This window comes from Watersipora subatra, chromosome 3 (assembly GCF_963576615.1).
Source record: "Watersipora subatra chromosome 3, tzWatSuba1.1, whole genome shotgun sequence".
NCBI lineage: Eukaryota > Metazoa > Bryozoa > Gymnolaemata > Cheilostomatida > Watersiporidae > Watersipora > Watersipora subatra.
In genome coordinates, this window is record NC_088710.1 from 69,538,757 (window position 1) to 69,668,121 (window position 129,365).

Genomic DNA, 129,365 nt, shown 5'->3' on the forward strand with positions numbered 1-129,365 from the left:
TTGCTACAGATAGCTCATCACTGTAGACGGATTGACACTTTAACGAATCGTTTCAAAGACGAGTCGACGTTCAGACTAATTTACGCAATGCATTGTGGGAAATATAATGTGTCAAGGATAATATATTAGCTCACGAGTTTCGGTTTTATCTTTCATGACTTTATTGGTTAATTATGAGACATAGATAACCTAGAACAGAAGCTATTTTTACCAGAACCCTGTGTGTGGTTGACTAATTGCAAAATTGTACTAACGGGGATTACCACGTTAGAAAGCAAAATCTCATTCAGAATTGTGCGTAAGCATGTTTACACACATTTGAAATTTAGAATCTTTTTATTTCATGATAAAACTTACACGTAGCTTGTTTAATATCGGTTCACTGCGAGTGGTCTTTTCAGATTCAAAAGGGGTGTTTCTAAAAATATAGAGGCGTTCAGGTTGACGTGTTAGCAACTCCGGTATAATCTGGCATGAAAATTATTGTCAAAGTATGAACAAGCCAAGTACGAAAGGAATTTAGAATCGAAATTTGGTATCCGATACGAGAAATATAACAGCACATTATTCTCACTCACTACTCGCGGGCACTGCGCAAGCAGCTGAAGTTTTATCTAACAAATTATCTTAAAACGAAGTATGCATTAACGATTTACGCAAAAAAGAAATCAAAGTGTGATAACTCTTTTGCAGTATATTATGCCTATACTACATGTGTGTGCTATAGTTCTGTGTATATGTACACGCCGTAAATCCAATATAGTCTGCATAGACCTTTTAAAATAGAAAACATCCTGCTGCAATGCTAAACACGTGTAGTATTTATTGTTATGATATCATAGCCAGCATGTTGAAAAACTGTAAATAATTTTTCAGTTTATTAAATGGATCAGCCCTTATTTTACACAGCTCAGTGTGAAATTATGGCCGATGTATTATTTCAAAAGAAATGGTACAATGATGAATTGACTTGTTAGTACATGCTCTAAATTGTTTTGTAAAATAGAATTTTATAATAACATTAGACATAATTAAAGTTAGATATAAAGAGATCATTCCGTGATTGTAAAAGAAATCAGGAGATTATTAGACCTGCTGCATGTTTTTGCTTGTAGGATTCATAGTGGAAGAAATGGTAATTTTATCTAACTACTATGCTGAATAGGCTCTGTATCTGGTACTATTTGTCACTGACATAGTTGAATGCTACCTGTAGGGGCATCAAACTTTTTGGTAATGTCGACACTTTCGAGACAATTTTAACGATTGAATTTTTGTGCCATGTGTTTTTACATTTGTATCTCTGACTGGTACACTTCAACTTCTCAATTACTCATTGTACAACGTATGCTATGCATTTTCACCAAAAATATATTAAATAGGCATTGTTTTGTGTACACCACAATCGATCATCAAATAATCTCAAACTAGAATAGTAAAATGTTTATATGTCTGTATAATCTTATAATGTTTATATAAGATGTTTATACGGTATAAGGCAATTTTTTTCAATTGACAAAATGGTCTCAATTGCTTATGCTAGCAATGAATTATTTCTAGCATATGTTCATGGCTAACAATGATGTATAAATTGTTATGGGTGTCACGCTAATATCAAGGTGAAAACTCTAGCGATGAACTATTTTTGTACACTTATATAATTTTCTCATAGCAACCTTAAGGTAGAGCTGCTCAATTTTCTATCATTACTCTCATAGTTAAATACCATTGTTCAGCGTTACCTTTAATTGCTGATCATTTCATCAAATTTTAAACTGATCTAAATTATTATGGTAAAAACATTGAACACTTTCTAGCAGATTCAAGTGAGGAAAATGAAACTGATGTGATGAAAGCTGATTGTTGGTATGAGGGTGTGTACATCATTGAATTTAAATGACAAGATTCGTAAGGATTTAATACAACAACTACAGCTACTTAGCTGTTGTCGACACTTCTAGCAACAGATACTGATTACCGGTAGGTCTACGTGAAGTCACTGCGCGACATGGCAACATTTTTATGTGTGTACACCATCTCTTCAAAAGAAATATTGCATTTTGACATGCTGGAAAGTTGCACGAATGTGGCAACTATTAAAAATCTTCCCAGATACCACCTAAATGAGCATTATTCATTATTATTGTTTTTAGTTTATCTTGTCCGCTCACTGTCACAACTGGCTGTCACACCTCACTGTCACACCTCACTGTCACACCTCACTGTCACACCTCACTGTCACACCTCACTGTCACACCTCACTGTCACAATGCTGTTATGTAACTATAGATGAACACTGCCAATTCACTTAGTTTTTTTTAAAGGGTTTGAAAAATGCAGAGATGCAGTGCAAAGCCTTTCAAAAGGCTTTTCAAAGCCATTTAAAAGGCTTTGCATTGGTTATGAGTTGGTGTATTGGCTTACTATCAGTCTGTGAGTTGACTTATTTTGGGGCATCTCGGGTCCATTTATCATGTTACACGTGTAATCTTTTGCAAAATCAAATATTTACATTAAACTATAGTCAAGATAACTCCTACAGGGGTGTGGTTTATTTCACAGCTCGACCGTAAATAGCTCAAATGCTTTTTGACACTGCAATCTACTACAATAAAGATCAATACAATGTTTATGCTGTTTAAACATCGTAATTTAATGAGTTCATGATCTTTATCGATGATTAATGGATTAGTTGAGTACAAAATAAAATATTTTAAGCTTTTTTAAGAACTTGTAATCTATTTCCAATACTTATAAAACCAAACAACCCTTTGTGAGGCTAAAATTTCAAACAAATGCATAATATTGTAGGCTGAATTCAAAAGATCTGTTTTTAGATCTGATTCAACTGACATTTTTCAAAGTCAATAGATTCACAAGCCTTTTGTAATAACATTTTTAAACTTTCAGCAGTGTATTTTTTGCAACTTATTGTACATTTAAGACTGAGTTAGTATAGATATTATCTGCATTTGATAAGTTGGTGTGTCATCAGTTGTTTATGCAATGCATTTCCTTGAGAACAAATCAGTTGCTAGTGCCAGTTGTCAGAATGAAATGTTAATACTTAGCTATTTGAGAGTGTCACTAGATGGACAGGCAGGTTGACTGCTGCTCTGTAGAGAATTACTTTTCATGTATTTAAAGTAACTGATTTTTATGTCATTCAGTTCTTCGACAAGCAATGCTAAACTTCTAGGTATGTTCTGGGGCAAAATAATAATCGCTGACTCCTTTTTCGATAGTTTTAAAAAATGCCCATTTGTTTGGTGTCGACGAGCTCGATAATCATTTCTGATTAGTGATCAGCTTATGGTATTGAAATTAGCTTGATGTTGTAAAATGCTTCTTTGTAATGGCTAAAATTTTTAAAATCTTTGATTGTGATTAAATGAGTTTGTTGTACGTTCATGGATTTATGTTCTTAAGAAATGCAAGGCAGCTATAGCTGATTATTAGTATTGTATTCCTATGGCTAATTTCAGTGATTCGATGCACTTGATACTCTTCTTTCCAATAATAACCCCTTTCTTCGTGATTATCTTGCTGCCACCCTCGGGACCGACCACAATTCTGCCTTCCTTTCCTTGTAGGCAGCAATAGGGACAGAAGCTGCGGTTCTGAGATGAGCAGGAAGCGGGCCCTCTCCGCTAGTCCGTAAGTTTGCCTTTCATTATTGGACATCCAAAGCCACAGTTACAAGGCTGGCAGGGCGCAGGTGTCGCTAATATGTCATACAACCCGTAAACAATACTAGTTTCTACGGGCCATTGTGGAGCCCGTCGCACGCCGTCTGCGCTATTTGTTAACTGTGACAGAATGAATAGATTATTAAGTTGCTAAAAGCTATTCTACAATTTCTGTATTGGATTTATTCATCGACTAGTGATCACGAAAGACCCAACAGTTCATCGCCAAACTATTATTGTTTTCATATATATTCAGCTCTGAAGATGATGATTTCTCTCAGGAGATAACAGACAAAGAGAAATATGCGAGGTGAGTTGTGTCTGGCTTAACATATGATGACATCATCTGCTTGCTATTCCTCAGACCTCATTCATCAGGGTGTATCTCTATCATGTCACGTAGTATGGCACATAGTATGGCATGTCAGCGTGTCAGCAGCATGTCTTACTCAACTGTTATAACCTCATGGTCTCTGGTTGTAATTAAATACATCTTACCATTATAACAGTACCGTAAGTCTTTATGCTCAAGCCGCGTGGCTTGTCGTTGGGCGCGGCTTCTGGTTCAAGGTCATAGGCCGCTGCTAAAGCCAAGTTTTTAAAACTTACGTGAGGCTTAGGGCGGCTTCTCGATAAATGCGATCTCTGCTCAGTTTCGCGCTATAACCATAGAATCGCAGTCATAATACACTTTTATGTACGGGATTTTGGCGACCTACTCATTTATTTTCAAGGTCATGTTTATGGAATACTTTAGACTAAAAAAGAATTTATCGCTAATGTTTAACTCACCACAGTCATAGGTTATTAAAACTGTTTCATTCTTGACCGGCATCTTTCCATAAACGTGAAGCCCTCTAACAGCGCAATAAAAATCTAGCTGAGACATGGCAAGTAAGTTCTTGATGCAAGGGTTTAGAAATTTTAATTCGAACTCGGAAGTAAAAGAAAATTCTTTTCACATGTACTGATGTATTCTGTTTTCTTATTCAAGAGGACGGGGGTATAGCGAAACCCTTCTCAACACTCTCGCTCCTGAAGGGGTCAAGGATGACAAAACCTCAGTCATTAGCAGCGGTCTGTGGGCATACGCGGCTTGTTGGAGGATTGTTTTTTCTTTCGTGAGACCTAGTTTTGAGCACAAGCCGCGCGGCTTGAGCATGAGGACTTACGGTAGTACAATTTACAAGCCTGTGGTAACAAGATATGCGTGATTCAATTGAGTATTAGCCTGGAATGTCACTCAATTCACCTTCAACTTTATCATTTTCATAACCAAATATGCGCTCAATTTTTTATATATTGTTTTGTGTTTGCAAGCTTAGCTGCTGTTCTTGTTAGAGAGAGCCACTGCGAGATTGAAAGGAGGAGACGGTGCAAAATGGCCTCCTATGTCAATGAGCTATCAGAGATGGTACCCACTTGCAATTCGCTTGCAAAGAAACCTGACAAGCTGACTATCTTGAGGCTGGCAGCTGCACACATGAAAAGTTTGCAAGGTACGATCAAGGGTTGGTCACTCGCATATGGTTGACAAGGGTTGGTCACTTGCATATGGTTTACTAGGGTTGGTAATCTGCATATGGTTGACAAGGATTGGTCACCTGCATATGGTTGACAAGGGTTGGTCACCTGCAGATGGTTGACAAGGGTTGGTTACATGCATATGGTTGACAAGGATTGGTCACCTGCATATGGTTGACAAGGGTTGGTCACCTGCAGATGGTTGACAAGGGTTGGTTACTTGCATATGGTTGACAAGGGTTGGTCACTTGCATATGGTTTACTAGGGTTGGTAATCTGCATATGGTTGACAAGGATTGGTCACCTGCATATGGTTGACAAGGGTTGGTCACCTGCATATGGTTTACAAGGGTTGGTCACTCGCATATGGTTGACAAGGGTTGGTCACTCGCATATGGTTGACAAGGGTTGGTAATCTGCAGATGGTTGACAAGGGTTGGTTACTTGCATATGGTTGACAAGGATTGGTCACCTGCATATGGTTGACAAGGGTTGGTCACCTGCAGATGGTTGACAAGGGTTGGTTACTTGCATATGGTTGACAAGGATTGGTCACCTGCATATGGTTGACAAGGGTTGGTCACCTGCATATGGTTTACAAGGGTTGGTCACCTGCAGATGGTTGACAAGGGTTGGTTACATGCATATGGTTGACAAGGATTGGTCACCTGCATATGGTTGACAAGGGTTGGTCACCTGCAGATGGTTGACAAGGGTTGGTTACATGCATATGGTTGACAAGGATTGGTCACCTGCATATGGTTGACAAGGGTTGGTCACCTGCAGATGGTTGACAAGGGTTGGTTACATGCATATGGTTGACAAGGATTGGTCACCTGCATATGGTTGACAAGGGTTGGTCACCTGCAGATGGTTGACAAGGGTTGGTTACTTGCATATGGTTGACAAGGGTTGGTCACTTGCATATGGTTTACTAGGGTTGGTAATCTGCATATGGTTGACAAGGATTGGTCACCTGCATATGGTTGACAAGGGTTGGTCACCTGCATATGGTTTACAAGGGTTGGTCACTCGCATATGGTTGACAAGGGTTGGTCACTCGCATATGGTTGACAAGGGTTGGTAATCTGCAGATGGTTGACAAGGGTTGGTTACTTGCATATGGTTGACAAGGATTGGTCACCTGCATATGGTTGACAAGGGTTGGTCACCTGCAGATGGTTGACAAGGGTTGGTTACTTGCATATGGTTGACAAGGATTGGTCACCTGCATATGGTTGACAAGGGTTGGTCACCTGCATATGGTTGACAAGGGTTGGTCACTCGCATATGGTTGACAAGGGTTGGTTACTTGCATATGGTTGACAAGGATTGGTCACCTGCAGATGGTTGACAAGGGTTGGTCACCTGCAGATGGTTGACAAGGGTTGGTTACATGCATATGGTTGACAAGGATTGGTCACCTGCATATGGTTGACAAGGGTTGGTCACCTGCATATGGTTTACAAGGGTTGGTCACTCGCATATGGTTGACAAGGGTTGGTCACTCGCATATGGTTGACAAGGGTTGGTAATCTGCAGATGGTTGACAAGGGTTGGTTACTTGCATATGGTTGACAAGGATTGGTCACCTGCATATGGTTGACAAGGGTTGGTCACCTGCAGATGGTTGACAAGGGTTGGTTACATGCATATGGTTGACAAGGATTGGTCACCTGCATATGGTTGACAAGGGTTGGTCACCTGCATATGGTTTACAAGGGTTGGTCACTCGCATATGGTTGACAAGGGTTGGTTACTTGCATATGGTTGACAAGGATTGGTCACCTGCAGATGGTTGACAAGGGTTGGTCACCTGCATATGGTTGACAAGGATTGGTCACCTGCATATGGTTGACACAGGATGGTCACCTGCATATGGTTGACAAGATGGTCCAAAGGTCTGCTACATTTGCACACCTTCATTGAATAAAGTTATCCCACGATCAAACACGAGCGAAGCGATTGTTTGGGAGCTTTATAATAAATGCATATGCGCAGACAACTCCCGAAAAATTATCCGTCAACGGCCGTTACCAAACCCTTGTACCGAAATTCAATAAAAAAATTTAACCATTTTTGTGTAGAGCCGTTTAAGTATAATAATAATGATACAAAACACATATAAACATATTTAAATATGTTACCAAGTCTTTGAAAAGTTACCGCAATATCCTAAAACTAACCCATCTGATCGGATTATACATAATTAGACAGATTAATTTGGCCTAAAATTGCCATAAAAACTTGACAAGCCTTTTTAAATCAAAATTAAGACCGGACAACAAAACAACGATAAGGCCTTGCGACAGAGAGTAAAACCATTAAGTCGAGCGCATTTCACGAAAAAAACGTGCACATTTCACCAATCTATGGCATTGCCCAAATGCCGAAGGTTTCTGTAATTAACGTAGAAGTACTGAAAAGCAATCGTTTCTTTTTTGCCTATTTAACGGACTCTGACATGTTGGACACTTATAATGAGTACTTTGGTATTCCAACTTATGTCCAAAGCAGTGAAAGTAAAGGAAATGATGAGGATATTTTTCTAACGATTCTTATAAGATTATTACAATATTTAATTGTAAGAATAATTATTCGATTTTATAAGATTATTATGAGATTTAGTTGAAAGAATAATCATTCGAATTTACAAGATCGAAGTATATAATGATTGATGGTGTGCAATATGTTACTGTTATTATTTTTCTAAAGATTTAGTTGATGATGCTACGGCTGTGCCCAATATCGCGGTACTGCTAAGGCCTTTTTAATATCTGCAAAATTAAGTAATAGGCCTACATTTTCTTATAGATATACATCTATTTCTATGACAACCAGCTAAAATCTGTTTAGATTTTTAAATTCAGCATAATTTTTTAGAAATAAATACAGAAATCTAGATAAATATCACAACTTCTTGATATTGGTTGCTATGACCAATGATATACAGCCCCCAGCCTGTGTATATTACCCAGAAGCTTGCCATTTTATTTCTAATATTGCATTTCTCCTATTGCAGGGAAGAGATATAAACATATAACCTTTTCCTTTCATTATTGCTGTTTGTTGTACATAATAACACCCAGTACATTACAGCTACCATTGCAGCTACCATTGCACTGCAGTGCCATTTGACTGCTAATATTGTATTTCTCAACCGGCAGTACCCTTTCTTTTTCCATTATCACTTTGGTCGTGGGCTGTATGATTTGGCAAGTTATTTTAAGTTATTCATTAATATAACCAAAATAGTAGATGGTTTCACTGAGATCATAGTAACAAGGAAGGCTGTATCAACATACAAAGTTGCAGCAACAGAAAAAATTATAGCAATAAGAAGTAGAGGGTTTCTTGGAACGTATGCTGTTTAGGGACATTTTTGATTGCATATTTTAGTAGTTTTTAAAGCTACCCAACTTTATTTACCTAATTCAGCCGATCACTGATCCTGTGATCCATTGAGGATGTTTTCACATCTCTACACAGAAGTTAGCTTAGCAGCTACTCCCATCATATCCTGATTGCATCTGACAATAATATTTTGCCAGATCACTCGGAGCTGCTAGGAAACAGGCTTATTTATATATTGCGAATGAAGTTAGTGCCCAAGTATAGGTACAACCAGTGGCAGTAGCACATACCAAAACTTTTCACAGGTACTGGAAACACAGGATCTGATGGGGCGTACAAACCTTCCTTCCTCACAGACCACGAGCTCAAGCATTTGATACTGGAAGCCGCTGATGGCTTTTTGTTTGTTACACAATGTGATACCGGTCGGATAGTACATGTGTCTGACTCTGTCACGCCTGTTCTTGGCCAATCCCAGGTATTCCTTTAGAATTACTTTTATCTCTTAACTCTCTTTATTAACCCTTGTTATCATTGTTAACTGTTGTACTCATAGTTAATTGAGTATTCTCAACTTTGGTTAACAGTACTAAATCTGTTATAAATAGCGCTGGTCTCAGTAAGTACCAATAATAGATACCTTTGGTATGTAATACTCAATGCCTCTGTTAGCAGTGTTAACGTGTTTCTAATGTTAACAAGTCATTTTAGTAAGTTACTTAGTTGTTACTGATGTAGGTTATCCGTGTTAACTGCAACACCTGTATGTTACCAGAGTGAATGGTTCAGCCACACCATTTATGATCTAATTCATCCTGAAGATGTCCAGAAGGTAAGAGAGCATCTCTCACAGTCTGAGCTAGTCAACAGCGGTCGAATACTTGACCTGAAGAGTGAGTAGAATTTACTATCACTATTCTTATTCTTTTCTTTAAAACGTGACATATTTTCAGCTGTTGTTTCTTGTAAGCTTACTCTGATTCTCACCATCTGATTAACTGTCTAAACTCTGTATTTGCAGGTGGTACTGTGAAGAAGGAAGGCCACAGCAGTGAGTGAATGTAGTTGGGTGCTGGTATGGCTTGAAGGGTTACTCGCGTCAAATTTTAACAAGTTTTATCACGAAGTATAGATACTTTTCTATCATTTGATTAAAGTTGGTGCAACTTGATCCCAGTTGAAATGCTCCGAAAAAATATGTCTTAACAAATTACGTCACTAGTCGTATTTTGTGTTTGTCCCTCTCGCTATGACAACCGTAGTTCCATTCAAGTTGCAGTCTCACATGTCTCTATTGTCTCACATGTCTACCGACACTAGTTTATACCGATACTAGTTTATACCGACACTAGTTTATACCAATACTAGTTTATACCGACACTAGTTTATACCGACACTAGTTTATACCGACACTAGTTTATACCGACACTAGTTTATACCGATACTAGTTTATACTGATACTAGTTTATACCGACACTAGTTTATACCGATACTAGTTTATACCGACACTAGTTTATACCGACACTAGTTTATACCGACACTAGTTTATACCGATACTAGTTTATACCGATACTAGTTTATACCGACACTAGTTTATACCGATACTAGTTTATACCGATACTAGTTTGTACTGATACTAGTTTATACTGATACTAGTTTATACCGACACTAGTTTATACCGACACTAGTTTATACCGATACTAGTTTATACTGATACTAGTTTATACTGATACTAGTTTATACTGATACTAGTTTATACTGATACTAGTTTATACCGACACTAGTTTATACCGACACTAGTTTATACCGATACTAGTTTATACCGATACTAGTTTATACCGATACTAGTTTATACCGATACTAGTTTATACTGATACTAGTTTATACTGATACTAGTTTATACCGACACTAGTTTATACCGACACTAGTTTATACCGATACTAGTTTATACTGATACTAGTTTATACTGATACTAGTTTATACTGATACTAGTTTATACTGATACTAGTTTATACCGACACTAGTTTATACCGACACTAGTTTATACCGATACTAGTTTATACCGATACTAGTTTATACCGATACTAGTTTATACCGATACTAGTTTATACTGATACTAGTTTATACTGATACTAGTTTATACCGACACTAGTTTATACTGATACTAGTTTATACTGATACTAGTTTATACCGACACTAGTTTATACTGATACTAGTTTATACTGATACTAGTTTATACTGATACTAGTTTATACTGATACTAGTTTATACCGACACTAGTTTATACTGACACTAGTTTATACTGATACTAGTTTATACCGACACTAGTTTATACTGATACTAGTTTATACTGATACTAGTTTATACCGTTACTAGTTTATATCATTACTAGCTTGTGCTGCATGCATCCCAATGTTGATATCACTTTGTTTTTGTCTAAGATTCCATGAGGCTGAACATGGGCTCTAGACGAGGATTCATATGCAGGATGAGACTGGGCAACACACACAGAGACTCTATGCTCTCGAGCCATACAAGCAGACTGAGGCAGGAAAATACCCTTGGGCCAAGCGAAGATGGACACAAGTATGCCATAGTGCACGTCACTGGCTACATTAGAAACTGGTCTCTTGGTAGGTTACCTTACTGTCTTCAATTTCTTTTTACTAGTTTTAACCATTTTGTGTCAGAGTTCTTGTTGCATCATTGTATAGTTACATAATGTCGCTAGATATATTGTACTGTAGTATAATGTCTCTGGATATATTGTACTGTAGTATAATGTCTCTGGATATATTGTACTGTAGTATAATGTCTCTGGATATATTGTACTGTAACATAATGTCTCTGGATATATTGTACTGTAGTATAATGTCTCTGGATGTATTGTACTGTAGTATAATGTCTCTGGATATATTGTACTGTGGTATAATGTTTCTAGATATATTGTACTGTAGTATAATGTCTCTGGATATATTGTACTGTAGTATAATGTCTCTGGATATATTGTACTGTAGTATAATGTCTCTGGATATATTGTACTGTGGTATAATGTCTCTGGATGTATTGTACTGTAGTATAATGTCTCTGGATATATTGTACTGTGGTATAATGTTTCTAGATATATTGTACTGTAGTATAATGTCTCTGTATATATTGTACTGTAGTATAATGTCTTTGGATATATTGTACTGTGGTATAATGTCTCTGGATGTATTGTACTGTAGTATAATGTCTCTGGATATATTGTACTGTAGTATAATGTCTCTGGATATATTGTACTGTAGTATAATGTCTCTGGATATATTGTACTGTAACATAATCCCTCTAGATATATTGTACTGTAGCATGTCTCTGGATATATTGTACTGTAGCATAATGTCTCCAAATATATTGCTCTATCATTTAATTGTAGCTTTTTACTATATGAGTCTGTTGTATTGTGACTTAATATTTTATTGTTGTTTTGTTATCTATATATTAAACTTTTGTATTGTTATAGTTCCTCAAACGTATTGAAATCATATTATATTAGGTTTGCCATTTATATTAATTTAAATAATAAAATTACAGTCAAACATGGATAACTCGAACTTCAAGGGACCGAGCAAAAGTGTTCGAATTATCAGAGCATTCAAGTTATCAGAGCACTGTCACAAGTCCATATATTTACTTATTTATTAGTAGATACATGTACATATACAAACTATAATATAAATCAAAAGCACAAATGGCTTGTTTCAAATTAAATGCTTCTAATGTAAAGTTTAAAACGTTTTCATGAAAAAGTATAGAGATTTTTCTATCACTTGAGATTGGTTTGTTGTTTGAGGTGATGTTATTGCCAGGACGTTTTTCAGATTGACATTGGCAAAACTTGATCGTTGTTGAAATGCTCAAAAGAAAAGACATTTTTTTCTTTTGGGGTTTTACCCACGATCAATTTTGCCGTTTTTTCTTGAAGTTTATGCAGATTACCTTACTTTACCTGGGATTTGTTAAGAGCAACACTCCGAGGCAGTTCAATTAGAAGTTTTACGAGGTTTTACGGTACATTCTATATCACTCATGCTTTTTTAATAGATACTTATTGAATGTACACACGTATTCTGTGTTTAGGTCAAACGATGAATAGTTTTTTGTAGCTCAGACAACGTATACTTTTAATTACAACATTTTTTAAGACGTTTTAAACATTCAACATTCCGACGTTGATTCAACACGGAATCAACGTCGGAAAACTATTCATCACGGGCTAGCCGAGTCACGCACTCAAGGATTTTCGCCACGCACATACAAAACAACATGCGATTTTTGTTTTGTATGTGCGTGGCGAAAATTCTTGCGCGTGACCTGGCTAGCCCGTGCTATTCATCGTATCGCAGTATAAATCAAATTTCACCAAACTTTTAGAAAAGTCGTTGACAAAAATATTTTGCCGATGGTGGTAATAACGACGCTTATGAATTACGAAAAGATGAAGTTTACCTCTATGGCTTTGAATAAAGTGATTTTCTAAAGCGAAAACAACCGTTTCGGTAGCTGTTGGGCAAAAAAACAGTTCGAATTAACAGTGTTGAGTTCGAGTTATCTATAGCAATTTATCATTACGTGGGAACGGACCAAAGGAAATGTTCGAATTAACCATGTGTTCGAGCTATCCGTGGACGAGTTATCCATGTTTGACTGTAACTACTTTGACAAAACTGAAGAGCTTTATTAGTTTGTGCAGTTGTTTTGTTGTGTTGGTTTTCATGACTTATTCGTATTTCTTCCATGGATCTACCTACTTAGTAAATAACTGATATGACAAATATTTTCATGTGAACTTCAATTGTGTTCTGACGCAACCTTCATGTTTTTTTGCAAAGTTTATTATTGCTCCACACTAGAATTTACAAAAAACTTAATAACAAAATCTTTATCCTGTTTCAGCTACAATTAATAGATTAGATTGCCTCTTATTTTGCTTACCACTAGGTTTTTATGACCGGGTCATTTCAATTTACTTATTACGTCATTTAGTTTTTTAGATTTTCACCCACTAATTTATGACGACTAGTTTAATGAAATTATGTTGCAAATAAATTGTTGACACCTAAATTTGTTACAACACCAAAACTGACTGATTTTTATTAGTTTTATCTATTATACTGCCAGCGAGTTTTTGCTATTTTGATAATCTTTGCTAATCGCAGTTTTGCTTTGACAGGCTCAGTTTAATCGCTCCTGAACATCTCAATTACATACAGTCTTTTATTCTCTGGTTCCATTTGACAGGAGAACAGACGGGTGCTGTGCCAGTAAGTGCCACTAGTGCGGACACATCAAACAGCGCCAACACTGTGCCCTGCCTGGTGGCTGTAGGTCGTCTACAGGTCACATCATCTCCCAATTGCGCTGATCAAAACAATCTCTCTTCTCCTACTGAGTTCATCTCCCGTCATTCGATAGATGGCAAATTCACATTTGTTGATCAAAGGTAAAGGAAACAGTTAGATCTCTTGTCATCGTAATTGTTATGCATTATGAGATGGCGTGTTGGTACATATTTTCAGTTGAATTAATGATTTCCTGTTTATAGAGTGTTGAAAGTTATTGGATTCAAGCCAACAGAGCTGCTTGGTAAATCTGTTTTTGAATTCTTTCACCCAGAAGATGAGGTACGAATGAGAGAAAGTTTTGAGCAAGGTTGGTGTCCATGTCAGAATTTTGAGTTTATAGTCTTTCTCCTTTGAAGTGTTGCCAAACTTGTTTTCTACATTGTATGAATAAAATCTCAAATTTATCATGCTGGTTGATGGCTAGATTACCTGTCTAGATAAATCACTTGCTTCATGCCATTTGAAACCATGCAAGCTGTTGTGCTGTAGATAGAATACATACATGTATATCACATGGTATCAGAGACCTGTGTGCTGTAGACAGAATACATACATCACATGGTATCAGAGGCTTGTGTGCTGTAGATAGAATACATGCATGTATATCACATGGTATCAGAGGCCTGTGTGCTGTAGATAGAACACGTCTATAACATGGCATCAAAAGCATCGTAGCTCATGTTCACGAATAGCTTGTGTCAATTGAAGAGACCACGCTGGTATTATTGACATGGGGATATTTGTCAGATGTTGATGTGATAACAGCAAGTTAGGCATGCAGACTTCCGCTATGATTTTTCTTACCTCACTTGTGAAGCGGTCGCTGGAAACAGGAAAGCATCATATTGCGTCACAATCAGCTTATATTAGATTCTGTAGTGATGAGTAGTAACCCATCCTAACATTTAAGGGAGTGCGCTTGTTTAAAGATGAGTTGCTAGTTGCTTTTGCCCCTTTTTACGAGGCATGTGATAGCAGGTGCATCTGACAGCTAATTCCGAGACATTTAATTGTGTGTTGAGCAAATAAGCTTTGCAAAAATGGTATTCACCACCGTCACAGATTAACAGAACTAAGAGTCTTCTAGGTGGTCCTTGTTTCCTAACCAGAGTAAATATATATTTTACCAGTTTATTGAAGTATTTAAATAGGTTTGTTTTGTTGGTTTTTCTCACTAGTTGCGAGTGAATCCAGCATTACAATGCTGTCTCATGGTAGACTCCAGGACCTTTTTCTAGTGCATCGAGTTTGAACTGCATTACTTGGTTTTTCTGGGCAACTAACTGTCGAATTAAAATTAAAGATAAAATTTGGTGAGTTCTGAGAATGGCATTCGTGTTTTTAGTCCTCAAGTTGAAGGGCCAGACACTTTCTACGGTGTATCGTTTTCGTGGTAAATCCACGGAGTGGATCTGGCTGAACACAAACAGTTTTACGTTCCACAACCCGTACTCGGATGAGATAGAGTATGTGGTGAGCACAAGCAGTCTTGCCAAGTGAGTTCATTCTATCATGAATTCTGAGCGATTGTGATGAGTTGGAAATAGCAAATAATATATCGAGGAAGGGCAGGGGTCGGGCTACCCTTCTTTATGAATTGTAAGTCTGAGACTTAAATGAGTAGCTGAACTCAATTGAGCCATGTTAGACTAGAGGCTGTTATAATTCTGACATTGTTTAGTATGTAAAGACCCTCATATGTTGGAGCAACAATTCTTATGAGAATATGTTGTACTCATTTAATTCATTGTAAAGCTTGTAAAACGGCAATAAATATACAAAGGAATTGCTTATAACATTAAAACAAATAAAAACTCATAGAATGATTATAATCTCATATCTCTGTGAAAAAGCCAAAAGGAGATTTTCACATCAGGATCCACAGATTTAGCGCTGATATGGCACAGAAGTAATTGTGGTCAGGTGCCCTTAACACCATCAATGGTACGTGTGTGACCCAATCACCAACCTACCGATGATAAGTCAGCACTTCTGACCCATGGCTGTTTGCATTTGAGTTGTTCACATAGTTTTTGTTTTAGTGTTATTTTTTAGTGTCATAAAATAACACTAAAACAAATACATTATGTAAGCGTATGAAACAAACTAAATATAAAAATACATCGATAGCGTGATAATCTATAGGAAGAGGTTTACATTGTTACCTTGGAGACCTGTGAATGGATATGAAGGCTGGCAGAGTAAATGGTAGACATTTTTTTTACTTTTTATTAGATTTAACTTAACATGAATGTTTTAATTATATTTGTGTTTTATTTCAAATGTTTATTAACTCCTCTACATTTACGTCATGTCAACAAAGAAGTGATTGCATAACAAGGTGATTGCATAAATTTCTTGCACGTGTTTCGTTGTACAGGTCAACTACAGGTCACGACCCGATGACTAACAGCGCCGCTGCTCCTGTAGCTGATAACATACAGAGTAGATCACATAATTTTGTTCTTGCTGGTCCAGATAGTTATATGACAGCTCAGCAAGGCTCTGTGGAGTGTGAGTCATTAGTTGCTCTTCCTCTTTGTATTCCTCTTCACCCTTTTCATAATTTATTTATTAATTTTATGATTAGTGTTAAAAATTATTATTTATGCGATCAAAATATATTCCAAACAGATGTAATTTTGTATATTACGGTTCCCAGTCTGTATCATCAACAGATTTGGAGAAGCGGTAAAGGATTAGCTTCCTAATATGTATGCCTTAGCTTCTCTCTTAATGATGTTCGACGTGACGTGTGTCATTCGTTCCGTCACTCTCAGGGGTCTCATTTTGCTTCTTATTTAGCTTTTATGAGTTTGTAGTCTAGTCTCTAAATCAGTGATAAATTGGAATTACTCTTTGAGTCATCTGAGGAAAGATGTAAGTTATTCCTTGAGCTTTTAAACCAATTCACTCGTTATGGATTGCAGCGCGCTCTGTCTTTCCATACGCGGATAACAATACTTGTCCGAGCACGGTCACCATGCCACCAGCCGCTAACTACTGTTCCCCTGTAAACAATGGTGAGGATCATTCCTGGCCGCACTTGTCCGCTAATGCCAGCAATGCCTATGGGCAGCAAACCATTCAGGTAAATGATTTCTCCATTATCTCAGTTGGCCTTTTAAATCTTAGTGCATTTTATTATTCCTTGACTAGTTACAATGTGGAATGTTTGGAGATGTCGGTGTTACCGCTGCTGCCTTAGTATCTCAAAGGTATTGCGATTGTTTGCAGCAGGCTGCTGAGCCGATGCCCGATTTCAATACGGCTGTTAACCAGCAGACTCAGCGCTACGCTTCCAACATTCACGCATCACAACAGCTGGGGCAACCATCTTGGCAGCAGGCTAACTGGCAGCCAACGCAGGTGGTTCCTGATATGCCTATAAATCCACACATGTCAAACCAGCAACATTTTGGAGACCTCAATCCTCTCTACAACGGATATAACCAACAGCAGTAGCCTCCTAATTTAACCTTTCTATATCTTCTATGATGTACAGCCAACGCTCGAGCTCTATCCTTGTCATCATACAGTTTTATATATACGTTGCTAGTGTTTTGCGAAAACACTATTTATTTTGTTGTTATATTATATACATAATTAATATGGTGATTTTTATTGTTACGCTAGTGAATTTGCCGCTCTTGTTATTGTTTGTAAATGTATATTGTATGCGCCTGCCCTTTAGTTCTTATCATTGATCCATACAAAGCAATGAAGTCTACTTTAAATAAAAGTTTAGAAAACTCGCAATATGTCTCTAAGCAGTAAATACATGCATCATCATTATTGCACTCAGTGTTACATTTGAGGATAGCCATAAATACTGTTACAAAAGTATTTTTACCCGCTTTGCTGTGTTAGTTTTAGAGTTATCATCTAAAAGCTTTTAGTGTAAAGAAGCCCTGTGCACCGCTCTGTACGTCAATATTTAATCTAATTACTAAATGTTGTACAGGTGTTTGTTTTCATGATTGAAAAATATGCACATATATATGCATGTATATATGTACTATATATATATATGCACTATATATATTATATCTTTTATTTACATATATAAATCTCAGTGTTTGTGTGTTTACTGTGATTCTGTGTTTCAGTGTGTCCAGCTATAGCTATAAAAATCTTTCAACGAAAAGCTCATAACGTGCTGGAATTGAACTCATTAAGATTGCGCCCACTTGTTTGTAAACCAATCATCTAACCACGAATCTATGAAGAATTTTACGATTCCAATGCTCTTACTGCATACCCTTTTTTCGTTTCACGCGCTAAATGATGCATTAATTGATTCTTTGCGCCTACTGGTTATGTTGCCCCTGTTATAAAATCTTTTAACATAAAATCTATGGCCTCGCCATAGTAAGGCGAATTTGTTTTCCCGCCATATAATATCAACAAAAATTTCTCTCAAAATTAAAATTTGGCGATTTGTGTACTGATTATATACGTTATTAAGAGATATACATTGCTCGCCATGGCGAGTTCGGCGATATCCGTTATGGTAAAAACAGCTAAGTGATAAAATTTTAGTTACAAGTTTAAAGTTTATTAAAATACATCCTAAAACTCTTTTTAAGTATGTGTCTAGTAAGCTAAATTCATTTAAGTTAGATTCAGCGTTTATGTTACACTTATGTTTTGAAGGTAAAAACTCCACAGGATGTTCTGCGCGTAGTACATTGTAATGTTACATTTTCTTGCAGATCATAACCACAAAATCCACTAAAGTTATTGTAGGTAACTATAATTATTAAGGTTAATATATTCTGTTACTATTTTGTAATGATGGTGATTTTTGATGATTTTTACCAGGTGTTTGCATTAGATAATTACTATGGGTTTCTATATCACTCTACGATATTTTCGCCTTATAATACCAACACTGAAACGAACTCAAATTATATAATTGTATACCAAATAATTTTTCATTGTAATCGTAGCAAAACAGACTATATTTAGGCATGACTTACTAATGATTTCACATTTACATTTAAACACCTTTACAGTTTTATTTTTCCTCCTAATTTATTTTACCAAAACACTTCTTCCATGATATGAAATTTAAAAGTTAGTTGTTTAAAAAAGTTTGAAAACCTTTACAGTTGTTTTATTTTTTCTCTTAATTCATTTGAGCTGCACAAAAACACTTTTCTCATGATATGAAGTTTAAAAGTTAGAATGGTAAATGTTGTATATGTTAAATGAAAATACATTTTCTGTCTAAAGACTGTTTTATTAGCCGGGCAATGCCAGGCATTCACCTAGTATAAACATATATATGTGCTATATATGTGCTATATATGTGTTATATATTTATATATAATAGCCTACTATATATGTATATAGTATGTATATATATAAATACACTTTTTATATATATGCTAAAACTTATCTGTAAAATCAAATTTTTCTTCACTGCAAATCTGTTCTGCTGTTTTGCTCTTCAGGTGTCTTTGTTCAAAATTTGAAAAAATATATATGCTTCGTTATATAAAGAGGCGTAGTTGTGATCGTGAAACCACAGTTGCATTTACGACCACAACTGTGCTTCTTGTTATAACCTCTTTTAGATTGTATATATACTGTACTTGCTAGATGCCAGGGGTTGCACGAGTGATAAAAAAAGTTTTTGTGTAAAAAATTAACCTGTAATCAACATATTCAACATCAACATTTACCATTCTAACTTTCAAATCAAGGTGTTGGTTTATTTCTGTAAGCTGTGTTTATTTCTGTGTACTGTGTTATTTGTGTTTACTGTGCTTATTTCTGTGTAATTCATACTGCACCGGCTGCAGTGCCTACTATGGATCTATACTGATTGCAATAGTCTTGTTGGCTATATGAGTTCAAGCATTTTGCTTCACTTATGGGCATGCATGTTTCATCTGGCAAGGCTTCACAGATTTTTCTTCTGGTATGGCTTTACACATAAAGCTAGTTGCAGTGTTTAGAGTGAAGCCGTGAAAGATTGTCATGTATTCCAAGTATTTATTCCATGATATAGGGGGTTGGACGGTTTAGTGTATTGGATAAATAGATGTCCACAAAACTGGAGGTTGTGAGTTCAAATCCAATTCGCTGCGGATTTCTCACGCTTAAGACTATCGCTATAATAGCTGGACAGATGGAATTACATACGGTCGGACAAACATTAAGATTTATATATATAGAGGAAATAGATATATATAATTATATATATAATTATATATATAATTATATATATAATTATATATATAATCATATATATATAGTCATGCTATATATACTCGTGCTATATATACTCGTGCTAATTATATATGTATTGTATGTATTGATATACAATTATATATATATACATACAAACACATAGGCAACCGTTTCACACAAAAAATATGCAAACACGTAGACAACTGTTACATGAAAGAAAATATAATAATGTATATATATATACCATATATAAATACTTGTAAAGCTATTAAAATCAATAGCATCAGCTGTAAGGCATATTGTACTATGCATACTAGTCATATGTGTATCGTTAATAGCAGATAAACAGCCTGTTTTCTGCTTAGAGTAACTAAACATGACCCAGGTTCTGCCTGATGATGCCAATATGTTGCGGTTGGCTGAAAATAGAGCGACGACAGAGTTGAGCGCTATTCGTGAATTAAATAGACAATGCAGAGGAAGTGTTGTTTGCGGTAGTCAACTATAAAATATGTTTGCAGAACAAAGCAGTAGTTAATGGCTTAAGTGAGTAAATAATTTGTTGAGATGAATCAATACCTTTGGAGTTTTACTAGCGGCTGTGTGTTAACTTTTAGTCGCTCTCTTTTAACGCTATCGAGTCAGCCATGGCTAGATTCAGCAGCTTCTCCAATGAGATCCTCAACTGCCGAACCATTGATGATGGTCTTACAGAAAACTGGAAACAACAAGTCGGGCAGTGTGTTTCGAAGTCTACCATTGGTGAAGATGCTTCACCAGATGCAACCTCTCGTGTTATTGTTAAGCTGCCAACTCAACGTGTAAGATGTCTGGAGCATGCATCCGACAGCGTCGCAAGGGGATTTATGACTGTCCTTCGTAAAGAGGATCCAAGAGATTCCCTTGTGAGAGATCGTAGCTTCTATAAGAGTGACTTTGCGCCTCAGGTTAACCTTAAGGTGAGAACACAATATATTTCTGAAATTTATTTATCATTCACCTTTATCATATTGATTAAGGAATAATAGCTCATGAATGCTTGCTAAATAATCTAATACTTGTTTGCTTTACAGGCCTGTCTGTTTACCCTAGAAGCTCATCTCATGTGATGGAATGTGTTGGTTTAGAAGAGCCAATCATATTATAGAATCCTTCAAAAGTGTGTATTTTCTTCTCAGATTGCGCTACAAACAGCTGGTCTTGTAGTGTATGCAAGAGCTATTTCTGTTAAGAGATTCCTCGTAACATTAACGTAAAGGAGTCAGCATGTCTTAAAAACTGATCTTTGTTCCATGCAACTTCTTGCGGTTTGTTATTGTATAGGCTTATTCAGTGATAGGTTTGAAACCTTTCTCTGGCCTGCTTCTGGTTTCTTCTTCTCTTTGAATGTCATCATTCAACTACATCATTAGCATACTTACCGAATATTGCATTACGTAAAGAGGATGCATAACTTCCTCAAAGGCTGAAGAAAGGGTATATAAAGGAACAAGGTAATGAGGGGAATGCAGAAACATGCAACTTTCCATTCAGATGTGGAACTTGTTGCATAAACCAACCAGAAGGGCACCAGCAGATTTACAAGCCTGCTAATATTGTAGGTTTCTAAAGGTTCCTCATCCTTCATCAAACGGAATACCTTGTTGCGAGAGAAAATGAAAAGCTTGTTCTCTGACCACTGTTACTATAACAACAACCCAACAATCAACTCTGACACATGCTCAATGTGGTCATCTGATAGCCATCACACTCAACTCTGATTCGTGCCCTGTGCTGTCATAGCCAACACATTGCCTAACTTAGCAAGGAGGCAACACGTATATGAAAATTGTGTGGGTAAAATGTGCGTTTCCTATTTTAAGAATGACAATAAGCTCCACCTCTAATAAGCTCAAGACATGATGAAGTTCTTCTCTGAATGCAACGCATACCAGCTAAAAATACTCTCATGCAATCACTTATTCCGGATTTATTTCTTACTATTTATTCACTTGATATTAGCTTACATAAGTTTTGTTCTCTGTATCATGTAAAAACTTGTACTACTTTAGAAAACAATATAAAGTCTAGTTGTAAGGTGGGGACCTTCTTGCAAGGCACCATTATATTTTTAATAGTTTGTTTATTTTTGTTCTCTGTGACTATTTGATTGAGTAAGAATTGCGCTTTATTTGTGATAATTTTAGATGCTTATGAGTTTCAAACGAGGGCTTACATACATGTACACGCAAAAGCATTTGAGTTTTAGGTCCTTTGAGCATACAATAAATGTGAATGCATATGAATGCGCATGGTCTCTAAATCTATAATGCAAATTTAAATAAGTAATGTAGATCAGTTCAGACTGCATGCAATAAAGTAGTCTTTAACTCGACTACATCCACAGCAATCTTATAGGAATGATTCTACAAAGATCAGACTTGTTCATGAGCGCTGCGCCACAATAAAAGGATGATCCAAACTCTTCAAACCAATTATTAACTAACACGGACTAAAATCAAAATAATTTATATAATCTACAGTATGATTGAAAGCTTTTCTCTGCAGCGACTCTGCATTCAGCACTATTGGGAAACTGGATACCTAGACCTTCATGCGATAAATACCAGCTTGTCAGCTATAAATCATTTTTATTTATTCTAGCGCATCAACACCCTCAGTTGATTGACAGTCTAGCAAGTTGCCTCACTCTCTCACGCGAACTACACTTGCTTGCACAGTGTGCTTCTGAGATTCCAAATGTCCGCAGCATAATTCTTCTCTTTCTCCTTAGCTATTATTCTAATGGCCCCTTATTAAGTACAAATATATCAATGCTTTCTGTTGTGATAAGTTTTCAAAAATAGGAACTTCTAGGAAAAAGTTGACAAACCACTAGAATTATTGAAAACAGTTTAGCAAATATGTTAGTATTTTGTAAGCTTACACTTATTGTCCCAACAACAGAGTCTTTCAAACTTTTTTAGGGTGTGTTATGAAATTAGTTTTTGGTCAGTTTTTTTGCTTTTTTGTGTAAATATTAAAGTCTGTTTAGTACATAAGGGTCTTATAATATGGTGATTGAAAAAAATTATTTCTCATAATAATGCAGATTTAAGTTTTAGTTTACAATAAGTATGAACTTATATAGTATATGTACCTATAAGCAATTAATCATCAACTTTGAAATTTGGCTGCATTTGCCTTGATTAAATCATGTATACAAATGAGCTTTGGTTTTGAGTCTTTTAGAGAAAAATAGATTTTTTCAAAGTAACTTTTGCAATAGGAGCCTTTTTTTTATTTAAATTTATTTTAATTTGAATTTTGAAATCAAATGCTAATGAAACATTTAAAATTTTGCCGTATAACTGTAACATCATAATATAAATGACACTGCTAGTCTTGCTTTTTGAGATTGATTAATTCTACTTTCATTACTTGTGACATTTTTATTAAATGTGGTAACTTTACTGTTTGTTAGCAATGGGTGAAATGGACCATAAAAACCTCTTGATATAATTTAATTCTCAAATACAAGTACTTATACATGTATTTTACTGTGAAGTAGTTTCCTACTATGATGATGATGAACTCTTTATTGATAAAATAAAATATGATATACACTCTGAAAGCCTCTTTTGTTTCTTACAAGGAGTTGCTCTACCACAAAAATTACGTTTAATTTTAGTTTAAGACCGTTAAATTATTGTAATATGATAAATAATAAAAAAAATTTTGTTTTTATAATGTTTTGCACATTTTTAATTTAGAAATATTTATTTAATACGAAACCGTTTACAGTGATACCGAGCTTAATGAAAAGAGTTTCACTTTACAACACCGCTTTGCCGAAAGACGACTGAAAAATGTCTAAGGAATCTTACTATGATTCTACCCTTTTGGGCATTCTTCAAAATGAAGGGGAAATTGCCAAATTTTTAGACGTAATAATGGGGTTTCTGTATCGACGGTAAGTCGTATATGTTGTCATCTGTACATTGTTATAAGTGATTTGGGAGATATTATGTTATGCATTACTAATCTGAATCCACACTCAACATCAATGTTGAAACTGCTTTGCCATCTTTTTCTATTTTAATGTTTAGTTTGTGCACGTTTGATTAGCTTATGAACTAATTTGAGTATTATTGGTTCAAGTACTAGTGAAGGTTGTAACGTGTGGTTGTGGAGAAATTATGTTATGCATAACTAATCCGAATTCAAACACAACCACACCTGCCAACTCTCACGTATTAGGCGTGAGACTCACGCAATCACCCCAAAGAAAAAATGAAAATACGTGAGACTTTTGCCCCAATTTCCACAATTTTATATATACTATCATTGATACATCAATTGCCCCAAAACCAAATCTCACGCATTGCCCACTCTTGGGTTGGCAGGTCTGAACACAACATCAGTGTTGAATTGCTTGACCTATTATTCTATTTTGACGATGTTTAGTTTGTGCACTTTTGCTTACCTTGTGGAAACTAATTTAGTTATTACTGGTTCAGGTATAGTGAAGGCGTTAAACTATTGCAAGCAATACTAATAACTACCAGTCAAACTTACTTCTTTATTCTATAAGTCAAACAATGAAATACACAACTAACAAAATTCCAAAACAATAATATTAATGACAAACAAGTAGAAGAGCTAATAAAAATTACATCCTTACTCGAACGGTCGTCTATGCTTGTTGATCAGTCCTGTACAGCTGTGAGTTTCGACAGTCAAATGAGAGTCGTGAGAGGCCATATGTAGAGAGTGTCAGCAGTTGAGATAGTGGTATAGAAGAGGCTCAGCTGATGAAGGAGAAGGAGGCTCCATCGGTTGAGAAGAGAGAGAGCCAGAGCTCAAGCTAGAGCCGCTGAGTCATTGGAGCTGTTCTCTTTTATAGATGTCTGGCATGTGGGATGGCTAGCCTGTGGGTGCAGGTTGAGTGTTAAGGTTCAATGCTTCATATCAGGCGTGTGAAGATATATTGTTTGTGTAAGTCTTCAGCTGGTGCACGTGATGTTGACATGTAGGGTAGAGCTCGTGACATACTCCTGGTATCTAGGTCATGTTTGACAGGAGTGGCAGATCTGTATGTGACTCATTTGACTCGTCTCTAATGTTTCTCTAGTGGCTTTTTGATGATGGTGGTTGGTAGGTTTAATTGCTTCGACTTCCCTTTGGCATGTTCTCCATCTGGTGTTGACACAGTTTCTATGATTGATTTCTTCCAATTCTGAAGTTCCTAATTTTCTTTTGACGTTTTCAGTTATCGAATCATTTGATTTCTTTTAGGCGTCTTGCTGCTTGTAGGTATTACATGCTTATCCTGTGGTCTGGCTACATTCCCTGTTGGTATCTTGTTTTCGCAGTATCTTCATACAACAAGGTGTTAAACTATTGTAAGCGACACTGATATTTGCCAGTAAAAGTTACTTCTTTATCCTGTAAGTCCAGCAATTAAAATATATAATTAGCAAAACTCTAAAACATTAAGATTAATGACAAAAGGTTAAAATAGCTAATAAAAATTACACCCTTACTCGAACAGTCGTTCATGTTCGTTGCTCGATCCTATACGGCTATGAGTTTCGACAGTCAAATGAGAGCTATGCCAGTCCATAGGTAGAAAGGCTCAGCAGTGAAATAAAAGCCTTGGCAGTGAAGGCAAAGAGGCTTCAACAGACGAAGGCAAAGAGGCCACAGTAGACGGAGAAAAAGAGAGCTCTGCAGGTGGTGGGGAAGAGGTTTCACAGGCAGAGAAAAGAGAGAGGCTCCACAGGCAGGGGAAGAGCCTCAGTAGGCAGAGGAAAAGAGAGTCTCAACAGGCCCTCGGGAAAGAGAGGCTGAGTCATTGAAGCTGTTCTCTTTTGTAGCTGTTTAGCATGTGGGAAGGCTAGCCTGTGGGGAGTAGGTTGAGTGTTGAGGTCTGTTTAGCATGTGGGAAGGCTAGCCTGTGGAGAGTAGGTTGAGTGTTTAGCATGTGGGAAGGCTAGCCTGTGGAGAGTAGGTTGAGTGTTTAGCATGTGGGAAGGCTAGCCTGTGGGGAGTAGGTTGAATGTTTAGCATGTGGGAAGGCTAGCCTGTGGAGAGTAGGTTGAGTGTTGAGGTTCAATGTTTTTTTGTCAGGTTTGTCAATATATCTTGTTTGCATAATTTTTAACTGGTGTAAGTAATGTAAACATGTAGGGTGGAACTCATGACTTGGTTCTGTTATCTAGGTCTTGTCTGGCAGAGGATTGCAGACGTGAAATGATTTTATACTTTTCTAATGTCTCTTTATGGTTTTCTGGCAAGGAGATTGACTCATTTTCTGTGATCAATTTCTTGAACTCTGGAGTTTCCAATTTGCTTTTAGTTGCTTTTTCAATTATTGGATCTTTTGAAGTTTTTGGCATCATGTTGTTAATGCCTATTGGGTGTATATCTTGTAGTCTAGCTTCACTCCTGGTTGTATCTTGTTTTGGTGATATTTCTATACAACAACATGACTAGATAGAATGTGTTGTTTTTTACTATTGAGTTTTTTTTAACTAAGACCGCACTTACCGAGTGCAGAAAGAGTGTGAGGGCACAATATCTTAATAATTAAGGAAAAAGCTTCCAAACACGAACTCTGTTTAGATGTGTTTGTTTTTTTCGTTGTCCAACACTATTTGCATGTGCTAAGTAATTTTCAAGATCTTAACTACCTTAGTGTATAAGGCCGAAAATACTGATGAAACAGATTGGTTCTTATATATGGTGTATAAGTGTTTGCTCTTTAGCGAGTATTATAACCTATGCTATTACATCGGAACAGTGGCTCAATACCTTCAGCCACACACCTAACAGTTTATGCTTTCCCTGCTTTCTCCTCTTCCTCAGAGGCTCAATACCAGTATCTTCTCTCAGTTTTGTAAAGCTTGTCTGTTTTTTGATATTGAAAATAAAGTGTTATGCTTTATTTTTTAACTTTTCTAGCTCTTTAATGTAATTTTTTTGTAAGGATCTTAGATCGGAGAAGCATACTCAAGCCAAGGTCTGACCAAAGAAAAATAGGCAATATCTCATTGTTTTTGTTAGGTTATTTTTAAACAAAGCTCATTGATATCTGCTGTTGAAGGGAGGTCTGAACTTGTTGTTATGTGATATTCACGCCTGCTGTAATGTTATCATGACTGACAGTCTATGTTTTATTGGCTTAATTTGGTTATGAGATTGGAGAGTTTGTCTGACTGTTTACTTCGTATTCATGTGAACTGGTAAATGAAGACTTATTAACCATTGTAAAGTTTTGAATGTTAGTATGCTTAGGGTGGCTCTCGTCTCCTGCCTTACCTGTTTGACTGGTCAAATGGTATTCAATGCCTGGTGGAAGCAAGTCCAATCTGCAGTAAGGTAGCGAGTTGGTCTATAGCTTGTCAGCTAATTCGTTGCAAACAGTTATGCTGTCCAACTTTTGGTGAACTGATGACTGAAAAATTATGTTCCACTTCTGATGCTGACTTGGGCATCCAATCTTACATGATTAGATTGATAGCCTACACAGTTTAAAACTTTAGTTCTTCTTGGGCGAGAATTTTGTACCGGGAAAGGCACACTGCAATAAGTAATACTGGCTGATAGATAGTAACTCACAACACACGGTAGTGACTTAACTATTTCTTTTGCATTCACAAAATAGTTGTTAGTTTATCACGCTGTTTTTATTGTTGTTCTCATCAATATCGCAACCTAAATACCACTAGCACTACATGTATGACAATACAGTTGCATTATGTATTTTGAATCGATTTAGTTATCGCATTCCTACTCTGCATTTGTAAGGTTTTCTTGCTTGTTCTGGACCCAACGCTTCAGTATTATGGTAAATGACAGAAAAATATACCTAATTAGGTTGGATAATTTAAACAGGTGAACGTTTTTGCTATTTAACAGTGCACTTTTTCACCACAGGCGCTAACATATCATCTTTGCCTTGAAGTTGCGCGGCCTCCTCCAAATCTCATTGGAACCGTAATACTACTCCTGTACATGAGTATAATTTATCTCATTGTGATAAATTTTAAGCATTTACAATCCCCTTTTGATCGAGTTTCAGACATGTAGTTCATAGGGTTACATGCCATGGCAGTTTACTATACTAGCTTCGTTTTCTTGTCTAGAAGAATAAAAATCTTCGCTTCTGCAATCGTGTCCTGCTCCCTGTCTGAGGTCCCAATGACAAGAGCATCTCTCATGACATCAAACAGCAATTCAGGATCAGCCTCACTCTTCTTTTTTTTACACTAAAGCTAATGACATTCCAACTCATTCCTTTTACCAAAGGCTAATGGCAATCGTCGTCTCTTTTTGTGATAGAAATAGGGAGTTGCATCTCACTTCCATCTTCCTCGCCACTGCAATAAAGTAATCAGCTACGATTGTGTTTCTTCTTTTACAATACTGACTGCAAGAGGTGACAACATGTAGTCCAACCAAGAAGGTTATTATTCATTATTACCCTTTGAAATTCCTTATACGTCGCGCGTTAGCTGTTATTCCCATGTTCATTTATACCTATCTATCAGTATCTAACAAGTTTGTAGTTTCCTCATCAGCAAGTATTCATGACTTCATCAGCAAGTATTCATGACTTCATCAGCAAGTATTCATGACTTCATCAGCAAGTATTCATGACTTCATCAGCAAGTATTTATGACTTTATCAGCAAGTATTCATGACTTCATCAGCAAGTATTCATGACTTCATCAGCAAGTATTCATGAATAATTGCTTAACATCTGCTTCCGTCAGACTGGTTTTAAGATGAGCAAGTGGCATCCCCAATCACTGAATTGTTTATAAATCAACGCTATCACTTGTGATCCAGCGCCTAGGTTAAACAACACATTTCTGTCAATCATGAGCATTTGATAAAGCTTATTGCTGGTTTTGTTCAATTTGCAGCGGCGCAGCCTACAAACGATTTCTCCTGATGATTGTCACGTTTGCTTTAAATTCGACTACATTGTACAAGCTGTCACTCATGTCATCACTCATCTTTCAACACTCTCAAAGGCGACTATTCTGTGAATGTTGCCATTCTGGTAACACTTGCTACATTCTAAGTCAGAACGAATAGCCTTTTAATGCCTATACTGCCCACACACACGACAAATAGAATGTTTCTTGCTTTACACCAATCACATGGTGAAGACTTAAGGTGGTGATTAATTCACTAGTCTTTGTCATAACTATATTCTTTGCTTATTGGAACTTATCCCATTTCTCTGTGAAAGAGACCCGCAACTACAAGAGCCAAAACTTTAATAATTAGAAGAGCTACAATAGTTTTTATAATTTTTATTATCTGCTATCGGCACATCTTGACCATTACAAAGTACAGCAGGCGCTCCTACAATGTAAATAATCTGTTCCAGGAACTTTTACGTTATAGGGAATTTACGTTATAAGAACAGTAAAATACATGTAAATTGCCTAATCCGTTCCAAGATCTTTCCAAACTCACACCTTTGGCCATGCAAAAAGGAAAAACTTGACATAACTCTTGTAATTTGTGGGCTGTATTGTAACTGCAGTATCAATGGTTTGCATCGATAAGTTTTCTCATTTTTATGATTAATCATGGCTTTATAAACTATGATTGCGCTAGTTTCACAACAATTTGATGGGTACTGCACATTTTGGACGTTCATTTACAACAATTTGCTTATTTCTTTTAAACAGCAAAGTATATTCTGCAAAGTAAAACTAATAACAAATATTTTGTGCGTCTACAATAAGACAAAACAATAAAATGTCTTTACTTTAAAAAGCGGTTCTACCTGTTCATTGTCTATCTGTATTCAGGGGTCAAGGTTAGGATAAAAGATAACTTTTGACAATACGCCAACTTGTGAAATTTATATTGGTAGACCGATGCTGTAATACCTGCACTAATCGATTGCCTTTAAGTATTTATGGACTATTGCGCAGCTATCCTATGCTCTATTTTGTCAAAATATTTGATGATCTATGCTGACGAACTAAAATGTCATGAATGTTATATATAATAGATATAGCGTTATACGAACGTCGTTTTTTGCTGCAAGTGCGGCAAGATAAACTAACATTCAAATCGATTTTAAAAACTCACCCGACTTGACACTTTACGTTATATGGAATCTTTATGTAGTACGAAGCAAAAGCTTCACATAAATTTTTTATGTTATCTGGAATTTACGTTATAGGAGGTATACGTTATAGGAGCGTCTACTGTAAAATGCAACTCCTAAATGTAAAACCGACTAGCGTGTATGATTTGGACGTAATGAGGCCCTAAAGCTAGCAGAACTTCCTGCTGTCAATGGCATCCCAAAGCTTGCACTGTTTTATGAATAAAAATCTCTAAGAAAAGTTTCAGGCATTAATATTTTGCATCAATCTTCTATCCAAACTTCCGTGTTTGTCTTCCGTATGTCCAGTTATAGCGGTGAAGTTTTAGGAAAGTTTTAGGGATGAAAAATTCGCATGGCACTGCAATTGAACTCGGAACCTCCAGTTCTACAGACAGGCGTACTATCTATTAGGCTACGTATTCAATTGGCCATACTAATAAATAATTGTGCTCATACTCATTACACCGGTTAAAATTCACACGCTTGAAATAGTTATTACTAGCATGCTTGAAGATCATCATTGATTGCGGGAGAGATTATGACGCGTAGAGTAACGATTACAAGCTGGCTTCACGACTCTTATTATAGCAAAGATTTAGACAAACTGAAGTTACTAGCTCAAGTTACTCAAATTCATTGAGTAATTATTTTATTACCTGTGCAACGACGAGCATTCATTTAGTATAACAATAAAAAGGTTTCACCTTGAAACCTACATTAATCAATTTCACTTTGTCATTGTGTGTGTTGGTCCGTTTGTCACATTGTTTTGGCCAATTTCTTCCAATCAGACGCATATGTTTCGTGCTTTCTGCCAGGTCATCAAAAATATTTGGATTCAAAAAGATTCCATGTGGATCCTGAGAACCAGCCTCTTAAACACCCACCTGCTGGCTGTCTGATTGATAATGAATAAAATCCTGGGCATCACCTGGCCTACTGCTAGTATTTGGTCCTCTCTCAGATCAAACTCTTCTCAGAAGTTTCTTTTGCTCCCAGTTTTTATACTCCTGAACTTATCTTGCTCTCAACCTTCTCTTTGCTCTCAGTTCTCCGGGCTCTACCTGCGCTTGCACTGTATTCCAGTAATCAAAAATTCCTTCAGTCATTTGCTCTTTCTCCGCGTCTCACTACTGATATCATATAGTTATCAGTATATGTTCAGTTTGGCTCAGATCTCTAGCCTTAACACTAACAAGCTAACATGGAATGTTCACAGATCAGAATCGCTTTGACGTTGTGTTGCCCAACCAGATTATACTGCAATTGCATCACCGTGCTTACAGACAATAAGATTTATCTTACCATGTTAGGCATATCTTACCATGTGTAGATAACCCTAGTTTTCATAAACATTTGTGAATATTGGTGTGCTCACCAACTTAAACCATAACTGTCACGTACAACTTTTATCGTAGTTTCTAGGTGAATCAGCCACGCTGATTCCGATTTTGTACTCAAAATTAAGATTGGTCCACTAACCTTCAAAGTCATTTAAGCTTTTTTAAAGCGTTTCAATATCCGTTTCGAACACAACACAATCGGCATTACAAGCTCCGCCCATAAATATGTGACGAAACCTAGCTTTTTCAGGAACGGAAGTTAGGAATGTTTAGTCCGATTTAGAAGAATAGAGATGGGTGTCTTAAAACCCATTATTATCTAAATCGAGCCTGTAAAATAATTGCAATCTTTTATGACAGGTATATAAACTATTTAAAATTGCTCGTAGCTTGTTACATGATGTTTAAATAGGCTGGACGCCGAGAAAAATGAGCTCAAAAAGCGCGGTTTTATCACAAGCTGGCGTTGTTATTACGCTTTTTTAAATATGCAATGTTAAATAGCTAATCTACCTTTCAGAAAAAACTGAGATTATTTTTAAGGCTGAATTTAGTTATTAATGGATTTTAAAACACCTATCTCTATTATTCTAAATCGGTCTAAACATCCCTACGTAACTTCTGTTCCTAAAAAGCTAGGTTACATCACGTATTTATGGGCAGAGCTTGCTGTGCCGATCGTGTTGTTTTTGAGACCGATATTTAAACGCTGTAAAAAAGCCTTCATTACTTTGAAAGTTAGTGGCCTAATCTTTATTTTGAGTACAAAATCGGAATTACCGTGTCTGACTTACCTAGTAAATACGATAAAAGTTGTACGTGACAGTTATGGTTTAATCTTTTTATGCTGCACTCCTTTATTATTTTAGCTTTTAGTGGATATTAATCGAAGCACATGTTTGTCTGTGTTTAAACAGCTATATGTGTATGTAAGTAGAGGTATATACACAATGTAAATACAGTATGTAAACCTAGTGAATTTAGATACGCTACTCCCCCGTTGACATTTGAGTCTGAGTTGATAATTGCAGTACAGTGAGAATGACAAATCTAGCCTCTAAAGCTGATACAGTTAGTCTGAGTACTCTTGTCTATTCATAGGCACTCTGATATTGGTTCTACAATCATCTTTTTATTTCATTTAAATGATTTACCATATCTACCTAATTGGAGTTGTACTGAGATGGCAAACTGCTACTCTTTCATTCAGTGTGAATTCATGTCGCCCAGACATCCACCATTGAGTGTGATCCTTCTATAAGCCCAGTCATCACCTCTTGTCTAAAGTTCATAGACTTCTGCTACCTCTTACCTTCAAGACATTCTGTCTGTTTATGCTTACCTGCATTCTCAAAACAGTGTAAGGCTTATCCCACCTTAACTGTGACTTCAGAATAGGTGTCAGTTTTGCTCAGACGAGTTCAGGGTTGAAAGAAACCAACAAATTAATTTAGACCTGATAAACATTTGATAACATTTAGCCAGTTCTTGAGCCCTATTCATTGCAATATTAATTTCAACATTTGCCATTTATCTAAGCAGACCTCCTGCTGTAGTTGCTTAGTCTCCTTGTCTTAAATAAGTCGCTGCGATTGTTCTCTAAACTCCCAGATTAAAACTGGCAATTATTTTTTGTTTATAGTTTTTGCTACATCTCCACTTTCTGTAAGCGTTCTTCATAATTCTTTATAACACTATCATACTATCATCGCTAGCATCAGTACATATGTGATCAACAACATTTCCCATAAATGCCTCACACCTCTTATCGCTAATAGCTCTTCATATTGCCCATGACTTGGTCACGGTTGTAAGCTACACTGCTATGTTACTGCGTTCCTATCATTTTGTCATATATGGTCAGTGCATATACATCTGCTTTATGGTTGCTAGTGTAAAGTCACATAGCCATACTTCATGAGAACCTCGACACATTCATATGTTCACTCGCTAACCATAAAATAACAATTTTTGTTGGTGGGTGTGTCAGAAATTTTTCCACTACTAACATGTATATGTAGTATTTTTATGGTCTATTCAGTGCCCTTTAAGTGTCAAATGGTCTAATAAACTTCTTTACTTGATATCGACGCCAGGCCCGTATTCCCTGGGGCGGCTGGCCGGCTGAGCCGTCCCAACTTTTTAGGAACTTTCCGCGGCTAAGTACAGTCAAACTCGGATAATTCGCCCTCGGGTAAAATGTAACATTTCATCTCAAACACAAGGTTAACTCGAATGGATTTGTTTGGTTCGTTCCCACGCAATGATAAATTGCTTCAGATAACTCGACCTCAACATCATTTATACGAAAAGTTATTTGCCCAACGGCTACGGAGACGGTTTTTATCGCTGTAGAATATCACTTTATTCGAAGCCATAGAGACAAACATCAACTTTTAGTAGTTCTTAGGCGTCATTATTATTTATCATCATCAGTGGCAAAATATTCTTGTTAACGACCTTTACAAAGGTTTGCAAAATATCAAGTTTCACCAAACATCCGCTTGGCCATGTCCCATCAAAAGCGTGGAAACCTCCGGATGAACTTAAAATAAAATCGGCAAAATTGATCTTTGTTAAAATGCTCAAAAGAAAAAGATGTCTTTTTTCTGAGCGTTTTAACTGCAGTCAAATTTTGCCTATTTTAATTTTAAAATGTCTCGTCAGTCACATCACCTAAAACAAAACAAATCTCAAAAAATAGAAAAATGTTGATACTTTCTGATAAAATTTTTTAAAACTTCACATGAGAGGCCCGGCTAAGGCCCTACATAAGAAAAACCTGTTGGGGGCTTACACTGCCCCCTCAACACCCCCAGGTGTTCATAACTAGTCGCCTAACATTAGCCGCCCCAACTTGCAACCAGTGAATACAGGCCTGATCGACGCCACTCTTATTATCATTCAAAATACACAAACTGTTTTCAATAATTTCTTAGCATCTTACAATCATTCCTTTTCCTCTTACAACATTTTTTAAAAGCATGTATTAAACAATAAATTTCTAGCAAAATCCTTCAAGAGTTGGACAACCTTACATAAATTGACTCTGAGTCTACAGTCATTGCACACAACAACCCATTAAGCAGATAACTAAAGTTTTTCATGCGTAATAATAAAGGGATCAGCAGCAAATACTAATAATATACAATCAAAAGAGATGTAAACTATAGTTTATATTAATTTCATGATCAGAAGCAATTTATTAGTGAAAATGGTAGAGTTATCAATTTCAAGTCTAGGCAATTTCAACTTCATTTAGGCAGCCAATGGTTTTTAGCTGATTTTCGACCCAAAAAACTTGTAAAAGCAATACAGTATTGTGTAATTATTATAATACAAAGACAACAATGTTCTGCATTCATTTTCTGCTCAAAGAATAACTGTGCAATAGCAGATGAATCTGATGTTGTTTGCCCAAACAATGAATGCCTTCAGTCTTCAAACCTTTTTATAAGAAGGTTGAGAGTAGTTATGTTACCACTATAGAGTAAAAGGGGTTAGCATAAAATGGTAATAAGTTGGATTAGTATACATGTATGTATTACTATTTTAGCACAGACTTTTACCATGTGATGAAGTCTAAAAATGACAAGATAGGTTTCCCTCCTGGTGTAGCTCCTCAGCTTCTCATCAAGGTATTTTGTAAAGATTTATAATGTGTTTCTGTGTGCTCAACTTACCGGTCTGGCCAGAGACATCAGCTCTAAAATATGACTAACTAGATACGCGGATCAATAACTAGCGAGTATTAACAAGCTTTAACTGGTATATTTCTAGAGTTACGAAAAGTTTGAAAAGCTGGCTAAAAGTAGAGAAGACTCCAAGGACACTCGCACTATAATACCTTCTCGCTCTGCCCAGAAAGGTGTGTATTCTATTATATCAAGCTAGTTTGCTTTAATGCCAAGGCAACGAAAAGCATAATTAATGAAGAAAAATTCCAGCCAGGAGAACCAGGGGAACTCGCAAAAAACATCTCTGATTGGAAACTTTCCATACAAACAGATATTAGGACCCTACCTAGGCTGTTGCTTCTATCCAAACCTTATTCAGGCTTTGGAAATCTGAATCATTAACATCATTTAAACCTGTTCGGAGCAAGATTATAAGATGGAAACGTTGATATCAATGCAACCGGCTGCTTCATGACCATGTTAATTAGACGCTACGCATTGATCTCTTCATGTGAATTTTGGAACGGTTATATACATGTAGATCATGTTTTTAATGCTGCTGGTTTTCCAGATTTGTATTACCGGTTAAGTACGAGTTGTTTGTCTAATCACAAACACTTTCTTTTTACAACTTTTTTACCGCGAGCTTTCAATAATCTGCCCTTTTCTCTCTGTGATTTTGCAAAAATCTTTGCCACATTTCTATCCTCAAATGTTAGCCATGCTCGCAGACAGAAAATAATGCTCATGGTTACATCCTATATGTAGTCTGTATTTAGAACCCAATGCTGCCTAACAACAGCAACTGATTACACATAGCATATGATATAAAGAGATCAGCTGCCGTTACAGAAATGGGGATACATTCTATAAATGTTAAGCTCACCATTTTTTATACGTTTTCAATGCTTCATACATCTCATTGTAGATTTGAAGGATAAGACTGCAGCTGAGGTCCTGAGCAGTGAGGCTATTCCTTCACCTAGCGCATCGAAATCACATACTAACACATCAACTCTGTCCTCTCATATGCCCGATCTCCCTTCACAAAAATCGACCCCGCCTTCTTTCGCTTCTGTTTCTCCCGAACGTGTATCAGTTAAAGAGATTTCCTCCAAATCTGAAGAAAAAACAGGAGACAAAGAACAGAAGTATGTTGTTTACCTACATATTATAATATAATTGTTTTTTCCATCCATGTAACAGTTGAATGATGTCTGTTGGAGATGCTGTGCTCATTGATATGTTTGTTACACGTTACCTATGTAGCTCTTATAACATTACATATGTAGTTGTTATAACATTACATATGTAGTTGTTATAACATTACATATGTAGTTGTTATAACATTACATATGTAGTTGTTATAATATTACATATGTAGTTGTTATAACATTACATATGTAGCTGTTATAACATTACATATGTAGTTGTTATAACATTACATATGTAGCTCTTATAATATTACATATGTAGCTGTTATAACATTACATATGTAGCTGTTATAACATTACATATGTAGCTGTTATAACATTACATATGTAGTTGTTATAACATTACATATGTAGTTGTTATAACATTACATATGTAGTTGTTATAATATTACATATGTAGTTGTTATAACATTACATATGTAGCTGTTATAACATTACATATGTAGCTCTTATAATATTACATATGTAGCTGTTATAACATTACATATGTAGTTGTTATAACATTACATATGTAGTTGTTATAACATTACATATGTAGCTGTTATAACATTACATATGTAGCTCTTATAATATTACATATGTAGCTGTTATAACATTACATATGTAGTTGTTATAACATTACATATGTAGCTGTTATAACATTACATATGTAGCTCTTATAATATTAAATATGTAGCTGTTATAACATTACATTGATATATAGCTGTGTAAGGCAGGACTCTTCATCATCCATAATAATAGGTGCAGCATTAGGATTGCTAGGTGCAAACCTTGGTAGTAATTTCCTTATCACCACTAAGTAATAGCAACAAGAGAGAAACGTGTAACACACATGTACGTGTAGCTCTCTGACTCACTTTGCACTTAACACCTACTTGTAAGTAACTTATCAGGAAACTGACAACAATGAGAAATTCAATACATTTTGTATTAAATACATGTACATACATTCAGCAGCTTATTTTTAATAATAACTTTCATGCTTCAAATTTTTATAATCAAGGCTCAGCTATAATAACATGTTAAATGTAGATTACTAGTGGTGAGTTTTTTGTTCACAAACAACCGCTATACAAAACAACTTTTTCTTCGGAGCGGTTTAACTGGTATGAAGTTTTGTCGATTTTAATCTTGAAAACATCCTAGCAGTCAGACACCTATAACAGCAAGCAAAATCTCAAATGATAGAAAAATTTATACAATATACTTTAGCAATATAAATAATTTAATAATATAATTTATACAATACAATATACTTTAGCGTGAGTAACCCTCTAACTGTAAGTTACCCGTGCTTTCTACAAGACAAAATTCCGAAAAAGATGCTTGCTTTTTGTATAAGACTAAGTATTTGATTGTCAGCAGTTAGAGGATACCGGATGAGGGTACCGCTCATATTCAGCTCTTTGTTTAGCTTCCATTCTGTTGATGCGTCTTAATGTGTTACCTGTATTAGTTCAAACTTTCAATGTAGGCATATAACACATAGAGCTATTAACTATACTATACTACTATAGTTAATTACTATACTACTATAGTTAATATGTCTATGATATAACATGAGTTGTCCATTTTTTCACTTCTTTACCGCTTCTGAAGCCATTGCTGTTTGGATTAGATAAATAGTGTCACAAGCTTACAAGTTGGTAGAGCAATGGAATAATACAAATTGCAACATTTATGTGACAAATATTAGCCCTAATAAGGTCTATCTTTTGATAGCCAAAGCTAATAGGGCCCTAGTAGCCGTATGATTATACTACAGGCTAATTCATTATAGACATTTCAGGGCTTACAAGTAAAGCCTGCCTTCCTAGACTTCAGCGATTGCATGGCTGTTCTATAATGAGCCATATACCCACAGCGCTAGCTTGCATAGACTTTTTCTCAAACACCAGAATTGAATAGTATTTTTATTCAACTGTTAAATGATTACACAGCCATCGAGAGTTCTCGTTCTTGAGATTCCAAGTTACAGATGTTACCTCATCGTGCACAAGTGCCATCTGACAGCTTGCTTTGCATGGCCAGTTATGATTGGGCAGTGTTGAGCCACTTGACAGCTTGCTCTGCATGACCAGTTATGATTGGGCAGTGTTGAGCCACCTGACAGCTTGCTCTGCATGGCCAGTTATGATTGGGCAGTGTTGAGCCACCTGACAGCATGCTCTGCATGGCCAGTTATGATTGGGCAGGGTTGAGCCACCTGACAGCTTGCTCTGCATGACCAGTTATGATTGGGCAGTGTTGAGTGCTGCGAACACTTGATAATAGTCCAAAGTATTATTCACTATATCAGCCCTTATCTTTATAATTAATACTTCTAAATTACACTCTTGATTCTGTCCGTAGCTCCCTTGTGTAGATTATAGATGAAAATAAAAGAAAAGAGACTTTTATCTTTTCTAGCCAGGCCAAATTTCAAGAAAATCCAGAAAGTCATAATGGTGCAATCAGAGATGGATACTGCTGGGCTCAAACAATCAATGATTGTGATCTTAGAATACAGGTGATGTGTGCTTACGCCATATTAGCTGTAACAACATACATATCTATTGCATCACCCATAAGTGTACGTGGTCATTAATGTTGTATATTACAGACCACTAACTCTTATGAGCAGTTGATTTCCCCTCCTATACCATTAGCAATGATTTTCATCCGATACCATTTCTTTTACTTCATAGAACAATGTGTGCGGTTTCAGGAGCTTCTCATCATACCGGTTGATATTGCTATTATGTAAATTTTCATGCAAACTGGTTGCTGCAGGTGCCTCCGACAGTAACTAAAGGCAAGCAGGTAAACATATCCATAAGAAAAAAGCATATCAAAGCCAGCTACACAGATGAGCAGAATCAATCTGTGACACTAGTAGATTCAGATCTGCCATGGGAAATTAATACAGAAGAGTCTATGTGGAGTCTTGTCCCAAAAGAATGTATTCACGTAAGAAAATGGTTTTGCATGATATTCAATGCGTCAGTTGAGAGAGGTGAAAGACAAGATGAATTTGAGTTTGACTTTGCCCTATGTTTGGGTGGGTATTATTCAAAATACTGCTGACATATTGGATAATGAATGCAGAACTCGATGATACTCACATCACGATTGCATCACCAGTAATTTTTGCTTTTGCTCTATATTTTTGTATTATAGCAGAGCTTCTAAGTTACAGCTATGACTGATGTAACCACTCGTCTCCTCAAGTGATTTTTAAATGGCTGTAGCCGCAATTATGAAAACTATTTGCGATTGAATTGTCAGAATTTAGTTACTACTCAAAAATGGGATAGCTTTCTCAATTTCATGCTGTCATATGGCTTTAGTTTGCTAAAATTTGCTGTTAAGAAGAAATGTCTTCATATTTTTAACATATCCTTGTATATACAGATAAATGTGGAAAAGGTGAAAGAACGATGGTGGGAACATATGTTTCTTGATGAACCTAAGATAAACACTCGCGAAATAGAAGCATCTATACCCATGGACCAATTAGATGCCGATTCACAGTCTGTTGTTGATCAACTTATGTACGATGAACAACAAAAAAAGCTTGGACTTCCAACATCCAAGGAAAAGGTGAGGAATGTGCAGCCTGAATACGAGTAACTTGTAGCCGCTATGTTAGAATACTCTGAGATAGAATTATTTATCTGAAAAACCACTGGCTACTAGTAATAGTTTATTAGATAAGATACTGACTACTAGTAATAATTTATTAGATAAGATACTGACTACTAGTAATAGTTTATTAGATAAGATACTGACTACTAGTAATAGTTTATTAGATAAGATACTGACTACTAGTAATAGTTTATTAGATAAGATACTGACTACTAGTAATAGTTTATTAGATAAGATACTGACTACTAGTAATAATTTATTAGATAAGACACTGACTACTAGTAATAGTTTATTAGATAAGATACTGACTACTAGTAATAATTTATTAGATAAGATACTGACTACTAGTAATAGTTTATTAGATAAGATACTGACTACTAGTAATAGTTTATTAGATAAGATACTGACTACTAGTAATAGTTTATTAGATAAGATACTGACTACTAGTAATAATTTATTAGATAAGATACTGACTACTAGTAATAGTTTATTAGATAAGATACTGACTACTAGTAATAATTTATTAAATAAGATACTGACTACTAGTAATAATTTATTAAATAAGATACTGACTACTAGTAATAATTTATTAGATAAGATACTGACTACTAGTAATAGTTTATTAAATAAGATACTGACTACTAGTAATAGTTTATTAGATAAGACACTGACTACTAGTAATAATTTATTAAATAAGATACTGACTACTAGTAATAATTTATTAGATAAGATACTGACTACTAGTAATAGTTTATTAGATAAGATACTGACTACTAGTAATAATTTATTAGATAAGATACTGACTACTAGTAATAGTTTATTAGATAAGATACTGACTACTAGTAATAGTTTATTAGATAAGATACTGACTACTAGTAATAGTTTATTAGATAAGATACTGACTACTAGTAATAATTTATTAGATAAGATACTGACTACTAGTAATAGTTTATTAGATAAGATACTGACTACTAGTAATAATTTATTAGATAAGACACTGACTACTAGTAATAATTTATTAGATAAGATACTGACTACTAGTAATAATTTACTAGACAAGACACTACTGGTTACTAGCAACAATGTATCGGTTATCAGAGATAAATAAGTGGCATTAGCTTCAGTAACCCACAAGCCTGCAGTCTTTAGGTTCTTGTTAAACAATGTTTGGAGACCTATAGTAGCTATGACCATGTTTGCTTGCACCAGTGTGTGTCATTTGCTTTCGATGTAAAAGCATTGATCAGGTTTGAACATTGTTTGAGCTAACCAAAACATTGATAAAACCTACAGTAGCTTAGACATGAAGTGAAATATGTTGTACATGTTTACATTTAATTGATATTGGCAGTTTTGATATGAAAATAGAAGAATTTTTGTTAAAAATTGCAGAAAATGCAAGAGACACTGCAAAAAGCGTGGAATGCCAAAGGATCTCCCTTTGAGGGTACACCTTATGACCCATCGTTGCTGAATGTCAGTGGAGGCAACAATCCATAATACATCACACCCTGATTGCAATATTAACCACCTTCTGATTTTCAGACTATAATATAAAGCTGCATGATTACACTAGGTAAATTTTGTTGCTTTGTTCAATAGAACTTCTGTTAGATTCAAATCCTCATACTGCCTGTTGGTGTTCTTGCAAAGTCACTCCTCGCGTACTATCCCTCTCGAAAAGAGCCCAAGAGCTATGACATGTAGGCACCTGCCTAAGTTCTTCAAGTCTAGTTGATGGTTTCGTGCTACCAGACAGTACGGTACCTTTGGAACCATTTAGATTCTTAAGCTTCCTCGTGTGTGGCTGTAAAGGAGCAACTCTATCATCCCTACGCATTGCCAAACTTATCACTGATTTGAAGTCTTTCTTTTGCCAAGCATATATATAACAGTTGACACCAGAGTTGAATATTCCTAGTGCGAAAGTAACTTGGAGCGCACTAGAGCATTTCTTGATAGCTTTAGGACAAAAATCTCCTATGTGGACCGATAAAACTGTCATGTATGGTAACCATAGCAAAATGAAAACTGCAAACATGCCGATCATCGCTTTAGTATTTCGACTTTGTCTTCCCTTTTGAGTTCGGCCATGAGGCAGACTTGTCTCATCCAGAATCTTTGCTTGCTGTTTGAGTGCTGTTCTCGCTACCCACATATATAAGGCAACATTTCCTAGGAAAATGATCAGCAGTATGGCATAGAGAAACACTATGTAGACCTTTCCTCTAAGCCGTAGATGAGAAGGGCTAGGAAATTCGCAGAGTCCTTCTGGATCATTTGGTTTAAGTGATAAGGAAGTGAATACAGGCATAGAAAGAGCAAACATGAATGTCCAGGTGATAGCAATGCTAAGCTTGGCCACTCTCGCTGTCACTTTCTCTGTGTAGAAGAAGGGATAAATAACAGCGATATAGCGATCAAGGGATATCATTAGCATGGCTGCGAGTGAAGATCCCACGACAAAAATTACTACAAATCGATGAATCATGCAGAATGTTTTGTTATCCAGAGAAACTGTCTGAGATATTTGTTGGAAATGAAGCACAGTTTCAAACGGTATTAGCAGGACGCCTACGAGTAAGTCAGCTAGTGTTAGGCTCATTATGTATAAGTTGGACAAGTTTTTTCTCAGCTTCCTGTGTTTGATGAAGGCGAAAAATGTAAGGAGGTTCCCGATAGTACAAGGTAGGAAGGCGATGAGTTCGATCAGAGCCCCGGCTAGGACTCCAACCGTGAGATCCTCTAGACTATCATCGGTTCGGACTGTGTCGACATCAGTGACAAAAGCAAACGATGTTCCACCAACTTCTGAGTGACTGCTGACATAGTAGATGCCGGTAGTAGTAATTGTACCTGTAGTGGTGGTAAAATTACTGTCTAGGAGTACTTGAGTAGCAAAGGAGCTGTTGCTTCCTAGGAAGTCAGTGTCATTCATCACTACATGACTGGTACAAGCCTCAGTGCCGACAGCGGCATGTAGAAATAGAGTTGCTCAGTGGCCATACACAGTATTTACTTAAGGTAAATATCAAGTCATTACACCAATATGGTAGATTGCAAGGCATAACAGGAAAGCTGGTTAGTGAGTGAGGCAACTCACCTCGCCTCTTATCTCAAATCACCTGTTTCAGTTGTCAAGACAGCTCACACTCTGTTATGCAATCTATGCGTAGATAACAGCGCACCCAGCTCTGCGCCTTATTTAGTTGTGCTTGAATTATTGATGGATACATAAACATAAAATTTATGTTATAAAAAATTTTAAAATGTATATTTGCTTCTTATAAAAAATAAAAAAGATAATGAAAGATCTTGTCACATTACATAAAAGAGGAATGAATGTGAATGCACATAACATGATTAAAAGTGTATTAAATCTAAATTTACAAGATATCTCATGGTTGGTCTTCCATGGGGGCAATTCTACAAAAAAGCATATATTCATAAGGCAACAACATATTGCATTATCTGGGAGTTATAATAATTTTTAAAAATACATTAGCCTTAGCTTCATACCTAAATGTGACTATCAACAAAATTTGCGCTCATGGTTAAATCACAATGAGGTCAAGCATTTAACGAGAAAGCATTTCAAGGAAAGACAATCGCACTGTATTAGCACAAATTTGGCAATACTGAAATGCCCTACATTTATCCTCTAGTTGTTGTTAACAGATGGAATACCCTACATCAATTCTCTCTAGTTGTTGTTAACAGATGAAATACCCTACATCTATCCAAGAGTTGTCAGCAGACTTTTAAAGTTCAACTCCGGTACTCGTGCCTCATATTACCAAGTATTAGATGGAAGAGAATTTCTTTGAGGCACGAAAAGTAAGTGACTTACTTGTGTAGTAGTTTCGCAACTAGATGTACAATAAAATGAATTTTACTACTTGCATGGTGTCAGCTCTAAATTAACATTTATGATGGTTTATGTAAAGAGTTTCAAGCTAAAAGGCCCATCAAGTAGGCTCTTTTAGCGGCAGCCTCTCTACTTGTAGTGTCAACTGTAGACAAGTAGTAAACAACTATAAAAACATACCCATGGCTGTTCGATCTCCCCCATGTGCTGCACTAAGCGACTCATTTCTCGTTTTTCCAAAGGTTTTCCTATCATGACAGACTTTCTGCATGCCCTTGATGCGAACATTGCTCGCACACGACTAGGCCGAAAGAATCGCTCCTGCAAAATTAATTGTAAGATATATACTATAAATACAGCGTGTACACGCGGGTGAAAAGATGGTGAGCACAACTGTACATTTGTCAAAATATTTAAAAAGACCTAACTATATAAAATCAGTTAAGTATAGAGTCTATGAGTAGAGAATCAGTGAATACGAAATCATTCAGTACGGAATCATTGAGTACAGTCTAAGAGTACATAATCTATGAGTACAGAGTCTACGTGTCGGAAATCAGTGAGTACAGTTTATGAGTACAGGATCAGTAAGTGTAAAGTCTAGGAGTATAGAGTTTGTGAGCACAGAGTCTATGAGTATGAAGCCTTTGTATGAAGAAGCGGTGGGGCAGCCATGTTAGGTGAATAGTTTCTAAACACAGCATCTGTAAAGCACAGAAATTGCGATATTTCAATGTGTGAAAATAGAATGAACTTACCGGTGCCTCTCTTAGCATATACAAGATCTCATCTATGTCTGCAACAAGTAAATAATAATTGATAAACTAAGTGTAGAAAACTGGTTCATCAACAAATGTAAACATTGTGCTCATATACAAGGTAAGGAGGTGACTGCATCCGAATTCAAACCAGTGCTCAGAAATAGTCATCAGGTGGCTGCTGTAACAATGATGGTAGTAGTCGTGTAGTCTTGTTTATAGCAGCAGTGAAAAATGAGAGGACACTGCTGATAGTAGCTAACAGAGATGTTTATAGGGCTTTAAAAATGACTCGTTCAATTCTCAAACTTTTAGTCATCCTAACTTCCATGAATCAGTTCAATTCAAATCTTCCAAATACACTAAATCAATTTTCTATCAATTGTTATGAAAAAAATTGACATCAAATTAATATATCAAATTCAATTGACCAAAATTAATATATGAAAATAACAAAAACCCCACAATCACTAATTTAGCTACACGTATTAGCTCAGTTCATTGACTGTTTGTATAGCAAATATCAATTATTTCACTATGGATTTCGTTGCTTATTCGGATGAAATTAAGTCACGCTTACCTTTTTTTGCTGACATAGACTCGCTATTTTTGGTGTAAAAACCAGGTTTCTGTCATATAACTTCAATTTAAAGTCTTTTAGAATCAGCAAACGATTCTGCACAAGAATCAATGCATTTAAAAAACAAAAGGATTGTTTAATATTTTGGTAGTTTAGTGTAACCGGCTGCAAAAGAAAAATGCTATCGTTTTTGCTGTTTGACCAAAACGCAGCCACACATCCAATTCAAAAGCGTAGTGGTCAAAAATATCTTTGGTCTAGTGTTGAAAAATTTCACTGGCGGAAGTACTTTTAGGTGCTTTTTAGATGAATATTTATTTTTATTCATCTTAAACTGGAAATAAAAAAAATTGAAACCACGATTTTACACTGTTTTGTGAGTAAGGAAAAACTGTGTAACTGGTTCGTTTTTGGCAAAATAATAATTGAACTTCCTAAATTTCTTGTGGCCAAGTTTTGGGTGGATCTGTTAAGACTGATCCGTGATCAATGTATATATATAGATGCAAAGGCGAGTCGTTGGAAATGCTTTTCGGCAAAATAAACGATATTCACACACAGTAAAAAGAACGAATGAAGTAAAAAAGAACCTTATTGTCAGCGCGTCCACAAACCATATAGCTACACTATATTAGTGCGTAGTACATATTATTGACCAATAAAATATACGCAGTGATATCGGGTTTTGTAAAAACGTGTTTAGCTGGCAATATGGGATTGCACTGACATCTCCGCTTTGGCCCTCACCAAGTAACATATTGGGTTAATTAGTATATCGCTGTTCGTGACGTATTTAATAATAATAGTTATAAATAGTAATAATAAAGGGAAGTATTGGTGCATTTTGACTCGAGCTGTTTTGCTTATTGAAAATAAAGAATCAAATTGATTCGTCTATGGTAAAAGTAAAGACTCGATTCAATTCTTACTGGTAAGATGCGCTGTGTCAATTAAATTCTACAGCAAGAGATACTAGAGATTCAATTCATTTGTGAGCTGAGCCTTAAAGCTTACTCGAGCGAGCATGTTAACTCAAGTGTTCATCTCTAGTAACTAATACGAGAAAATGATGATTGGTAGAGAATGTCAAGCAAATAGTCAAGTATATAGGGCAGGAGCTGCTTACCATCTTTGCCGAAAGTCCAGTTTTTGCTGACGGGCTGAGTTGTGAGAGAAACCCTTTGTGTAGGTTCAGCATCAGCATCTATCGCAAACTCAAAACCATTTTTGTGAAACTTCTCGAGATTATCGATGAGTAGCAGCTCACTATCTGAAGGAAGGTTCAGAGGCTTTGGCCTGTGTAAAAGAACACGCAAGTAGTGCACAGGCAAACACACAGCTGAGTTATAACCTTCTGCAGTCAGGTTACATCAGACAGTTGTACTCTGGTAGCAGACAGACATAACCTTCTGCAGTCAGTTTACATCAGACTTAGTTGTACTCTAGTAGCAGACAGATATAACTTTCTGTAGTCAGGGTACATCAGACTTAGTTGTATTCTAGTAGTAGACAAATATAACCTTCTGCAGTCAGGGTACATCAGACTTAGTTGTACTCTAGTAGCAGAAGATATAACCTTCTGTAGTCAGGGTACATCAGACTTAGTTGTATTCTAGTAGCAGACAGATATAACCTTCTGTAGTCAGGTTACATCAGACTTAGTTGTACTCTAGTAGTAGACAGACATAACCTTCTGTAGTCAGGGTACATCAGACTTAGTTGTACTCTAGTAATAGACAGACATAACCTTCTGCAGTCAGGTTACATCAGACTTAGTTGTACTCTAGTAGCAGACAGATATAACCTTCTGTAGTCAGGTTACATCAGACTTAGTTGTACTCCAGTAGTAGACAGACATAACCTTCTGTAGCCAGGGTACATCAGACTTAGTTGTACTCTAGTAGTAGAAAGATATAACCTTCTGTAGTCAGGGTACATCAGACTTAGTTGTACTCTAGTAGCAGACAGATATAACCTTCTGTAGTCAGGGTACATCAGACTTAGTTGTACTCTAATAGCAGACAGATATAACCTTCTGTAGACAGGTTACATCAGACTTAGTTGTACTCTAGTCGTAGACATACATAACATTCTGCAGTCAGGTTACATCAGACTTAGTTGTACTCTAGTAGTAGACGGATACAACCTTCTGCAGTCAGAGTTCATTAGACTGAGTAGTACTCTAGTACTAGACAGATAGGTATAACTTTCTATAGCAGCAAACACCGCTTAGCTACAATATTTTATCGACATTTCTAAACACTGTTAAGCCTCCACATAGCAAGTTAAATAATTTCAAAACTGTGTCAAACTAGTAGAATGTTGCAGAAAGCATTACTCTACAAATGTAAGGAGTGTTGCTTGAGTTGGTTCAGAACCCAATAACCTAAAAATAAATACTTCAAACAATTACAAATAGTATTAAAACCAATGCATTATATATAATTACTAGTCGAATGCTTGGCGTTGCAAGAGTATTAAAAACAGCTGATGAATAGTTGCAGGTAATGTAGTTGCCTGCCGCTTGTCATTAGCCTAGCACATTGCTAATGGCTAATTTGAGCAAGCTAGTAACTTAAACTTAATAATGAGAGCCGCGAAAGCAAGCTTTAGTGACGTTGTACCGTAACGCAATGCCTATTTTAACCTAGATAATCACTTATATCACCCAATGAATCCATCAATACCGGGTAGCTTAATTGGTAAGATATTTGCCTGGTGAACAGGAGGTTCCGAGATCAAATCCAGCATGAAAGGGATATTCCATTTCTAAATTTTAATAGTTATAGCTGATCAAACCAAAACACAAACTTTGAAATTTATACATACATGTATAGATGTAAAAAATAAACTGTAAGTTAATGACCACAATACAAAAGCAGCAATGATCAGTAAAAATGTATTTGTTATTACTTGATTGTAAAATAGGAAGGTAAGTCGATAGAGTGAAGATTCAAAGAAAAGAAGGTAATAAATCTATCAATATCTTATAGATTAATACTAAATGAAGTCTAAACTAACTTAGTTTTTATCATGTTTGTTTCATTTTTTAATTTTCATCCACCTCTTCACTTTTAAAACTTGAAAATTTTTATTTTGGAAAGTACTTTGAGTGTCAAATACATGTACAGACGGTTTCCAACCTACGAACGCGTTACGTTCCGAACGATTGTTCGTAAGGTGAATTTGTTCGTAAGTTGCTTCAGTGCTATATTTTGTATTATAATTTATGTTTAAGGCCTATATAAGTATATTGAAGGTTTATATAAGTATGTTTAAGGCTTGTATAATTAACCTGTATTGGTTTGTACTGAAAAAAATATTTAATAAAATGGAAATAATACTTTGGTGGACGCCGGGCCATGACACTGCATTTCTTATTTATTGTCATTTCTATTATAATGTTGTTTTAATCGTTATGCTATCACTTATCGTTGTTGTCTTATTTTTTGTATGTGTTGTTCGTTTATTATATCGTTGTTTCACTCGTTGTGCTATTGTTATATCTGATATACCGTAATAACACCATCACTTATCGTCACTTAGATTGTTGTCATACCAACGGCTAGCGGTCCTATTTATTCACCTTGTTAGCCGGTGTTCTTACCGTTTGCCGTTAGCCAGAACGGTTGATATTATTGTATATAAATGAGTGCGCTCATTTAGTTGAGCAGAACAGATAGCCGTACTTTTGGCTAGTGAAATTTCCTTCGCTAATTAAAAACTGAATGAAATTACATGCACTCTCTTATCTTTATTTATTAGTAGAGATCTTGCCAAGTAAAGGCCGGCAAATCTCTTTACAATACGTATGTAAAGTTCAAACAAATAATTCGAAAGTTAATCGAGTTACGAACAACGTACATGCGTTCGTATGTACCGTTGTTCGTAACTCGAATGTTCATAAGTAGGGAACCGTCGGTATTTGCTCAAATTTTATGTCGTATAGTGAACAATTAGCATGTGGAAGTGATTGTAAGCAGAGGTTTGACTGTCTAGGCACTTAGGGTACCACAACTTACACCAACAGTCTTTGTCTTTTGATTACAGTGTGTCGCTGCAACATCTCAAAATTGTACTTCTCATCTGATGCATGCTGATCTATGATGAAGATATCGGAGCCAAGGAGGCATATAATGAAACCCAGATTAAACTGGCCTAGCACTTCCATTTTAGCAAAATCTTCTTTGCTGCAAGAAAATGTTACATCTCATCTAAGAACAAAACTACCAAGTTCAAATAGGCAGCGATAAGTAACAGAATAGGAAAACAGTCTGAGGGAGATGAACTTTCCCCAGTACCTAATAATGTTGCTCAAACTGATCTATGAACTTGCTTACTCTATGGACTGTTTAAGCTCTGCCTCAGCCTCTGCATTTTGACTGGGAGAAATTTTAACACGGAACTTTGGGCAGTCCGTCTGACGGGACTCTCCCAACACGCTACTCCTGTGAAACTGCTCCTTCAAAGCGGCTAAAGAGAAGTGGACAGGTAGAGACGCTGTTGTTTTGAACCATTGCTCATCCTCCTAGCAAAAGATAGAACTCTCATCAGTGCCATGACAACATCTGATAGCATTGAATGGGTATATCAAAGCACGTGTAGTAAACGGGTAGTAACTCTGTGTACTACATAACATTTGGAATGCACCAAAACTTAAATTTGAGAAATTTTTCACATCAAACTCCTACACTTTCACAGAAAAGAGTACCTGAGTTAGAGGTTGTCTTTCATCACTACAGCAGTTGAGACTTTTTGCTCCATTTAATAAAGAAGTCTCACTTCCTAAAGACTTCATCGGGCCCTCTTTTATGACAGAGCTGCGCGTCCCCGCGGGAGTCTTCCCTCTGTCACTAGAAGTACACAAAGTCGAAGGACTATTCTTAGCAGAGGCAGAACTGGTGCAGGAACTGTAGGAAGGGGTCACGGAAGAGAAAATAGACGAGCTCGAGGAAGTGCTAGTGACCGAACTGTGTGTCTGAGGGCTCACCACCATAGAGGGTTCCTTATAGAGAGGCTGTACATAGGAGTCCAGTGTCTGCTCTGTTATGAAGAAGCAAATGAATAAGCTGAAACTCGTCATACTCGAGTGTTTAAAGAAGGCCATTTATTGAGGAAGGTCTAGTCTAGCTGCTGTAACCTACTCACTCTTGTTAGAGGACGCCACCCGATCCTTCACTTGGCTATAGAATTCAGCAAAGCTCCTTTTTAGAGCTGTACCAGCACTTGTCTACAAACCATATGATAAACTTGCGAAGGTAGTACTGGTGGTGACATCCCCAAACATGCTACCTATTACACTGTATGGGAGTATACTAACAGGCCATGGATACTTCCATGTGCTACCTTTACAAAAACAAGCACTATCTACACTGGTTTCTAGCTAATATAACAAAGTTACAAGCAATTTTATACAGTGTGATGGCTTACAATCAGACCTAAATCACATACTAGCATGTCGTACTATACAACGCCAGTTTTCTTAAGAGGTGTAGCATTTAACTTCTAAGAAGTAACAAATGCTGATTTTTTCATTTGTGATAAAACTAAATTTTTTGATTTGTTTTGACTACAAAAATTTATTGCCTAAACATACAGAGTAAAATCAAAAGATTGGATTAGTTTTGCACTATTATTGTGCAGCTAGAATGGAGGATTTTGCAGACCTTGGTTTTATAACATCCAAAGAGTTTTGATAACAAAAACATTAAAAAGTGAGTAATAATAAAATTTGAATTTAAATTTAAATTAACAATTTGGCAATATCAATATAATGACAACAATGTGATTTGGCTCAATATAACAGCCAGCACTTGAAATCTCTGGCAATAAAGGAAGTAAATTCAGCAACAAAGTCATTACAATTGAAGACCTCAACGGAAGAATGATCAATGTCACAACTGTTCAAACTTGAGATATAGCCATTTTAAAGTTTACAAACTTTTTGTTAGAGAGAATCACATCTTAAATCATGAAAACCTTTTAGCCATTGGTCAATAAGAATGTTACCTGTGAATATCAACAAAAAAGTGGTAGACATAATTTGGTGTGACACAACATGGCCCAAGTTAAAACCACTAAACGGACATTGATTGTTTTACTTTGGAAATCATTGACACCTCTTTACGCATTATGTTTTATTAGGTGATAATGTTACAATGTTATAATGTTCTGATTTTAAACACTATATTGCAGTAAAATATGGGGTTTCAAGCATCTAAATTTCAACCAAACAAAAAAAGTCACAAAACGTGCTCACTATCGGAGACCACTTTATCATCACCATGCAGTGCGACATAAAACTCTAGCAGTTGGACCTAAAAATTTGGTCAAAAACATCACATCTGCGTACTTCTTAAAAAAACAAAGGTAGCCGTTCAGAGTACAACTTCTTTATCTGCCGAGGTAATACAGACTGTCCTTTCCTCTTTGTAATGACATGTAAGCGCAGAGGTCCAGTGTAGGGTTCCTTCGCCATAGCAAACCTCGGGCTTTTGGCATCAAAATTGATCACTCTAATTGGACGAATGGGGAGAGGGCAGGTGGGCTTGTAAAGACCTTCCAGGTATTCGGTTCGGGCAAAGGAATCTTCCTGTGTAAGTTCGATTACATTGAAGAGAGATGGCGACTTTCTGAAACGTCTAAATTCTTGCCACCAATCTTGTGGCATTTCAGCAGGGTTTTTTGGTTTACCAACCTAAACTGCTTATCACACTCCATGTATGAGTGGCCTCGATTAGGGATTACAATCGAAATATTTCTGAACAGTTTTTTTACATGTGCCAGGTAGTGCATGTACTGGAGTACAATGTAGCTTTTGTTCTGGCTGGCACACGAGTCACAGAACACCAGTGAGATTTTGAACATCAAGTGAGCAGGTCTCCACAAAGTGATTAAGCATGGAGCAGACATCATCCGATCCCTTCTTGACTACAGTTTGGCCATATACGTAGAAATGAGATTTCCCTGAGCCAAACTCATGAATATTAAATGATATGCATGTTAGCTGGCGTTTGTAGTATACGTCATTTGTGCTGATGTTCGGGGCAGGGAGATTCGTTTGGTAATCCATGCATATTGCCATAGAGGTGAGGTCTTTTAGGGCCTGCTAATTCGCTTGCGCCTGTAAAACTGGTTTGCCTTCTTAGGTGTAGGGTGTTATCAGCTAGCGCTTGTGAGAGCTACTTAGCCAATGACTCATCTCCTACTTTCTCCTTCAACTGAGTGCCAATCAGGATTTTATTGGCTTAAAACTCATCACACGTAGAACGTGTCTGTGTGCGGATAGCTGAAGGAAATGTTGTACTGGTTTACAAAGATTTTCCTCCAGTACTCATAGCTGCACTTTGTGTCTGAGTTTTTCTTTTTGAACATTTTGAAAAGCTTCGTCTGGTTCAGTTCTACTAGAAGATAAGAGTAGTCGGCTTTGTTCTGTGCTATAATGAGACCTTTGATCTTGAACCAACTCAATGTGTATGTGGATAAGCTGAGCCGTCCCTCCTGAGAGCATGTTCGCAACATTACCATGCTTTCCCTGTTTATCAACTGGCGGTTTGCCTGCAAATAAGAAATTCAAGCTAAAAGAAAGTCTTCCCAATGATTTAATCGATAGCAACAATCTATGTACTACATACAGGTAAATGCTACTCAATACACTCATGCATACTCGTGACACCGATATTGCTCCCGGCACTGAAGGCCATAACATTATTCTTAATACCCAAGTTTCATAGGGCTAAAATGTTTTGTCTAACCTTTTGTTGTGAGAGCATTCTTGATAGTTTGAACTCGCCGATTGGTAATTCCAAACACAGAAAGGAAAACTTTGAGGCAAACTTGAACCTCTTTCATGCGGCCATGGCTAAAGACTTTCAGGCTGTATGTGTACGAGCCGTTTTGAAACTCAGCCTTTGCATCATCATCTTTTCAAGATTGCCTTCGTTTGACTTCAGCACTAGAAATAAAGCTGGATAGATAGACGTCCTGCTCGTCTCGTGATTTGTAATCATTCATAAAGCCTAAAAAATAAGAAAAATAATTCTTGGCAACTGTTCCAAACCAAAGAAATTGAATCTTTGATACAATAGTTACCTATCTTAACATACACTAAAAGGTATTGTATTCTTGTATATTACTTCTTTTATTGAGGACTCCAAAATTAAACCCAAAAGTCAAGTGATAACAGCTATAGACTATGAGACCACAGCTTTTTTTCAACCATCTATTTGACTTCACAATCATTTCACTGAGCGTTTTACATGTGAACCAAGTTTTACTAAAAAAAACAAAATTAACTTATCTTAATATTTGAAAAAATAAAAATAGTAGAACTCACCTAGTATGAGGTTTTCTCTTTCTAAAGTACTGGTGATATCAAAGCACTTCAGCCTGGAGTATTTGCAATCATCACCAGCTGTGTGCTCCTTCACTCTTCTTTTCCTGGCTATTTCACGCTTGCTATCATGGATCTTTCTTTTTTTGGCTTATTAGTACTCTTGGAATATTCCCCTTCATCCCCACTGCATCTATCCATTGTATCAAGTTATTAACTCTTTCGTGGTAGTACAGTATAAGCTCTGGCCGTAAGCCGATACATCAGCTTGCGGCTAGCTAGACCAATCAATTTTTGTCTCCAACGAAACAACCTTGTTGCCAATCACGTTCAACCAATCGAAAATCTTTTTGCTAAGCAATTCCATTTCTAATAATTTTTCAAAATGGAAAAACCAAATCGCGATCGCAAATCACTTGACTGGACGATGATCATTATTGCTTTGTAGCCCTTAGACATTGATCAGTTTTGCAAAGAGCTAGTTTATTTTAAACAAGGATATCTCTAGAACTGGATCTTTTTTTACTAAAAGTTTGTTACAGAGACTAAACTTTGTGGCCAGAACTATCTAAGGGAAGATAACTCTAGTATTTTGAGAACATGTGACATTGATCATTTTTTTGTTGAAGTCTTTAATTATAGCGGCTCATGTAGTATAGCATTTCTTATCTTGAATAATATTAGACTGCTTTTTATCAAGGCTCTACATAAAAATTGAAAAAAAGTGACACTGTAATATAATACAACAGCAGTAACATCCAGCACAATGACCAGAGTTCATGTTTGTCATTGACCTTGTCCTACCGCTTGTGCACAAGTTTGAAAAACTATTAAACGTCTCACAAGGTCTTTACTCAAGTTTACTAAAGTTATCTCCACTGTCAACATTATCACGAAATGTCGAGACTATGAGTGTCCCAGTTTCTTTAAAAACCACACAACTTTTTCTATAAATAGTGATATCTATCTAACTGATGTATACAGCTACAAGTAACGATGCACCACCAGGGGGAGTAAGTAACAAGGGGTTACAGGTGCCATGATGATTGAGAAGGTTCCATAGGGTCCTTCAATGGCTGCAGAAGTAAAATGAGGTTTGGCTTGGACTGTCATAACTAGGCTGAAACCAAAAGGCCTGATAAAGCATTATCTCAGCCAAGTGACTGACATATCACTGTTGCTGAACACTTCAAAGTCATTTGCCGTATCATAACACACTTATTATGAGTATGTCAAATAATTTACTAATACAAGACCACAAATACAACGTACATGTATTTATAATGAAAAAGATATTTTACACACTAAATGGTTTTTGTACTTTTTACACAGAAATGTGTTTCGACTGAGATATCTCAAGTAAAGCTTCACTAAAACCCATTGAATACCTGTTCTGCATGTCTGGACATAACATGTTATTGCTAACATTTTCTATGGCTGAGTAAAAATACAGAACTGATGCTCTCATCCAGGTCATAAAGGTTTGTTGTCAGATTAGTTCCAAAACATACTCGTGCTGTAGAGACTGAGTGAGTGTAGTGTGCTGACTGAGTGTAGAGATAACATTGTACAAAGCAAAGCCAGGTGCTGAAGCTGTAGAGGATAGAACAGGCAAGCTATGAGTCAGGTCAAATGTCTATAGCGCAGTAACACACCTCTATCTCAATGTAAGTGTTTATGGAAGCTGGGAAGCATTTGTGAGGTGGCGTGGACAAAACAAAGAACCAGATAATTTTACAACAGACATTACGAAGGGACCTCGTCGCAGGCAGGACCTTGATTTCAAATACCGTCAAATTTGAAGTTGGTCTCGAGAAAGGATAGATGTTGAAGACGGAACATATATTTAAACTTGGCTTTCTACTTTTCCAAGTTTGAAGAAAAAAACTACAACCTTGACATAAGTAACATAACATAACCTTGACATAACTTACCTGGGTTGGTTGAGATCCAGAAATATCTGGAGATGTGAAGGCCGATGCTTCTGCCTCCCAGAGCGCAACTAAAGACGTCTGCAATACATTTTGTCATATAATAAGGGATAATAGCATAATGATGGTATGTTATGAAGCTTTGGCTCCAGCGCTACCAAACAAGAAAAACCTAAGAACATCTGAGAAAATGTGAAGAGCCTACAGTACCTTTACAGAAGCGAGGAGGATGGGTTCAAACTCCATGAATATCTTCCTCTTGTCAGGGGTCACATTCACATCAATAGCGCCTGTGGCACATAAAACTCAGTAAATAAAAGGCAATCAACTGACAGCAGCTGGGGCACACATAAAATACAGTAAAAAAGGCAATCAGCTATGGAGTGCAGTGGGATGGCAGTAAAATAGAAGTGGTGCTGTTAACCGATGACTTCAGGAGCTTACAGTTTCCAGCTCGGAAAGTTGGGCTTTTTAACTCTTTTTCTCTTACATTGTGAGTAGAGAAGCTGTTGAGGTGCATGTTAAGTGTTAGTGATGTATGGATTAACCTATTCCTCAACTTACTATAATAAAATACCCTAGGACACTTATGTATTCGCCTCATCTAATTTTCACGTTTCCGTGGAGTCATCCTTTTGCGAAAATTTCATGTGCAAAACTAAACTATCATAACAAACAAGCGAAAACGCGAAATTAAATAGCTTTGTTCATTGATAGTCCAAGAAACAAATGGCAGCAAGCGATCAAATTGCATTATCGACCTCGCCCACACCATTCTACCTGCGGTTCACAATTACAAACTAGTCCCAAATAGAAATTTTTTTCTTATCGGTGAACCAGGCCTGTATTCCCAGGGGCAGCTGGCCGGCTGAGCCGTCCCAACTTTTTAGGAACCTTCCGTGGCTAAGTACAGTCAAACTCGGATAACTCGCCCTCGGATAAAATGAAACATTTCATCTCAAACACAAGATTAACTCGAACGGATTTGTTTGGTCCGTTCCCACGCAATGATAAATTGCTTCTGATAACTCGACCTCAACATCATTTATTCGATAAGTTATTGGCCCAATGGCTATAGAGACGGTTTTTATCGCTGTAGAATATCACTTTATTCGAAGCCATAGAGACAAACATCAACTTTTAGTAGTTCTTAGGCGTCATTATTATTTATCATCATCAGTGGCAAAATATTCTTGTTAACGACCTTTATAAAGGTTTGCAAAATATCAAGTTTTACCAAACATCAGCTTGGCCATGTCCCATCGAAAGCGTGGAAACTTCCGTATGAACTTAAAATAAAATCGGCAAAATGTATCTTTGTTAAAACGCTCAAAAGAAAAAGATGTCTTTTTTCTGAGCGCTTTAACTGCGGTCAAGTTTTGCCTATTTTAATTTAAAAACGTCTCGTCAGTCACATCACCTAAAACAAAACAAATCTCAAAAAATAGAAAATGTTGATACTTTCTGATAAATTTTTTTAAAACTTTACACGAGAGGCCCGGCTGAGGACCTACATAAGAAAAACCTGTTGGGGGCTGACACCGCCTCCCTCAACACCCCCAGGTGTTCATAACTAGTCGCCTAACATTAGCTGCCCCAACTTGCAACCAGTGAATATAGGCCTGCGGTGAACTGAACCTGAGGAATCTAATTATGTTTGTTCCACTGCATTTATTTTCACATCACTATATTTTCGCACTCATCAGAGCTGCGAAATTAAGGTGCAGTGAAATTTTGCTCTATACTCTACTCACGAAACTAAATACTAGCGATATATAAGTGTCTTAGGGTACTCCAACCTATTCAAAACTGCTTCTACACAAGTAAAGTAATACGGCACAGCTCTACATTATGCTAGTACATCTTATTCATAACGATATTATGTAGAGTCTGTTGGAAAGACCAGACACCCTCTTAATTTGTTAGTCTCTATCAATCAATTCAACATATGTAGACGATACGTAGATTCTGACCTCTGTATATGAAGCCGATTAAATACAAATTTAATATGCTCTGACCTGCTTCGTATCTTGTATCATACATTCACAATAAAAATACACTGTAATTCATTCCCTAGCCCAACACATATGTTAACTCCTTTATAGATACTGTAGTCAAATTTCTACTTTTGATCACATTAATATATGAGTTTTCAAAATGAAATTAAAATTATGATAAATATTTGCTTAAACTCGAAATAATTCAAAGATACAATGTTATTCAACGTGTATTGAAACATTGCACTTTCATGAACAAAGTGACGAACGAGGCTGGTAAAAATTAAAAATAGAACGTAAAAATATAAAAACAGTACAAAATATATAAGCAAAGTTAGCTTAAACTCAAGGCATTGTCAGAACATGTGAATGGGAGAGTAGCAATACGATGCAACAAATGAACGGTGCAGAAGTGGAGGTAAAAGTGGAGGTAGAAGTGAAGGTAGTGGTAGAGATGCACAGTGAAACTTACTCTAATGGATGAGGTGAATGTTAAACCTGCAAATTTTTTTTTAACTGTATACAAAACAGAGAATCTTCAAAAATTTGGTTTCTAGGCAATATTGGTTGATATAGAGTAACATACATGTACTTGCTCAACTTTAGACATCTCAGAAAACTCATATGCCGAGGCAATCATAAGCAGAGATATAAATGTAGTAGTAGAGTAATAATGGTGATAACTTGACAACAGGAGTCATACAAAGCTCATACATAGCAAAGTCGCACAACTGAGGAGAGAGCTGATGAGCAGCGCTGACTAGTTGACCTACCTTTATCGACAAGGATGTTAAGGAAGACACATGGGTACTGGTGTTTGTTGTATGTGTGATAGACTTCATTCACAAGCCGACTCAACTGAAATAATGAAGATGAACACTAACACACTCCAGGACTAGCTTACCAGCAAGCCTTGCTTCGTAATGGCTCAACAAGTTACCTCCTTTTTGCTGGATAAAACTAACATGCTTTTTGCTTTATCTGCTGCGCCTACAATGATTTTTTTCGAAGTTGAACATTCTAATTTTTAAAAAGCGAGAACCCTTTAATTTTTTTCATTTATGAGTTGACGGTGAGATTTTTTTTGTCAGTAGTACAAATAAAAATATCGTCATTTCGTTGGAGACACTTGAGACGAATGAAGAACATCTGAAAATGTTTGTGCTGAATTTTGCAGTTCAGTCACTTAAGATGTTGTATAATAACTTATTATTATGTCGTCAAGTTACACGATTAAGTTACTTGATAACAAGTTGTATTTCAATGTTTACAGACAATATTTATATACTGTTTAAATATTTAAAACACAATTTTTTTATAGCCCAAACAACATTTCTCAAAATATTTACAGCTCCATACACCCACCTTTGCAATCTCACAGGGTCGTCCATTAATGTAGTAGTACTGCCGGTCAGAACTGCCACGCCCACATCCTCGGATACTCGAAGAGATGTGTGCTGAGAGGGTGAAGGGGAGACAATCTTGCTGACTAATGTTGAACTCTTCTTGATATGGCTCAGATGGAGGGAGGAGCTTAAGGGGCCTTAATGAACTCAACTACAATAGAGTAGCATCTCTGGATCAGTCTCCTTGCTCCAAACAAACCGTCCATTTGTGGTTAGCATCTTTAGTTTGATAGAATACTACTTTTGCCTTTTTATAAGTAGAGTTAAAAGACAGGTCAGGTAAAAAATTGTATTTTACATTTTTGACAGGTTATTAGAACAGACAGAGCTCTAGTCCGCCCTTGAGCCACTATTGCAAGGAGAGGACAACCTTAAACATCAAAGCAAGGTGAAGAAATGCCATTATGTTTGGCATTCATGGCCTGAGAGATGGTAGTGTGCTACTGCATCCTTAATGAAGAGACAGTCAAGTTGGTAAATGGAGTAGCAATGCATGAGCTAGATGTGAAGGTACTGTATACATTTTTTCTAAAGCTGAAATTAAATTTCCATATAGCATGTAAGTCTACTGTTACATTATGGGGATGTTCGCTACAGTACATTAAACAGTAAATAGCCCACACAATTACACATGTTATCAGTTAGCCATCAGGTGCAACAGTTGTATTGAGTCAAGTCCATACAGATTTGTGTCACAAATAAAGAGAGTATTCTCTACATACTATCGCTTTAGTTTACGAATAAACATTTGCATAAATGTTCATAGCTTAACATGGCTGATGAATATACCGTAAAACTCCTTCCAACTGCTTTGTGTCGCAAACTTTTGAAAATCCAATACATCCTGTAAGTTACTACTAATATAAGTTATCAAATACCTGAATACTTGTGCACTACTACTGGCCAGTGGCAAGGCGTACAGTAATAATAATAGCAGTCAGCCTTAATGGTTATAGAGAGCTCCATTGCAATGGAAATACCAATCAAAATGGAGAGAAATAGTACAACCTGGCCGAGTAATACTGCAATGCTTCCTGAGCATGTGGTTAACCAATACAGGAAAGCAGATATATATATATATATATATATAAGATATTATACAAAATGAATGAAAGGCTATGCAGCGAATTTTCATTGACATTGTACACTGCAGTCCAAAACGTCCAACTTAGCAAGCTTCTGTCTTTTCAACATATCATATTGTAACCATATTGACAGTTTATAATGATACATCGCTTTATTATCCTCTTCTACATTCCTCACTTCTAGTTTATATGTAGTCATTAAATCTTTATGGAATGTGTGACCTCTTGACCCTCAAATTTAAACTTCAACACATAAGCGCTATAAGTGTTCACGACTGAGCTAGTAATAACAAGATATTTTGAACTGAAAGTAGGTCAGACTTTGGCTGCATGCTGCCCCACCCCTGGCAGGCCTATGGAGACACCTATAAACACTATTAATTTAGCTTTTTTATCAGATTTACAAAAGCAACACAATGCGTTCTTGAATGCTGGAACTGCGTCTGTTCTCAAAACTTAAAAGAGACAATAAATCTATAAAATAGGTACAAAACATGACATCACATTCCCGATATGAAATGGCAGCATCCTGTTCAGCTTACGAATCAAAGCAATAAAGTTACCTGCTTGCTTCCAAAGATGGTAGCGATGTTCTCCAGCATCTCATTGGAGCCGTTAGTGGAGAGAACTATTGACCTCTTACTGCAATCAACAGGTTTAGTGTAGGTAAATACAAACAATTAGCCATGAATAGGATAGGATGTTCAATATTAAGACACGAGTCTAAAGCCTGGTTCCCATATCGATTGCGAGACTATGGCGGTAACTTGCGCAGCAAAACGCTTGCGACGCTAGGCTCGCCGGCATCTGTTCACATAAAAAGCTGCAGCAATAAACATAATCGCGTAACCAAATAAAATGTTCGCTCGCCATGCCATTTCTATAATGGTGACCTTCACCTGTACAGTGCATTTCAGGAAGGTTTTGCCGGCAGCCTTTTGCAAAATTTGAACCGCGCTAAACTATTGCGTTGCAGCCGGCAACTACCGACGGACCTCGGCAGTACCCGGTGCGTAATTCCCCATTTCACCGCTAATAGCCTGCGGTGCTGTCGCCGGTGCTTTGCGACGTATATGGGAACCAGGCTTTAAGAGAGAGACCACCTCTGGTCTGACTCACTGCTCACCTAAAAAACTAATAAATTTTGCAGAAAAGGAAACAACCAGAAATGTGATTCAGATGTGAAATAAAACGCAACTGTGTAGTCAACCTATCAAGGAAGAAAACAACTATACTTGAATCATTTACAAAGGAGCTCACCCCGCGGTTGTTGTGTTGGAGCAGGTAATTTTAACATTTCTGCTGATTATGCAGTAGGCGTTTAGTAACGACACCATTTTGTGAAACTCTCGCTTCAAGTTTTTTTGTAGTTCCTTGTGTCTGACAGGCAGGGTGCTGAACAGATTCTCCAAGGTCACTGTTGTACCCACCTATGGGAGCAAATTGACGGTCAAGCTATCCAATAAGTAATAGTGTTACTCGGGAGACAGTTAAAACAATAGCTAACTACGAGCATACACTGGAAAAGGCATAAATGTTCTAATCACATTCAAAATTGAAATCAACCAAGTTGGTAAATACAATCAACACATTTGTTTTTGTATGTTTGGAACTATAAGGAAACATTATGAATTAAAATAGCTCTACAAAGAACAGCATCCAGTTTAGAAACTTAAATATTCAAAATAAATAATTAAATACCATAAATTGCAAATTAAAGCGATAGATTTCTTCACGTTGAATAGAGGACAAGAAAGCATTACCGCTGAAAGTTAGCACACCTGTCGAGCGCAAGAAGCTTTTTTGGCAATCCGCCCATAATGGTCGTAGACAATCCTGGTGGCTGCCATAGCGTCCTTGTGCCGTGTACAAACTGTCAATTTGCTCAAGGCACACAAAGAGCTCAATGCCTCTCCTCGAAACCCAAATGTAGTGACTCCATTTTCGAGGTCATCAAAGTTACCAATCTTTGAGGTATGATGCTTCAAAGCTACAAAATGTATGCAAGCATCTCTGCGCTTAAAATCCTCAAATGACAAATTTTACACAAAACATATGCCTGAGGTAAAAAGTAGAAATTGTGTGCATAAGGAATGATTGACAAATACATGTACTATCTTATGCATTTGATTGCGCAAATCAATCTACCTTCAAATTTAAAAGTTTTATGTGGTGTATAACTGAGTGAGATTTGAGAAAGCAAGTGTTTTATGTGGTGTATAACTGAGTGAGATTTGAGAAAGCAAGTGTTTTATGTGGTGTATAACTGAGTGAGATTTGAGAAAGCAAGTGTTTTATGTGGTGTATAACTGAGTGAGATTTGAGAAAGCAAGTGTTTTATGTGGTGTATAACTGAGTGAGATTTGAGAAAGCAAGTGTTTTATGTGGTGTATAACTGAGTGAGATTTGAGAAAGCAAGTGTTTGATGTGGTGTATAACTGAGTGAGATTTGAGAAAGTAAGTGTTTTATGTGGTGTATAACTGAGTGAGATTTGAGAAAGCAAGTGTTTGATGTGGTGTATAACTGAGTGAGATTTGAGAAAGTAAGTGTTTTATGTGGTGTATTACTGAGTGAGATTTGAGAAAGCAAGTGTTTTATGTGGTGTATAACTGAGTGAGATTTGAGAAAGCAAGTGTTTTATGTGGTGTATAACTGAGTGAGATTTGAGAAAGCAAGTGTTTTATGTGGTGTATAACTGAGTGAGATTTGAGAAAGCAAGTGTTTTATGTGGTGTATAACTGAGTGAGATTTGAGAAAGCAAGTGTTTTATGTGGTGTATAACTGAGTGAGATTTGAGAAAGCAAGTGTTTTATGTGGTGTATAACTGAGTGAGATTTGAGAAAGCAAGTGTTGTATGTGGTGTATAACTGAGTGAGATTTGAGAAAGCAGTGTTTTATGTGGTGTATAACTGAGTGAGATTTGAGAAAGCAAGTGTTGTATGTGGTGTATAACTGAGTGAGATTTGAGAATGCAAGTGTTGTATGTGGTGTATAACTGAGTGAGATTTGAGAAAGCAGTGTTTTATGTGGTGTTGAACTGAGTGAGATTTGAGAAAGCAAGTGTTTTATGTGGTGTATAACTGAGTGAGATTTGAGAAAGCAAGTGTTTTATGTGGTGTATAACTGAGTGAGATTTGAGAAAGCAAGTGTTTTATGTGGTGTATAACTGAGTGAGATTTGAGAAAGCAAGTGTTTTATGTGGTGTATAACTGAATGAGATTTGAGAAAGCAAGTGTTTTATGTGGTGTATAACTGAGTGAGATTTGAGAAAGCAAGTGTTTCATGTGGTGTATAACTGAGTGAGATTTGAGAAAGCAAGCGTTTTATGTGGTGTATAACTGAGTGAGATTTGAGAAAGCAAGTGTTTTATGTGGTGTATAACTGAGTGAGATTTGAGAAAGCAAGTGTTTTATGTGGTGTATAACTGAGTGAGATTTGAGAAAGCAAGTGTTTTATGTGGTGTATAACTGAGTGAGATTTGAGAAAGCAAGTGCTTTATGTGGTGTATAACTGAGTGAGATTTGAGAAAGCAAGTGTTTTATGTGGTGTATAACTGAGTGAGATTTGAGAAAGCAAGTGTTTTATGTGGTGTATAACTGAGTGAGATTTGAGAAAGCAAGTGTTTTATGTGGTGTATTACTGAGTGAGATTTGAGAAAGCAAGTGTTTTATGTGGTGTATTACTGAGTGAGATTTGAGAAAGCAGGTGTTTGATGTGGTGTATAACTGAGTGAGATTTGAGAAAGTAAGTGTTTTATGTGGTGTATAACTGAGTGAGATTTGAGAAAGCAAGTGTTGTATGTGGTGTATAACTGAGTGAGATTTGAGAAAGCAGTGTTTGATGTGGTGTATAACTGAGTGAGATTTGAGAAAGCAAGTGTTTTATGTGGTGTATAACTGAGTGAGATTTGAGAAAGCAAGTGTTTTATGTGGTGTATAACTGAGTGAGATTTGAGAAAGCAAGTGTTTTATGTGGTGTATAACTGAGTGAGATTTGAGAAAGCAAGTGTTTTATGTGGTGTATAACTGAGTGAGATTTGAGAAAGCAAGTGTTTTATGTGGTGTATAACTGAGTGAGATTTGAGAAAGCAAGTGTTTTATGTGGTGTATTACTGAGTGAGATTTGAGAAAGCAAGTGTTTTATGTGGTGTATAACTGAGTGAGATTTGAGAAAGCAAGTGTTTTATGTGGTGTATAACTGAGTGAGATTTGAGAAAGCAAGCGTTTTATGTGGTGTATAACTGAGTGAGATTTGAGAAAGCAAGTGTTTTATGTGGTGTATAACTGAGTGAGATTTGAGAAAGCAAGTGTTTTATGTGGTGTATAACTGAGTGAGATTTGAGAAAGCAAGTGCTTTATGTGGTGTATAACTGAGTGAGATTTGAGAAAGCAAGTGTTTTATGTGGTGTATAACTGAGTGAGATTTGAAAATGCACACGTGTACCATTTGCATTTAGCGATATCTCACATTGTTGTCATGCATGTTCATATTTAACAGAAGTACCGAGGTGAAGGACATAAATTTGAAGATGAACTTACATAATATTACAGTAGATTTTATCAGAAAGTATCAACATTTTTATATCATTTGCGATTGTTTTTGATGTTTGAGGTGATACGACTGCCAGGATGTTTCATGATTAAAATCGATAAAACTTGATCGAAGTTACTCCAGTCGCAGCATTATGCATCTTTATTCTGTCAGTCCCTTTGCAACTATAGATCTCATAATCGCACCTTCGCTTGAGTCTAAGAGAATTAACTGCGATCTAGTTTTGTCAATTTTAATCTTGAAACATCCTGACAGTCAGATCACCTCAAACATCAAAAACAATCACAAATGATAGAAAAATACCGATAGTCTTTGACAAAATCTACTAAAAATTTGTGTAAGTTCGTCTTTAATGATATTGAAGACAATCGGCTCCCGTTCTGGTACATTCATCAATCTCGCCATACTTGAGTTCGTTCAGCATCACTTTTTACCTCGCCAGAAGTGAAGAACACCGCGTTATCACCATGTAGAACAATAACATAACTTACTCAGTCCTTCAAAGTTGTTCTCTTCCACACCAGGGCCATTGTCAATAACCTCAATCATTTTACTTCCGTACTCTTGCAGACGAACCTCTACAAGACGCAAAAACACTAGTGAATGGTCGAATCACATAACAAACACATCTAATGCTGGTACAGATTGCAAGAGAACAGTTGCACAGCAAAGTATGAATGCAGTACTACATGAAATACGTACAAAGAAGACAGTGAGGTGAAGCGTACCTACGCTACTCGCACCCGCATCAACAGCATTCTCAACGAGCTCTTTGACGGCAATAGCTAAGGTCAGAACAACTTGACCAGAACATAGCCGGTGCACTGTCGACTGTTCAATTGGCTTGATGTCCATCAGCTCGGAGTGTACTAAGGGCAAAATGAATTGTCTAGCTTGGCACTTGCTGACCCTTCAACAAAACCTAAACATAAAGGAATACGGAATTTTGCTTTCTCAGTCTACATTGAAAGGACCAACTAAAACATATTCAAAAGGATAGAACAAAAACTGTTTATACAGAAGCCGAGAGATCGCCGAGTTGGTAATAATATTTTTTATAGAAAATTTAACATTCACCACTTTATGCCACAAAGATCTGTATACAAGATCCCTTTATTAACAGGCTATTATAATCCGTTGTAATAAATCAGAGAGCTGATCATACCAGCCAATGTTTAGGCCAATGATTAACATTACCATGTAAGTAAAGAAGTAGTATGATTTGTGTTTATAAATAAAGGTGGATGCCACCATTCAGTCATGACCACAACAAACACTTGATATTAGAAATATCTACAAATATTTCTTCACATACAATTTCTAGCGCATTCAGAAAGCTATCAAATATACACAATCATGTGTGCAAGAGACTGAAAAACAATTGCAAAAACAATGGTAACACTAAACCTGATGTTGGATGTAATATATCTATCTTCTATCTACATCTATATATAGATTTCTCAGTTTGTCGTTTGTAGGATTGATTGTCCGACTATAGATCTTAAAATCTGGGAATAAATATTTCGTACCGAAGGAAGATTCGATCTCAGACCCTGCCGTTCGCCCGTCTGACGCCTTACTCACTAGACTACAGAAATCAAATTGCTAGCTTGTCAATATAAGTCATTATATGAGAGCAAATACCTAACTGCTTGGCGTATGACGAGGGTCATAGCATAACGTCACGAGAAGCTGTTTGCTCACATTATTAAACTGTCTAATAGCGAGCAACTCTTCTACTACTTCTCATTGTTTATAAGACAACACACTTCTCTCATGATATGTAGTTTGAAAGTTAGAATGGCAAATGTTGTTATATGTTAAATACATATCAATTTTCTGTCCAAAGACTTTTCCATTACCCGGGCAACGCTGGGTGGCACAGCTAGTGTATATGTATAAATCTCAGTTTTTTTCATGTGATTTGTCAGTCTGTGTGTCAAGTTACGCCAATAAAGTTCTAGGAATGAAAAATCTGAGTTGCACTGAATTTGCACTCGGAACCTCCAGGTCTACAGACAGGCGTGCTACCTCCTAGGCCAGGGGTGCCCAACCTTTTCCATTCAATTCCCCTTTTGCGTTTTCATTAATTTGATTCGCCCCCTTCCGCACTTTTAACTCACATGACTAAAAACAACCGATACAAATTATAATCCCATTTTATTGTACATATCTAAACATATAACAACATAATATATATTTTTATACAACACGCAAACAACACACAACAAAACATGACCTTCGGCATGGCGGTGAATTAGTTTATGACTCGCTCAACTTACTATCCAATCAAAATCTGGATGGATGTGTTCACATATATCTGGGTTCTGACTAGTAGCTCATTATTAGCAACTAGTGTTATAGATAAAACCAAAATGTTAAATGATGAAATCCAAACTCCCACTGCAGGACATAAATTAAAAATTTAAAGGTTGACTTGCAACAAAATTCACATTACAGGTATTTGGTATCAAAAGATTCACCATGTCTTACTCTGCTGTGTTGTAGGGGCAAAATTTGTGGGAATACAATTACAAGCTCTTAAAAGCTCAAAAACAAAAAGCCGCCGTAGATTGGAATCTCTTTATTTCTCTGACGTAGTCATGAAATTTGGTTATCGTCTTGTCAAGTGATGTTCTCCCATGAATTGAAAGGGCAATGAAAAGCTCAATATAAAACTTATCGTAGCACTAGTTTATGACAAACACTTCGGGTTTTACTGAAGACCCCGTATCAAATATAGATGCTCGCTAGTTTACAGTTTTGTTTCGGTTTGGTCTAATTGGCAAGTCGTAATCTGATCATGTGACCCAATACTTCGCAAATAATTTCTGCAGCACTTTTCGATTATCACAAATGACCAACACGCTCATCATGATTATCAGACAATGATATGTACTCCTTCAAGCTAAGGCTAAAAAATTAAACGAATTTTTTATGGTAAGTTATAAGATATCACTGCTAAAAATGACAGCATTAAAATGACGATAAAACAGACGCGTAAGAACAATAGACATGGTTTTATCAAATGCGTGAAGTATATTTGTGAAATATTTCGACGAATAAGGTTGCATGAAAGTGTAAACAGAAACCATCTAACACAGCTACGTCACATTTGAGCCGTTTGGGAAAGAGAATCCAAACTACGGCGGTCTCGTGTGGCTGCAATTAACTGTTCGTTTTTTACCTTTCAAGAGCTTGTAATTACATTCCCACATATTTTGCACCTACAACACAACAGAGTAAGAGATGGTGAATCTTTTCATATCAAATAACTGTAATGTGAATTTTGTTGCAAGTCAACTTTTAACAAATCAGACACATCTCTGTTCCCCCTTGTATATTCAAAATTCCTACCTAGGGGGAATTGCTCCCTGGTTGGGAACCCCTGTTCTAAGCCAAGCGGCTACATCACTATACAATGGAATAATTGTTGTTATACGCATTACACCAATTAAAATACACACCTTGCAGCGCTTTTGAAAACTCTGTTGGTTACTACTAGCACGCTTGAAGATCACGATTGATTGTGCGAAAGATCATGATACGTTACATAATGATTACAAGCTGGCCTCAAGGCTCTTTTTATAGTAGATTTAGATTAGACAAGCTTAAGTTACTAGCTTAAGTTACTCAAATTAGCTAGTTTGCTAATTTTGCCATTGGCTAATTGGTCAACTTAGCCAATGGCAACTACATTATCTGCCACTGTTTATAAGCTGTTCTTTTATTACCTGTATAACGTCGGCATTCGACTAGTAATATACTAAATATCAGTTGGCCATGGTAACTTGGACTTGCAAGTTGCAAACATGACTGCGAGTAAATTACTAATAGTGAACACATGCCGTTAGATTTATTGTGAAATGTTAACTGGTAGTGTTAATAAAATTACAAAAGTTATCATAAAAGCACAATTTAATTTTAACAGAGAAACCATAAAAAATAATGCTAAAATGCAGAATTTAAAACAATTTAAGTAAAGAAACTACCGAATTGGCAGATGGTTAAAAAATAATTTATAGTACTGTAGAGAAGCTAGAGGTGTCTTAGAATAGGACTAGACCTTAATTAAAGTTTGCATAGCTCTTTTCAGCTGCAGAGCATTGGAAGGTGAACACGGAGATGTCATATACAGCTCAAATTAGAAGTTCAGCACAGAAAGTTGTCACAAACTAGAATATACCTCACTAAATTAGTGAATGCATGCACAGCGAAATAAATCTAGACCGTGCAAGACTTCACAGCATTGTTTGATAAAAGCATGTGATCAGGCTTCACCCTGATGATATTGCATGCAAAACCTTCATAACTAATAGTAGACATTACCTTCTCAAGTTTGGACAAATGGTATGGTCATGGTAGATTGCAAGAAGGCTTGCTAATATTGTCACTTTGACATACCCTATGAGTTTAGCAGTAATGTTGCCATGAGCCAAAAATTAATGTTACCGTATGTGATTAGGCAGTATTTCTGTCCATCTGACAGCTAGTCCACCTACTCCATGGCATTGCTAGATCAATAATGAATGGCCATCTTCAGTCCCTTTAACACTGTTACAAAAGGCATCTGTATTTTCCATCATACAATACAATACAAAAGACTTGCATGAGATATAACTTTTTATCTCAGCTGTTCTATTTGGTAACTCTACAGCTATCATTTCACAAGTGGTTCAAGATGTTGCCCACCAATCATCATTGATAATGATTATAAATGTTCAAGAAAATATTACAGCACAAAATCTTATCAAAGTATATAATTTCATGTATCTATCTATAGATATATAAATCTCAAAGTCTGTAGTTCAGTTTGTCCAGCTATAGCTATTAAAATATTGGAATGAATAATCCGTATTGCAGAAGATTTGATCTCAGAACTTCCTGTTCACCACGTGCTAATCTTACCAACTGGCGCTAACTAGGGATGGCATTTTTTGTTTGAAAAGGTAATATCGACTATCGTTGGAGTTGTCCTATCGATAGCGATAGTATCGAATTATCAATGAGCAGACAGAGTTCACCGATAGTTATCGAGTGATTTGGCAGCTGGTAAAACTATCGAATTATCGTGCCTGAAAAGATCGAGGATTGTGGGAAGGAATAGGAAAAGGTGTTCGAGTTATCAGAGCGTTCAACTTATCAGAGCACTGTCAAGTCCATGTATTTATTAATAGATAAATGTACATACATAAACTATATATAAATCAAACGCATAGATGGCTTGTTGCAAATTAAAAGGCTTAATGTAAAGTTTAAAAAAAATTTCATCAGAAAGTATAGAGACTTTTTATCATTTGAGATTGGTTTGTTGTTTGAAGTTATGTGATTGCCAGGACGTTTTCAGATTAAAATTAGCCAAAGTTGAACGCTGTTGAAATGCTCAGAAGAAAAGACATCTTTTTTTAGCGTTTGAACCAATGATATACAGCCCCCAAGAATGATATACAGGGGGCTGTATATCATTGTTTTAACCAAGATCAAGTTTGCCGAATTTTCTTTTAAGTTTATTCGAAGGTTAGCTCATTTTTCTTAGCTTTCGGAGGGCCATCGCTAAGCGGATGATTGGCAAAATTTGATTTTTGCAAACCTTTAGAAAAGTCGTTAACGAAAATATTTTGCCGATGATGGTAATAACGACGTCTAATAACTACTAAAAGTTGAGGTTTGTCTCTATAGCTTGGAATAAAGTGACATTCTAAAGCGATAACAACCATCGTTGTAGCCGTTGGGCAAAAAACTGTTCGAGTTAACTAAGTTGAGGTCGAGTTATCTAAAGCAACTTATCATTGCGTGGGAACGGACCAAACAAACCCATTCGAATAAACCATGTGTTTGAGCTATCCGAGGGCGATAACTATCGAGTTATATTATTTTTTATTATTCGATAACGATATATTTGTGTCGGATGTTTCGATAGGCTAAAAATAGGCAAAATATTCATCTCGAGAAAGACAACTATCGACTATCGAAATCGACTATCGAGCTATCATGCAACCCTAGCGCTAACCATCAATCTAGCTACTCGAGATTGATGGATTCTTAGCGCGATATATGTCACTATGTGGATCAAAATACGCGACTGCTCTCCGTCACGGCCCAACATCATTCTATGTATTAGTGAGAGCCGTAGATAACTAGCTTACTTAAATTAGCCATTGGCAATGTGCCAGGCTAATGGCATGTGGCAGGCAACTACATTATAAGCTGGTTTTTAATACTCGTGCAACCCCGAAAATTCGGCTAGTATATATATCAATCTTACAATCCGTCACTCGGTGTGTTCAGCGATAGCTATTAAAATTTAAGAATGAAACATCAGCTTCATGGTGGATTTGAACCCGGAACCTCCTATTCACCAGGCTCTAGTCTTACCAATTGAGCTACGCGAGATGCAATAATTTCATAGGTGATATGAGTTGCCATGTCGGTTAAAATACAGATAGCACTTTGCGTTACGCAATGTCACTAAAGTTTGCTCTCACGGCTCTTATTAGTAAGTTTAGAAATACAGATAGCGACGTACTCAAATTAGTCATTGGCAATGTGCCAGGCTAATGGTAAGTGGCAGACAATTACATTACCTGTCAATGTTTACAAGCTTTTTTCAATACCCGTGCAGCGCCGGTAATTCGGCTAGTTATGTATAAATGTATAGCTGTTGTTTGTATGATGAGAGCAAGTTAACGTTGCTAAACAAGAAATTATCATAAGAGGATGTTCTATTTGTATGATATTTGAATAGCAAAGAATAAAAGGCGGATAAATCAACAGATAATCCAAAGATGTTCATAATATTATTTCCAGTCTGTTTCAACACTTTAACACGCATATAACAAAAACGTGACGCAATAAAGTCTTCTAATTACTAAACTCGAGTTGCATGTTAATAATAAAGTCAGTGAAAAGGATGTCTTCAAATTCCCAATGCATACAGAGATGTCCATAATTAATGCAATAAGGCTACCAATCACAATTGCGGAATTCCAACAGTCCTTGTAAACATTTGTTACACATTGGTAACGTAATAACTGAGTCAAGTAACTCTCACTGGCAGCAGTAAGCATATTATCACTCCTCAATGCATTATTAAAACTGTCGCTTGCGGAAATCATTGTTATAGTGTATTCTAACTTAAAACATTATAAATGTCTTCAAACTTAACAACGCTATGTCTGTTTTTTAACCCCAAAGATTTGTTTTTTTCTTGAAACTTTGAAAGCGACACTATCGAAATAATCAATAGCTGTATCCGGCAAAAGTTTTACCATGTTCAATGCGGTCTGATGCTTCAACGTATATGAAAAATGATTTAGCAAATATGCTGAGGCTGATAGCATTAATGTCGCTTCATCCGAAAGAGAGCGCAAAATATAGGTGACGTTAACATTATTTTGCTAGTAAAAGGATTAAATTTATCTTCCCAAAATTCTGACAAGCTAGTCGAAAAATACAGCACCACTCTCTATTTGAACATCACCTCTAATAAAATGCCACTATAGGGGAAGGGTTGAAAAATCAGCGCCATGGCGTTCAAATAGAGGTTTCACGGTATATATAATGTATATAAAAATATGTATGTAGCAATCATAAATATGATGAGAACATAACTGCAAAATCATCAATGACATGTTTTATGCAGGGAGCAGTGGTTCTGGTTTAAGTAGAAATTCTATTTGTAATTAACAATTACTGTCATCTGTTGCTCCGTGGCAAGTTTTATGATAAGAACTCCAGTCGGTAAAGAAATATCAGAGACAAGTATCTTTTGTGATGAAACATATATCCTTTGCCAGTTTGCGAGAAAGCTCTGGCTAGTTTTGGTGTTCAAGTTTTTCACAAGTCTTTTTTTTGCTAGCCTCATAGTAAACCTATGAGGCTAGCAAAAGGTTTACCTGCTAAATATGAAGTCTAAAATAGGGCTACAGACAGCTATGCGTGCTACTATTTTGATCATAGAGTAAGCTTTTTTGAACAAATGTGTAAGTCTATATAGTACTACAGTTGATTTTCCAATAATTTCCTTTAAATAAGTTTGTTTGACCAAATCGCAGGCTACCAGAAACACAATATTGTTGGGCTAAAAACTTGTACACTCAACTGTCATGGATTCTTGTAGGCTAAAGGTACATTTTATTTGCCAATATTTGTCTATCGCCTAAAACTGTCAGAAGTGCCTCTAACAAAATTAGAGACCATGAAGCCAATAGCAAGTAGTAATATACAGTGAGAATGTGTTAACAGATATATGTTATCGATATACTCTAAACGCAATATGCGACCAGACACCGGCCCATGCGATATGCATGATGTAACCCAATGTGGGATAGGTGTTGCTTCATTAACTGTGCCATGTTGTATAAAGACTTTAACTCAATTATATTTTCTATATTCCACATGAGTACGTATACAATAGCAAATGCATGTTAATGAATAATCTTGGTGTAAGATCCCATATTCCCAACATCTATTATTGACAAGGTGAGTTACATTGGCTATTCGTTGAGACTGAAAACCCATTCACTTTCTAAAACTATGTTGTTAGTCATATATATTTTATTTCTTCAAAGATGCTAGAGTATAAAATGAGTTAATACAGGATACATCGGTTTATGGCTATAATAACTGCTCGTTTTTGATGAAAACAGTACCGGTTGAGTTAGCACCTGATTTACAATTTTAGTGAAACTACCAATTTTTATATGCATAAATTAATTTTTGGTAAAGCACCCAGCATAACAACTTAAATGAATCAAATGATCACCTCAAATATATACTTCAAACTATGCTATATACTTTGTTATAGTCAAGTGGAATAATAAATATGTAGTTGGACAACCACGTGGGTTAGTTATTGAAATTTTGTTATCGAGTCGTCGATACATTAACTTGGACACAATGAAGTTCTAGTTTTCGACGGAATCTTTAGACAAATTTCTCAGCGTTATTTCGACTTTTGATCAAATTAAAAAAAATTGATCAAAATTGATACCGTAGTTTTTACAGAATGTATAAACCTATTGATTATGCATAATTTATTTGGTTAAAAATTAAACTTTTTCAAAGTAAAAAATATATTAAAAACTTTATAATGATAAATGATATGGTGGTCGCAAATCACTGCTACACTGTCACGAAAATTGGGCGAATTTGCGAGGCGAAAAGCTTATACTTAAAGAAATGTCGGCAAAACTATTTGACGACGCGATCTAACAAATACGCTTCTAATTAAGAAGAAACTAGGCTTTTAAACCAAAGTCATTATTTGACCGGTGTTTAACATTGGACGAGGGGACTGGTATAGTTTGGCTTATTTGCATGTGTTGGTTCGATCTAAGGCTACAAAACGTCATTAATTTGTAGGCTACAGCTCCTACAGTTAGGCTTCACACTAGTTGGAAGGCGGTACTTGTATCGACCACCAAAGATTTGAAAGACACCCGAAACGCTTTTTATCGAATCTGAGGCTAATGGTTCGCACTCAAGGAACAGTTGCTGTGTTTAGAGCGCAGCAACAATGGTGAAGTCTTTCGTTGTTACCTATTGTAATTACATCTCGTGTTGTGTAATCGCAGGCGACGTTCCAGCAACCGAAAAGAAACAAAGGTTACTTGTTAAATTGTATATAAACTCCTACAATGCGAAATACTTCGCAAATCGCCGTGGTCGAGTATGCTTCACCACATTCAGTGTCAAATGAGTGCCAATTGAAGATGATTTCAGACTTAGATTTGGTGTAGATGTGAAATATAGCCGCTCAAACTTTGTTTAGAGAAGACAGGAGTCTAACATAAAAGGTTATTGTAATGCTAATTATCAATACATGGTGCTTGCTTGCTCTGTTTCTTATGTGTATCTTGATAACATATTTTGTTGTTTTCCGAACATTACACTTGAACAACAAAAAAACGATACGATTGAGTGTTTAAAGTGAGACAAAGCCATAAAATTAAGTATGACTTTGGCTATTAAAATTTTTTTGTTATATATACGTTTCATATCCTACAAACTTTTAAAGTATTGCACGTTCTTCTGTAAGGTGAAAGGTTTAGCTATGATAACTTAAAAGTACTAGAAACTATGTGCTCATGATGTGCACATAGTTATTTATTTCTAGTGTATATAAATATTTTGTATTGTGTCATTACTGATGAAATGATATGTACTGGGATGTTTACACTAAAACGTATAAATGGAACTATAAAATTGAGATTAGGAAACCTCCACACTTTTAATCTAATAAAATAAAAACCTAGGCACAAATAAATAGAAGCAAGCCATACTAATTACTAGCATTCACTTAACTTTAAAAGCAATAGTGGTGATAGTAGGTGGGTCTTGCTCAGATGCATTGTGTGCTGACATAATGGTCAATTGTTTTGTATCAGTCTAGCACTAACGGTACTGGCAGCATATTTATATATAACATATATAATTATGCTACGAGAAACTTACGAAAAGCTACTAGAAAACTACTAAAAGAAACTAGAAAAGCTTACGAGGAACTTCGAGACATATTATGTCTCGAAGTTTCTCGTAAGCTCTTCATAATACATTTACAAAAAACTAGTAGTATACTTGTGCATATCAGAAAGTCTACTGCATGGAGCTTGCAATGATAAACGACATCATATGATCGTCTGCACACGTGTACTTGCAATCGCTAATTTAATGCATCAAATCAAATTTGAGGTAAAATCGTCTGGACTAAAAGTGTAAATAATTTGCAAGTTAAGTAAAATATGCGCATATATTTCATAAAAAAGGTAATACTGTGATTGCAGGCTCGCATCCTTTTGACTTGCGGGTGACGTCAGCACCCGGCATCTTTCCTTTAATTTTCACAACTTGAACATCAATCTCTTCTGCCTATTGATTATGCAAATTGAGGTAGCCAAGGAAGAAGTTCATCACCCTCCATAACAATAGTTGGGTGAGACCGAACACTTCATGTTACTAGCCCCTTGCGAGAAGTCGCAACTGGTCTATAACATCAGTACCCTGAAAACTTGCAGACTATCCATGCTGAATATTTGCTCTGCTTCGACAGCGTCTCATCATGGAGATGATCAAAACAAGTGCTTCAAATGGGCAGCGTGCAGGTATGTGACATTTTTGCTGTTATTTGACCTTGGTGGATGTTAATGCTAAGTTAACATGCCATTTGGATATTGTGTGTTATTGTAAAAAAAGTTTCTTACTTTTGTCCTTTTTATTTTATTTTAGACGAGATATCCATTGACGATTCAATAAAGTCATCTGTTGTCAACATACCAAGTAAGGTAAGTCATGTGATCAGTCATTATAACCAACACAGCAAGCTAGGTAAGCCATACAATTGTCCAATAACATCAAACCTCAGCATACAAAATGAATCTTCTACGGGGTTTTCTTTGTATCCGAAAACCTTTGTGCATTGGAGCAATTATGTTTATAAGCAAACACTGTATTTTGTTTAATTCATTCCATAGTTAAAAAAATTAACATTAGTTGCTTCAGGTAATTGTATAAAGCACTAGTTGAATTACCGGCGTTGCCCGGATAGTAAAAAGGTCTGCACAGAAAATTTATTTTTATTGAGCATATATCAACAGTTACCATTCTAACTTTCAAACTTCAAATCATGAGAAGAGTATTTTGTGCAGTTCAAATAAATTAAGAGAAAAAATATAACAACTGTAAAGGTGTTTTTATGTGAAATAATTAGCAAGTAATGGCTACATGAAGTCTGTTTTGCTATGATTACAATGAAAAGGGATTCGGTAATGATACAATTAATATGAACTGAGAAAATAAAATAAAAATCATGAATATGTTGAATTAATAATAACAATGAGTACATATAAGGGTGTGTATAAAAATTTTACTGTTGCAGTAGAAGCTATATCCATCAATACTTTGAATACTACGATGCTGGTACCTCTCGATACTGGTACAAACGTAAAACTGAGATATCATACCGTCTTTGTCTAATACTTTGTCTGACTGAACTGAAAGAGAATGTAGAGACAATTCCTGTTCTAGGTAATACAATTTTCTAGGTGAAAAGTATTTAGCCTTTACAGATTTAGCGATCGAATCTTAGGCAAAACCAGAAAAAAGGAGTGTAACGGTACTTATGAAATTGAAATGACACATTTAAAAATTAAAAAAAGACGGTATTTGTAAAAAATTAGCTTTTAAAAAAATTTCAAAAAAATGAAACCTTAAAATGTAATAATAATAAATAATAAAAATTTGGCGTGTGCAATTGCAAAAAGGATGTACAGTATAGGGTATGAGCAATGGTTAGATAAGAACGGCTTAGCCTTGTGGTTACGCACCTTTGTTAGTCGACTTGCGATTCAAATGTTGTGAGTTTAAATCCAGTACAAAGTTGATTTTTCATTGCTATGATGTTACCGCTAGAACTGAACAGACGAATGACAGACACTGAGATTTATATTTACATATTAAAACAAGGAATTATATGTTAAAAATAAATTAGAGGGAAGAAACTAAATTAGTGTCGTAATAATCAATAAACATAGGCTTTTATTGTCACTTTCCTTTGTGTAAAAGACAGGCAAACGGAGATAATACAAGAGATAGAAAGTGTGTAGGTAGAGGTGGTAGAGCTACTGAGCTTAGTCTAACTTAGACTACAATAACTCTTAACAGCTTTATTGTTTTCATCTTTACTATTTTTAATTTTATCTTTAATTATATCGCATCCAGTTTTTCCACTTTTTTTAGTATTATTTTGCTTTATCTTTATCTCTCAATAACTACCAGGTGGGGTCGCATAGTCTTTTTTAAGAACTGATACAAAGAAGTTGGTATACTCTCTTTAATTTCTGGCTTCAATTTAGTGGCAATTACTGCGTTTCTCCTTTTTTCACCGCAGCTATTTTATATGTCATGTGAACAGCCATGAATGTAAACACAAACAATGACTATATGAAGTACTGTTTACTATTATTTGGACCATTCTAAATCCATACAATGTCAAGGAGAACAGAGTGAATATGTACTGATGTACAAAACTGCATTGTTTCAAACAACTTATGATGTCATAAGTTAGAAATTAATCTTGCGGTTTAGAGTTAAATATTTGCTTTAATCTGACATGGTATGTTGAATCATGGTCTGACTGTATAGTCAGCATACCAATTAGAGTAATCCATGTAAGGTTCTATTGTTATCGCCATACCAAGCGAGATGACGCATTCATCGATAATAGTCAACATCTGTAACAAGGTACACGTAAGCCATGGAGTGCATTTAATTCAAAGTTAAAATATCATGACATCCTTATCATTTGTTTCCCTACAAACAAACAAAAATATTATAGTTATTAAAATAACAGTGTTTCTTAAAATTAGCTTGAAAGATTAATAATAATGAGATGTTTTGTTCAGAAAATCTTTCTGGGTCTTATTGCATTGATTACAAATTTCCTCAGGGCTTATGTTTTACAAAATTTCAGTAGGTATAGTTATAAATACCATTGGATCAAGCAACTGTTAACAAATTTCAGCTATTGTTAAATTTCTTGCGAGCAACTTCACAGAATGGCGACATAGATTTATGTAGTTACATTCCATAAAATGATGTGAATGTTAGGCCATGCAAGCGGCTCCGTGCCACAAGAAGTTTTGTGGATGCTAGAGGATGACCAAGGTTTATTGCTGATCTTAAGAGAGTAGGCACAGTGTTATGGTATAATACGAGCATCTTGGAGAAATTGTTCAACAGTATTCATTGTGAAGTGAAGGAGAAAGTTTTAAATGTTATGGCTGAGCTAGTAAATGATTTTTAAAGTATGATCGCTGATGATTGATAAATATCAACCCATCCTCTCTAAACCAGCATTGATCTTTTACAGCCCTCATCTTGTATCGTTTACGGGAATAGGAAAATGCCCCTATTTAACCTCTATGCCATGTCTCATTCCATCTTACATATTTTATATTTGTTTTCTGCTGTAGTTTATACAAACAAAATTTGACGATTTCTCCGAAGTAGCGGAGGTATTTTAGCTGTTTTATCGCTGATTATTAGCTTTATCTCTTGAGGGCCAGTTCGTATTGAGTTGGCCAGAGTCAAACAATGCTTTCTGATTCACTTGTTTGCATTCATCCATTATGAATGAACAGCTTGTGAAATGAAATTACTTTGACCGGAACTCTTCTTTCTTTGTTCCCAGAATTATTACTCGTCTTCTACAGGTTAGAGACTTTTGGATAGAAAAGACTTTCAACCGGAGATATTGCACAAACTTCACAAAGCCAACGAACAATGCGGAAAGGGACAGGTATTGCTTGACGTTTATTAACTATGCAAATCACTAGACTGCGCGCTCTATTATTTATGTATTTATGGATCTGCCCTTAATTGCCATCTACCCAAATTTTGGACTGTAGATTTAGAATTAATGATATTCGATACTTCTTCCTACGCGTACTTTAGTCTAAGAATCTCTTTTGGTGTCATTAGTAAGGTTACCCTGAATGCTTGGAAGCTACAAATTAATACCCGTAGTATCCAGATTGAAGGACCATCAGTGTTCCTTTTATTGTTCTTTTGGGTATGGCAAAAGTAAAAAACTAATGATTTGGAGACGATAGTTCCCATTGCCAACCATGCTTACGCCAACCCCTAGTCTAGGGTAAGGCATGGCTAGCCATACCTTCTATTGTATCATATCTGTTTAACCAGCCGTGTTAATCCACAGATGTGCGTGTGGCCACCACAGGCTCGAGCACGACCATGATGCAATAGTCTCACCAAGAGGGCTGCATGTAGAGCCATCATGGCAGGCTGCTAAGCACACTAGTTTAGCTCCCACCAATGCTTTCGGACAGATAGACTTCCAGGGTGCCTCGTGCTACGCGACCAAGGCTCAGGTTAGAAACCCTCAGCACTAGCAACTTCATACTGTGTAAGGTCATTTGTGTGGAATTGTTGTTAACAAGCTCTATTATAGGACTCATTGTGGCTACATCAGCCTTCCTGGTTGTTATCTGCATATGAATTGATGTTATAGATGTTAGTTGGAGTAATTTAATACCTGATAGGTGAATGATCTTCAAGCAATCGTATTTGCAGCCAGTGTGTCGTACGAGAAGAACAATTGTCAGATGAACTGTGAGCTTCTGTGCTCGTAGCGTAGTTAATTATTAGTTTAAAACCATGCTTGTTCTCCGTACATGTAAGTTGGGTTTGTACATTGACTAGCAACAGACAAACTAAGTGAACAAGGAACTAGATAGATACAGTATTGCTTTTTTATATGTGTTTAATGTGTGCATCACTTCAAGTGTCGGATTCTGAAGATGCCAATGCGTTTTCGAGCATAGATATATGTTTTTGAAGCTTGTCACCACCACCTGACTTTAGAAGCTTTCCACATATTTAACATTCCATTGCTCTCAGCACTCTTGTGGCTTTAACTGTTTTAGCTGTCTAGTGCCGAGAGTAGGCTGGAGAGTACGCTGGCTGCCGTATGGCTCATAAAAGTATACTCTAACATAAATAACAGCTTTTGATTGTCACCTGGACATCGGATTTGTTGAACTGAAAAGAGTTGTGTGCACTTAATCTGGTTTCTATAGAGTAATATTTATGGTATAGGTTTGATAGGACAATTTTTAATCATGGCATTCCAGATAATCCTCAGTACTAATATACCTAGCTATGGTGACAATGCTTTTCGGAAATTTGGTAATTTTTTTCACTTGTAACAACAATTTGTCCGGATTTGTAAACTTTGCAAATTCAAGGGGATTTAATGATTTAAAGTTGTATCACATGTAGTAGTCAGAACAGCTAGTTTTGTTTGGTGGTTGGAGGTCTTTTTGACAATAATCATGGAATACTAGCTATTCCTATGCCCAGCAATAACAAATACTTAGATTTTTAGCATTCATATAAATTGTTCTTTATTAAACCCAAACCTTAACAAATACTAATAACATGGAATTTTATTTATAGTACAAACAAATCGATGAAATGCAAATCTAAAGCATGTTCTTTAGTGCCTCTCTCACAAACAAAATCTTTCTTAGTTTCAACTTAACTATAGCTAGCAAGCTAGCCTATGTATGTTATCTAGACACGCCTTTGTACTTCATGTAACTGCAAAGGTAATGCCTTTTTCATTAATAATAGTTTTATAATATTCTTACCTCTTGAAAACAAGAGCCATCGCTAGTGCGAGGCTCACTCTCAGTGCATACAAGCAGTGGACTGAGCAAACCCAACCCCCTCCACCTGGAAATCTTTTCTGATTTTCTCGATAGTCTCTCTATTAATAATATCACATGTAGTTTGGTGTGTACAGGAAGTAACATAGGCCTATACTAGCGGTGCTGTCAGGCAATCTTGCCATAGTTGTGAGGCACTGTTCTTGATGAAGCATTTGATGTAGGTTAGATGGTGAGAGAATTGTGTAGATGGGTAATCGACGGCCATCAAAAGAACATCATGCCCTCCGCCTACGCCTCTCGACTCTCGTGAGACACTACCGAGCAGCAGTGTATCAGCTGTTGTTTTAATACATAAATTTCCTGCTGTCGAATCACTATGTACATAAGTGTAGAATAACTAGCTATATACTCTCCTCTGTATACTCTCCTCTGTATAATGTAGCTATTATGCAGAGCTCAGCGTCCTTATAAGTCATAAGGAAGCTGACCTTCCTTATGACTCAAAAGGAAGGTCAGCTCCAAGAGAAGTAGCGCTTATAAAGGGATCATTAACAATTATGATTGTAAGCTTTGAATTACCTGTCTTAAGTGCAGCATCCATTGATAGTGTGACAGAAAGATATTGCAGGTTTTAGGAAACATCAACTTGTCTGTCTTCTGATCCAAGTTTTAATTAAATTAGATTCATTGACCGTTTGTGCGGTCTTATATCCTATGGCTTCCAGCTACACATTTAACAGCTGGTTTATTAGTAGACAACAAAATAACGAAATTTAGCTGGTTTTGTATTTTTAGTCTCAGTAAAATGATAAATTCTACAGTTTTCTATGTGTGACCTTTAACGGTATCTCATTTAAAACTCATCAGTTCTTTTTGTTGGCCTTTGATCCCGACATACAGGGTTCGGTAGAGAGCTTGAAAGGGTTGTAGATTTTATAGCAATACGCGGTTAAGGTACTGAGGCTCAATAACAGATGACTAGATCGGTAATGATAGTGTGTTAGTAACCTATAGTTAGTGCTCGTAGGCAAGGTTCAATGAAGGCACCTAGAGACTATGTAACTGCTACTATCTTTTCTTACCTCAACTAAATCAAATGTTGTTGAGAATTAAAATTAACTTTTCAGCTCCTAATCGGTTTTCAGAAATGCAGAGGGTTCCCTCCGAGGTTTCGTCTACTAACTGTTTTAATCAATGATCTCTTTTCTTGTTTTTAGTATGTTCGACTTGAACACTTGACAAGTCCAGAGAAGATTTTGCAGCTGTTGTTGCACCACTGGAGGCTCGAACTGCCAAAGCTTCTCATTTCTGTGCATGGAGGCATCGCCAACTTTGACCTTCAGCCAAAGCTTAACAGAGTTTTCAAAAAGGGGCTGATAAAGGCAGCTAATACTACTGGTGCCTGGATCATAACTGGCGGCACTAACACGGGTGTGTATTTTATATATGTTTCATTGTGGGAAAGTTACCAGAAAATATCGTAATTTTGCTGTCAACAGGCTATTCAACGTATGCATAACCTTTGCTGGTGTCACTTTCACTCTCTCTCTTTCTCTCTCTTGCAAATGTATGGTAACTTTTTGGGTGTAGCAATCACACTTTGGCCACACTCCTGGTTACATCTAGCTGGAAGTACTGAGTACAGGCAGCACCTGATTTGAATAATCTGTAGGTTTGAGAGGGTAAAAACTTGAAAATTGTTAACGGGGAATATTGCAGTCTTTGTTTCAACTCAATTTATAGCTACGAATGTGAATGGAGCAGATGGGTTTGTTTCAACTCAATTTATAGCTACGAATGTGAATGGAGCAGATGGGTTTGTTTCAACTCAATTTATAGCTACGAATGTGAATGGAGCAGATGGGTTTGTTTCAACTCAATTTATAGCTACGAATGTGAATGGAGCAGATGGGTTTGTTTCAACTCAATTTATAGCTACGAATGTAAATAAAGCAGATGGGTTTGTTTCAACTCAATTTATAGCTACGAATGTAAATAAAGCAGATGGGTTTGTTTCAACTCAATTTATAGCTACGAATGTGAATGGAGCAGATGGGTTTGTTTCAACTCAATTTATAGCTACGAATGTGAATGGAGCAGATGGGTTTAGTGTTGGCAAGGATGTTTTTTAAACTGTTAAAAGATTGCAATGAAAATACTTTAAACCTATTCTAGCAGCTATAGAATCACCACTAATTCAGCCTGTCTTGTTTTTACAGCTCTATTTATTGCCCTATGCTCTGATTTGCCAACTATTCATATAATAAATTTAATGCTAGTGGCTGGGGTTGTTGAGTGTCAGATTTTTCTATGTTATAAATTATATAAAGCAAGTTGAAATTGCACGGTTCAAAGCGTTCTGAATATGCTACTGTAAAGCAGTAGTTGCTGTACACTACTACACCAGCGGTTTACTTCAGTGAAATATTGCACTCTGCTAAGAAGAATGATTGAATGGTGACAAAAACTATAGTTTATTGTAAGAAAATCAAAGTGTATCGGTTTTGCTGGAACGACGTATTGTAGACCTGTGGATAGTTGGCTCCTTATATGAGGTCTTACTGTCCTTATTGGTTGGCCTCAAGTATCTTGCCATTTATCTTAGCTTATTTTTAACATTGTTAGTTGGCCCTTTTCTCTGCAAGATGTCAATAATAGGCAAGACTTGCCCGTATATAAATATATATTTTTAGAGCTAATTACAGATAGATTTGAGGAGTGCCATGTATAGCTATCAACTGGTTCTAAGTACTGCTTGATGTATTTACAGGAGTGATGCGTCATGTTGGTTCGGCGCTGGCAGAAAAATCAATTAAAAAACATAAGAAGCATATAGTGGCTATCGGCATCGCTCCTTGGGGTGTCGTACACAAGCGGACAGATTTGATTGGCCGAGATGTAAGTCTCATCTTTGAATTTATTGTCTAAAGAGTTAAAAATAAAAAACGATTAAATGAAACATCTACAGAGCTGCTCATGCGTCATGACGGCGTGTCGCTGAGATGCACTCTTCAATATGTACTAATCACGCTGTTATAGCTGTTATAGTTACATCCGATTAGTGCGGATTATTGTGAGCTATCCTAGGGTTTAAGATAGAATATGTGCGCATAAGCATTATGTGAGGGATGTGGAGTTGGAGACATCAATGGTTAAACTAGCATGTTCAAACAGGATGTCTCGTCTCGCCAGCAATCCAGGTGTGCTGAATTGATGCGTCGCTGTCTCCATTGGAAGAGCTCGGGTGTTCCTTTACCTACTGCATATGTGTCTCATTGGTTGGCATTACCGCATGACCATTTTTTGTGCAAATTTTGGCCCGGAGTTAATGAATTTTTAAAGGGAAGTGAATAAGGCAAATAGTAATTAGTTATTACCGTTTGCCAAGTTCTTTAATGAATTCTTTTGTACAACGCCCTTTCATCAGCATACCCTAATCAATCATACACTTTAAGTGATAACCCTTTGCATGCTAATGACTTTCTTAAGGAGGTAAAATTTCATTGCGCAATGTTAATTGTATAAATTAAATTTTACTGAAATGTTGGAGGTCAGTTTTGGGTCATTTGGTGCCGTTTGCTATTTTTTCACAATTTTGCTACTGGCCAAAGTACGATTCAGGCTTATTATTAGAAGGTTCTGTGAAATGCTGTAACTCTCATCAATTCCCATGGTCTCAAAGCATCCTCCAGTCATCATCTAAGCTAACACTTTCTTAATTTGCGTGTGATTTTTTGAAAGAATGAGACTATGTATGACTTACTAGGATAAACAAGTGCCCAGCATTATACTGCCAAAGTCAGCGCAATGTTTAATTCCTGCTGTCTGACTAAGAGGAACATCATGCTTTGGCAATGTCACAAGGAAATGGTTTTACTGATGTGAATAATAATACATTGGCTATTGGAAATAATACTCATTAGGAGTGACTCGGCACCATGAAGCTGAGAGTGCGGGCAAGCTATGATGGGAACGCTAACCTTGGCCTACGTCAGAAGTCAACATAAAAACCTCAGATCCATTTGATGAATCACAAAATTTAATTTCTTAGACATTGCCTAATGTAATAATAAAACAGGCAGAGTTAGTAATACACACACTAGTTGATACTTGCGAGCTTGCTAATAGTTCGTGACCATCGCCCACACCTAAAGTTTTTAATATTAATACCAATTCTGCTAGCATATCTGTTCTCAGACTATTATTAGAATATACCCGTTAAGGTGTTTTAGGTTTTTGCTGCTTATAATCTTCTTTTAATAGCTGCAGCTTTCAAATGTTTCATGAGTATTCTTACTTCTGCAGAATGTCTCAAAGGAATTCACAGTTGCTGAGCAGTAGAATTATTTCTCTGTTTATTACTATTCAATAGGTCGGCTATTAGGAATAGATAATTATAGCTTTACGTGTTTCCCTTGCTATAAATAGAAACAAATCTCCCCATGAATTACTTAGCTCGCCCCTCTCTATGTTGTATAACCCAGAAAAAGTGACGTATAACCCAGAAAAAGTGACGTTTTTTGTCAGTAATTTATAGCAATTTTACCATTATCAGCCGACACCTAGTGAAATTCTAGAGCCAGCAGTGAGTTCAGTCTTCAACCTCTGCTGATACATCAGTCCGTTAGTTTGAATTGTTAGTGCTTGAGTGCTTCAAGAGAGAAGCAACACAATTTATAGCTGTACAAGCTTTATGTAGGAGTAGCCTGCTCATGTCTAAATTTATCTCCAAATCAAAGGGCTCCTCTTCGTTTGGATTTTGCCACAACCTACCCAAATCTTCATACAAGCATATATAGTTTATAGAACTTTTAATACAAGTGTATACAGCCTATGCAACTTTTCATACAGGCCTATATAGTCTATACAAATATATATAGCTTCACAACTCCTTATACATACGTATGTATATAGCTTATACAACTCTTCATACAAGCCTATACACCTATAGTTCAACCCCTATTGTATATGACCTATCATAACATAAAACAAAGAAGTTGGTCTATTTCCTGTTTCTCTTGTAACCTAACATTGAAGAATTTACATTATTTTTTTGATAACAATTAGGTTTTACAAGAAATATTGAGACTGGAATCGTGATAATGTTTGCTAACTTTTAGAATATTTTTAAGTGTTATGACACGACTCACAGTGAGTAATACAAAATCAATGTAGTGAGGCTCCTGCAGATGAACACTCGTCCACACTTATATTGCTAGTAGCATTTGTTTCCATGACTAATATTAGGTTAGTCTGAATCTCACAACATTATTATCCAATATATTCTTGCGTTGCAGTTGCGTAATATACATTACCAATAGCGTTAAGTCTTCGGTAGCTACTGCTACATAGCTATTGCAGTATAGGTCACATTTGTCACTGACCTCTAATATGGAATTTTATGTGGGTAAGAATGGTTCCACTAGGAATTTACTTGAGATTAAAGCGAAGATTTCTGTCATTTTTCATTTCGTTTAAGTGATTTTATCTTATATCTCACACAAATGTGTCTTGATAACAGCCTCATATGATCAATTTCAACTATGGTTACATTATGTGAATATTTATGTTGACACGCAAATGTCACTTTCAACTTCGCACCGCCCCTAACCATACCTCACTGACATAAGTTTGACATTCATGATAATTCCTGTCTGTAGGCGTCGTGTTTACATAGAGGAGCTCTTGTCAGCATTAGTAATGTTGAAGGTTACTCAGGAGACTCCATAACGGTTTATTCTATCAACAGTTCAAGTAGCTATGAACTGCTATTGGTCAGTGAAAAGTTGTTATAAAACAGTTTAGTAGTATGGACGTATAAAATGCACTGAATTTTCTTCTGAATTAGATGCAGTGACAATGGCATATAGATTATATCACTATATATATTAACTATAATATAGTTAACAATAATATGTATAACAAGAATGATATTATCATTCTTGTTATACATTCATCTCTATCATGATCTATAGATTTTATAAAAAAATACTCTGGTTAAACTTTCTCTCGAAGAGTGAGCGCATGAAGGCAATGTAGAGAGTAGTTTGCTGAACATGGTCATTATTTCTTGTACTTGCAATGCTGTTTAGGAGGCTGTTAAAGAGAGTTGCCTAGACGTTGCGTAGGAAACTGAGGGTGAGTTCTTCCTGTTCAAAAAATTATGATTATTAGCAGTTACCGGTACGCTATCAGAACGTCAATGAGAATGCCATTTGCAAATGAGGCCAAGCCATTTCACATTTGCATTTGAGACAATCCCGCGTACATTAGTGTCCTATTTTCTCACCCTTTGTCACATGGCCGAACAAAGCATCTCCCAAGCCTCGCTTGTTTGGCTTGAGTCAATCCTTTAGTCCTGTTAGGCCAGCATGAACACCATCTGATCTTCTTAGAAAGCTTACCCGCAGCTGTTGACATCTTGTCACTTTGGATTCACTCGAACTGTTTCATTAGTTCATTCAATCGCATTTCACATAATCCCAACAAGATCCTAGTTGAAGTGATTTCGACCAAACAGATGGTCACCCTAGTCAATTTTGTGTGCTTGTAGAAAGCTGTGAATTATCACGCCGCTGCTCACCCCAAAACCAACACAGCTGTCTTAAATTCACGCCACAATTATTTTCTGTTAGCTGATAATGGAACGGAAGGAAAATACGGGGCAGACATTGTGCTTAGGAAGCAACTGGAACGGTACATCAGCCACCAGAGAATACATATTAGTAAGTTAAGCTGGCGTCTTGTTCATCTCCCAATTTAACTAATTACTTAATGGCCGCTAAGTCTGGAGTTTTTTAGTTTTTTAGTATTTTAGTGATGACTTTAGTGATGACTTTAGTGATGAGTTGTTGAAGAGAGGGTGGGTAACTCTGATAGCTGGGGCAGTTAGAGATGTTGGCTTAAAAGGATTAGAGCAGAGAAAGTGAGATGTTATGACAAATAAAGTCATACGAAATGTTGTACGTCTGCTTGTGCTCCCATTTTCTTTTCTACTCTGACTTTCTAGAGCCTCAGGATTACCTGTACATTCTTCTAAAATGTATTCAAGGCTATGTAGCTACAATGAAAGTTGGTGTTCATATATATTTCCTCATCCAATTTTTGCACTTGGTAGTTATGCCCCCTTGTTAGTCATCACGCCCTGTCTCTGGTATGTAGGAGGAGAGAAGCCCATGCGCGGTCGTGGAGTTCCGATAGTTTGCGTGGTGTTGGAAGGCGGAAGCAATACCATACGCACCGTGCTTGACTACCTGACGGTTGTTCCTCCGGTGCCTGTCGTGGTCTGTGATGGCAGCGGGAGAGCCGCTGACCTCCTAGCATTTGTCCACAAATACACTAATGATGAGGGGTGAGTACCTATTCGGTTGTGAAGACATCTCATTGTTAAAAAATGGAATACTTTAGTAAATGAGTGCTCAGGCAGCTGCAGTTATTGATTAGTTAGACTGAAAAGGGCTTGTCATCTGTGTATCAATACTCGAATTGATTCACACGCCAGTCTACAAGACCTGGTCAGGCGCTGCTTGAGCACTTGTTTAGTGCAAAACTCGTTACCAATCTATTACTCTTGACACGCCAGTCTCACTTATTTGGCCTTTTCGCACCTTTTATTTTCACTTGTGTATGCCTGCAATATATCATTAACTGTATAACGTTCTTACAGTAGTAAAAATATAACTAAAATGAATGTTGATTAAATGAAATATTGATTAAATGAAAAAAGAAAATGAAAGCTTAATTTTTACGTAAGTAGAACATGATGAGGCCCAAATACGCAGTAACACAGCAGCCAGTCAATGCACTGGCCCACAGATGTTGGCATAACTATGCAATAATGATAACATCCACTATCTCATTAAAATTGATAAATGGGCCGGTCTTGGTTAACTTAGGTTTAACAAGTGGCTTCTGGCATCTCTTTTAAAGTTACTAAGAATTAAAATTTTACCAAAGTTTATTAGGAGACTGTTCTATTGTCATGCAACGCTAAAGTTGGTAATCAGCATAGCGCTTGTAAATCTACCATATATATATTAATTTTTTTATATAATTAGGCCTAAGGCAATATTCTGCTTATGATTTGAGATGCCGTTTCAATGTTAATATCTGTAGTAGACACCACCTTGCCTCTGCATACATAGGACAATAATGGCGCAGATGTATCTTAGACATTTCATTGAGTCCTTTTCAAACGCTTTTCAAGAACTGATTTGCACGCTTTGAGAAAGCTGTTTTGTTTGTAAGGTGAATATGCAGTCATTTGCGGTGCTACCCCGAGGCTCACCGATTATATGCATCATTTACCTTGCTAGGCACTTCGCGTTGGAATGAACATGTTGGTCACCGTTTGTAGAAAAAATTGATTAGCCAAGAGTTAGCTCCGTACAAACATAATTTCGATCCATTTTATTCATTTCCATTGAATGCTAATTTTATCTGAGATTCACTTTTCAACAATGACAGTGGGGGGGGCTTTGCTTAAACAACTTTTCATATATGGATAAAGATATTCTACTGGTAGAAGATATGTGAAGGTCTGATATTTATTGAAAACCACAACTATTCTCATGTTTTATTCATTTTATGAGCCATTTTTTTGAGCCTGTCTGATTTTCATTATATGTGTCTGTAGCATTTGTTTCCGTGTGCAAAAGTATCGCAATGCAGTTAGCTGTACAAACGCTATTGCCTTAACAAATCGGTAATTACTCATAATAGATAATTAATACGCTGATACTACTTTTTCTACAAGAATTGCTGAAATTTGACTTATTTTCATTTGCTAACACAATTTGTTTTGCAGTGCGCGCGGTTGCAGCTACAGTAGGTACACTATGTGTCAGCTGTGTATTTCATCAGTGTATTGCTAGCTCTTTATCATATGCCAGTCTTGTGCTATATATTCTGTGTTTATGTAGTGATTTAATACTTACCTTGTTATAGAACGCTGCCATCAACACTCAAGGAACAGCTTATCTCTACTATAAAAAAGACATTCAGCTACGGTGATGAATCTGCAGCACGTGTCTACTATGAGCTCGTTATGTGCATGAAGAGAAAGAAACTGGTACCATATACGTTTGCTCTTATTTCATGTCTACCAGATCCTCTGTTTACATGATCAGCAAAGGTTGATCATATACCCTAGGACACTTTTATTTCGCTAGTATTTTGTTTCATGAGTAGCACACCGAGTAAAATTTTGCTGCAACTTAATTTCGCGGCTCTGATGAGTGCGAAAATATAGTGATGTGAAAATAAATGCAGTGGAACAAGGAGATTAGATTCCTCAGGTCCAGTTCGCTAGTAAGAAAAAATTTTCAATTTGGGACTAGTTTGTATTTGTAAACCGCAGGTAGAAATGTGTGGGCGAGATAGGTAATTCAATTTGATCGCTTGCTGCCATTTGTTTCTTGGACTATCAATGACATCTAGGCCCCTCTATATGATGATTTTATAGTGGATATCAATGAACAAAGCTATTTAATATCACGTTTTCGCTCGTTCGTTATGATAGTTTAGTTTCGCTCATGAATTTGCGCGAGAGGATGACTCCGCAAAAACGCGAAAGTTACATGATGCGAATACATAAGTGTCCTAGGGTGACCAGCCTTGTCCGTAAAGGTCACTCATATAATCATTCTTGTCAGCAAAGGTTGATCATATAATCATTCTTGTCAGCAAAGGTTGATCATATAATCAGCCTTGTTAGCAAAGGTCACTCATATAATCAGCCTTGTCAGCGAAGGTCACTCATATAATCATTCTTGTCAGCAAAAGTTGTCCATATAATCATTCTTGTCAGCAAAGATCATTCATATTATCAGCCTTGCTAGCCTTGTCCATATAATCAGTTGTGTCAGTGAAGATTTATCATTGTTTGCCCTATGACCGTATGAGTATTAGCTCTCCTCTTACTCATGTGCAACCATATAGATAGCTTCATAGAATTATTCAAGATAACATAGATGTGTTCTTTCGCTTAAGCTTAGCGTTTTTTCTTTATACTTGGTAGTTTTTGTTTGTAGATAACAATATTTCGTATGGGAGAGCAATGCCAGGACATAGACCTGCCCATCTTGACAGCGCTTCTCACGAGCCAGAACACGAGTGCCCCGCAGCAACTCACTCTCGCTCTCTCTTGGGATCGTGTTGATGTCGCTCGTAGCCACATTTTCACTTATGGCCAGGATTGGCCGGTCAGTTGAACTTTCGTATTTCTGATTTTTTGCGTTTGGAATGTTCCCTTGATGACTGCTCTCTGCTTTGGGCATTGCTCCAGTTCAGATATGCAGCTGATTAAGTTTATATTCTATGTTATGGCGATCTTTAAAAATGTGTTACCCTATAGGAAATGTGTTGCTTTCTAGACGGATGTTACTTTATGGGAGATTATAACTATATGAAAAAGTACCTCCTTAAAAAGAGTTCCTGTATTCCATGATTCATCGTTATTCCCGTGATTCTATGGTGTAACCAGTGATCTATTTATGCGTCCTATGATTCATCGCTTTTTCCTATCGGCTGTTATTCCTCATCGATTATGAGTTTTGTCGGAGTCATCCTCTCTCTCATATGCATCACTATTTGTGACATCTAGGAAGGCTCTCTGCAACAAGCCATGCTTGAGGCGCTTGTCCAAAATAAAGTAGACTTTGTGGAGCTGTTACTAGAGAAAGGAGTGAACATGAGCAAGTTTCTGACCATAAACAATCTCGAGGAGCTCTACAACACGGTGAGACTCCCGCCCTCGTATCTGGTCTTTTTGGTTGAGTAGCTTTTTCATTTTGTAGTCAATCCTTTGGACATCAAACCTCTAAACAGTTGTGTTATTCAAATGTGTTAAAGATCATATGCCTGTTATCTACATAACCTGCAGTGTTATCAATACATCTACATAACCTGCAGTGGGATCAATACATCTACATAACCTGCAGTGGGTTCAATAAAAATACACCAACTATATTTCAAAATTACTGCAGATTTTTTTTCGAAATGTTATTCGGTGAACATACATACAAAGCCACTAATCTAAGTTTTATAATGTCAACTACTAATAAATGTATTACTGATGATAATTTCAGCACATTATGTTGTCTTCATAGTAAAACCCGAGCACGCAAGGCGTTAAGTTATTTACCTTATTTGTATTGTTTAACCTAGCTGTATCGTGTTACATTGTGAAGAACTACTAGTGATTGCTTTGTGGTAAATATTCCTATCTTTCTCTAGCCATATTAATCATCTCTTTTAACACAGATTCGTGTTACTAGCTGTTACATCAGTAGTCACATGACAAAAGTTTGTATTTGGATGGTCGTTATACTAATAGCAAGTAGTTAACTGGTTGTGACTCGGTCGTATTTACTTTTATAGAAAATTGGCTCAACAAGTACACTGCACATGATGCTGAGGGATGTGCAGAAGTACCGGCATCCTAACGATAGAGTTTCTCTCCTAGACGTAGGGCTCGTGTTAGAGAAGTTGATGGGCGGTGCTTACAGGTCTCGCTACTGCAGGCGGAAGTTCAAGTCAAAGTACTATCAGGCAACACGCAATAAATACCCGGTGAGTTCTGGTCAAGTATGGAGGGATGCTCCAGATGCGCATTTATAAGAAAATAGTGGTCTGTTTCACTTATTCGTACCCAGTCCAGTAAAATTCGGTTTTTGGCTCTGTGTAAATGTATCAGTCTTACAGTTTCCTTTTGTGGTATTTAGGCCCTTTATGGCATAGTAAGGCCATTTCTTGCTTGGACGCAGGTAAATTAGGCACTTTAGTAACTACAGGCAGCAACCCTATAAAGATGTTGTCCTTGCACACCTACTGTATATGCTTTGGACTAGCTACAATGTTTTCTGTACCATGAAGGTCACGGGTGACTCGTATACATACCAACATATGTTTGCTTTGCTTAGCACCTCCGTGTAGCACAACTTTCACCTTTTTCCTTTCCAGGTTCCGATAGCTTTATTAATCTCATCAGAGTTTAGCATTGCTGATACACGTGTGCGTTCGATGTCAATTGTAATACCATGAAATTGTCGTAGTATGCTGGCTGCATTTATTTACAGAGTATCAATAAGGGTTCCCAGGATTCCAGCGACAGTCCATTTCCTTTTCCGTTTAGCGACTTGATGATTTGGGCTGTGCTGCTGAAAAGACAGAAAATGGCCAAGTTCATGTGGCGAAGAGAAGAAGAGGCACTAGTCAAGGTAGATAAAGGATTACGTTCAGCTGGCAGTAATGTTATTCTTAACCGCTATTATATTAAGTAACTGCAACATTTCTTGTGGACACAGAACTTGCCAAGGGTACATGTGACAGTGTAATGGGAGTTCGCTGTAGTTGGAGAAGCTTTACTGTAGCTGTGAAATATGTTCATAATTAATATTTGCAGGCGATAGTGGCGTGTAAGCTATACAAGTCTCTGGCCAGAGAGGCAATAGACGAGCCGCTAGTCGATAATGAGGTGTCCATAGAGCTGACAGAGTATGGCAGGTGAGCATTATTTTGTGTACCTTTATTATAATACCTTGTAACCGGTAGCATTGTCTCGTGCTCTCTCGTTATTATCATCTGGAAGCAAGGGGGGTGGTTTCAATTTAAGAGATAAGCTTTATGGTTAGGTTGATGAGTTGCCAATGTTTCTACTTCAAGATTGCATCCATTCTGGGTGTGCTTTTACCACACTGTAGTCTCGCTAGCAACTCAAAAGTATTACTTGAGACGCTACATAGAATTATAACATGCGCATGTCGCAGTTCATATTCCTGAGGACGGCACATGTTTGACTATTGGAGCTGTGAGAGGCCATTTGATACTCAGTATTTATTTTTCCATTAAATTTCAATTAGTTCCATGTTTTTGTAAAGGTTGCAAAAGAGTGAACTAATGTATGGTAAGCAATCTTCAATGATCTTAGCATTTCGGCCTTTGTGCCAATTGTTAATGCCAGTCATGGAATTCTTTTCTGAACGTAAGATATGCACCAGTTCGTGTAACCACAAGAGTATCTATGCAGGGAGTTCCAGAAACTTGCTTTGGACATCCTCGACCACAGCTACAAAGAAGATGATGACCTGGCTTACCAGCTGCTCACATACGAGCTGAAGTCCTTCTCTAACCAGACTTGTATAAGTCTCGCTCATAGCGCGACCATGAGGGACTTCATAGCTCATCCTTGTTGCCAGACACTCATCTCTGACATGTGGATGGGTGGCCTAAGGATGAACAAAAGCTCTACATACAAGGTTTGCCGTTAGTGGAGTACATTAGCAAAGTTTTAGCAAACGACTTTTAGGCTGTTAGGAACATTTGCATGAAAGTCCCACAAGTCGGAGTAGTTGGGATTAAGAGACTCTGCAAATGTTAAATTTTCAGGTCTGCATAATGCCATTGGAAACGCTATCTAAACCTGGGCCTTTAATCGAGGTCTTCTGAAGATCTATTATAAAACTGCAGTTGTTTCTGATTTAATAGATTTTCAACTACCCAGTTATTGATTATTTAAACTAGTTTTATATTATTTAACTACCCTCGCAATTTAAAAGTTGCCAGCATGCAGAAACAGCCTTTATGTTAAAAACAACTCAACACGAAATTAATTTTCGCTGCAACCTTAAAGCATATAGTAAATAAAGGATGCTTGTGTTTATACAATATACTAAGTTTGACCTTTCACCCTGTATACCTCACTGGTTTATGAATCTTTACAGTCAAGCTCCGACTTATTACCATCTCGAATCATATGAATGGTTGACGCGCAATGTAAAAATTTTAGCAAATGTTTTTAATTTTTAACATTTGACACCTGAAATTTTATAAAAAAAATTTGAAGTTTTGTAAGTAAAAGTTAAAAAAATTCGTAGAAATTAAGCATGAAATATATAAATTTATTTAATTCAAATGTTGTTTAGTGTAGTTAAAGTAACTCGCGTCGCCTATTTCTACCACTCGCTCTACGGCCAGACCTACACACTTCTGCTCACATGTCTCTGAGATACCTTTTTACCTTTAAAAAGAATTACCTTCTTACCTAAAAAGAAAACCTTTTTACAGATTATTACATTATCAATTCCATTTTTATAAATAATTTCGGTTTCAACATTTAGCTTTTGGCAGTTTTATATAATACATTCCTTTTATGCAACCGCCTTATGGGTTTATCATAGCTTTAGGGCTGTAAAACGAATTATACCGAATACGATGTATTCTTTTAAGAATATTCGCTTCAACATATAAGTCATCAGCATTGCACACACTTCTCTTAGAGACAACTTGTGCTGGTTTCCTTACACGTAATTCTGCCTTTTCCAGATACTACTTGGTATATTAGTGCCCTTCACTATCATCCGCCTTGACTTCAAGAGCAAGGAAGAGCTGCAACTGCTCCCACAGACCGAAGAGGAGCATATTGACGAACTTGAGGATGACGAAAGTAGCGAAGACAGCAACAGTGAGACAGATCTTAAGAATATCGATAACAACAGCATCATAGATGTATGACTCCCTTTCTATAAATTTCCAAATGCTGCTCCAGTTTATCTACTGTGTCCAAGTATTTGACAAGCAGTCCAAAAATATATGCTTTATTTAAGTTATCACTCTTGTTTCAAAAATGTGAGATTTGCCTCCTGTTTTACGCTTGCACATGTGTGTATGTAGCTATGGCAGTACCTTTCAGAGTTGCAGTAACAGGCAGTCAAGAGGATATTTTTAGTCTATTCTACTATGAGCAACCTTTTTTACATTATGGTTTTATTCTCGCATATGGGCGTCTTTGTAGTTTCCTCCTGTGCAAATTGTTCTACACTGCAACTCATTGTTACGCTGTGCTATCAGCATGTTGTTTGCTGTTTTATACGATGAGGGGTGTCAAGGTTTTCTAGAGTAGGCTATGCTGTATGATTGCATGTTTACTCATATAAATGTACATCATTGACACGGCACGTGCCTGCCTGCACAGCCTAATAGCAATGCACTGCTCACGTGTCTATATTATATTTCTTACGACTCGTATCTACTATCCTGGATGCATGCTATGCTATTCTGTAGAGTGAGGTTCATAGTAAACTATCGGCACATCGCTCTAGTGCCTTTCTAGATAGCATACGCAAGAATAGCGTATTCAATAGGCTATCTGGCACGGCCCAATATAACACTAAGAACAGAATGAGGACTCCGTCATCTCGTTCCGTAAGACTCGGTGCACCTCTGTGCTGTATGTTTTGCTGTTGCACAGGCTTTCAGTATGCACTGGCAGCTAGTTGGTCGCTAGTCGACATCGGGCTTCAGCTCTGCTTGAGTGTCACTAAGTTATCTGTTGGCTCATCCTCTCAGCCGCAATGGATCAGTGTGACACACTCTTCATTATTGTGTGTGTTGATGTTGCTTTCTTTTGGGATTGTTACAAAACTTACTGCATGTGAGAGTTATCTGTTCTCATGTTCACAAATGGTCTTGCAGCATCGGGGCTCCTACGGGTATGCAAGGCATTGAAAGGCTTCATTGACACTTTTACTGCTTTAGAAGTTTTTAAATTCTGATAATTACATTAGGCTGACCTTTCTGTTATTGTTATACTATTCCTTTGCTTCACAATATCTTATCGCATGGTATTGTGTTACGCATCTACAAATTTATTGTGTGGTAAAGTACTTTCATAGCTTTAGCCTTTTTTCTCCATCATTAATCCCATTTTTTTATAAATTGATTGCATGCTGGCAAAAATTGTTTTTCATTAGATATAACAAATAAATGGCTCTCTTGCAGAACTACGCAGACCATGCCGATGAGGTGAATAAAATGATTACTTGGGCGCCAGTAGATGAATCAGAGCCTCGCAATGAGGTGAGTATACGCTATCTACTTGGGAAAATAATTTTAGCATAAGCAATAATCATACAATTATAGAAAGGTTAACTGATAGCTCACAAAATTGATGCATGATCACTAGCTAAAGCTATCATCAATTGGAGTTTCACTAATATTCGTGTGTAATATTGACAAATACTGGGTTTTATCAACATTTTTAAGTCGCAAAAGTTGATGGAAAGATCCAGATATTTGTAAAATGTTGACCAGAAACAGTCGCGACACTATGCAAATTTTACTAACATCACTCGGTTTTTGAGCTGGCTGATTTAAAAATCATCAGTTCAAATTCCTCATTCATGAAAGCAGATCAAAGGTGGATAGGTGTATAAAAGATGATTTGGGTTGAGATATTTTTAAAGGATAAATTTCTAGATTTCTCAATTGTGTAAAAAAAGAATTTAGTGCTAACAAACTCCACAAGATGAGACGCTCAAGCCGATTGGCGTAATTGTGTAGTTAACACTCGACAACTAATGTGGAACATATAAATATGATACAAGCTTAACATAGGTATTTGTGCAAACTGCTTCGGCCTTGGTTTGGCCTTGCTCTACATGAGCAGAAGATTGATATCGCAAGGCTGTAAATTATTCACCAGACTTCTAACTATTGACTAATAGCTTATAGCAGTGATTGATCAGTATGGATCAGTATTACTTAAACTAATCTTATTTTTACTGATTATTTTTATTACTTTATTAATAAGCTTTGTCAAGACTTGTTTGGTGCATAATAAGGAATAAGCCAAATTTGTCTGATATTCACGTATTGGCTAGTTCGCAGCATCGGTGTCAGTAATTCACATGTTTATGTTTTGCCAAAAAAACATTACCTCGTTACGTCATAGGCAAGATTTGTTTTTAACTCCAAAACAATTTTTTGTTCCAACTTGTTCATTGCTAAAAATGATCTTCCATAACTTTGAGGAAGGTCTTCTAGCTAAGGCTCGTTTTCTATTTCATAAGTTTAAAGGCACCTGCAGGGGTATAAAGAGCCTACTTGGAAGCATGACATATTTGTCACCATTGCATGTCGGTTGGTAAGCTCCTAGCTATATCATAAATGAAAATTTTGTCTCTCAGGTAGGAGAGTTGGATAAACCTGAGGAGCTTCCTGATAGTAGTTTTTTCAACAGCTCGACCTTGCAGAAGCTAAAAGAGTTGCGCAGGCGTCATCAGGAGCTGAAGCTAGGCAAAAAGGTGTCGGAGTTCTACAAAGCTCCGGTTACCAAGTTCTGGATGCATACCGTATGTTACCCGCTTGTCTTATTATCACCTTTCTCTCATTCCTCTTGATGAAACAACTATCCATGAATCAATCTAGTGTGTATTTATGAGAATATTGCAGAGCTATGCAATGTTTGCAGAGAATTTGTATTATATATAATAGAATATGATATAATATATATAATAGAATATGATATAATATATATAATAGAATATGATATAATATATGATAGAATATGATATAATATATATAATAGAATATGATATAATATATATAATAGAATATGATATAATATATATAATAGAATATGATATAATATATATAATAGAATATGATATAATATATATAATAGAATATGATATAATTTATATAATAGAATATGATACAATATATAGAATAGAATATGATATAATATATATAATACAATATGATATAATATATATAATAGAATATGATATAATATATATAATAGAACATGATATAATATATAGAATAGAATATGATATAATATATATAATACATGTAGAACATGATATAATATATAGAATAGAATATGATATAATATATATAATATATAGAATAGAATATGATATATAATATATATAATAGAATATGATATAATATATATAATAGAACATGATATAATATATATAATAGATTATGATATAATATATATAATAGAATATGATATAATATATATAATAGAATATGATATAATATATATAATAGAATATGATATAATATATATAATAGAACAGTTATTGCATTAGTCTGTTTCGTTTGTTTCGTTTCATTGCATTTATTCTGTTCAGCAGCCAAACACGTCCTGAGTCTAAGGTGTGTAGGCTACAATACTTGGCTCAATGTTCTACTGCGTTCACTGCTAGGGCTCATGTCTTCATTGTCCAGAAGGTTCTCATTCTTACTGGCCTCTTGCTTTTGCAGATGGCTTACTTAATATTTCTTGGCCTCTACAACTACATGCTTATGATGAAAATAGAGCGACCATGGCCGAGTTGGCAAGAAATCTATGTCTTAGTCTATGTGTTTTTTCATGGAATTGAGATGATTCGAGAGGTATCTAGTCATTTTTTATTTCATGCTTTATAATACATGTACTTTTGGTTACCTCTATGCTTAATAATATATGTACTTTTGGTTACCTCTATGCTTTTTAATATATGTACTTGTAGTCACCTATGTTTTATAATGCATGTACAAATCTGCTAAAAAGATATCATCTTGTAGATCTTCGTATCTGAACCGAGTAAGTTCTCACACAAGGTAGCCGTCTTCTTCAGTGATGCCTGGAATATCATGGACATGTTTTCGCTGCCTACATTCTGGGTAACTTACATGTCTACAGTATTCCTTTATTAAACTGTTGCATGCAAGCATAAGTTGAAAGTTAACAAAGCTAGCAGTCATTACTACTGTTGATGGAGTTCACCTGAGTCAGAGTAGAAGAGTAGATGTTTTATGCCAGATATTTAACTAAGAGAGGCGAGTAATAGTTCAATAAGTTTGAGTGATTGTTACTATAATATTACTACAACAATTCCTACTTTATGGCTCATCTTTCGCTATTTCAGTACTTCATGGTTAAACAATGTTTGTTAAGAAATAATTAAAAATACATTAACAATTTTTTAAAGCGCATATATATATATAAAACTAATTTACGAACATATGACTTCTCACAACGAACCCAGTTAATCACATGTATGAATATTCAGGCCAGATGAAGCCAAACTATGCCCATACTATGTAAGCGTATTCTCTGACTTAAAATACCGGGACTCGGCTTGAAATATAAACTAAAAGTCAATTAAGATAACTTCAATTTACTTACTTATTATATAGAAAATAAGTACAATATTTTTAATGTTCTGATGTTAAAATTTGGTTCATACATATACATTAAAATTTAGTTTCTATTTTGCAAATTTTCACTTATTGCTGGTGGCGCTGGCCCTCATTAGCCGCGAAAGGTGAGAGGTCACCGTAGTTCTCTGTCTAATCTTTAAATAATCAGTAATCAAACCATCAAAAGTTGGCAGTCTAAATCCAACATGAGAGAGAATTTAAAGGCAAATAAACCGTCATTTGTAGCCTTAGGCTGTCTTTATTTGAGTGAAACTATTAAAGTCTAACTTTAACCTATTGGTGACACAATATCGATTTCTTTTGTGGAAGTGTTTCTGTCACCCTCTTACTTGCAGGCTGCTGTAGTTCTGAGTTTCCAAGAGGATAAAGAATGGTTCCTAACAGGACGTGTTCTCTATAGCGTCAACATCATCTTCTGGTATATTAGGATACTGGAGCTATTTGCCGTCAGCAAAAACCTTGGACCTTACGTAGTTATTATAGGAAAACTGGTAAGCCGTTTTATCTCAACTATGGCTTGTTCGCTTGCTAGTAATTTCAACTTGGGCTCCCTGATTTACCTTTATTAGCTCAATTCTAGGTTCTACAGATTTTTCATTGTGCGCGAGTTATGCCCAGTTTATAGTTCTGCAACAAAACCTAGGTCAATACATTGGATTCGTGTGGGCGGTCGCAGCTCATCAAATTTTTTTTAGCCATTCTGCTCAATCCAACCAACAATAACGCAAGCTGTATTCCGCGCAAGCGTGAAATTGATTACTTTTCATAAAGAATTGGCCAATAGCCTAGATCTAGCTTTATCCAATAGAGAGGGGACAAAAAATAACTACTCAATCATATCGATCTTCTCTCCGATCTTCTCACGATAAAACCTTTAACGAATCCATGGTTTTGGCACAAATGAATTTTGTTACAAGGTTCCATCCTAGGTGTCATAGGTTTCTTTGAGATGGTGTTCACGTGAACTAACCTGTAAACAAGGTTCCATCCAAGGTGTCATAGGTTTCTTTGAGATGGTGTTCACGTGAACTAACCTGTAAATACAAGGTTCCATCCAAGGTGTCATAGGTTTCTTTGAGATGGTGTTCACGTGAACTAACCTGTAAAATAGAAACTTTAACAAACATGCTGACTTCCATAGCTTTTTGCTGTATTAATTCTGTAAATGATTTTTAGATTGTGGACATGCTCAACTTCATTGTTATTCTCTTGATCGTGCTCATGAGTTTTGGCGTCGCTCGGCAGTCGCTCAGAAATCCCTATCCCGAGGGTAATTGGCAGTCGGCTCGTGATATCTTCCTCGAGCCATACTTCATGCTGTATGGAGAAGTCTATGCCGGAGACATCGATCGTAAGTTTCCATTTTTCACGCTTGATCTCAATGAAGCTTTACATGGTCACTTTCTGGGCAGTTATATTCTTTAGAGAGATATTTTAAGGTTTGCTACCAATGGGTACAATTTTGTAGCGCCCTGTGGCAATGGCACGGGTTTAGAATGTCTCCCCGGCCGATGGATTACACCCCTTATCATGTCAGCATACCTGCTAGTGGCCAATATCCTATTGCTCAACCTACTTATAGCTGTCTTCAAGTAAGTCACAAGATTCATTAACTATTTTTGTTATCATTAAACTTTCTTTTTTAGCTTTTGCTGTCTTCCTGCACATGTGGCAGCTTCCTGTGCATGTGGCAGCTTCCTGTGCATGTGGCAGCTTCCTGTGCATGTGGCAGCTTCCTGTGCATGTGGCAGCTTCCTGTGCATGTGGCAGCTTCCTGTGCATGTGGCAGCTTCCTGCACATGTGGGAGCTTCCTGCACATGTGGCAGCTTCCTGTGCATGTGGCAGCTTCCTGTGCATGTGGCAGCTTCCTGCACATGTGGCAGCTTCCTGCACATGTGGCAGTTTCCTGTGCATGTGGCAGCTTCCTGTGCATGTGGCAGCTTCCTGTGCATGTGGCAGCTTCCTGTGCATGTGGCAGCTTCCTGTGCACATGGCAGCTTCCTGTGCATGTGGCAGCTCTTTTGTTCTTAGCAAACTCATTTTTCCTTTTAGTTTTTGCTCTTTCCTACTCTAATCATTTGTTTTTTTGTCTGTTCACATATCTTCTCAGTCTGTTATCTGATCTTTTGCCACTTATTCAAAACCTGTTTAGTTGTTATTGGTTGTTTCATTATTCATTATTTATTATTCAGTTATTCATTACTTCAACCATTTCACTACCCATTCAAGCATTGTTTATCAATCCAATGTTTCTTCACTTGTCTCACCTCAGCAGCTTTTACCTGTTATTTGGCTGTTTTTACTTCCTACTTTAATTTTGTCTGATTGATTTTTATACGACTAGTATGTATTATCTATGGTTTGTCATTACATATATCTATGGTTTGTCATTACATATATATTTGGTTTGTCATTACATATATATTTGGTTTGTTATTACATATATTATCTTTGGTTTGTCGTTACATGTGTTTCACATTCTAATTATGTTTGCTGACTTAGTGAAAGACTACGAATAAGCTGCATAACTCTCTGTTTATTCTTGATAGCAACACATACCAGCGCATTAGCCAAAACTCAAGGGAGATCTGGATGTTCCAAAGATATTCGTTGACTCTCGAGTATGAAATAAAACCTCTTTTTCCGGCACCACTCATCATCTTTAGTTTTATCTACCTCATTTGCAAATGGATTCGGCGTCGCTGTAAGCATAGCCGCAAGATTCAAGATTATGGGCTCAGTGAGTTTGACACACATAGTCACTTTAACACAGACATGTTAATTCGCTCCTTCATCTTCCTGCTTGACTATAGTGCATAGCATATCTTAATAATCCAATCTTCCTACTTGACTATAGTGCATAGCATATCTTAATGATCCAATCTTCCTGCTTGACTATAGTGCATAACATATCTTAATAATCCAATCTTCCTGCTTGACTATAGTGCATAGCATATCTTAATAATCCAATCACTTACCGTAAGTTTTCCTTTGTCATTGTTTTCCTATTATAACTTTATTGTCATCTTCTCTCTGTATATTCAGCTACAGCATAGTGACTAACTAACTGTACACTCTGTATACTCAGCTACAGCATAGTGACTAACTAACTGTACACTCTGTATACTCAGCTACAGCATAGTGACTAACTAACTGTACACCTCTGTATACTCAGCTACAGCATAGTGACTAACTAACTGTACACTCTGTATACTCAGCTACAGCATAGTGACTAACTAACTGTACACTCTGTATACTCAGCTACAGCATAGTGACTAACTAACTGTACACTCTGTATACTCAGCTACAGCATAGTGACTAACTAACTGTACACTCTGTATACTCAGCTACAGCATAGTGACTAACTAACTGTACACTCTGTATACTCAGCTACAGCATAGTGACTAACTAACTGTACATACACTGTATTTCAGCCTTGCATAATCCATCTTTTGGATCGAGTTGGAACAGTTTTATGGTTGTGGTAACGAGAAGCATTTTAAATGAGCCCCTGAGTGTTATTATATTCTCTGCATTTCAGAGTTGTTCCTCACTGATGACGAGGTGAGAAGGCTGCATGACTTTGAGGAGGACTGTGTGGATGACTACTTCAATACACTTGAACTACAGTTTGAGTCGTCTACCGATGAGCGCATCAAGTCAACCAATCAAAGGTGGGTCTGACTCAGTCCTACATTCCTGGAGGTTTTAATGTTTGGCCACTGCCACTTGGCTAATTTTATGCCGACTTTGTTGTCTTTTTCAGGCTCACCCTGCTGACTACCTCTTCCGTTGACTTTTTACTCACTTTGCCAGCTGTGTGCCCACAACACTAACTCCATACCCACTCTATTGATTCTGTACTCACCTAGCTGACTACTTAACCTGTAACTGCCGATTGCTGTGCTTCAGTCATTGACTATGAACCCATCTCACTGACGACCTAGCTCATAGACTCTGTACCCACTCTCTTGACTCATCATGAGCAGGTGCTTCACGATAAGTCATAAGCTTGACACATCATGTACATAGTGATCCATCCCGCTCACTCTGTATGCACCCTGTTCACCAGGTACTCCATATGCTGACTATCCATCCTACTTACTCTGTAGTTACTCTGTACTTATGCTGTACATACTCTGCTGACTCTACACTCTACCCTGCTCACTTTCTGTCTTCCCTGCTGACTGTTCTTAAACTTTGGATTTCAGGACTACTCAACAAACTCTGTCTGGTTAAGTATATGCGTGGTAAGAAAACTCCAAGTTATGGAGTTTTCAACAGCTCTGTAGATCGAATATAAGCGACAATGGAAAACAAAGAATTTTCAAAATTCATTGCAAAGTTGACAACTACTAACAAATGGTGCATTTGAAAAACTTCACTCTTGTTTTACAATCTGAGCATTTACTCAGTTCCATATACAGTCAAACATGGATAACTCGAACTTCACGGGACCGAGCAAAAGTGTTCGAATTATCAGAGCGTTCAAGTTATCAGAGCACTGTCACAAGTCCATGTATTTACTTATTTATTAGTAGATACATGTACATATACAAACTATAATATAAATCAAAAGCACAAATGGCTTGTTTCAAATTAAATGCTTCTAATGTAAAGTTTAAAACGTTTTTATCAAAAAGTATAGAGATTTTTCTATCACTTGAGATTGGTTTGTTGTTTGAGGTGTTATTGCCAGGACGCTTTTTAGATTGACATTGGCAAAACTTGATCGTTGTTGAAATGCTCAAAAGAAGAGACATCTTTTTCTTTTGAGCGTTTTACCCACGATCAATTTTGCCGATTTTTCTTGAAGTTTATGCAAAGATTACCTTACTTTACCTGGGATTCGTTAAGAGCAACACTCCGAGGCAGTTCAATTAGAAGTTTTACGAGGTTTAACGGTACATTGTATATCACTCACGCTTTTTGAATGGATACTTATTGAATGTACACACGTATTCTGTGTGTAGGTCAAACGATGAATAGTTTTTTTAGCTAAGACAACGTATACGTTTAATTACAACAATTTTTTAAGAAGTTTTAAACATTCAACATTCCGACGTTGATTCAACACGGAATCAACGTCGGAAAACTATTCATCACGGGCTAGCCGGGTCACGCACTCAAGAACTTTCGCCACGCACATACAAAACAAAAACAACATGCTGTTTTTGTTTTGTATGTGCGTGGCGAAAATTCTTGCGCGCGTGACCCGGCTAGCCCGTGCTATTCATCGTATAGCAGTATAAATCAAATTTCACCAAACCTTTAGAAAAGTCGTTGACAAAATATTTTGCCGATGGTGGTAATAACGACGCTTATGAATTACGAAAAAATGAGGTTTACCTCTATGGCTTTGAATAAAGTGATTTTCTAAAGCGATAACAACCGTTTCGGTAGCCGTTGGGCAAAAAAACAGTTCGAATTAACAGTGTTGAGTTCGAGTTATCTATAGCAATTTATCATTACGTGGGAACGGGCCAAAGAAACCGTTCGAATTAAGCATGTGTTCGAGCTATCCGTGGGCGAGTTATCCATGTTTGACTGTATATGCTTGGGTGCACTAGTAAGGACAGAATTAGCTGCCGACTTAAAACTTACATGTTGATCTATTTCATTCGCTGCTTGATACATTGCAGAACTTGTGAAAAGTATGTCGCATGATCATTACTCATTTTATTTTGCTGCTCGCTCATGTTGTTACCTATCAGGTGGTATGATTGACTGGTGGATAACTGTTGTCATCTTTTGCTTGGTTAACTTATTTTATGGATAACAAATACAGTGGTTATTTTATGTAATCTCCTAGTGAGTGATTATCAGGGGCCACTGGTAGTCACATTGCATAATATCATGGAGCAGCTGATTATGGCAGATACAAGCTGTATCAGCCAATTAAATAGAGTATAGTTTATCTTCTATTCACTTCTGTGTGTTGTCTCTATAGCTGCTAACTGTAAAACTCAACTCTTTCCAGTAGTAAGGACTACTTAAGGATGCTACATAGCATTCAACAACCTATACCAAAACCCAAACATTGACAAGTTAGCAAAATAAGAACTTTCTCTATTTTTATATTTTGTACAGCTTTTAGTCACTCATCTATTTTTATTTTATTTAATTTTTGTGATAATATTACTCTACTGCCCTTTGCCTCCCGTGTCTTGCTTTGGAATGCTTAATGCTTTTGAATAAAATATGGCTAAAAGCTTTGCTCACAAAAATATTTAAAAATCTGGCTTTCAGGTAACTTGGACTTCTCAAAAATTGTAACAAATTTTTCTGTTGATCTCTAGCAACTTGTTCACTTAAGTACATAGAGCTCTCTGCATATCTGAAATGGACCATAATTAAAAGCTATGGCTCATACATATTTCATGCACTCCGTTTGACTTCTACGAGTGAAGTGTTTCATTAGAGGTTGGGCTGAAAGCATTTCCATTTTTACCGGTACGAGTGAATTTATCGTCTATCCATGATTCAATAAAAATGGTAATGTCTGTTGAATAGCTGAAATACATGTCATGGAATGAATAATGATAAATTTACGGAAAATTTCCATATCAATCATTTACCGGTTGCATGCTAGATGAGATGGGAGGAGAAGAGGAATGGCACTAGCAACAGGATTGTGAATATGCCAATCTGAGTAGTTTTATAATGAATTTGAAATGAAAGAAGTGAAAATGGATTTTAAAATAATAACTAACAGAATAATTGTGGTCTTTCGGTTTAAAATAAATACTCGGTTTATTTATTTGTGTATATTAATATATATATTTTAATATTCAATCTTAATATTTTTATAAATATTTCTATCATTTATATAAATATTAAGATTGAACCGGTTATGTACTCGATGGTTGAAGTACTATAACCATATTAGGGAATAACTCGATGGTTAATGTATCATAAACACATTAGGGAATAACTCGATGATTGATGTATCATAACCATATTAGGGAATAACTCGATGGTTAATGTATCATAACCATATTAGGGAATACATGTACTAACAAACTATCCGCTCATTTCAATTTCATGAATCATAAACGTGTTTGTATAAAGTACAATAAAGATTGTTCATTCGGAAATTTATACTCTGTATGTTGCACTTTTACTTGACTTACATGCAATCTTGAGAGGTAAGTTATTTGTTGTTCTAGTGTTTCTCCATGAATACTCGACACGTTGCAAGCTAATTATGACTAAGATGTACAATGAATCCTATATGTTCAGATTGGTATCCTTCTTTGAAAGCTTAATTTCGATTGGTGATGTCAGAAAATTAGTGGCTACGCAACTTTTCATCTCTTTCAATAACCTTTTGGTAGGGTTGAGAATATTATGCTCAAAATGGATGATATTAACCAGAAGGAGAACCAGGTCAAGTTGTCTATGCAGGCTATGGAAATGAGAATATCGCATCTCGAGGATTTGGGTATGTAAATCTGTTGCCATCGGTCTGGCATATCATTACATTCCTTCCTATCTCTAGCTTTTTCAGGTTCTATGCCCTCAAACCTCCATATCCTAGCATCATTGTGGCGTTTCTATGCGCTTGTACTGTTGTATTGTTTGCAGGAAAGTTATGTAATAAAACAAGCTAAAGCAGCAGTTGTCGACTTATAGCATTGTATAAGTGGCTTTCAAAAATTGGACAAATCTTAGATTTTGCACACTCCTTGTGTCAGAGCAGAATACTGGGATATCTATAATTGTTATAGACGGGAAGTACATGATAAGACGGTATGAGATGGAGAGTAGCGACGAGTGGTATGACTGTGACACGTCCCCACATGTAGATTTAGATGGCAACCCTTGTGGTTTTAGTACGTAGCTTCTTACCAAACCAAACTCTTTGTCACGAGTCTTTGTGCCCGCCAGGTACCCTATCAAATCCCTCAGGCCTCCTGTGTGCTTACATGGTATGCAAGTGTACGCACGCATTCGAGTCCTTGTGTCCGCCAGGTACCCTATCAAATCCCTCAGGCCTCCTGTGTGCTTACATGGTATGCAAGTGTACGCACGCATTCGAGTCTTGTGTCCGCCAGGTACCCTATCAAATCCCTCAGGCCTACCGCATGCATACACATGGGAACGTTTACGTCCGCATGCGTATGCTCATGTTCCTTGTCTGCTCACTTGTTTTCTAAAGATCAAGGAAGTAACCACCAGAGAGCAAATGCAATACGCTCTGTTCGGGGTGCAAAATGGTTCTTCTGTCATCTTTTCCTCTAACAATCCGACGCTAAAGCTCTAATTACTGTTAATATTTGTTGTTTTTGCATTGACTTGTTCTAATATGACTCATGGCTCCTGCGTAGTTTCTGTGCAGACCCGATTCATAGTGATGTCTCTGTTTGCCTTCTCATGTCGTCATTGACTCATATCGAAATGTCCTATGCTATTGTAGCAACCGAGAATTTTGACCGAATTCAGCGAGGTCGCTATTTGGCATCACAAAACTTCAGCAACAGTTCGGGGGAACAGTTCCCGATGGACTCAGTTTCATCTGGTAATGAAGCTGAAATTATTTCTCCTCATGCTGCCCGAGCATCTTTCTTCAAGGCACGGAGTCGGCACAATAGCGCTGAAGAGGATTTCTCTCAGCGGCTTTCAAACAAGAAGGGGAGGTTGGTGCCAGATGGCGTTCGCTCTAGTCTTCTAAGGAGACGGAGGGGCAGCGATCTCAAGCCTCTCAAAACAACAGGTTTGTCCAATTCTGTTTTGTCAATTTTTTTAGCCAATCTTGTCTTCTGTCCATTCTCATTATCGTTAAATATTTCAGATTTGTTATAACCACATTTAGCGTTTGAACCATAAAATCATGTAGTGAGGGGCCCGGGTTATGCATTCACCATGGTAGGGGTGTCAGCCATGCAATCGCTATGGTAGGGGTGTCAGTCATGCAATTACTATGGTAGGGGTGTCAGTCATGCAATCACTATGGTAGAGGTGTCAGCCATGCATTCACCATGGTAGAGATGTTAGCCATGCATTCACCATGGTAGAGATATTAGCCATGCAATCACTATGGTAGAGTTGTCAGCCATGCAATCCCTATGGTAGAGATGTCAGCCATGCAATCACCATAGTAGCGGTGTCAACCATTAAAATAGCATGTTACTTGTCCCATGCACCTAGTTGCCATATAATATGATGCTTTCAGCATAATACACTCAATTGATGGTTTGCCAAAGTTTATTAGCATAGAATACTTGACTAGCTAGTAAGATGCATTCATCAACAGTTCATCAACATTGCATTTTTGCTTTTATTTCAGAAGATTCTCTCTCAGATGCTGGTAAGGCTGTGAGAATGCATATATTCCCTCCTGCTCTTAGTCTATGCTTGTTTATCATTTCTCTCTAACATGGTCACAACTTGACTCGACATTTATTCTAAGCATGTTCCGCTTTGCCCCTTATTCCATCTTTATTTCCTACCACCTTTCATCACGAGTTTCATGATGATTAGCATTGTATTCCCTAATACGTCTGCTGTATATTTAGTGCCAGGAGTTAGTGCGAGCCTACAGCCATGTTCACCGGAAAGTGTAAACAGTAACTATGGGGACGCTCAGGGATATTTAGGCCCCATCGCTTTACCATCCATAGTAGAAAGTTTACAGCCGACGCCTACCTATGTTGAATCTTCCACTCAGCCATGCTCTCAGGTAAGCAAGGGAGTTATTAATGTGACTAGTACGCTGGCAGTCCCATGCGCCGTGAGAGATCGTCGTGTGTAATAACTCTGTGCACAATTATTCTTAGCTGTAAAAAGCTGATCGAGTAGCACAGAGGGTCGTGTGCTTGGCTGGGAATGTGAATATCCGGGTCTGATACCCGGGTGGTGCCATCTTTTTCCTAATGCTATTAGCGTGGCTTCAGACGGATGGACGGTCACAGTTCTTATTATAGTAAAGATTTATGGCTGCTATTCTCAGACCTGATGTTATATAATTGTTACTGTCGCCCATACAACCTGATAGGTCTGTGTGAACTGATAATGATAAAGGTTTTGGTAGATAGCTGTATACATATAGTCTTTTTCTTATGATATACATGTATATACATGTATAACAGTACACTTGCCATAGCCTATTTATTTTCACTCACTCTCTTCTTTGTGTTCGGCTCCTATGTTTCTTTGTAAATTATTCTACATCTGTACATTACTCCCTTCCAAACAACCACATCTTCGTACTGGTAAGAGCAGAACTCCCAAAATTTTTATGCCACCAGAGTAATTAGTTTGTTGATAAGTTTCTAGCAAATGGTTGCTATTATCTATCCCATCTAGGGCGCAGAGCAATTTTCATGCATTCACTCTTGTTTATAGTCAGCTGATAGTACTGAGGATGGGAGTAACTCTCACAGGAAGCTCATATCCTCACACTCGCTGCCTGTACCGACTACTGGCCATTCTAGCAAGGATTCAGGTTCCGTTAGCCACCACTCATCTCATAAGTCACTGCTCGCTTCTCCTCGACTACATTCTGCGCGCTCGGTCACTGACAGTCACTTACAGGTTCCCCCTGACCCATATTCCGTAGCCTTTGTTCCTGTAAAACCAACTCACCGCAATGGTAAGGACAACGTTCATTGCTTCCTTTGACATATACTTTATGTACACTGCTGTTCAGATGACAGCCATGTGCCATACATGTAGATATTTGTATAATAATGTATTTTTTCATGTATCAGATAGAATTCTAATCGAGCGCTGTACATTAACTCTTTTACCTTCAGAGACGCGCTGCCAGAGGGGATAAAAGTTATCAAAGATCACCTGAATGGCTACCCTTACTAATGAATAATGTGTATGTGGTTTTTTCACGTGTTATCTAAAATGGAATATATTAACACTACCCGCTCTGTTTGTGTATTGACTAGGGTCAAGGACACATTCAACCTTTCTATTATTATTTGATGGTAATACATTTATTGCATTGGCTGTAACAGCTTTTTTGTTAACTTACAAAAGGCACTCTGGCATTAGAAACAATTTAGCTAGAAGCAAGCAATGTGAATACATTCCAAAGAAGCACAGATGTGTTACATATTGTGCGTTTGTGCCAAATATACCCATTGCAGTTCTGTTTGTTTCAGAGAAAAATGCTGCACTGTGTTGTCTGCCCTTTAGGTTGAAGCTGCATTACATACATGCACATGTTTTTTTTATAGAATACACGAGTATCACAGACGCCATAGATACATCTACCATAGACCTCTCTCCCGAGTCCAGTCCCAACCCCTCATGTACATCCTGTAATCGATTTTACTTTGGCCCAAACATGGATTCAAGCGATGCTGATAGATTCTTTCCTACTGTTTCCAAAGACACAGCTAAAGACATTCTAGAGCAGGAGTCGGAGAGTCATAAGAGAGCCGAAGAACACGAGGTTCGTTTACTCTCTGTACTTTTTGTCTAGATAAGTGTGTTAAAAGAGTGCAGAGAGTTCAACAGGACATCTTAGTCATGCGATGTGCTAGTGTAGTAGATTACATATATGCCGTAAAACCTTTATTTGAACGCCATGGCGCTAATTTTTCAACTCTTCTCCTATTATAGTGGCGGTGAAGTAGAGGTGGTGTTCAAATAGAGGCTGATGTTGTATTTTTCAAATACCAGTAGCTCGTCGAAATTTTGGGAAAATAAATTTAACCCTTTTACGGGTGAAACGAATGTCGCCTCTATTTTGGACTCTCATTCGGGCGGGCGACATTAAACCTTTTGAATGCAAAAAGCTTGTTAACTTTCCTCCAGTTTGTCGCAAATCTCTAAATAAATATGCTCTGGGAAACTGATACATGTCTCTACCTCGAGGTATCTACTGCTTGTAGTTAATCTACGATGATCTTATAGCCTGCATTGTAATTTGTTAGAGCTTTCAAATTTTTTATTTCATTTTAAATTTGAAGGCATATTTTTATTTTATAACTATATTTAACAATGTTGCATGAAATCTCATTGCACTCAGTGATATGTTTGCTACAGTTTGCAGCCAAAACTGGCTTTTTATGTGCAATAGATGAGGAGTTATGAGTGTCGATCCATTGTGAGCCTTTTTGAGATTACTGCAATGATGCTATCAGATAATATGCTATAAATCTGCAAATTTATTAGTTATATAATAATAATCTATCAAATGCTACAAATATATATTCAAGAACAAGTGGCATGAACCAACCATATTTATAATACATTCAGAAAAAAAAACATTTTTAAAACAAAAATATTAGCATCGTTTGCCCGGCCAGTTGCGTTCTGATTGTTGCTTTCGTTTGGAACCATTGCATATTTGTCTGGCTGTTGAGTACCTTCTACAGTCTCTTCTGACCACAAATTCTCCTTTGCACAGCTGCGCTAGTCGATATTAGCGTCCAAAGATTTTTTTTAGCAGAGCAAAATTTCAGGTGCACTTTAGAGTATACACTTCTTGCGCAAATAAAAAGAAACCTTGTGTAATCACAGTAGCCTCAAAATTTTAGCCTCAAAATACGTAGTAACACAAGTTCCATCGTAAATGCAAAAACCTTTTTCGCACACATAGAAGTATCAAGACTGCTTTAACCAAGGAAGTACTATTAGCCTGATACAGTTACTAATCATTTCTAGGGTGTTAATTTCAAAGTTTTAAATAAAAAGACTCGAAGTTGGAAAATGAACTTAGATACAAATAGAAACAACGAACTAACTAATTGTTATTGATATAATGGAGTCATTATTAGTACGGTTTTATAGGCACTTTTCGACTGATCACTTGCTATTATGGGTTCATAAAGATCAAGAATGTCAAATAGTGGCAGTCAAATAGAAGCGGCGTTCAATTAAAGAGTAGCACTCTATTTTTCAACCCTTCTCCCATTGTGGTGCTCAAATAGAGGTGGTGTTCAAATAAAGGTGGCGGTCAAATACAGGTTTTGCGGTATATTAACTGTTGTATTATTACATTCTAGTTCTATTAACTCTCCTGTTTTGCTTATTATCCTTATTTTTAACGCTCTTTCTGCCAAATGGTTGGTCGCACCTTTTATTACACTGTCATAAAAGTTTTGGTTATTATCGCTGAAGGAAGTATCAATTCGTTTTATTGAATAACAAGCAAACTTTTCCTATTTCAATTTTTTGTTGTCATCGTGGAAGTCAAATAGAACACCAACCAGTTTGGTTTAATTTCACCTTCACAAGTATTTTATAAAAATGGCTTCAGTGAGAAAAACTTTTTGCCGTTAATAGTAATCTTCTAAAATGCAAATAAAATTAATTATGTCAACTGTTTAAACTAACTACATTGTGATTGCAGCCATTATGATCAAGTTTGCATTTCAGAAAAAAATTTAATAATAATATTCAAATGGTTTCCAATTTAATATCAATTTTTTTATCATTTCAACAGCTGATAACGCTGCAAGGAAGTTGGCTTGAAAGGTTATAAAGTGTTTCAGTTTACATTCACATATAACAAGCAAACTGCCTTTTGGCTTCATTAGAATAGTTTAGCCAAAATCAAGCGATCCACATAAAAATAATGCTTTGTTTTTCCCAATTATCAAAGATTGGTTAAAAGACAACTTCACCTAAAAATCTGTCTTTATGTGAAAGAAAGCATACATTTCCTGCTTCATTAAACTCGCTTGATAAGGTTCTATGGTTGTTTAAAAATAATGCTGGCTTTTTAAATTTAACATCGGCCATATGCTATAGGGGTGCTGCATCACTCAAACTTAAACTCTCTGAAGTTTAACCATTATGAGACACATGCTTATTAGAAAAATGAAAGTGAGCAGTAAATTTATTTACTCTGAGAAGATATGGAAACTCAGTTCTACTATTTCTGTATGTCATAGATAGCCAGCTAAGTCATATCATAGCGTATAATTTGTGTTGCGTAACCGCACTCAGCCACCCTCTCCATATTTAATTTGTCTATGAAGACACCCGGTATCTATATTGCCAACTGTACGCTCACTGTGTTCCAGAGACAACAAGTACATTTCCTTTGCCACTTTGCCAGTTCTATTTATGGTCTGTTTATTTTTATTATTAGTGTTTATTTGCTCTACATATACGGACACTAATTTATCATTATTTTGGAATCATTGATGTATAAGCACCTTCAAGTAGATAAATAAAATTTCAATAATAATTTTAATGCGCTCATTTCCAATATTGCCTACATTGTGGGCTAGTTTCGATAGCAAATAACGTAATGAGGCGATGTTGGCATAGTATCTCTATTGAAAAGTAGAGGTGAACTGGTCTCCAGTATAAACTGCTGGAGTCGCAATGGACACTCAGCATTCTTGTTCTTGTTTTTGTTGAGAAAATAAGAGGCATGTAAATTAATAAGCTGCTTCAAAAACCAAGCAAGGTTCAGTACAATCTATTACTATTACAATATATTACTAAGTGATGATATTGGTGGCACTTTAGACATTTCATAATTATGTTATTGTGTGCTGTGTACCTCGTGTAGAGTATATTTCTCAATCTACATTTATTAGTCCAAATCTTCATCTAGCATGTAACTGTTTGTTGCTTTGAATGATATATGAAGAATGTTTTTTGGGTATTTTGTTGGGAGTCGGTAACTTCCAATCTTGTACACATGAATTCAAGTATCTGGTTCTAAGATGAAGCGCCTTACGTGCATTATAGCGGAATGTTTTTCACTTGGTGTCAAGTGCAAGTACAGTTCTTTACATTTTGTCTAGTTGAAGTTCATTTTTGTAGACACAGGTCTTAGGGAAGTCTATCCGAAAGCGCATTCGACAGATCTCCGTAGATGATAGCAATGTAATGAGTGATATAGCCCAGCAGTACATGAATGACCTGGATTCGGAGTCTCCTACCCTCACTGCTGATGAGCTCGAGGACTCAGGCACCGGTGGTGATTTGGCATCAACACTGCCTGCCAGTTTATTTAAAAATGGTGAAACTGGAGTCGCAGCTGGGCACGAGTTGTCTCAGAGCAATCACTTTTAGCTATAACTCTGCCACCTTGTCTTACCACAAGACATCTTTTTAATTATTTTAATAATTATCTAGTCTTATCCGTGTGTTACCTCTAGTTTCTTTATACAACGATAGTCTGCTAATACCGCTCTACCAGACATAATATTTTTTGACAATATGACCTTACTGAAGACAGCTAAGAGCTTACTCGTCCAGTGCAATACGCTGCGTAGCGGCCATACTATTGTATTCTTCATACGCCCACACTTTTCACTGTTTCATAGGGTCCTTGCTTTTAATAAACTTGACTAAGCACTCGTCAATAGTCTTAACCAGTGCAAGTTTAATCTATTTTATTCTGTTTTTATGCCGCGTATTATAGTTAGATTTGAACCAACGATTTAAACCTATTATGGGCTTACTTTGCATGAATAAAATTGGCAAAATGTTGACCAAATCTTTCTTCATTGAGAACCAATCGGCCACAAGATTACTTTGTATTGGCAGAAAATATGGCTAATCTATTATTAGCCTTTTCTACAAAACCAAATGGTGCCAGGTTATGCCCTACTTAAATACTGGGTCAACAGCTGAAGAACATGTAGGGTAGTGTTGGGCATGTGTATTGCTCTCTTAGCTAATTGATTCTGTTTTCATTACGGCCAAATCAACGAACATTTCAGAATAATTTAGCACTTCTTTTTAAATATTAGCAGTTGTAAACAGTTTGCACATGATGGTTATCTAGGTCATCTGCATGTGTGTTTATTGCTACGGGTTGTTAGCATAGTGGAAGGCTAAGTAAAATAGTACACAAGTGCATTTAGTACATACAGTTATTACTATATAATATTTAGCCGCTGAGGAAGTAGCTGTACATACGGATGGTTATCAAGTGTTTAATGCTTCCTAAAAGGCTCTGAAAGCTTGGTTTGCCCTGAGGTGTTGCCTGAACTCATGGTAGTCTGCCGCAATTTTTTGGCTTGAAGGATTGTTGTCAAGTGTTGACAAACAAATGGAAAACCACTATCAATTAATAGTGTAGTCATAATTAGTGTTGATAAAAGGGAGAGGTTGTAGAGCTGAAGATATTCACATGTCTAGTTGTTTATTATAGGGAATTTATATAAAAATTTAGTTGTCTATAAGGAATCCATATAACATTTAGATGTCTATAGAAAATTCATATAATGCTTAGTTGTCTATAGAGAATTCATATAATGTTTAGTTGTTTATAGAGAGATCATATAATGCTTAGTTGTTTATAGAGAGATCGTATAATGTTTAGTTGTCTATAGAGATATCATATAATGCTTAGTTGTCTATAGAGAATTCATGTAATGTTTAGTTGTTTATAGAGAGATCATATAATGCTTAGTTGTCTATAGAGAATACATATGTTTAATTGTCTATAAAAAATTCCTATAATATTTAGTTGTCTATAGTGACTAACGAATGAGAAGATAACTACAACAACTTGCTACAGTGCTTCTCACCTAGTTTTCACCATAAGAGCAGCAGCAGTTATCTATATAGAGCTTTATTGTAATTTATTCACAATTCGTATTGCTATTTAAGCTATCTTAAACAGTTGATAGCTGTATTTATTAGATCATCGAGGTAAGCAGAGTCACCACCCTCATTTGTTATCAAACTTTTAGCTTGTCTGCTAGCATAAAAAAGTAATTATATATGAACAAGCTTTGGGATGCAGGGGAATTTTCACAATAGAATAATGAGGGGATGACTCTATACAAATTATTGTTATATCACACAGAGGTTAATATTAGCAATTTAACAAGTACAAATTAAAAAAATGGGAATAGATTTGAGACGCTACTAATATTTAATGTCATCAATAAAGCCCTTAGCTTCATGATATACCCTTACTAATGCACAAAAGAACTCACCAATATTATTAATGTGTTTGCTTGATCATATTGTGATTTTAATAACACGCATGAGAGAGGCTACAAACAGTTTCATATAAACTAATACCTATACAAACATATTCTTCTGGGTTTGCGAAGCCTATTGTCAAAGTCAAACGCTTGTCCTGGATAAGGCCGATGATATAGGAATAAAAATATAGAAACAGATAGCGGCACAAATTCATCCAAGCTTCTGGTGAGTGAGCTAGTTCATCAGCTCCATGCAGTTTTCTTCAATCAAATTGAAGGAAGGTCAGCTAAACTAGCCATTGCAACCGTGTTCAGGGCTACACAACTTCTCACAATTTTGTTCTCATAAGCATGCTAATGCTATCCTCTATAATCGGCAGAGTAAGTGAGGTAGTTGCCTTCCCATGATTATTCACAGTATTTTTATTTTTTGCTTTGCGTGACAGATCACATATAGTTAACAGCTTATATACGAACAGCATTAAAATGTTTTTGAGTGACTCAACCACACGCGATGGCAGCCATGATTCAAACAAACTAGGATAGGAGAACACCTTAGCAGTAACTAAGTATGCAGTACCTAATCCAAGCTAACTGATGCAGTTAAAACTTGAGTCTTAAGCTGTGATATATATTACCGTGTAAAAGTATGTAATATTTTCACATCTTGTACAGGCACTACCCCTCTAAATTTAAGTATAAAAATGTAGTCATTAGTTGTTATCAACAGTAAACACAAAAGTTTTAGCGATGCCTAGCATTTATATCATTCTAGCTCAACAGTAACATTTGAAAGTGTCTGTCCAATCCATTTCAACGAGAGTCTCACAAATCAACCGCTGTTGAGGCAAAGTTGGTAAACTAGGTGCAGTGCTCATAATAGCAAATTACGTACAGTACGTACTCGGCTAAATTACAGACCTGTTTGCTGTGTAGGTTTCTTAACAAAAAGATCTGCTCCGGGTGAGGCTCGAACTCACAGCCTCCGCATCTCATACTGATTATAAGTACGGCGCGCTAACCGATTGCGCCACCGGAGCTGACTGACAATGGCTCACTAATACGCATTTAGATGCTTCGCTATTAGTATCGTTGATCGACGTATTACGTACTTGAAAATTGCGGAAGATTACAAACATTGCAAAAGAATTGCTGCATACGTCGCCAACGAATTTATCCCACTATAAAAATCTTGCAGCAGGACACTGGCAGTGGCCAGTGTCTTTCATCATATTCATCTTTTCGTGGTTCAAAAGACCAATGCTACAGATATTATTTTTAATCTTAACATGCTTTTTAACACATTGTGGAAATCATATATGTACATCTTTCCTCACCTGCATATGCTCAGCAAATTTTTTGTTTAAAATAGTTACCAGCAGTTACACAACGTTGGCTAAACAAGACCCAAATACATATACCCTTTAATATAAAACCAAAGATCTAAAAAGCGAGTATGAAACTGTCTACAGAGACTATCAAGTTACACAACAAAGAAACATAATAAACAATAAAAAAGGTCACAAAAATATGCATGAATTATGGTTACCAAATATGAATGCATGATTGTAATACTCTTTTGGTCAGACAACCATAGCAGAGTGTAGTTCCTGCTAATTTCTAAAGAAATGAAGAAAAACAGTTAATACTTTAGTGCACTAAAACTAGAAAGAAGTCTCTGATTGGTGCATTCACAAACTCGCTTATATAAACAGTATTTGTAATAAGTTAGAGGTATTAGTTGGACAATGCTTTCGAATCCACAGTCTCGACTATGAACACGGCTACGTATAATTTAATAAAGTAGAAGAGCACATGTATGATTGTCTCTTCTATATAAACCTATGCTATCATATGAGCGGTGAAGAGAGGGTCGAGTAGAGATCCAGTTTTGAATGGAGAAAGGAACACATTTGAATAAATCTCATCATTCGCAGGCCCCGACATGTGAAGATGTTGTGTTTAGAGGGGTCTGCTGACTAGAATAATTCTTTCGAGATTCTCTCGTTTCACAGCTCTGCTTCACTACTATCACAGGTCTCAAGATGGCGTCTCCTGACTCCAACCGATTCGGGATCTTCAGGATTGGGTAAGAGCTCATCATCAGAACTGCTCTCTATAATATCATATATCTCCTTCATCTCCTGCATCTCCAAGACTTCAACATCTGTGTCGCCATCACTGTAGCCGATTTGTTCCTCGCTCAAACCGCTTTCCTCTAGACCGTCAGACATCCCATCTTCATCTTCGTCCTCAGAGACTAGCTCCTTTGTTGCCAGCTCTGACACACTGCCAGCAACCTCGGCTGTCTTAGCGTTCACAGTTTGTAGAGCTGACATTAGCTTGTTCATTCTCCCCTCCATCTGAGCGAGATGAACCTTCAACCTCAGCATCTCTTCTGGAGTCACTACAAAGTAAAATAGTGAGTACTACATTTGATTAGAAGGCAGTGGCTATGGGATCCTCAACAGTCCCCTTAACCCATGCTATATTTTAGAACTTGGGCAATTTATGAACATACAATAGAAGACATTGTGGAATGATGAGTGATGAACGGGATACAGTGAGAAAAAACTGGTTTGGACATACTTGTTTCTTCATTTTCGCATTTCCTCAGCAACTCATCTGTATCATGATCTGGCGAAGGCTGCTTGCAGTCAGCCGAGGCTGAAGAGGTTTGTGGGATAGATTGGCGAGTCGAGTCGGATGAGTAGCTCCCCACCTCTTCTACGTTGTCTTCATTTTGCAATTCATCAATCGTACTCGGGTCTATCCGAACTCCAGCATTTCTCTGCCTCAAAAACTCCGCTGCAAACATATCTCCAAATGTATCGAGTCCATTAAAATATACAGTTAGACAAAATAAACTGAAAATGTTTGCAAGATGGTGAAATTGGATTTAGATTTCGTGAACAACGGCCAAGCTGAATATAATACATGTAGATACAAAAGAACATTTCGGCTAAAGTAAGCCCAAAACAATTAATACATTCAACAACATAATTACAACCAGCTTTATTATCAATACGTGTTTGGATAGAGGTGAATTGCAGGCATGTAGTAGAATTTGTGATTCACAAGGCATCTAATTCAAACTACCCTAGGACACTTATGTATTCGCCTCATCTAACTTTCACGTTTTCGCGGAGTCGTCATCTCGCGAAAATTTCATGAGCGAAACTAAACTATCATAACGAACGAGCGAAAATGCGGAATTAAATAGCTTTGTTCATTGATAGTCCAAGAAACAAATGGCAGCAAGCGATCAAATTGCATTATCGATCTCGGCCACACAATTTTACCTGCGGTTCACAATTACAAACCAGTCCCAAATTGAAATTTTTTTTCTTACCGGTGAACCAAACCTGAAAAATTTAATTATGTTTGTTCCACTGCATTTATTTTCACATCACTATATTTTCGCACTCATTAGAGCTGCGAAATTAAGTTGCAGCGAAATTTTACTCTGTATGCTACTCACGAAACTAAATACTAGCGAAATATAAGTGTCCTAGGGTAAGTAAAGCCAACAAGAAGTCGGACACTGGTCTAGGACTGTTACCGCTTGCTATGAAGATCTAAGCTTTGATTGAGTGCACACCATAGACATCTATAAACAATACTGTTTCATTTCTTGTACATTCCATCTGCGTGCAGGCCTACAAATCTCCAGCACACGCTAATAAAAGAATCAAACACCCACTAATTTTTTTGTTATATCAACCAATCGCTGACAAGTGCTAAAATTATTCTTTTCGCGCAAAAACTGAGTCCTCGAGTTAGAACATATGAAAAGTTTAAATAAAGCTTTTCAATGCTATAGCAAGTGGAATAGCACTTCTGGAGATGCCCTACGACTTGTTAATAAATCCACAGCTCTTCCAGTCAACTGACATTTGAATATTAAAAAATTGTAAACAACCACACTAGCATCTTTGCTATGAAAAAGCATGTCACTGAGTTGAAAGTTGAGTTCAGATCAGTTAAGTTGAAACCTTGTTAAATACATATTATTGTACCTAGTTTATTGATTTCGGAGGCTCCATCTTTGTCTTCACCTGATATGATTTTTTCTAGATCAAGACCAGAGAGTCTTTCAGTGATTAACGCGTAGGTCTCATCATATGCATCTTTTGGTCTGCCCGATGATCCATCACTATTGTACGCCTTCAAAACATGACTTTATGAACCCAACACTAACAGTTATTCTTGGTAAGCACACAACTAGAAACCTAAGCCCGTGCTGGATGAAAATATTATAATAAACTAAAGGAAAAAAAGAAGCTAACAACCGAATTCCATGTTTACGTTTACCAACAAATTTCACCCTTCACAAAATGAGAAAAGAAAATCTGACCGAAGCGATCATACAACTTTTTAATATTGAAATTCTAAATTTACTATATTTATCATCTTCTACCAATATCAGTACATGGGGCTGAAACAGACAAACCTTAGAAGCAGCATAGAGAAGATATAAAAATAGACCACCGGCATAAATGGGCAAAAGCATGCCCATAACGCCACCACCTCCACCACTTCCCGCATCAGTGGCTGAATGGTCTCCTCGTGCTGCAGGTGGTGGTCTCATTCCAGCTGCCGCACCAGGTATCGGTTTACCACGGTGTAGCATTTGAGGAGGATAGTCTAAAAAATATTTTAGAATCAATGCTAACTAGTATATGTCGAACACTATGTTATACTATTTGTACAATTGAAAGATCGATGTGCAGTAACATCAGCTACTGGTGCTAATATTAGCCCTCCAACCCACTCAATTACTTAATAGTTATACAAACATTGCCTATATTTTTATTACTAGTTCAATTTATCCAAAAAAACACAAGATAAAAACACTAAATTGTTGCTAGAAATGAAAAATTATTCTGTCCTTGTTAGTTCATTAGGTCCATCTTGTCCATTACCATTCCTTTAATTTTATTCATTTTCTTAAAACAAAATTATAGTTCACGAGAAGGAACAACAATCCAAATACACGTTGATACTGCATAGAAGTGGTATGATCATATACTGAATAATTCAACTGATAAATGCTTGTTCACTAATTTTTCATTGTTTAATTTGTTCATGCTATGTTTAAATTCATTTGAGGCTCAATATAAACTGGGAGGAGATCACTCTACAGTAATTAAAGTCCTCCCTACTATATAAACACAGCAACTCACAATAAATGCTGCACTACACCACCAACAAAATCTTCAACAAAAGCAGTAATATATATATATATATATAATAGAGTTTATTAAAAACTACAGGTTAAAATCATTACTACTAATAGTTTCATGCAATTGCATTGCAATCTTCAAGTAAAATGACTAAAATGTATAAGCTATAAAATTATGCATAACATACCGGGCAACTGTAGAGCCTGAGGAACGCAGTACGCAAGAAACACAAACGTATGTGACCTCACTGAAACAACTTTTAAAACAAGATTAGCCAACCACAAAACATTTAAATATCCTACCAAACGACTACAAATAGAATTGAGTAAATATATATGAGACTTGAAAGACAAGAACATTCACTACAAAATAACCTGGAAGATCATCAAAAGAGCAGCATCATGCAATTCATCAACAAAATCTTGCCAGTTATGTCTGTAAGAAAAGTACTTTATCATATTCGAACCGAAGTTAGCCAGCCTTAACACTAGAAACGAGTTCATATCCACATGCCGATGCGCTAGAAAACACCTAAGTAGCTCAATAACAAAATTTGGCAACATGTTTACTGTACACATATATTATAATTATATCAGATAATATTATTAAGCCATTAGCTTTATAAAATAATTTTATAGCTTATACATTTTAGTCATTTTACCTGAAGATTGCAATGCAATTGCATGAGACTATTAGTAGTAATGATTTTAATCTGTAGTTTTTAATAAACTTTAAACACAGCTCTGAGTGATTTAATTATTGAGCACTTTACAGTGTAACTACATATACTATATATATAATATTTATATTATATATAATATTTATATTATATATAATATACTAGAAATTCCACTGTCATACAGCCCACGACCAAAGTGATATTGGAAAAAAGAAAGGGTACTGATGGTTGAGAAATGCAATATTAGCAGTCAAATAGGATAACTGCAATGGTAGCTGTAATGTACTGGGTGTGGGTGCTATTATATACAACAAATAGCAATAATGAAAGGAAAAGATTATATGTTTATATCTCTCCTCCTGCAAAAAGAGAAATGCAATATTGCCAATATTAGAAGTAAAATGCACTGATATAATTAGAATAACCAATATTATTAATATAGTAATAATATAAAACCAATGCACAATTTTGTTCACATTTCAAAACGTTATAGCTAACAATATCACGAAGTTGTGATATTTATATAGATTTTTAGAAAATCTGTACTACATAGCCATTGTTCTGTAGTCATCCAAACCTATAATTAATTATTGTAATAATCTCATTAGAACCGTTAGAAAAAATATTGTCTTTCCCTTTACTTACACTGCATTAGATTTTTAGAAAATCTGTACTACGTAGTCATCCAAACTTATAATTAATTATTGTAATAATCTCATAAAAACCGTTAAAAAATATCATCATCATTTCCTTTACTTATACTTCGTTGGACATCAGTTAGAACACGAATGTACTTAAATGTGTCGGCAAATGAAATTGAAAATGAAAAAATTGAAATCGGCAAGAATGAAACGATTTCTGTACTCCTATGTCAATTGCCGAAACCTTCGGTAATTTGACAATGCTATAGACTGGTGAAAAGTGCACGTTTTTTTCGTGAAATGCGCAAGACTTTATCGTTTTATTCTCTGTCGCTAGGCGTTTCAATTTCCGGTCTTAACTTTTATTAAACCAAGCTTTTCAAGCGTTTTGTGACGATTTTCGTCCTAATAAATCTGTCTATTTATGTATAATCCGATCAGATGGGTTAGTTTTAGGAATTTGCGGTAACCTTTCAAAGGCTTGGTAACATATTTAAATAGGTTTATATGCGTTTTGTATCATTATTATACTTAAACGACTTTACTGAAAAATAGTTAAACTTGTTGATAGGATTTCGTTGCAAGGGTTTGGTGACGGCCGTTAACGGATAATTTTTCGGGAGTTGTGTGCACATGTGCATTTATCATAAATCTCCCAATCAATCGCTTCACTCTTGTTTGGGCGTGGGATTAATGTTTATCGATATATATATATAAATCGATAAACAGATATATATTAAGATATAAATTACATATATATATTCCATATATACATACTAGCGGAATGCCCGGAGTTGTACGGGTACAAAAAATCAGCTTATAACGGTGTCAGGTCATGTAATTGCCTGCCACTTGCCATTAGTCTGGCACATTGCCAATGGCTAATTTGAGTAAGCTAGCGCTATGAGTACTTACTAATAAGAGCCGTGAGAGCAAGCAAAAATGAAGTTGCACTGTATGCAGAGCGATATGCATATTTTCACCCACATAAGAGACATATATCGCCCAATGAATCCACCACCTCGCATAGCTTAATTGGAGAGATATCTGCCTGGCGAACAGGAGGTTCTGAAATTAAATCTTCTGTGATACGGATTCTCCATTCCAATATTTTAATAGCTATAGCTGGACAAACTGAACTACGCACACACAAACTTTGAGATTTACATATCTATATATATCTATTTCTCAAAGTGTGTCATATGTCGTCTGTCTGCATTCCGGCTATAGTTATTAAAATCTTGATATTAAAATTCCACTTTCTGCTGGATTTGAACTCACCACTAATTGTAAGTTTCTTATCCGGACGCTCTACCACTGAGCTAGAACAGCATATTGACCAGAGATGTTTTCATATATGGCATAAGCCATGCGCATGCTACTTCAGCAGCGCGTCCACGAGTTACGATCCCACTGTTGAGAAATATTTTGAGACTTAAGTTTATGCTTCTTTGTCTTTTTTCGTTAAATGATATCGTTTGTACTGATTATATACGTCACCAAAAAATATACGTTGTATCGACATTTCGTAGTTTACACACTTGCTATTTATTTTACATATACATTTAGTTCGCTACTAATTTAATTCCAGCTGCTCAGAAGACTTTTTCCCAGCTACATCATGTTTTTGGATTCTGATTTGGTACCTTGCGTTCCACAATCATTAAATACGAACAAAATCTTTGTTCATTTAAAAAATCTTTTTACGTTATGTCTTTTAGTCCAAATTAAAACATCCTGTTTTGTATGAATATTTTTCAATTTATTATTTGTCATTTATTTTTATAGCGATATAGTATATTAACAAGCGCAAATTTCTTTCCTCAACAGACGAATATTGCTTTCGTTACACACGCGTTTCACAAAAGTCCCTATCAGTGCTCGCTTTGTGTATTAGCTTACACATCTTTCCTTCTAAACCTAACCAACTAGTAATTTGTAATTAATCTCACATTTTACAACAAACATTTGTAAGATTACAGTAAGATTTATTGTGTAAGATTAAAAATATCAGTTATTCCTCACTCTCTTATATTTACATACACTTACATACATTGAGCAATATATACATGTATATAGATTTACATTCTCTTATTACATATATAAACTTCTTATAAACCTATGAAGCTTATAATAAAGTTTTTAAAGTTTGTTGCATTTTTCGTTTTTATTCCAACTTGCATTTTTTAAACATAATTTGAGTATCGTGTTTGAAGTTTAAACATTATTCATTTTCCAACACTTAGTATTACTTAGTTAGTTTCTAATCTTTATTATTAATATTGATTTTTCATTCAACCATTTTTGGCGGGCATTGTTCTGATACAATTTTAACTACAAAATACTACCCCATTCTGTCATATTTTTTTATTAATCTGTTAAATACATGTATTCTCAAAAGTTAAACATTGTCTAATGCCTCCAAAGAACAGAACCTGTCCTGCACAAAATCATTTCCTCATGATATGAAGTTTGAAAATTACAGTTGTTTGACAAAGTTTGAAAACCTTTACAGTTGTTTTTATTTTCTCTCTTAATTTATTTCAACTAAACAAAACACTTCTCTCATGATATGTAGTTTGAAAGTTAGAATCGCAAACGTTGTTATATATGTTAAATACAAATCAATTTTCTGATGAAGACTTTTTTATTACCCGAGCAATACCGGGTAACACAGCTAGTATATAGATATATGAGATATGTAGATATATAAATCTCGTGTTTGTGTGTCGTCTGTTATTCTGTGATTTGGTCTGTCCAGCTATAGCTATTAAAATTTTGAAATGAAAAGCTGGCATTGTGCTGGATTTGAACTCACGAAGACCGCAACTGCAAGTTTTTGAAGTTAGCATCTAACCACATTAATTACAATTTTAATTACAATTCTATCGCTCTTATCATATACCATATATCCTTTTCTCGGTTGCATACGCTAAATGACGTTTTAATTGATACATTGCGCCCACGAGTCGCGATGTCCCTGTTCTAAAATAATTTTCGCCTAACTATAAAACACGATGCTTTTTCGTCTTCATCATACCAGGGCTAACTTGTTTTCCCACCATACGATATCAACAAAAATTTCTCTCAAAATTTGGTGATTGTTGTACTGCTTATTTGCGTTATTAAGATATATTCATTGCTCGCCATCTCAGTTCAGCGTTATCCGTTATGGTAAAAACGGTTAGATTCAACGTTTATGTTACACGTCTGTCTCGAAGAGAACAACTCAGCATGTAGTACATTGTAGTGTTACATTTTCTTGCAGATCATAAGCACAAAATGCACTAAAGTTATTGTAGGTAACTATAGTTACTAAGGTTAACAAAATGTTTTGTTACTACTTTTTAATGATGATGATTTTTACCGAGTGTTTGCATTAGATAATTACTATGGGTTGCTATACCACTCTATACTTCTATACAATAGTTTTGCCTTATGATGCCAACCCTAAAACAAACTAAAATCAGATAATTGTATACCAAATAATTTTTCATTGTAATCATAGCAAAACAGACTATACTTAATTATTACTTGCTAATGTTTGTTGCTTGAAAGTTTAAAAACCTTTACAGTTGTTTTATTTTTCTATTAATTCATTTGAACTCCCTAAAAAACACTTTTCTCACGATGTGATGTTTAAATGTTGAAATGGTAAATGTTATATATGTTAAATAAAATAAATTTTCTGTCCGAAGACTTGTTTATTACCCGGGCAACGCTGGGCATTGATCTAGTATATGTACTGTATATATATATATTCATGGTAACACCTTTCGACGTAAAATATGAGAAATCTAAGCTTAACGTCATATCTTATCATATTGTTGTGGAAGTCAGCGCTGACTAGCCACTAGCAAGTGGGTTCTGCGTACAAGTTGTCTTATACCGAATGAGTAATAGCTCTCATGCACAACTGCAATTGTTGCAAACAAAGTGTCTGGTGAATAATGGCTTTTATTCACACAAGCTCGCACTGTTCTTAATGCAGATTAAGAATGTAACTCTGTCTTTAGTTCTGTCGTTTGTACTCTGTATCGCTAGCTCTGTGCTCTTTGTTTCCTCTCACTAGGGTATCTTCTCTTGTTGCATATCTTTATCCCTCCTCCTTAACACTGGAGCACCTTTGCTTATATAGCAAGGGCTGGGTGTTAATCTATGGGCTTTCTGCGCAAGCTGCTTTTGGGCTAATCCGAGAATAGTTGAGCACTTATGATAATTAGAGAAAGCTCAGCTCAGTAAATCCATTACAATATCTTAACGTCATATCATATATATTTAATCTAAATTTAACGCAAACCAAATTGCGATAAATGTCAAAATAGCAAGCCAGTAACATCAGGATACATTCTGTAACAATGAAGGTTAGTTTACTACATCGATCGACATCTTACCACTGGGTTGGTTGTGGCTGCTAGCGGGCTTCTCTCCAAAACCAAGAGCTATCTTTAACATGGGATGTATCATTCTGGGATAAACTACAATAAAACACGCCACGACGATGGCAAAATAAACTAAAGCTTGTCTAGTAGACACACCACCATTGCCATGGTCAGTCGGAGGCAATTGGCGTCTTGTGGCCTTGTACGGTTCTTTGTGTTGCTTCATTGTCTTCGGCAAATATGGTGACGATTGCATAGTACTTTCGATGTTTTTTACTTTTAAATGGATTCAGTTGCTCAACACTTATTTACTAAACACTAATAATTTGCAGAGAGAATTTTTGCGTCATTTGTTCCAATAATTATTTACAAAATACAAGCGCAACATGTCGCCTCGAGCCTAACATATATCACTATTATTTCGGTGTTCCACATTCAGTCGTTCGGTATCATCGACATAAAAAGTATGTTTTTAATAACAATGCTTATTGTGGCGTTACCTGTTAACTTTATACAATTTAACTAGCATTCTCGGTCTATTACAAAAGTCTTTGAATAGAAAGGAAGCATTCTTTTATAGCATAAACTTATTTTCAACACCTCTTGAGTGAGTATCTCGCAGACGCCCGTTGCAATTGTTATCAAACCGAGTTCAGATCTAACTTTGCTAAGAGAACTGAAAACAGTAAAGGTCCGGCCACACGTAACGAATTATTCGTTCAATCTGACCGAATCCACGAATTTCACAGAATTCACAGATCTATTCTGCCGAATATCATAGATTCGTCTGAGCTGTGCATGCACACCGAATTCGTTACCGAAACGCGTTTAATTGGCTAACCAATTTTTTTAGCGAGCACGATTCTATTAGCTTTGACAAGTGATATAGTCCAAGACCCGTACGACGACACACAATAAAAGTATCACCGCGATATGACTTGATACATACGATGCAATTGCCTATATGCGCTAGAGATAGCGACTGTTTTTGCGAAGGAGCTTTTGCTGCATAAAAAGAAATTATTATTATTGAAAAAGAAATAATTCATAACTTCTAAAATATCTAAAAGAAAATTCTGGATACACGATGAGAAGTTCCTGTCATGGTGAACCAACGAGAGAGAACCAACAATAGCGCATATAGGCCGTTGCATCGTATGTATCAAGTCATATCGCGGTCATACTTTTATTGTGGGTCGTCGTACGTGTCTTGGACTATACCACTTGCCAAAGCTACTAGAACCGTGCTCGCTAAAAAAATTGGTTAGCCAATTAAAAGCGTTTCGTTAACGAATTCGGTGTGCATGCACAGCTCAGACGAATCTATGATATTCGGCAGAATAAATCTGTGAATTCTGTGAAATTCGTGGATTCGGTCAGATTGAACGAACAATTCGTTACGTGTGGCCGGACCTTTAGCCATAGCGAGTAATTCGCCAGTCTGTCTATACTGAATAGACATTCTTTAGTATTGTTGAGCATTTTAGGCGGACATTCCGAAATTTATTAAAATTTTAAGTTTGTTCAAAATATTTACATTTGCAAACGTTAAAATATATCTCCATCAATCGCAGCATTCAACGTAAACACGTTGTCTCGAATAACTGATGGTATAGATTTTGTAATTAAAAAGTTTTTGGAATGTTCTTAGTAGAAGTTGTCATCTAGTTTCGTGCTTTAGGATTATCTTGAAACAAAGATTAAAACAATTGTGAAGCATCATTAGCAAATGGTATTTAGACACAATACCTTTGATGTTGAACACTAAGCGTAGAAT

General features: G+C 36.4%; 7 protein-coding genes, 1 non-coding gene and 1 pseudogene across 13 annotated transcripts; 4 read left to right on the forward strand and 5 right to left on the reverse strand.

The window, feature by feature from the left end:
- The first annotated feature begins 213 nt into the window (after positions 1–213).
- LOC137391987 (aryl hydrocarbon receptor nuclear translocator homolog) lies at positions 214–17,710 on the forward strand. The gene is made up of 14 exons (XM_068078566.1): positions 214–294; positions 3,594–3,657; positions 3,946–3,999; positions 5,031–5,188; positions 8,873–9,045; positions 9,343–9,460; positions 9,589–9,618; positions 11,009–11,200; positions 13,851–14,049; positions 14,152–14,258; positions 15,297–15,447; positions 16,332–16,465; positions 16,882–17,042; positions 17,189–17,710. The coding sequence occupies exons 2-14, from the start codon at positions 3,626–3,628 to the stop codon at positions 17,414–17,416; spliced, it is 1,737 nt and encodes a 578-aa protein (XP_067934667.1). The 5' UTR covers positions 214–294; positions 3,594–3,625; the 3' UTR covers positions 17,417–17,710.
- Positions 17,711–20,620: 2,910 nt separating this feature from the next.
- On the forward strand, positions 20,621–22,426 carry LOC137391657 (uncharacterized). The gene is made up of 2 exons (XM_068078171.1): positions 20,621–21,111; positions 21,754–22,426. Exons 1-2 carry the CDS (start codon positions 20,800–20,802, stop codon positions 21,910–21,912), a joined length of 471 nt encoding a protein of 156 aa, XP_067934272.1. The 5' UTR covers positions 20,621–20,799; the 3' UTR covers positions 21,913–22,426.
- A 1,538-nt stretch (positions 22,427–23,964) lies between these two features.
- LOC137390173 (nudC domain-containing protein 3-like) lies at positions 23,965–41,764 on the forward strand. Of its 2 annotated transcripts, none has more exons than XM_068076454.1 (8): positions 23,965–24,104; positions 35,175–35,256; positions 35,399–35,486; positions 36,224–36,446; positions 38,919–39,018; positions 39,282–39,458; positions 39,903–40,091; positions 41,529–41,764. In XM_068076454.1, exons 1-8 carry the CDS (start codon positions 24,001–24,003, stop codon positions 41,634–41,636), a joined length of 1,071 nt encoding a protein of 356 aa, XP_067932555.1. In that variant the 5' UTR covers positions 23,965–24,000; the 3' UTR covers positions 41,637–41,764. The 2 variants fall into 2 exon arrangements, with proteins under 2 accessions (XP_067932555.1, XP_067932556.1); XM_068076455.1 differs by having other exon boundaries at positions 23,998–24,104; positions 35,180–35,256.
- On the reverse strand, positions 41,655–43,103 carry LOC137390172 (histamine H2 receptor-like). Its single transcript, XM_068076453.1, has one exon. The coding sequence runs from the start codon at positions 43,072–43,074 to the stop codon at positions 41,761–41,763; it is 1,314 nt and encodes a 437-aa protein (XP_067932554.1). The 5' UTR covers positions 43,075–43,103; the 3' UTR covers positions 41,655–41,760.
- On the reverse strand, positions 43,101–65,500 carry LOC137390171 (mismatch repair endonuclease PMS2-like). The gene is made up of 17 exons (XM_068076452.1): positions 65,374–65,500; positions 65,137–65,223; positions 61,875–62,083; positions 61,354–61,523; positions 60,657–60,735; positions 58,968–59,159; positions 58,376–58,460; positions 55,816–55,895; positions 55,609–55,686; positions 50,491–50,572; positions 50,054–50,385; positions 49,683–49,870; positions 49,365–49,532; positions 46,469–46,638; positions 44,763–44,800; positions 44,185–44,325; positions 43,101–43,562 (listed from the first exon to the last, which is right to left on the reverse strand). The coding sequence occupies exons 1-17, from the start codon at positions 65,498–65,500 to the stop codon at positions 43,500–43,502; spliced, it is 2,289 nt and encodes a 762-aa protein (XP_067932553.1). The 3' UTR covers positions 43,101–43,499.
- On the reverse strand, positions 52,590–53,355 carry LOC137392246 (uncharacterized; annotated as a pseudogene).
- Positions 65,501–74,112: 8,612 nt separating the features above from the next.
- LOC137390840 (transient receptor potential cation channel subfamily M member 3-like) lies at positions 74,113–115,249 on the forward strand. 5 transcript variants are annotated; one of them, XM_068077156.1, is made up of 34 exons: positions 74,113–74,251; positions 75,430–75,747; positions 75,872–75,927; positions 78,856–78,941; positions 79,362–79,533; positions 82,053–82,266; positions 83,606–83,733; positions 87,389–87,560; positions 87,997–88,186; positions 89,782–89,905; positions 90,867–91,037; positions 91,439–91,573; positions 92,215–92,406; positions 92,913–93,053; positions 93,239–93,339; positions 93,863–94,091; positions 95,158–95,340; positions 96,613–96,690; positions 97,800–97,964; positions 98,890–99,021; positions 99,193–99,291; positions 100,167–100,322; positions 101,008–101,182; positions 101,300–101,423; positions 102,382–102,572; positions 103,374–103,506; positions 107,170–107,276; positions 107,563–107,667; positions 108,252–108,548; positions 109,122–109,142; positions 109,351–109,514; positions 110,180–110,426; positions 111,025–111,242; positions 114,578–115,249. In XM_068077156.1, the coding sequence occupies exons 2-34, from the start codon at positions 75,705–75,707 to the stop codon at positions 114,827–114,829; spliced, it is 5,001 nt and encodes a 1,666-aa protein (XP_067933257.1). In that variant the 5' UTR covers positions 74,113–74,251; positions 75,430–75,704; the 3' UTR covers positions 114,830–115,249. The 5 variants fall into 5 exon arrangements, with proteins under 5 accessions (XP_067933257.1, XP_067933259.1, XP_067933260.1 ...); XM_068077158.1 differs by having other exon boundaries at positions 109,125–109,142; XM_068077157.1 differs by having other exon boundaries at positions 74,178–74,251; positions 75,661–75,747.
- A 2,406-nt stretch (positions 115,250–117,655) lies between these two features.
- Trnai-uau (transfer RNA isoleucine (anticodon UAU)) lies at positions 117,656–117,740 on the reverse strand. Its single transcript is given in 2 exon segments — positions 117,656–117,691; positions 117,703–117,740. It is a non-coding gene; the product is annotated as a tRNA-Ile (tRNA).
- Positions 117,741–118,105: 365 nt separating this feature from the next.
- LOC137391132 (resistance to inhibitors of cholinesterase protein 3-like) lies at positions 118,106–128,024 on the reverse strand. The gene is made up of 5 exons (XM_068077496.1): positions 127,601–128,024; positions 121,154–121,347; positions 120,720–120,867; positions 119,290–119,508; positions 118,106–119,107 (listed from the first exon to the last, which is right to left on the reverse strand). The coding sequence occupies exons 1-5, from the start codon at positions 127,842–127,844 to the stop codon at positions 118,710–118,712; spliced, it is 1,203 nt and encodes a 400-aa protein (XP_067933597.1). The 5' UTR covers positions 127,845–128,024; the 3' UTR covers positions 118,106–118,709.
- Positions 128,025–129,365: the final 1,341 nt, after the last annotated feature.

What these genes read in the sequence shown, in the direction of transcription:
- LOC137391987 (XM_068078566.1), top strand. Translation starts at nt 3,626, where the DNA reads ATGAGCAGGAAGCGGGCCCTCTCCGCTAGTCC. An exon ending in CGGGCCCTCTCCGCTAGTCC is followed by an intron (nt 3,658 to 3,945) that starts GTAAGTTTGCCT and finishes ATATATATTCAG; the next exon opens with CTCTGAAGATGATGATTTCT. An exon ending in TTCACATTTGTTGATCAAAG is followed by an intron (nt 14,050 to 14,151) that starts GTAAAGGAAACA and finishes TCCTGTTTATAG; the next exon opens with AGTGTTGAAAGTTATTGGAT.
- LOC137391657 (XM_068078171.1), top strand. Translation starts at nt 20,800, where the DNA reads ATGGCTAGATTCAGCAGCTTCTCCAATGAGATCCTCAACTGCCGAACC. An exon ending in CGCCTCAGGTTAACCTTAAG is followed by an intron (nt 21,112 to 21,753) that starts GTGAGAACACAA and finishes CTAATATTGTAG; the next exon opens with GTTTCTAAAGGTTCCTCATC.
- LOC137390173 (XM_068076454.1), top strand. Translation starts at nt 24,001, where the DNA reads ATGTCTAAGGAATCTTACTATGATTCTACCCTTTTGGGCATTCTTCAA. An exon ending in ATGGGGTTTCTGTATCGACG is followed by an intron (nt 24,105 to 35,174) that starts GTAAGTCGTATA and finishes TTACTATTTTAG; the next exon opens with CACAGACTTTTACCATGTGA. An exon ending in TCCCAAAAGAATGTATTCAC is followed by an intron (nt 39,459 to 39,902) that starts GTAAGAAAATGG and finishes TTGTATATACAG; the next exon opens with ATAAATGTGGAAAAGGTGAA.
- LOC137390172 (XM_068076453.1), bottom strand. Translation starts at nt 43,074, where the DNA reads ATGAATGACACTGACTTCCTAGGAAGCAACAGCTCCTTTGCTACTCAA.
- LOC137390171 (XM_068076452.1), bottom strand. Translation starts at nt 65,500, where the DNA reads ATGGACATCAAGCCAATTGAACAGTCGACAGTGCACCGGCTATGTTCT. An exon ending in TGCGGGTGCGAGTAGCGTAG is followed by an intron (nt 65,224 to 65,373) that starts GTACGCTTCACC and finishes TGCGTCTTGTAG; the next exon opens with AGGTTCGTCTGCAAGAGTAC. An exon ending in GACCCTGTGAGATTGCAAAG is followed by an intron (nt 58,461 to 58,967) that starts GTGGGTGTATGG and finishes TCATTATTTCAG; the next exon opens with TTGAGTCGGCTTGTGAATGA.
- LOC137390840 (XM_068077156.1), top strand. Translation starts at nt 75,705, where the DNA reads ATGGAGATGATCAAAACAAGTGCTTCAAATGGGCAGCGTGCAG. An exon ending in TTGTCAACATACCAAGTAAG is followed by an intron (nt 75,928 to 78,855) that starts GTAAGTCATGTG and finishes CGTCTTCTACAG; the next exon opens with GTTAGAGACTTTTGGATAGA. An exon ending in CTACTTATAGCTGTCTTCAA is followed by an intron (nt 101,424 to 102,381) that starts GTAAGTCACAAG and finishes TATTCTTGATAG; the next exon opens with CAACACATACCAGCGCATTA.
- LOC137391132 (XM_068077496.1), bottom strand. Translation starts at nt 127,844, where the DNA reads ATGCAATCGTCACCATATTTGCCGAAGACAATGAAGCAACACAAAGAA. An exon ending in TTCTCTATGCTGCTTCTAAG is followed by an intron (nt 120,868 to 121,153) that starts GTTTGTCTGTTT and finishes CATGTTTTGAAG; the next exon opens with GCGTACAATAGTGATGGATC. An exon ending in ATGCGAAAATGAAGAAACAA is followed by an intron (nt 119,108 to 119,289) that starts GTATGTCCAAAC and finishes TTTACTTTGTAG; the next exon opens with TGACTCCAGAAGAGATGCTG.